Genomic DNA, 144,179 nt, shown 5'->3' with positions numbered 1-144,179 from the left:
TGTACACCAAATGTGGAAAGTTTAGTATCACAGTGAAGATATTCGATAGGATCTCAGAGAAGGATGTGGCTTCATGGAACTCCATGATTGTGGGATATGGGATGCAAGGTGAACTTGAGACTGCATTCAATTTGTTTGAAAAGATGAAGGATGAAGGTGTGGATTATGACCATGTCTCTTACATTGCAGTCCTATCGGCTTGCAGCCATGGTGGATTGGTAGAGAGAGGAAAGAAATACTTTGACCAAATGCTAACTGAAAATATTAAGCCAAGACAAATGCATTATGCTTGCATGGTTGATCTTCTAGGACGAGCTGGCTTATTGACAGAAGCAGAAGAGATCATTAGAGGCATGCCTTTTGATGCAGAATCTGATGTTTGGGGTGCACTACTCGGGGCATGCCGTATCTATGGAAATATAGAATTGGCTAGGTGGGCGGCAGAACATTTGTTTGAGCTGAAGCCGGGGCACTCTGGCTACTACACTTTGCTCTCAAATATGTACGCGGAGGCTGGGAGATGGGATGAAGCAAATGAGATCAGGGGGCTAATGAAATCAAGAAAGGTCAAAAAGAACCCAGGGTGCACCTGGTTAGAGAGTGGCAACAGGGTGTGTGCATTTATAATGGGAGAATGTGTAGATGGTCTCGAGACAGAGTTGTGGTGTGCTGAAACATGTTGAAAATGAAATGTATCTGCATTGCTAAAGTTGCAGTCCACCATAGAGAACGTAATAAAGAGGCTGATCACTGCCTAGCTTGTAAAGTGAGAGTACACTTCAAAGGTTTTGCCAGGAGAAAGATCTAACCAGTGTGGTCCTTTGGAGGGCAAGAAATCTGTAATATTTTTGCTATTTATTTGGAGATTGTTTTCAAGAATATAACCACACCACCCAGGCTGATTCACTTCTGAATTGAGAGTACATTTCAAATGTTCTATCATAGATACTATTTTCTTAGGAAGCTCCCACCTATGCGGTCTGTGGGAAGGCCAAGATTTATTATATTCTATTGACAGAAATTTAGTAGCAAATATATATAGCTTTGATTCAAAAGTATTTTGTCTTCTATCTTGCTGCATTTTTTTTCGTCATTATTTTTTAAGAAAAACAAGTCATTTGATTTAATTATATAAATCTTTTGGTCAATACTTCCTCTTTCCAGCAATTTCTTCCTTGCCCAGCCTGCTGCAGTTCCTTCCCTTCATTATTTTAAGAAGTAATATCTCACTGCAGCTTTCCAACATCTTTTTCCCTTCCCAAACTGATCACCGTAATCTTCTTTAATATTCGCTTTTTCAGGATAGAACAGGAAGTATATGGATAGCAGGCGCGTTCTCATCTAAGCTGATGATCAAGCAATCCTGGAAGGTGGTTTCAATATTTTTGGGTTTTGGCTTGATAGATAACATATGTTTCTTGCATCTTACTTGTGTCTTGTGAAATTTAGAAAGGTTGGCATTCTTGCAATGAGATCACATGAACTTGGTGATAGTGAGATGCAGTCTTGGGATCTAAGAATGTTGTACTTCTCCTAATTACTTAACCTGATTGGGAATAAGTTCATTTTGCAATTTTCCCTGGTGGGAATAATCTCGAGGCCGGTGCAGCGTAGTGTGCTACATGTACGGGTAAAAACGGATCGGACTAACTCCGATCCGACTCGCTATCCGAACTGACTCGGATCGGATTCGGATAAAAAATTTCTATCCGATTCGGATTCGGATTCGGATACGGATAGAATTTTTGAAAAAAATTCGGATACGGATTCGGATACAGGTCGGATATATTTTTCGGATTCGGATATGGATATCGGATATCCGTACCCGCATATTTTTTAAAATGATTTACAGTTTTTAGTTTGCTTATTTAAATAGTAAATATTAATATTATTATTAATAATACATTATATATTATTTATAGAGATTAATTTCTATAATTTTATATATTTGACATACAAAAAAAATTATTTGTTGTAAAACTTTTAATAATTTTGTATTAATTATATTTAAATAAAATATTATAATTATTTTAAATTCAATCAATATCCGTTTAAGATCCGATCCTTCATCCGAAAATTATCCGTATCCGTTTACTTAGGATATGGTTTTAAATTTTGTTATTCGTCCAATATCCGTATCCGAATCCGTATCCAAACTAAAAATACGGATCCAGATATTGGTTGAGCACTATCCGATCCGTATCCGATCCGTTTTCACCCCTAGCTACATGACAAGCTATGGGCTTGATATTTTTAAGTGTTAGCAGCTTGTTGTTGCTCATGGGTTCATCCAGCCCTGATTAAGCCCCTCGTTTGAGATTGTCCCTTTCGGCCAAAACCCTCCTCTAATTGGCCATCCTTAATAGTGTTCACATCTAGGATCTCTTGGCCCAGAAAGGGACTCAGGGGCCCTTCTTGTGCCCTCCTTGTGGGGATGCGCTAGAGTCTTCAATCATCTCATATTGAATTATAATTTCACCTTATGTTACGGTTCTCGATTATGATACGGAGTGAACATCACTAATCCGCCTCGATTTAGATCGTTTCTTATTTTATTTTTGATCCAAATAAGAAATTTTAACTAGTACAGTCGAATGTCTACATAGCATTCGCACATACAAAACACTGTTTTTAGCCATTCAAAACAATCGAGAAGCATTTGAATGCCCGTCGGTTAAGTTGTTTCGTATTAGGTTTTATTTGGGATTTTTGAAAGATTGGTTAGCCTCTAAATATGTGAAAAAGCAAACACTTTGGGATTATTAATTATTAGAGCTTTTGTTTTGTATCTAGGCTAAAGTCAACCTTCTCCCTCCTTCCTCACCGTTAGTATCCACCTTGAGCTTTCTTCTACCGCCGAGGTTAATCTTCCATCACTTCTCCCTCCTCACTTCAACAACCAGCCATACCTGAAAGATTTCTTCTTCCCCCTCATCTTGTTCAAGATATTATTCCATCCACCATAGTCATCATCTTCTATAATCCTAACCATAACCACATCACCAACTTCCACCATTCATGTTCATCTTGCTATCTCCTAACATTTGATCATTAATTCTTCAATATCTTTTTATCTACCTACCCGATTGATGGGATTCTGGTTGTGTTGGATTCCTAACTCTTGAAAGAACAACATATCCAACTCTCATATCATTTCATCGGTTAGATCGATCCTTATTGTCTTCGAAAGTTTTATGTTTAGTTCTATTCAGAATAGCAACTCGGATTGACAATCATCTTCCTTGAGGCGATTGTAACAAAGTGGTATTAGAGTCAGCTTTACTTGGCATGCATTCGCAATGATACCAACCACTAGATTCATGGAGGCACGAAGGAGAGAAGAAGAAGGGGAAACATCTACACGCGCAGGAGAGAGGAACTCTACACCTCCACCTGCAGACACCCGAGGGCAAGAGGATCATGCGCACACAGCACTACCTCCTCCACCCTCCTTCATAGATCCAAACATGGAGATGCTAGCAAGGTCCATTGAGGCTTTGGAATAGACTTTCTCCACCATTCTTACACAAATCATCGAAATCTTGAGTCAAATGATCACGTAATAAAACATTGATTTATTGCAGGTGATCCAAGAAGGGCTAATTCGAGGATATGAGGTGCCCAAATCTTCCACACCAAAATTCTCCATAATGGTTCCACCAGTCAACCAAGGACGAGAGAGAGAAAGAGACCATGCCCAAGCCAAGGCTAAGTAGGTCTTGCTTGTGAGCGCGATTTGAAGACAATGATAATGACGATCCTTGGATTGAGAGGGATGATGAGAAAGATAGAGAAGCTAATAGAGGACATCTGAGGAATCATGTATGGCCAAAGGAGCACCCGCCTCTAATTAGAGTTGGAGCAAGATTCAAACCCAACGGCGATACCGGCATCATTTGTGGGCGCACTTTTCGGTTGGAGTTTCTAATTTTTCAAGGTGGAGATCCGGTTGATTGGCTCTACCGTGCCAAATAATTCTTCATCTTCCAAGGCATGGTGGAAGACCAAAAGATTCTTCTCCCATCCTTCCACATTGTGGATGCGGCATTAGGGTGATTTTGGTCTGCTACCACTCATAAGTCGATCGAAACATGGTAGAGTTTTACTGCTTGGTCTACAAATGGTTCGAATCATCGGGCTACAAAGACTTTCATGCTATCTTGACGAAGACGGTCTAAAAGACAATGGTGAGAGCCTACCGAGAGGAATTTGAATGAGTGTCCAGTCGATGTACACCCCATGATCGGACATTCAGCTTAAATCCACATTTATCGTCAGCTTTTAGGAGGACATTCAAGCTGACATACGAGCTCTATGACCTACAGATCTAGGGCAAGTCATAGAAGATGTTTTGCTCATGGAGAACAACCATAGAGTAGCAAGCCACAACCAAAGCTGACACATGCACTCGATGACTCAAATTATTTGTATGTAGTTAGACAGCGACCACCTTTTTGGATTTTTAATGATATGAAAACAACCCATAGTACCCCTATGCAAACTCTAACACCTATACATATGGAGGAGCGAAGGGCCAAATGATTGTGCTTCTGGTATGACGAGAAGTTCACCCTGTGACATTGTTGTGCACGGTTGACCAACACAATGATGCTGATTGATGGAGAGGCTGAGGAGGTTGTGCTCGAGGATAAGGTAGTTGTTGGCAAGCAACACAAGAATGAGCAGTTGCTGATGACCAAGAAGGAGTTAGACTCGGAGGAGATACGAGCAAGCATCTCGTTACATGCCTACTTTGGAGCCACGACACTGTCGACGACTCTACAAGTGGACAACATCATTAGGAAGCATACTGTGCATATCCTCATTGACATAGGGAGAATACACAACTTCCTAGATGGGTAGTTGGTTCAAAAGATCGAGTTCATCTCTGAACCGACAATAGAACTGGATGTCACCATTAGCGAGGACGACGCTCCAAGTTGATAGTATTTATAGTGATGTTCAGGTGCGAGTCCAAGGGCATTGCTTTGTTATGGACGTGTATTCGATTGCACTCTAGGGAGCATACATCGTCTTGGTGACGCAGTGGCTGCAGAGCTTGCGGCCAATCACTTTTGATTTTGGTGACATGTGCCTTACCTTTTAGCACAACAGCAGAAGAGTGCGACTTGATGGCATTTGACCATATTAGGGAGTAATCTTGCAGCTACTTCAATGCTTATCAAGCATCACTAACTAAGTCTATATGATGTAGTTGGCTCCTACTGAGTCTGAAGAGACACACCGGGCAAGTATAGTTGATGATTTGGCTCATCCTCCATAGGAGTTTTCAATCCTTTTTTAGGAGCCAAAAAGATTACCACCGGTGCATGAAAAAGGAGGTTCTAATGGAGTGGCTTAGACGGATCACCGACGAGGCGACATTACAGATGGAGGATGACATGATGAATTGTTTCCTCATTTTGCACCTTGAGGACAAGGTGAGAAAAACATGATGATTTGTTATGGTTCTTGATTATGATACAGATTGTACATGATCAACCCGCCTTAATCGATCATTTTTGCTTTTATTTTTTATCAAAATAAAAAATACTATTTCATCCATCACAGCCATCATCATCTTCCATAATTCTAACCCTAATTACATCACCAACTTCCCCATCCACATCCATCTCGTCATCTCATGACCTTTGGTCATTAATTCTTCCATATCTTATGATCTATGTACTCGATTGATGAGATTCTAGTTACGTTGGATTTCTAAATTCTATAGGAGCAACATACCTAAATCTTAGATTATTTCAACGATTATATAGATTCCTATTGCGTCTTTAGTTGTGTCTAGAATAGCAACTCGGATCGATAATCACCTTCCTCAAGAAATTACTACTATGCGTTTTTTTCACACCCTCTATTCATTTCTACCTATTAGGTTCATTGGAGACAAATGTTCATTACAGCCCATTTTGGCAAAACAACTAACCACCTCCTTAACCTGCTTTGGTAGGCCTTACCAAATGAACACAATTGATGAATCATTAGAAAGGAAGTCTGAAAAAACCCATAGACACACGTACGTATCTAACCTTTAGGCAATGATATTGTTCGTTCGTTTAAGTAAAAGTCGGAAGAAATATTAAAAACGAAAGTAGAGATGAACGCCAAGATTTTAACGTGGAAAAACTCAAACGGGAAAAAAACCACGGATCCAAACTCGGATCAAAACCAATCACTAGAATATTAGCAGTTACAAGACTTACTCACAAAATAACCCGTCGATCCAAACGACTTTGTTCCTCTCAGTCTTGATCGCTAGAACCCACGATTCACTGCTTCTTGTGATTGAAGTCCAATCTCAGTAGCCCTCGAGATTGATCTTTCGTCTAGATAGCCCTTAAGACGAAAGATTAAATTCTTGTAGATGAGTAGAACCTTGTTCGTTGAAGAACCGATGTAGCCTCAAGAAGTCTCCTTCAATAATGCTTCTTCAACCACCCTAGAGATAGAGCATCACAATCCTTATATATGATCTCTAAGATAGAGCCAAATCCAAGTCTTATCCGTACTCATGAAAATCCAATAAATTGCAAACTTCATAGGTGCGTTCGAACGCGGCCCGGGTGCGTTCGAATAGCCTGACTTAATCTCAGGTGCGTTCGAACGGGCCCAAGTGCGTTCGAACGCGACAACTTGAATTCTTCAGATTGCGTTCGAACGCGTTTGTGAACGCTGCTCTCGGTCTGTGTGAACGCAGTACCAGCGTTCGAACGCGTTTGTGAACGCAGCTCTCTGTCTGTGTGAACGTAGTACCCGCGTTCGAACGCATTTGTGAACGCGACTCTCTGTCTGTGTGAACGCAGTACCCGCGTTCGAACGCGTTTGTGAACGTGGCTCTCTATCTGTGTGAACGCAGTACCCGCGTTCGAACGCATTTGTGAACGCACCGTATTCGAACGCATTTGTGAACGCGGTGTGAACTCAATAGCTTTTCTCCACTAATCTTGCAATTCTTCAAACCAGAGATATTCTAGACTTGTGTAAAGCTCATATACATGAAAAAATACACTTAGAATATTTTGTACACAATTGCCAACAAATAAAAATCTTACAATCTCCCCCTTTGGCAATTTATGATAAAACACCTAGGTTACTAAATATTACAAAGACTTCAAACTGAGCAATCAACAAGTCTAGAATATTTTGCATATCAATCCCTGCAAATAAACATATACCAATCCAAGATCAAGTGAAAATAACTTGAAATGAATAAACAATCCAAACACAAGTTATGAATGGAGCATAAGTTCAAAAGTACTTAAGCAGACAAAGTTCACAATTACTCCAAGCAAAGTTATAAGCAAGGTTATAAAGACTCTAATAAACTCCCCATATTCTCATACTCCCCCTACACACCTAGACACCTAGACACTCTCCCCCTTTTTGACACAAATGCCAAAGACTAAGAACTCGGAGGAAACTGACGATGAAGAATCGTCAACACAGAGTCAAGTATAGTCCCCTGACGAGCTTGCTCAGTTCGTAAATCATTCACTGCCGAATGGAGATCCTACACTTGAGTACTAAGCTGATCGAAATGGTCAGAGTACTGTGGTAACTCCCCCTCAGTGTGAGATGAGTCATCGTCAGAGCTATTATCAGAACTGTCGAGGTGCAATGAACGACCAGCGGCGGAAGATGACGGCTTGACTCCGCTTAAGAGTAATCCGATCCAACGATTTTTGCAAAGTAAGGGAAGGTTCCGAAACATCCACACGCACCCCACTCTAAGTGCACAAATTTGTAATAAAGATGTCAAACGGTAACCCCTCACGAGGTGCTTCTTTCTGTGCAGCTGTAAGAATCGAATCATAAATCACGGCAGCCAAATTAATAGAGACTCCAGATAACATCGCATGAAGAAGGAATGCACGATCCAGACTAATACTGAAATGTCGAGTCTTGGGGGTGACATTGTACAGACAAAAAAGGTGAAACATGCGAGCCACCGATGTCAGCTTCGCATGCGGCATCATGTTTCCCTTCCAACGTTCCCCTTTGATCAGTACAGTACTAGCATATTCATTGACATCAAGAAGTGGAGCAGACGTTGGATACTAGAACTCACCATCAGGAAGACGAAGTTCAGCGCGAATAACATCTGAGTCCAAGTATACAGACACACCACGAATAGTAGAACGTATACAGCGATCTAAAACAGTGGCATTACTAAAAAATTCCCGAACAACTTCCACATAAGCAGTACCGCTCATTCGACATACAGATAACCATCCACGCTCAGTAAAGATCTGTTCAATCCCTAATTCAGAAAAATCAGAAATAACCACGGGTCTTTCACAGATAACAGGATGAGTGCCAAAATTATGTTTGTAGCGCCCGGCAGCCGTTGATGAAGAAAATTTTGGAGCCGAAGACGGTGACGAAGGTGGCCTTGGTTTCTTGGTCACTGTCGCTTTTTTAGGTATTCTTGAGAAAGAAACAAGTTGCAAGATTCAATACATGCCCAAAGCAAACAAAAAAATAGCAAGAATTCCAAAAAATTTTAGAAATCATGAAGGCCCTAAATGAAACCCATCTTTCTCTTGAAAACTCAAAAATATCACGTTCAATCTCACAAGAAACATCAAGGTGTTAACATTAACGTGATCAAAACGTGAAAACATACAAAATCAATCAAGATCAAGCAACTTTATTGAATAAAAAAATAGGAAAACGATTGATGATCATACCTTGCAAGAGTGAAGAAAAACTCAAAGATTCGGCCGAAAGATGCTAGATCCGGAGGAGAACTACCCTCTAAAAGGATTTGAAGTGAAAAATTCGATGAAAAACACCAAGATCTCGAAGATTTGAGAAGGGGAAAATGAAAGGTTTTTAGGGTTAGGAAAATGGAAGATGAAACCCTTGGGTTCGGACGCAATATTTAAAGAACCCTCGAGTGCGTTCGAACGCACCAGTCTGTGCATTTGAACGCGCCAGTTATCGCGTTCAACTCAAAAATCTACGTTCGAACGCCCTTTTTTTATTTCAAACTAAAACAAATCAAAAATATTTTTGGAGATGTACTTCTAGAATTTCAAAATATATTCAAGACATAGAATATGATAATCAAATGAAATAAGTCATACACAGATCAATCAAATCATCAAAAGCATATTATAATCAATTCGAATGCATCACTCAAAATTAAGTTAATCTTGATTGATCATAACGATATGCATATGCAAGATGAGCATAGATAACATGAACCAATCTTCTTAAACAAACTTACCTATATAAACAATGATGCAACACAATAGTCAAACCGACTTAGTATTAAAATTTTGCACTTTTCGACTTATTCTCCATAACATAACAGGAATTTTTCCTGTATTTTTTTTACTAAAACATATATGTGCAATGATGACTTTCACACATGAGTAGGTAGCCCTTTTCTTGTAGTACAAATCAAACAATATGCAAGAAGAAATTCACTTGTGTCATTTTTTTTAAAAAAAATTTGTAAATAATATACTGAGTCAAACTGGACTCTAAACAAGACGGCTTTCACACTAACTCATTGTTGCCCTTTTCATTGATCTTTTATGAACAAATTTTTGATGACTAAGCATGATGGTGATAATGTATGGATGAGATGGCCCACCAAGAGCCCATCTGATACTGATAGGGTGCAACCTGGGCCCTTGTGCTCTTTCTTCTACTAGTGCTAGGCCCGATAAGATTATTCCTTGCAAAGAGGATCCCAATCCGATAAGAATACTTTATTCCTTCGGATAAGTATTAGCAGATGAGAGCTATCCGGGGGGGACCTCACCATCACTGTCACCATCACCATCACATCACATGGTGTGTATAAATCACTATATCGTTTGTATTATTCGTGTATTTAGTGATACACTGTAAGGTCTTCCCACCATCGGAAACTCGACACGTTTGCTTTAAAATTCGAGCAACTTACCACCACTCTATATTATATATATATATATATATATATATATATATATTAGTTTATGTGGTAATGTCTGTTTATTTCCAATGGATGACAAATTTTGCCAGTAGGAAAGCTCTTTTTATTCTATTTTATTTTTAAAAACTGTACATTTTACAACTAAATTTGGAGATTTTGATCAAACTGACTCTATTCTAAACTTTATCTATAACATAGACTGTCTATTAAACTTATTACCAAATGTGTCTATTCTATTGTTGCCTTATAAAAGAGGTTAAATTATCTTACTTTTAGAGTAAAAATGCTACTAAGATAAAAAATTTATATAAAAATAACATTTTAACTTAAATGGTTGAAATACTAACTTAAATAGCTTCTTATAAATAAAATATTAAAATATTTACCATTTTAGTATTACATAAAACCGTCGAACTGATCAACAGTTGTGTAAGAACATAAAATGTTTATGAATACAGCGTTTTAGTTAGAACTACAGTAAAATTAATCTATTTTAATAATAAATTTGAGAAAATATTTATTTTAATAAAAATATTTAGAACATGACTAGTTGGGTCAATGACTCCTAAATTTGTCGTCTATAACATATTTTCACTATCTTACTTATTTTTTAACACTTTGACCGCTCAAATTATGTAACATCTCTCACTCATGACATTGCTACAAAGGATAAACTCTATATTAATTAAAAATTCTGTTCTTCCCTGCTAGCCGCCAATTACTAAATAGATTAGCACCTGCACCTCACATTTTATGATAGTAAGATCAACATCATAACAGTACATGGGCTGTTGGGATGTTGATATATATATATACATATATACAGCTCGCTGCCATACCTTAATACCTATGACAGTATTCCAGTCGTACTTTTTTTTAAAGTATTAGAATTGCCACTGAATTCTGTTGACCCTTTTAAAATTGTTATTATAGTTGACCGAATATATTCCTAACATATAGTTATTAAAGTTAACGAATGAAAAAACTAACTATCTAAAGCCTAGGCAATAATATCAACTCTTTGCTTAAATAAATACGGAATAAATATCAAAGAGTCAAGCAAAGATGAACACTAAGATTTTTATACGAAAAAACCTAAACGGAAAAAAATATATGGATTCAAACACGGATCAAAACCAATCATTAAACTTGTAGCAGTTATAAGATTAACTTATAAAATAACCCGTCAATCCCTACGATTTTGTTTTCCTCAATCTTGATCGCTAGAGCCTGCGATTCACTTCTTCCCATGATTGATCTCTAATCTTAATAACTCTCAAGATTGATCATTCGTCTAAATGACCCTTAAGACGAAAGTTTGGTGCACTGTAGAAAAGATGGATTTTGTTGGTAGAAGAACGTTGTAGATATAAGAAATCCTTTTCAAAAGCAATTACCCACATCTCTAGGGTTAGAGCATCCCAACCCTTATATAGGTTAACAAGATAAGACCAAATTCAAGTTAAATCAAAACTCTTGAAAGTCCAAAAACTTGCATATTACATGGGTGCATTTGAATGCGACCCGAGTGCGTTTGAACGGCTAAATGCGTTCTCTATATGTGCGAAAGTCTGATTTTGCATTCGAACACAGTGTGAACGGCTGTAGGGTGCATTCAAATGCAGCATTAGTGTGTTTGAACGCTCTATTCAAATACTATACTAAATAGTTGAATACAGAGTGCTTGTTCCTATGTCTTTAGGTAAAATTTCATACTTCTTCAACTATCAAGATATTATTTAATCACTTCAATAACAATTCTAAAATCGTTTCAAATAGCTTGACTTCAAAATTAATCTTTCATTTTAATATTCTTCATTAAATATTTCATAACTTGTTATAACTTGTGCATATGCTCATACATAAAATTTAAACACATTATAAAAATAAAATTATATTTTAAAACACAATTTGCCAATTATATTAGTACAAATAACGATTACAGTTCTCTTTTTTTTTAGGTTTAGAGTGTAAAAATATTTATCATTGATTTTTTCCTTGAAATTAAGATATTTTTTCTTGTAATGTATAATATCAGGTAACATTACATAGGTTGTCAATGATTTCAAAGTTATTTATACTAGGGAAATTTATGTGTTAATTTGAAATGGGAATTATGTAGCAGTTAATACAATTTTGAGATTTTTTTTTTCATTTCACACCTTATATTCTCAATAAACTACTAAAAGATGACTCCGGCCATTCTTATATTTGCCATTGAATTTTTAAAAAGATTTCAAGTAGGACGTATTTAATGAAAAGGACAATGATTGAATTAAAAATAGCATGAAGACATAGCATATATCGTATTAAAAACTTAATGTAGGGTGTGGAATGAAAAGATCACTTTAATTTATTCCAAAAGTCACATATATAACAGTTCGTTTTTAATGGAAAGCCCGTGAGCACCACATCTATTAACTTCAATCACACAATTTAAATTGATAAGTGGCCAGACTGACATGTAACCAAAAAATGTGTAACTCTTGTAATAAATAAGTTAAATAAATTTAAGAAATAATTCTATTTTCACCTTGAACTAAATATTCTACTTTATCCTTTCTATTAGGATTTTATTATCTATTTTTGTCTATAAATTATCATGCAGTTGATCATGACAACTAAATAACCATAATAGATGTATGTAACAACTTAAAACTCTCTCCTTTTCCAATGCTACGTCGATCCATACTTTTTTTTCTCTCAAAATTTTATTACATCCCAAACCCTTTCTCTAATCTTTCTGCTCTCTTCCCCTTCCACCACATTCTGCGATGGAGTCGGAGGTAGTAGCTCTAGTTTTGCTATTTGGAATTAGCCTGTAGGCATCGAAGGAAAACCATGACGGATGAAAAACACCTAGACACACGTATGTATTTAAACCCTAGGCAATGATATCACTCATTTGTTTAAGTAAAAAATGGAAGAAATATTAAAAAATAAAAGCAAAGATGAACACCAAAATTTTAACGTGAAAAAAATCAAACGAAAAAAAACCATGGACCCAAACTCGGATCAAAACCAATCACTAGAATAATGGCAGTTATAAGACTGACTCACAAAACAACCTATCGATCCCCACGACTTTGTTCTTCTCAGTCTTGCTTGCTAGAACTTGCGATTCACCGCTTCTCGTGATTGATATCCAACCTCAATAGCCCTCGAGATTGATCTTTCGTCTAGATAGCCCTTAAGACAAAAGTTTAATGCCTTGTAGAAGAGTCAGACCTTATTGGTTGAAGAAACGATGTAGCCTTAAGAATTCTCCTTCAATTGCCTTCACTAACCACACTAGAGTTAGGGCTTCACAATGCTTTTATATGTATCCAAGATAGAGCCAAATCCAAGTCATATCCGTAATCACGAAAGTCCAAAAATTGCATATTACGCAGGTGCGTTCGAATGCTGCCCGAGTGCGTTCGAATGGCTTGACTTGTTCTTAGGTGCGTTCGGACAGGCCCAAGTGCATTCAAACGCGCAAAAACACTCCTCTATATGTGTGAACGTGTTGTGAACGTATGTAGGGTGCGTTCGAACGACCCTTGATTGCGTTCGAATGGCAGAAACAACACTCTTTGTATATGCGAATACCTGTGCTCGTGTTTGAATGGTCCGAACGCGTTCTCTGTATGTATGAACGCCTGTGTTCGCGTTCGAACGGCCTAAATGCATTCTCTTTGTATATGTGAACTCCTAAGAGCACATTCGAACGCGGCATGAAAGCAGCGTGAACACGAAAACCTTTCTTCTTTGATCTTGCAATTCTTCAATCCAAATACTTTTTCTAGACTTGTATAAATACTCATGTACATGTATAAAAATATTTAGAATATTTTGTACACAATTGCCAACACTAAAAACCTAATAGCGGGCATCGAAAATCATCGCGACTGATCTTTTTGTACATGGCAACGTGGTTTTCGTCTTGGAATGGGACAACCTATTAAGCATAGTTAATTTGGTCTTTAGATGGCTTCTAAACTGTGATGGTATCACCTTGTGAAAATATTGGACATATACATATGGAATGGAATGAATAAAAATAGAGAACTATTTACAAGAGGTTAAGAGGCTTCTTGGTCCATTTGTGCCCGAAAAAAGAAGACATTCATAAATAAATCAGAAACACTTCCATTATTTCTTCAAACAAGTACATAGAATTTGATGGCAAAAAGAGAAAGATGAAAAAGAAAAGTATACCCTATCCAAGTGGTATTCCCGTTCAACATGATCGGCTTCCTTAGGCCAACACCTGCAAAAAGAAGAAGAAGAAGAAGAAGAACAGATAAGCTAAGCAAAAGATCGACATGCTTGAAATGATACTCCAGTGGGCTTCACTAGAAGTCGAAAAAAGGGTAAGAAAAATTGGTCAGCTGAGCAATCCTAACTTCGTAATCAACCATGAAAATGGCAAGGAGGGTAATGGCCAACAGAATAAACAACTTAGCCATAACCATTGTTAGGGAGGAGGATGAAGAGGATGATGCCGTAGGACCAGAGGTCGGCCTTGGCCCCATCGTAGCCCTTTTTGCTGATGACCTCGGACGCCATGTAGGCCGGAGTGCCACACGTGGTGTGGAGGAGGCCGTGTGTTTGCATGTAACTTGCAAGGGCAGAAAGCCCAAAAGTTGACCATCTTCCCAACATCGTCGAGGATGAGGTTCTCCATCAATCTTTGGAAGAATGGGATGCAGCAAATTTTACATGGTGAGATTGAGGTTAAATTTGGAAGAAAATGGTGGAGGGCAACGAAGGAATATTTTTAAAAGTAAAATATTTAATTATTAGGTAAGCATGTCATTATAAGTGAAGCAGCATTTTGGTTAATTTACTAATTCCGTCAACGACATCGGGCGATGAGATATTTCTAATAGTTCAGAACATCATAGTGTACCAAAAAATATTGATGGAGAGGTGAAAAAATTTATCCCTAAATTTAAATTTAAATAAAGAGTGATTTGTACGAAAAGTCTATTAGATTACTGTTTCTATAAGTTAGACTAATTATCATCTTCGCTTGCACAATACATATTGTTTACCATACTTTATATTCGCTCGGTTTGAAAATGTGCAAAAAGAGTTATATTAAATCATTTGTTAGCCGCATAAAATACATCTTATATTCAATTAGACGTACTCATATTCTATAATAACCTAAATTTTTTTCTCATTTATTTATTAGCAATATTTAAATAAATTTTTATAAGTACTACAGTTTTCTCACACGTAATTCGTAGTTATTTAATATTTCTATTTTCTATTTCGCACTTTTAATATGGATTTCACAGTTACTAAATACTTGTACTTTTGTGAATTGTGTATTTAGTTTACTTAGTCCTAATTTATATTGATTTCAGTCATAGCTAAAAAGTAATTTATTGTTGTACCATATTAATTAAAAAAAATATATGTTATTATCTACGTCTACTGAAGACAAATGGTTCATAATAGTATATTTTTTAGACTATAGTTATTTTATATAAATTATAATTATTTTGCGTACTATGTAAATATATGTGGTGAGAGAAAGAGTAAATATTTAATATTATTTGCATGCTCCAAAGATAAAAAGTGGCTAAATAGTTCAATTTAATCAAAAAGTCAGACCCTATTAAAATTAGTAGGTGAATTGAAACATGATGTGTTTTTGTACAAATCACCCTATAAATATATTAGGTGATTTGTATATAAGAAATCATCCGATTTTTTATTATCATTCATACCCAATTATTATTTTCTTTGCATGTCAAGCTTTTTTCTATTTTTTTTTTTTGTTTTTGTTTTAATTTTGGCCTCTATTTTATATAGAATAACTTTTTAATAAATTATACTATTCTATTATTTTTTATTTCATAAAGATGAGAAAAATAATAACTAATACAAATAAATCTCCCAACTATAAAAATTAACTGCATAATTCAGAAAAAATATAATTATTCAATAACTCTGAATTACATAATAAAATTGTGAATCATAAGATACGATTGTTCAATATCTATAAATTACATAATAAAACTACTTAATAGAAAATATAAGTATTGAATAACTATAAATTGGGTAACAAAACTACGAAATAGAAAATGGCGTATCAAATAATTATAAATTATATAATAAAACTAAGAAATTGCTCGTAAAAATATAAATTTTTAATAAATAAAAATTACGTACTAGAAATACAAAACTCGCGAAAAAAAAGTGTGGGAGTAACACAAGTTTAACTTAGTAACTATGAATTATATTCAATAATCACAAACAAACTAGTAATTGGTTAGAGGAAGATGAAGAGAATTTTTAATTAATAGAGAGTACTTGCATGTTCAATTGGTTGTTTCTTCTGGAATAAAAAGAAGAAAATTCTATCTTCTTATATGGAATATCAGTTTGTCTAGTCTAGTGTAATATGTATTTATTACAACGATACGAATCAATCCATATTGGCTCCGTGCGTGACATTGGGTTCATGGGAATAAGCCTATTTATCTAGTTAGTAAATAGAATCAATAAAATCTATTTTTGTCAAGTTGTGTTCGAACGTAAGGACCGCATTCGAACGCGGTTGTTCGAACGCCTAGATCATGTTCGTATTGACAGAGGACGGAATTAGCGTGTTTGAACAGAAATGGGTGCACGTTCGCATTGACAGAGAACGAAAATTCCGCATTCGAACACACCGGGACGAAAGTGTAGGTTAAGTTAGGGATTGTTAGGGTTGTTTGGAGTATTTTTATGTTAATTATGGAATCCTTAGAGTGAGCATCTATATATATATGAAAGAAACCCTAATTGAGATCTTATCTTGTTATTGAAATTGACTTTAGTCTTATCTCCTTCTTTTTTGGCTCTAGCCATTGGTACTCTCTTCCATCTCTCTTCTTCCACCGCCCAAATCTTTGGTCGGCTTCTTCTAGCTTCTAACCACCTTCTTCCACAACAACTTCTTCCCCTTCACACCATGAACTAACCTTAGCATCCATCTAGCCATTGGAGGGCTATCAAGCTAGGATACAAGTTTTAGAACCGTTGCAAATCGGATTATGCCGATTCAAAAAATACGGTTAATAAATAACTTATATAATTATCTTTTTTTTTAATAGCATGGGCTGACAGCAAAGTTAGAAGAAAATTAGTAAAATATGTGAATAACTAAAACATATCTGACTTCTAAAAATAAAAATTAACTGTGTTTTCCACACAAATCATCTAAATTTTATTTATTATTATCCACGTCCTAGTGTATATATATTGATCATTCAAACTCTACGTTTCTGCTCTCAGGTAATAACAACCACAGAAGTACAGAATGTTTCATTATTTCTTTAAAAAAAAACTAAAAGATATAAAATACCCCTTAATAAATTCATATTAAGGCTAACCTTTAAAAAAGAGAAGGCTATTAAAGTTATTAGTCTTCATATTTCTAGTTTGTTTAATCAGTGATATGGTAATTGTGTGTTATGAAGACTAATATTAGAGAGTTTAAGGCATTAAAACAAAATATAAGGTCAAATAACAAATATCCATAGAATAAGGTATGAATAATAAATAAATAAGGGCAATTTGTACTAGAAAATAATATAACTTAGTTTTTCTTTGCACCCTTATCTATTCTAATTTTACTTTACAGCTTTATCTATTTTTTTTTCTAAAAAACCATAATTACCCTTTCACCATATTTGAAAATATTTTATTGCATTAAATAATCTTTATGAAGTATAAAATATTTTGTTTCTACTTCTCTCTCTCTCTTCTCTAGCATTAAATATTAATAGACCTTGATTTGATTTTCCTCAACTCATATTCTCCACCAAAGTTCAATTTTGTGACGAGAAACTCCCACCTTTTCAAAGCGCCTCAATATTTTCTCCACGATCTTAATCTCTTTCTCTCCGTTGATAAGAAGTTCAAACATGACCCACCAAGCCTCCAAGGCTTAATCTCCTCTATTATCAGCCTCCTTCATTGTTGGTCTCTTGCTAAACAAAGTTCTATTTTTATCTTATCATATTGAAGCGACTTCTAAATAAAATATTTGAACAAAAAGATCAAAATTATGAGATTTAGCACTTATTATTATTCAAATATATTAGTTTATAATTTTATTATCATTATGTAGAGTTTAAGATACACCTACAAAAAGCAAAACGACGTCTTTCTTAGATTTTAAGATACACTTCATGGGGATGACTTGTCGCTCTTTAAATATTTTTTATTTAAGAACTATTTTTTACTAATCTAGAATGATAGTGACCAAAATGATTTTTTAATATTTTCTTATATTAATTCTCTATTATTCTTTTATGGTGATAAATTACATGAATGTTATAAACCAGATCTAGATCGATATGTTCATAAATTTTTTTTGAGATTTTATAGGTGGTAGTCTCACAAGTTATGTATCTTTTGGCTTTTGAATAAGGTAATTCCAATATCGGGGTGAAAAAGATAAAAATGGAAGAGTATTGGAAGGTTAGATTCAGGCTGAAATGGATTATCCGACATTGCGGTCATCGTTGGAGAGTGCTGTGGATAGTCGTAAGATGGGATTTTTCTCTCACAACTATCTAATGATTATGATAAAAGATAAAGATAAGATAATAAAATAACTTAACTCAATAATCATTTCACATACAATAATTATCCTATGATCACTCTTATTTTTAGGAGTAGAATCATAGCAGAATAGGTATAATTCATCCAATTAGCTTACATCCACTTTATTTAAAATTAAAACAATAAACAAATTATTACGATTCAGTTAGATAAGGCTTGGATCTGACTAACCCATATCGAAGGAAATAACTTTTGTTTTGGAAGAATAAAGATTTATGGCGGTCACGTTCAAACACCAGGATGTCGCATTTGAACGCCTACATATGTTCGCAAATACAACGAACATATTTAGCATTTAAACGCCTATACACATTCGCAAAGATAGAGGACGAATATAGCGTGTTCGAACGCATTTGACCCACATTCGAATGCGATTAGCGAACTGCATTATCCTAGAGCTATCTTTTGATTATTTTGCTTGTTATGTTAGCCTTTAAATATGTAGAAGACAACCTAATTAAATATTATTAATAAATTATTGAAGTTTTTCCCTCCTATACCTCTATCTTCTTCCTCCAACAGTATCCATTATTGGACGTCATCTCCTTCTTCAATTTGATCGTGCCCTCTTGCCTCTCAAGGATTGATCAATCCTCTACCACTTCGTCTAGCTCGATACTCTACCCTACCATTGCCACCCCCAATACCTAACCATTATTTCCTCTTCCATTAATCACGTCCATTTTGCCACCATCTGACCAACAGTCAATATTTCCCTTATAACTTCTAATATGCACCTTCCATCGACGTGATTTTAGTTGCGTTGGATCCCTTACTTCAGGAGGAATAATATGTCAAAGTCTCAGATCTATTGGACGACTAGACCATCTATAGTTCTTCTCAAAAGTTCCGCCCTAGATCAGAACCAGGACTGATCTCAAGTTTTATTTGCAACTTCATTAAGCTGAATCACAACACAAATCTAACTTTCTAACTTAATTTAACCCGACTTGATTCAACTAACTTGATTAACTTAACCTACGTGATCAAATTGTATCAATTCATCATGCTTTTGAAACCTTGTTCTTAAGGTGACTAGTAATAATCCACCCACTGGCCTAACTTGCATCGTGCTCAAGCTTCATGTAGGACTGACTCACTCAACTGATGCAGGCTCCCCAAGTAGTTCTACCACTGATCCACGAGCTCGTACTCGGCCTTAACTCGCGCTCATAAGTTTCCAACTAGTTCAAGCGAGGTGGTCGAGTCAATTCATGAAAATTCAGCATGCCTTGAGATACGTGCACTTCATCTCTCCTATACTGTTGCCCTAATTCTAACCCTAGGTCTGGAAAAAAAAATTTGGCCTAGAGGCGCCACTATGGGTTGCATGGGTGTCGACGGTGACTGGGCAAGGGTGTTAGCTGGTGGCAGTCAACGTACAACGAGTCCTTGCAACAACTCAGTCTCAGGTTGTTACAGCGGCAGCCATGGTGCATTATCAATGGGTCCACAAGCAACCGGTGGCTATGCTTGGTGGCCATGACCCCATTATAATAAAGCCACGGCAGTAGAGAGGCCGACAAAGGCTACCCCGACTGCCTTGGCTTAAGCAATATTATCGTGAGAGTGGTCGTCATGTTTGGCCACACAACGATTGACAGTGGCTATGTCGGCCACCACTGGATGGCAATCAAGCTAGGGTGGCTAGTCGTGGCCACTAGTGGTTGCTGGAAGACTAAACCCTCGGTCACTAGCCGTGGTATTGCTGCAGCGAGAATGGTCGTCAATGGCGGTCTTCTAATTGATTATAACACAACTAACAACCATGGATCGGGTGTGGAAGGTCCAAGGAAGTGGCCAGTCATGATAGTTTGGCTAGCGGGGCCTGGATCACCATTGGTGAAAGCTAGGGTTTTTAGCCCTAGCTTCCAATGCGAGTAGGGAAGACAACTCTAGAACCCTTGCTAGCTGTTGCGACGGTGGTCTAGGTTTGCAGGGGTATAGTGGTCTCCACCATAGTTGGCGGAGTGGTGGTTGCCATGATTTAGGGCTCCTTTCCACTTCTCTCATGGGTGGAGTTTTCTTGCTGTGGCTAGGTTGGTTCCGCAATGGTCGGTGGCGCTAGCAACACTATATGGGTCTATAGAGGTGATAGGAACTCCTCCGCGGCCAAAGGTGGTGCTTTGGTCGTGGTTTGGGTCAACTCTTCTCCTCCATTACAAGTTGAAGATAATAGTCATGGGTGGGCCAGTTCTATCGTGACCGATACCTATGGTGGCACAAGGTGGTGGTGGGTGGCTCTTAGAGCCTCTACCAAGGCCTAGAGGGAAGCTTGCATCTGCTTCAATTTCTTTTGCAAATCAGTTGAAAGTTCTTTTAATAACACCTTTGCCCATAATGATGGCTTGTAGACGGCGGTAGCTACTAGTGGTGGTGGTGGCGCTAGAGAAGCCCTAGTCAGTATGGAGATGAGTTATTGGTCCTCTATAGCAACTATCTCCATTGAATTTGTCTTGGATCGCATGTTCACCAACAATCGAGGAACGGTGGCTCTAATACTACTATTACGAACTATATCTAAATTAATTTATTCGTATTGAAATTCTAAGAGTTTTATGAGCGATAGCCTCATGAAAAATGAATCTTTTTTTATTTTAAATGAGGTGATTTTGATGTCGAGGTAAAAAGATATAAAAAAAAACAACGGAGGAAGGTCAGATTCAGGCTGTAACATATTATCCTATGTTGTGGCCATCATCGCAGGGTGGCGGATGACCAAGGAGTTGCGGTGGACAGCGTAAGATAAGGTTGCTCGCGGAGGAAAATAGTGGCTAGGGTTTGGATGCTTTGAATGGATCTAGGGTTACAATCTACTCCTACAAAAATAAGGATAGTCTAATGACTATGATAAAAGATAAATATAAGATAATAAAATAACTTAACTCAATTATCATTACACACACCATAATTATCCCATGAACACTCCTATTATAGGAGTAGAATCATATTGGGCTTACATCCACTTTATGTAAAATTTAAAAGTAATAAGCAAATCTAATTGACTAACTCAATTGGGCTCAACTTGACTCAATTGACTCCACTAACTCCATTGACTTAACCCATGTGGTTGGATCATATTAATGAAAGTAGTACTTTTTGAATATAAGCTAATTCAAAATCTTCTAAGTTACGATTATTTGTATTCTTTCTAGTTTGTAACAAGATTTGTACCCTATGTCGAATACCACAACCCAAAGAGACAAAGGGGTCTCCGTGTAAAACTACATTTTAAAGTAATACTTAATGATAATATCACTATGAATTTTTACTACAATTCAATGAATAGTGCCAAATATGAAAAATATAAAAAAAAATTATGGTACATACTTTCAGCATACATTTAACTAAAAAGTTCTTAGATACTACTTTTATAGTCCATAGATATATTGATAGAATTCATGGATACAATTTTATGATGGGATGCAGATTATGGCACATATGGAAATTAAGGCAAAAATTATAAATGATGGAATCAAATGAAAAAAGGATCATTATAAGAGGTCAAGAAAGGTAGAGAATATAACACCCAGACCCTAAACATGTGCATGGCACGAACTCACACGGCACGTGCAAGACACCTGACAACTCGGTTAAATGCCACCAATCAAATAAATCTATATCAATATCATAATTTTATCTATAACGTCTAAACTAAAAATAACTCAAGACTACCAACAACATACAGATAATCCCTAATAGGACCCCACACAAGCCACAACACATCATCAAGAGTATTTCACTATTACATATACATAACAGTGGTATATATATAATTTAACAAGTGCAAAGTCACTTACTAAAATATAAGACAAAGATAAAAACACTCTGAAATATCAACTAAAACACTATATAGCATAACGCATCTAGCGTATAACACTAACCACACTCTTCTTTTTACCTGCTAGCAAGACCTCTAAGAGAGTATCTAGCTCCACTCGCTCTCTTGGTTTTTGGAAAGGAGAAAAACAAAGGGAGTCATGAGCTAAAAGCTCAGTGAATAGACCTTACCCTAAATCAATGAAACCAAATAGAGGATAAATTATGTACTAAATAATATGAATCAGAAAGGAGCATGATGCCATGCATGAGCATATATATATGTATTCTCGACAACATATATATAAATGAAATCAAGATTATCTCATGAATGGGCATATTATATCCTCAACCAAAATATATCTCATGATGAAATTATAATATAACATTACCCAATATGACAATATATGGAGTATAATAATCATGATCCAGTGATAATAGTCATATCAGCATTGATGTATGATGCATGCCAACTACTTGATATCATATATGTCAAAGCCAGAAATAATTAACATATTTCTCACTATCACAATCATCCATTTTAACTCTGAGTATCATCCACCATGCTGGAGTACGGTATCCGGCTTTAAACTCGATACACATCATGCCAAAGCTTAGAGTATATCCTATCATACACTAAAAGTATTTCTAGAGATAAATCATACACTAAAGGTATCTCAGAAGAAAATCATATCCTATCATACGCTAAGGGTATATCAATGATAGTTGTACTCTATCATATGCCAAGAGTACAACCATCAGCTATCACCATACTCTACCATACGCTAAGAGTATGTCCAATACCAATCTGGATCAGATACTGTTCCAGCGATCATATAATATACACAAGTATTTTCATAATTTTTTAATAGATAATAGATTATATGTATATATCCAATACTACAACAAATCATGCAACTCAGAAATTTAGGTGGTACAGAAGCCAAGAGAAAGATGATGCAATGCAGACTCCAACCATATATCTAACATATGCATACTCCTACTATAAATCATCTGGATATAAAATTATAACAATATAGTCATCTCTAATCATCTCTATATATTATCATCATACTCATATTCAAAATCAGCCTAATTACTTGCATGATAAAATATGCTCGACTATAATCATCTCTAGATAAAGTCATATAATCATGCTGGAAGCCAAAACATGCATGTATATAATATATAATATAACTTAATTTAAAAAGACATCTACGTGATAAGACTATTCACCATCACTGTAATTACCAAACAACCACTCGTTTACTCTGCTACAACAACGATCAGGCCTTGATAGCTAGGTCCATAGGGTCTTGAACACGGGTTTCGAAATATGAAATTATTTATAATATATAATGTCACTCGTTCCACTAATTAGAACTAACTTGACTAAAAGAAAATTTCTCGTTGAAATCATATACTCCTATATTTATTTTGTTATTTATTAACCATAATTATATTATCTAATAATGTATATAAAACATAATTATTACTTATTATTCTCTTTGATAATTAAGAAAATAAGAATTAAATTAATACAAATAATTACATATGAATATATGTACCTAACTCTAATAATTACTATACCTAGTTAGGATTGATATAGTTAATTATTTTGCTAAACCTAATATAATTAGATTTATTTACTAACCATGATATAATTAGATTTAATTCATATAAATTAAATACATTAGATTAACTACAATAACTAATAACATAATCAATTATAATTTAAATAGTCCTCAATAATACTTTTTAAAAAACTATACATAGTACTGAGCTCCGCCCAGCACCTCAACATAGTAGGTGCTGGGCCGAGCCCAACATCTGTAGGTGCAACCTGCCTAAGGGGAGAAAAGAAGAAGAAGAAGAAGGAGGAGGAGGAAAGGGGAAAAGGGAGGGTATGGCCGCTCGTGGCCACTTAGCTGCCAGCCTCTCGCCGACAACTCAAACCTCTCGCGGCCCCGAGAGGAGATGGTAAAAACTAGAGAGAGAGAGAGAGAAAATGAGAGAAGGAAGGAGAGAGAGAGACTCATTGACAGATAGAAGGCCGACGGTGGCTCTTCTTGGTGGTCAGTGGCTGCTGGGGACTAGAGGAAGAGAGACAGGGGGAGAGTTAGAGAGAGAGAGAATGAGAGGAAGCGAAAGAGAAAAATTAGATAAAGAGAGAGAGTTCTAGGTGGTCACGTGGCAGCGGCGGAGTGACTGATGGGCTCAGTTCCACCTCCATGCGTCGCCACGACGCCTAGAAAAGTGGCTCAACGGAGGTGCATGCTGGGCACGAGGCTGGCCAAGTGGCCAGTCGCGTCGTGCCCAGCTAATGTTTTTTTTTTTCTACTACTTGGGTTATTACAAAGAATCTAAACAAAGTCACAACTGTTCTAATTGCAACTATCATGCTAAGATAATCGATGCCTAATTAGAGAGCTCTTCTATAAAGAAAGAGTATTAAAGGAATTAAGTCAACATACTAATTTATTGTAACTACGTTATATTTAGAAAATTTTGGATTTTGGAGTACATGAAACAATGAAATTTTAGTTTGATATACAATATTAGAATATTTGAAATATAGATCAATATATATTTCTTTGTGTACAAAAGTTAATTAGTTTGACATCAACATATATAATTCATAGATGTTATTTTTTGAAAGGTTTGTGCACAATAGCAAAGTGTTTTGACATATATATGATTCTATAGTAATATCTTTAGATTTTATATATACTTACTCTAGGTTCTATAGATACTAACTCAAAAATTTCATTGTTATTAATTACAAATTTTGTAGTTATTAATTATTAATTATAGATAGACTATAAGAATTTAACATACAAACTCATATGCTTAGTAGGTCAAGTCCGCACTCAAGCAAAATAATAATAAAAAAAATAGAAAATATTTTTAGACTTGGAATTTTCTTTGGTGAATTCTTCTATACAAAATAAAGATAATCTTTACTTTTGTTCAATTATTATCAGAGTAAAGTTCATATTTTTTGAGTTAGTGTCTTCGAATTCCATATATGTTGATTATAGATTTTGTAGATACCAACTCCAAATTCCATATTTACTCACTTCAGATTTCATTACTACAACTATGGATTCTATAGTTAATTACTATAGATTTTTAAAATACTAACTATGAATTTCAGATATGATAATTATACAGTTTGTTATAGATCAAATGATTTTTTTCCATTGAACTCAATTCTATATATAGTGATCGCAACATATTTCAGAGATGCTAACTCTAATTCCATAGTTTGTATCTTTAAATTTGTATATACTAACTTTGGATTTCGTATTTACTAATTATAAATTTTGAAGAATTAATTATAAATTTTGTAATTACTGATTATGGAGATATATGTATGGATCTACAAATATATTTATAAAATTCATAAGTATATTTATGCAATCCAAAGATGAATTTTTACATAACCTAAAGATAAATATTTACAAAATCTGTAATTATATCTATGGAGTTCCAAATATATATTTTACTACCAACTAAATATATAATTTTTATACATTGGGCATATTTCAAATATTAACAAGAGATCCTCAACCTCAATAAAGTCTATAAAGAATTAAGTTACTTCCCCTGAAAAGGATACTTAATAGTAGTATCATATTTATCTGAATGCTCTTTTATTAATTCATAAGTTTATGCTTCACCTTTAGCACCGTGGAATTATTTTTAATATGTAAAGGATGAGTATTTTTACCTTCGTAATAAAATAATATTTTATACTCATCTACTCATAACAAAATAATATTTTATACTATTCTTTTTTTCGTTGAAAATAACTAAAATATGGTGGTATAAGGTAAAACTTTTAGCTAAAGTTTTTATCAGAGAGGTGAAAGAAAGAGAGTTTGGTGAAAAACTATTTATTATAATTGAAAAAGAAATAAAGTATGATTATGTTGTTATTGGAGAAGAATAGATAAGTAATATATATATATATATATATACTCTCTCTTTGGGGTTGATGATGACTTTCTTAACCAAAATAGGTTCAAAAGTATTATAGTTATTTTATAGAAAAATAAGTGAAATTGTAAAGTTAAAAATAACTTTACAATTATAAATTATATTATCTGATAATTTTCCCTAAGAAAAAGAACTAACAGCATTTTGGACCTTTCATGTGTAAGGATATTGTTAAGGGTATCATCGTCATTTCATATGTTAACAGTTCATATAAATGTTCTGTAACTTTATTAGGCATCCAATAAAAATAAATCGATGAACTTTTATGCAAGAAAAGCAAGAATTTTAATGTGGGACTTTACGAAAATCCCAAATCCTGAAAAAGAGAATATATTCTATCTTGAGGGTATTTCAGGAATTAGAAGAAAATATTTCTGCCAAATAATTTCATCAATTTATCCGGTCCTTCCGGTTTAGGACAGATTGCAAAATAACCGGGATATATTCTGTCGTCGAATACTTTTTTATTAATTTAGCAACGTAATGTCATCAGAAAATCCGCGACTGCACGCTTGGCTTTCAATTAAAAGCAGTAGCATCTCGAGACTGGTCGCGCGAATGCCACGTGGCGAGAATGTAGCGGCTTATGGAGGGAAACGTCAGGCAATTCTGCGTGCAAGTCGGGCAGAGTTGAGTTTCCCGCGGCGATCCAGCGGCAAGCGCTCCCTTTGGATTTTTGGTCCAGCCGCCAATTCATGACCCCCCCGAGATCCATATTTCGCCTCGTAGTTTTCATTAAATAACAAACCTACCACCGCCGTTCTTTGCTACAGCTGTTGGGCCTGATCCTAGCCGTCCAATTCTCATCCAGGTGATTACACTATACCACCTGATTTGTTACCCATTTCCATCTAGACCTTTTCTTTTCAGGCACATTGGCCCCTTAATCGTGAATAACTTCCAAATGTGAATGGCACTTGATCAAGTTTAGATTTTATATATGAAATATTTTACCCTTATTTTAGATAAGGGTGGCAAAAATTAACCCGATCCGATAACCCGACATGATAACCTAGCTCATAATCGAATTTGGGTTTAGTTTAATCGAATTTGAGTTTAGTTTAATCAAGTTCATATTGTAAATGAGGCAAGCTGTCTAACTCGATTAATAATCGGGTTGTGTTGGGGTTTATACTCTTGACCCGTGTTGACTCATTTGACTCGTTTAAGTATACTGGTTGGGTCAACCCGCCAACCATATACATATAACGTAAGCCTAACCCTAACTCACTCACACTCACTCTTTCCAAACGTCACATCTCACAACCTCCCACCTCAAATTTTATCTTATACCTCTCCAACTCTCCCTCCCAACCATTGCTCATGACACCGACCTCGAACAGTTTATGCCGACCTCAACTTCTCATCTAATCTCCCACTCCCTCCCTTAGTCTCTTGTGTCACTGCCACTATTGACCCATTCCTAGGGTTTCGAGAGCTCCTCTCCTCGTTGAACTCCATCCATCTTCCCCTCTTCGAGTTGGAGGCATGGATCCCTCTAGTCCTCTCGACTGCCCCTGTTGGAGAATTTCAGGAGTCGACCTCATGAGGCGGAGCCATGACTCGCAAGGTCTTGGTAAACCGTCCCAAGGCACCATTGTCCTTAAGGAGCCAATCCAGAATGCTAACAACATCGGTGGCAATAAAGGTCTACATCTGCCTCAATTGTCGCACACATGTTGTTGATTCCTTGATCTCACCTAATCTTGCCCAATGGGCTCTGCTCCTCTTGCTTACAATGACTAATTCACCACTGAGGCACTAGTGATGGATTCAACACTGGATCCGATGGTGGGTGGTAGGTGGTGAATAAGAGAGATAATCTTAACACTAAGGCCTTAGGGTCTATGAGGTGTTGGTAGTGAACGTTACAATGCTGGTACTGGTGGTGGTGAATAACGACGATCTTGTTTTTTAAAATTATTTGTTGTGAGTTCATCTTGTTACTTTGTATTTTGAAAAAGAAATAATATTTTTTTTTGTAAATCGTTAATCGGGTTAATCGTGTCTGGTTGACGTGTTATGACACGACCCATTTATTAAACAGGTTATACGGATCATGTCGTATTACCTATTAAATAAACGAGTCATGTTCGGGTCTACTAAATACAATCTATTTAATAAATGGGTCGTGTTTGTATTAGGGCATAGTTGACTCAACCCGAATCTAACGCAACCTGAACTCGCTTAACTGACCGGTGCCACCCTAGTTTTGAAAGAAATAAAAAAAAGAAAAGTTGAGATAAAATGGTTACTTCTTTTTCGTTACTTTGCTAGGGATATAAAACTCTTAGTTTAATTATTTAAAATATTACCAACTTGAAATAGCTTAATACAGTGATAAGATGGAAGCTTGTGATTGTCTTAGAAAAAACGTGTGATCGTTGGAATGTGGGCATTATTCGAATAGCCTATTAGGCATTCAAATGCTCAAGCTTGAAGCCATAAAGTCATCCTATTATTGAAATCTAGTAATTAACTAAATTTAAATAAAAGGTTTGACCCCAACACAATATCTCCTGTGAGGTGATATGATAGAGTTTAAATGACATCACTTTCTATTATTGAAATCTAGTAATTAACTAAATTTAAATAAAAGGTTTGACCCGAAGACAATATCTCCTGTGAGGTGATATGATAGAGTTTAAATGACATCACTTTTTGTGCAATAATTAGATTTGATAATTAATAACCTAATATGGCCCTTCAGGATATAATACTGAGGTTTAAACTGAGGACTTCTTAAAAAACTTCTAATAAAAAAAATAAGAGTCAATTTAGACGGGTGAATAAAAGAGATCCAAAATGAAAAGAATAGCAGGATATTGGTGGTAATATGAAATTTTCCTTTAAATTAAATTTCAATTGGCCTAGTATCTCCCTTTTTAATAAATAATTAATTTCGCTTATACCCCTTAAACTATCACTGTTATTCACATACACTCACTTCCAATAAACAATATTAATCTTATTCTAGAATAAACCTTCTTATTTTGGTATAATAATTAAACAACTTATCTTATTCTAGTATAATAGTTATCACTCTGTCTCATCTTATTCCATACAATTTTTAAAAATTAGTTTAATAATAACTTACAATTACTATTTTGTCTATAGATTATACAATGTCTAATTACACATTACCTTACTGATAGTTGATACTTCCTCTCTCTCCTCTATCTCTCTTAATTATCGATCATTTGATTGAAATTTTCTCTCTCGGCTTTCTCTTATCTTAAATATTGATCATGTCACGTGTAGAAGAGATTTTATCTTTTTTTTTAGAATAGTAAATTTTGTAAAAATAAAAAATATTAAGCTCGCATTCTTCAAAATAATTTTGTAGTGCATAATTATTTTCTCATAATATTCAAAAATATTATCATAGTATGAGGTTATTTTTTCACAATTTAGGCTTATAATTTTGTATTAATCTAAAATTACCTCATAGTGCTTGTTTATGTTTAAAAAAATTATTAAAATGTGAGGTTATTTTTTTGTTGTGTATGCTTATAACCACGTAATGTGGGGTTATAAACCGGCACTAATCTAAAATTACCTCGCAATGCATTATTATTTTCTCTCGACATAGTTATCTTACATAGAGTGCATGTTTTTCTTTACAATGCGAGTTTATAACCCACATTATCTCATCGTGCATTGTTATTTTACATAAAGTGCCAAGTCATTTTTTTTCGTTGTATGAGCTTATAACCTCACATTACCCTCATAATACATAATTATTTTCTTGTAGTCCGTATATATAGATTATTTTAAGTCCACGAGTGTATAAAAACTATTATAATTTTAGATAAATACATATTACTACTAATACTACTTTTGATCCAATCAAGTATATTTTTATTATTTGATATTAAAACATCAGTAATTCTCAATACGAATACTAATACTAATACTAATACGAATACTAATAAATTAGTATTAAAATAAGCTATCGTTGGATTATTATATTACTGTAGACATCACTATACTAAAACAAGCTTACGCTTATTCGGCAAAATCGCCCGGTCCCGTAGACAGAATTCAGAAACCGCTGCAGATTTTAGAAAGACCGCGTGGCATTCTCGTAATTTTGCCCAGCAGCAGCCGAGATATGACGCGCGAGACTGAGGCCACGATCTAGTCCACCATTCCGTAGTTTCGAAAAACTCGAAGCCTGACCGCGTTCCGCTTACCGCTTCCGGTCAAAGCTCCCAGGACCTTCACTGCTTCACAAATCCCATCGCTCCAGCTTCCACTCCGAGTCGTTCGACTAAGTTTCTTAATCCTCACTGGCGGTGACGCCACCCCGAACCGACCATTCAACGCGGCGAGCTGGTAAAAATTCACAGCCCGGTTTGAAAATAGAAATCTAAAACGAGATTCAAATTTTCTTTTTTTAAAAAAGACCCTCATATTTAGCATTAAAAGATCATGAGCCGTCCGATTCAGGACGATCCCTAACTGAAGCATCTCCACCCTCCATTTCTAAGACGCTCAGATTAAGAGAGAGAGAGAGAGAGAGGGAGATGAGGAGATGAGGAGATGAGACGCCGGACGCGGTGCAGTGAAAGACGAGACAAACAACGCATCCCACGTGCTTTAACGCGAGCCCTTTGAAAAATTAGGAAATTTATTAAACTACCATACCCTCTTTTTTTAAGGAAATTTTTAAATAACACCCTACATTTTAGTTATTCTTAAATTTACACCCTATAAAATTTTGAGTTAAATTATCTCTTTTATCATGTTCAATTTATCAAATTTTTTATAGTAAAATTATAGAATATGATTAATATGTATTTATCATTTGACTTTTAATATCTCAAAAACATGTTACAAAACACCTTACAGTTAAGTTAATTCACCCTGCTGAAGTTAACTTGTCACTAAAATAGTGTTAGGTTAAATTTAACTCAAAGGTGTTCTTATGACAACGCCATAATAATTATTTATATGGTAACATATTAATGATGATAGAATCCAAAGGTAGATCCTTCGACTGCATGGCAAAGTCGTAGATACTAGCGACGTAAGAATTAGTATGTTAGGCGAAAAGCGTTTCCTTGTGAGAAAAGAATCTACCTCCCCTTGAGGCCTTAATTTTTATAAAAATAATATCAGTATTCGTTTGACTGAAATGCCCTTATTATTTATAAGGATTTTCTTGGGACGATCTACGTGGGAAAAGGAAAATTAAAAAAAAAATAATCCTAGGTGTATTTGGACAAGGTTGGAACAAAATGCGTATACGTGCAAAAGTTAAAATTTAGCCTTTTATCCTGGAATTATGATCGTTATCTTGTAACAGTAAGTAAGAATCCTAATGGTATTTGGATTCGAGTGTGCAAAGGAAGGGGGAAGGAGACGGTTTCCTGTATTAGTATAAAAATGGGGAGGGGATTTAATAAGGGGTTAAATAAAAAGGGTGGGAATTTGGGAACTTTGTGTTTGGGGTTGGTTGTTGGATTCGCTATCCGAGCTAATTAGCCAGTAGCCACCCGTCCCTATCCGTCTCTGGTATTCGTCCCCCCTTTTCTTGTGTTTGGGGGAGGAGAGGAGGAAGGAGGAAGGTGAGAGAGAAAAGAGAGACAGATTGAAAGAAAGGAAGGATAAATTTTAATTATTGAGAGAGAGAGAGAAAGAAAGAAAGAGAGAGAAGTAGATATAGAGTTTGCCTTTTTTTTTTTTTTCTTCCCTCTTCTTCTCTCACCTTCTCCTGGATTCAAGCTTCTTGTTTCCACGCCTTTCGAGAGAAAAACACGGAGAAAAATCTCATCTTGGTCGGTTGGAGTTCTTCAGGTCTTTAATCAGGAACTGTGAAACATCGAATAACTTGTTTTGGATTTGGAGGTGGGACAAGAAAAGAGAGAAAAGAAATCCGATTTGTTGTTGTTTGGGTTTCCTTTCTTGGTCGTGTCTTGAGCGAGAAAGGTGAACCCGGTTTCTCGGTTCCTCGTCTCGATCCGATCGGAACCTCGATCGGCCGCCGGGATCGGTCGTGACCCACTTGGATTCCTCGCCCGGCGGAGCCGTAATACGCCGTCAGGATTCGATTTTGGTGACCGCCGGGAGCCCGATCTCCGCCGCCATGGCGGGCTCGTCCGGGTCGCTGGATTACTACAGGAAGTTCTTCCGCGGCGCCAGCTCCGACATCTTCGAGGTGATCGACCACGCGATCCTCGTTGCGGCGTCGGATTATCCTCAGGAATTCCGAAGCCGGAGGGATCAGATTGCGGAGAAGCTCTACACTGCGGCCCTGCCGCGGTGCTTCGGGTGCGATCGGGTCGCGGAGGAAGGAGATGGGAGTGTGAAGAGAGAGGTGGAGAAGGAGAGCAAGATGGATAGCTGCAACGAGGTGTTCGAGGACTTGCGCCACGTCGTTAGCATCTACAGCTACGACGAGGCCGAGGCGCTCACCGAGGAGATCGAAGAGGAGAGCCAGATGGTTGGGGAGGTTCTGAGAATAAAAGAGATCTTTACGAACAAACAAGATCAGGTTTGTGGCACTTTCTCTCATGAATTTTGGTTAAATTGATCAATTACTTGCAATTGTTCTTCTTTCTGGAGTTGGTGGTGTTGATTAACTCACTGCATTCCTAATATTGCAGTCGGATGAAATCTTGTTTGAGTCACTGAGGAGGCTGCAGTTGATGCAACTCTCTGTGGAAACATTGAAGGTGTGGATTGAGTGGCCTCTTGACCTGTTCGTTTCCCATTATCGGTAGATTGTTTCTCTTTGCTGGTCATTAACTTCATACTTTCTTGGGGATGTTAGGCAACTGAAATTGGAAAGGCTGTCAATGGTCTGCGGAAACATAACTCAAAGCAAATTCGCCACCTTGTTCGCACTCTGATAGAGTAAGTTTGATATTGCCTTGTATCGATAGTTTATGGTCATAGTGCAAAAATTTGATTAGTTTCCTCGATGCGTGCAAACTAGATCATGTTTATCCATATCAAGAAATTTCTGCTTTTCTTGCGGACGTGTTGGCATTGAATCAATTAATCTGGATTACAATCAGCTCCTTGCTTTCTGGGAATTAGACAATCAGTTATTTCATTACCGTATTGTTGTCGATGCCTTATATGATCTTTGTTAAATTATCGGCTCTGCTGCACTCTTGTTCATTGTTCGCAGGACCGTTACATTCGTTATAGCCTCTATGTTTGCAAGATTTAGTTGTAAAAGGCTATAGTTTACATCTTAAGTAGGTAGCGACAACTATATTAAACATGAACTTTTAGTTATTAATGCACTTGTGCCTGTCTTTTCTAGAGCCACCATATATTAATGGAAAGAAAGTTTAGTAATTATTAGCTGTATCTACACTGGATGTTTTTGATGACTAATGTTACTCAAATTGCTCTGTGCTGCAGAGGTTGGAAGGTTTTAGTTGATGAGTGGGTTAATGCTACAGCTGCCATTGCAGGTAAGAAGAAAATAACTTGGCACTGCATTATCTTCCTGGATGTTTTACACTTATATAACTAATCATGATCTTCCAATTTACAGACAATTCTCCTGCATCTGTTAATCCTTCTGTCCTCGATGAGGAAGAAGGCCTCCCTTCTCCTCCTCTAGATGAGGGAGCCTTATTAGCCACCCAGACGACTACCATCGAGCTTGCCGAGGTATAAGTCTATATGATATACTTGTGTCTCAGTCCACTCACTCTTCCAAGCAGGGGAATGTCTTATTAACATAACTGACTGGCTTTCTTTTTCTTGTTGCCTTGTCGCTCGTGGTTGAAGTTCTTCGATGGAATGGATGATGATGGAAGTGAGTGTTTGATAATCTCCTCGTTGGTTTTTGTTTGTTTTCTTGCTTAGTTCCCCATGTATTAATGGCAAATTTCTGTTGCTGATTTCTCTGCAGACTTTAGAAGTATTGGGGAGTTTGACAAACAGAGGAATAATGGAAGAAGGCCGCCAATAAACCATGAATCAGTGCGGAAGCCGCAGCCCTCATGCCAGATGGTTAATCCAGAAGTGAAAGTTCAAATAAGAAGGCAAGAGCCAGCACCAAGGCAAACAAATCCACAAGAAGTCTCAGCTAGTCTAGCAAAGCCTGAAAGCATCATGAACAAACTAAGAAAGCCTGGTAATGCTGAATCTGGCCCTGGGAGACCATTAAAGCCAGCTTCTGAGCGTGAGATGAAACCTAAGCAACCACAAGATTTCCCTGCTGTCCGAAGAAAGCCTCTGATGTCTCCTCCTGACGTAAGTATCTGTGTTCTATTGATGCATGAAATGACTGTAGTACGTGAATAGACTGTGATTCTAATTGAGTGATTTCTTCACTTTCTCTAGAATTCAAAGAATTCTGTAGAAGCTTCAGATCGAGCTAGGCTAGAGATTGCAAAGAGGAAACTTCATGAAGGTTACCAGCAAGCAGAAAATGGTATGTATTCCTTTTCAACTTACAAATCCACATCTGCAGTCTTTTAGTTAGTTCGTGTTGAAACGCAGTAGTTTTTCTTATGGATCCTTCACATTTCATCTGATGCAGCAAAGAAACAGCGAACGATACAAGTGATGGAACTGCATGACATACCGAAGTTGGGGCACCAAAATAGAAATGCTATTGTAAAACACAAGAACAGTGTTAGGAGTTGGGCTAACGGGCGCCGGTAGTTCTGTTGATTTTTTCTGACTGGAGAACCAAAGTGTTTCCTTGGACTGTGTTACTTTAACTCAAATGGAAGAAGACCTCTTGCTGCTAAAATTCCATGACCAGCTTATCTCAGTTAGCAGTACAGGAAGTGGAGGAATTGTTATTAATATTTACCATGATTATAGAGTGGCATTGGGGGTGGGTGGGCTGGGGAAGTAGCAGAGAAGACTGTAAAGTGGGAAGTTATTGTGCAGTGCTTCAATCTACTTGGACATTTTGAGAGGTGGAATTTTTATCTAACCCAATCAAAATGGTTGGTTCATTTGTCACATTTGTAGAAATACCACATACCATTTTTAATCTTGAATTTTGTTCTTGTTCTAAACTGCTCTTCTATTCCACAAATTATGGAAGTTTTGCTACAAATAGTGCTCTTTTTGGCACTAGTTGATTTTTTTATGTGATTAACCCCTTGGAGTGTTTACTTGGATCAATTACTCAGTCAAAGTGTGACCATGAATCAGTCAATAAATGACAAGAAGTCTTTAGACCCAAATGAAAAGTGGGGAAGGTAAATAAAAATAAATTAAAAACTAAAGTCAAGAAATGAAACAAATTGTGAACAAAATATATCAAAATTGATCTGATTCAGTACCCCCTGAGGGCCAATTATGTGGTCCAGTCTTGAAGAAGAAAATTATCCCAAAAGATTGTTTGCTTCCATGGATTGGCTTCTGAGAATAATATAATCAGGGGGGCCATGGGAGTGGTTTGAGCATGTGGAAAATGGGACCCCTTTCATCTCCATTTCCTAAACAGCTGTGCCCCTTTGTTTGTAGCCACATTTCTCTGACTATTCTCATCTATAGTAATTGTTGCCCTACCCTCTTCTCTCTATTTTATTATCACTATTCCTCTTTCTTCCCAAATCCCATCTTTTCCTCCAAAGACTTGTCTCAAAGCAAGCAAGCCTTTGAGTTAGAAAAAAACAATAGAAAATTTCTTGAACCATCATGGTTTTCACGTGCATTTTTTAAACTTTTTTATTTACCACATATATCTCATGAAATAGTTATTATTCACGAATCTAAGTGAAATTATCCCTAATTTATCATCCCAATCCTAATTTTCACACCGTATAGATAAATAAAATTAACTCAAGTTGAAAATATGCATTAATAGTTTTGAATAAATTTTTTTTTTTAAGTCATATGTGATGTATTTTTAGTTTATTTTTAAATATTATATTCAATTCAAGATGATTTTTTAAGATATTAAAGATAAAATAGAGTCGAATAATAAATAGCTATATATAAATAAAAATAAAACATAGAGTGGTTTCAATAAGGTATGGAAGAAAATTTTCTTTATGGTCTTTTGTATCTAAGCCACAGTTTTTGACCAAAATTTACCCACCTATGTGGTTGAGATTGAAAGATGCCATGTTTTATGGATACTTAGCAATCTATATCTATTTCTACTTTCCATAATAAATATATTTAGAAGTCTTAATCACCAATTTATATTAATTGAAACCGCTGTCTCTCTGATAACAACTCTATCCTACCTGCTGCATTGATGCAATGTTTTGCTTCTTAAAAAAGATATACTCTACTTTGAGGTTTGGTGAAGCCTGTGAGGTTGAAAAATAAGCACACTTTGAGTATTTTTAATTACCAATTGAGTTCATAGAATAGCGATGGATTAGACCGAAGATGAAAAGGGGAAAGAGAGAAGAAAAGGATTGACACATACTTACCTGTTCTAATCTTATGACTTAAATCTATGGATCAAACTAATTTATTCTAATCGGTGTCAACATCTACATTTATTAGGATCATACTCCTTCGTAATGGTCATATAGTCAATAATTAGACTCAATGTTTGGAAATTCTCTTAAACCCGTGAACACGAATGAGTATCCGTGCAAGTATTTGAGCTATATGTATATAAATATTATTTTTTTGATACGTTTGAAATAAGAGATTTTAAAAGGGAATACATTTAAAATAAATAAATAAAATGTTACGAACCGGTCTAATCCGATCCGCAACTGTTTTGAAACTTAGATCCTAGATAGCTCTCATGGTGTGAAAGGGGAGAAGTTGTTGTGGAAGAGGGTAGTTAGAGGTTTGAAGAAGCCGACCAAAGACTTAAGCGGAGGAAGAAGGGAGAAGGGAGATGGTGCCAATGGCTAGAGATAAGAGAGAAAGAGATAGGACTAAAGCCAATTCCAATAACAAAATAATCTCAATTAGGTTTCCTCCACATATATATAGAGACTCACTCTAATAACTCCTTAATTAATATAAAAACACTCCAAACAACCCTAACAATCCCTAACTTAACCCACACTTACGCTGCGATGCGTTCGGATGCGCACGATTGCATTTGAACACGAAATTTTCGTTTTTTGTCAATGCGAACGCAATGCGGGCGTTTGAACGACCCCGTTCGAACGCGGTCCTTGCATTCAAATGCACCCTGGCAAAAATTAATTTTATTGCTTACTCAACTAGATAAATAGACTCGTTCTCATAAACCCAATATCATGCATGGAGCCAATATGGATCGAATCCTATCATAAAACCTTACTTTGGATTTGTGCAAGGTTTTGATATAAAATTGACATGCAAACATAATTAGACTGGATAGAATAAAGTTTAGGTTAAGACAAGGATGCTTAATTTGGTTGCATGGACTCGGTCGAGTGGATTTAATACAACACCCTTGAGAAAATGTCCTTGAGAAAAAGTCTCTAATCATATAAATATATTATTTATTATTATAATCTAATGAAATTTCCTATTATATAGTTTAGTTTCAAATATTAGAATGTACTCATTTGGAAATAAAAAAGAAATATATTTGTTTTTTGGGGAGGGCAATTAGTGCTATCAATAAAAATTTAACTACTGGGAGACAGGATGTCAATCACAAAACCACTATAATGCAGGGTGTTTTTTGAAAAATTGCAGATAATAAACCAGGCAAAATAAGTCAAGGAAAACTAATTTATCCGGAGTTAATTCGGTCAAACAGTTATGCTTGAATTAGGTTATAATTCATCCTGGTCAAACATAGTCCCTCTCTCTCTCTCTTTATTCTTGGATAAATTGTTCCAACTATTAGATGGAATTTTGTTTTTCCTGCTTATTTTATTCCTGCTTTTATACTAGTTTCTTATGATATAAATTTCCATCAACTTTCTCCATCGAATTTTTATTTATTTATTTTTATTATCGTAACTTTTGATTCTAATAAAGTTTGAATTAAGTAAGTAATCTACCTGATGAGTTGTACATACACATATTGACTGTTTATTAACTTAATTATGCTATTAGATAAATAATTATATGAAATATCAAGTAATGCTATTACTCATTCATTTAGTATATTATACGAGATAACTATAATAATACTAGTTTTAGTAAGAGGAAGTTTTTAAATCTCCCTCGTATATATTTTTATAATTAAGTACATAATTTATATAAGAGATGTGCTTTTATAATTTAATTATATTTAATTTTCTAATAATATAACAAAATATACATTGACTATATTAAATATATACATTTAATTTTATATACTAAATTAATAAATTAAATATAATTAAATGGTTATATTTCTCTAAAATAAATGGATGGTGGTGTAAAATTATAATCATTTTAGATTTTAGTAGAAATGTCCCTCAAGTTAATGAACTTTGAAAATAAAGTTAGAGGTTTTGACCAGACTATATCTATTTTAGAACTTAATCACCATAAAATAAATAGTTTATTTTATTATAGTGCTAATAAACATACTTAACTTCTAAGCGTTTTAGTAAAACGTTTAACTGTTAAGTATTTTTTTAAGTAAAGAGTTTCTTAGGCTGGGGGATATGAAATATTATCTAAAGCATTTCAATAAAATATTAATCTTATTAATATTTTTAATAAAACATTTAATATTTAACTGTTTTAATAAATAAATTAAAAATATAGTTTGGTCAACAACTGATAGAGTTGGAATAAGTGCAAAATCTTATCTGACTTTTAGCAAGATTGCTTCTGATACACCACGTAGAAAGATGAGAGAGACAATACCCGTGTAAAATATATCTCTTATCTTATCTCAGGGATGACGCATAAACCCACTACAGTAAAGCGGGACTAAATTGCAATGGCAAAAGGGACCCCTTCGTATGCGGAATCGGCCCACTTCTGCTCACCACCATTCCTGTGGTAAGATCAACCGATCATCTCCATTCACTTCCAATCTTTCCTTCTTCCTAACATTGTTATCTATGACTTGTTTTTATTCTGGTTCGTTTGACATCTCAATTTGCTATCCACCCCTTCTAATTCAACTCTCTCTGGCCTGTAACCTTTGTTGCCAAATTGACATGCAATTTGATCACCTATATTTACTCTCCTTTAATATATAAATTGGTAAAAAGTAATGGACCCACTATTACAAATTGTTTTGAAAATTTCTCATATAATACCTTCTATTTTAGTGATCTTGTTAATGTAGAAGATAAAGTCAACGGGAAAAAGCTGCAAAGAGAAGAGAACTCTTTTTTTAACAAGAGTACCCTCACAAAATTCAAAACTTCTTCAAAGACATTTTCCTTGGATATATTTTAGTTAAACTTTTTTAATTGATCAGAGCTAACTAAAATTATAGTCTAGAGTCGAGAGTAGTCAGTCAAAGTAACATACATATGTATGTTTGTTATCAACTAACAAAAGGTGATCTTTTGCAAAACATACCTAACAAATTAGATGTGGGAATATGTCAACAGGAGATTAGTACATTTCTTCCAGGGTTGGTGTGACATATTAAACCAAGAGCCCTTAAATCATCCATCAGTCTTGTATGACTTGTGTGGTTGGTCTAAAGTTTGTTCTGTTTGGTATGAACATGTTGAACAGAATAGTACATCAGCTATTTAATATTTGGATTTGTTCTAGAAATTGGATCCCAATAGAAATGTCATCTAATCCATCCCTACTGTCCACATTACTTACAATATATATGTTTGACATGTGAAGCTCATTTACACATCAATAATGATCTCATGGGTAACCCCTTAAATTAAATCACATGTGAACCTCATTTTTACACAGTTATTTGTGCTCAGACTCAATAAAAGCTCAATGAAAGCCCTTGACTTTTAGGGTTTTCTTTCTGCTTGTGTACCCTTCACAAATTGCTTATTTGCTTGTATACTCCTTGTTATAATATATGTTATTTGCATAGATACAAGACTAGTTATTTTTCAAATTAAGTTTGGATAATTTAATATAAAAAATAAAAATATTTTTAACTAAGAAAAATTTATGAAAATTAGAATGACGATAGTTTCATCTAGTTAGTTAACTCCAAGGGATATCCATAGAAAAATAAGGGTTTTAAAGGATATATATATATATATATATATATATATATATATATATATATATATATATTTCAAATTTAGAGGGGCACAGATAAATATGAGATTTTTGAAGGGTATTTATATATGTACAAAAAAACTGTTGATTTTACGATAACCAAGTTTTATTAAGAAAAGCTACCAATAATACTATAAGAGAGTATGATAGAGAACAAGTAATCTAGTTGATAAAGACACCAATTCAATTGTGTTATTATCAAACTATTTTAAAATAGTCTAGAAATGGTAAACATATGGTTTTAATACCAATTGCTAAAAAAGAGTGCTATCACAAATGTTGAAATCAATTCTAAAATTTTAACTAGTGATGAATAGGAACTATAGGTTCATTTTATTGACTTTAAACTCAACTTTTTATGAAGGCTGAATCACTTAGGAAAATGATGTAGGGTATCCATAGAAAAATAAGGCTTTTAAAGGATATATATATTTTAAATTAAGAAGGGCACACAAACAAACATCATATTTTTAAAGGGTATTTATATATGCATAAAAAAACTATTGATTTTATGACAACCAAGTTTTATTAAAAAGAGCTACCAATAATTCTATAAGAAAGTATGATAGAGAACGAGTAACCTAGGTGATAAAGATACCAATTCAATTGTGTTATCATCAAACTATTTTAAATTAGTCTAGAAATGGTGAACATCTAGTTCTGATACCAATAGCTAAAAAAGAGTGTTATCACAAATGGTTGAGATCAATTCTAAAATTTCAACTAGTGATGAGTAGGAATTATAGGTTCATTTTATCGACTTCAAACTTAACTTTTTATGAAAGCTGAATCACTTAGGAAAATAATGTAGGTGTTGTTCTTTATGTACTAATGATGAGATTCTACCTTCTATTTTTTTTATGCTATTAGTAAATTGTAATTATTAGGTAGCCTTTATCTAGGAAAAATAAGGTCCTTAATATCGTCATAATATTGCATATAAATAGGATATCCATATGACAAGTTATATTAGTTCACATTGCTTAACTAACACATATGACCTACCTATGTTAGGGGTGTGAACGAGCCAAGCTTGAGTGAACTGGTTATGACTTAGTTTGACTAGTAATTAATTTTGAGGTATATATTAGACTTAGGCTTGGTTCAGCTCCAGTCAAACTAAGCTCGAGTCAAGCTTGAGCTTTAAATGAGCGCAATTTTTAATGGAGCCTAAGCCTTAAATGAGTTCAAAAGTCTTAAACAAGTGAATTAAGCTACAAGTAAATAAAATTTAATTAAAGCTTGAAATTTAAGATTTAATATGTAAGTTATAAAGCTAATACACCTCTAATACATAAAGTGATCATCAAATTATTAAAATAAAAATAAAAAATTTCAATTTTCAATTTTCAATGCTGGTTTTTATATGGGTTTGCTTTTTTTTTTTTTTTTGGGTGGAGATTTGGGGTGGGATTTTGACAGTATGATGGAGACTTTTTCGAGAGGAGAGGGGAATGGGAAGGGATGATAAGTGATGGTGACTCAATGGGTAGGGGAGAAAATATCAAGCGAGTTTATATATAGGTTGTCAGCTAGGGATGAGATTTATTGAAACTCAATAAGGACTGAGACCATACCTTCACACTCTTATCAAATCATCGACTATGACATCCACTATCGGAGTAGCGTCAGGCATTGCAAAGATGAGAGGAGTTCCTTGGGCGACACCTGACTCTTGAGTGATCAAAGAAAACCAACTTTTTAAATAGTTGCTTGACATGTTCTGCCCTACTAACATGACGTTCTCGGGCCTAGAGAGAGACAAACTGAGGGAGGCAGAGGGCATAGCTATCCTTCCTTGCCGAGTTTGTAGCATCGTGCCAATTTTGCACTGGCACTCTACGGGAGGCCAGCTTGGGATTTAATTTACTACTGATGGAGAGCAAGTCGAGAGTTTTTTATGCTGCATTAAGATCAATAAACTTTGAATGGAGGAGGGCAATGAGTTTGTCTTTGAGGTGTGGAGGGTAATCCTTTAGTTTTTCCTCTAGCGAACTTCGTTGGATGCATGCTGAACTTTCATGACCGATAGTACCGCAGAAAAAACAATGATGAGTGATCTTTCATACCTCACTTTTATCTCAAAACAACCTCCATCTGGGATTGAGATAGAAAGAGAGCTAAATAGTGGTCTCAAAATTTTGATCAGACTTCCATTCGACTGAATTTCATCCATTTTGTTGGATCCATTGTGCTTGATTCAACTGGCTCACTTATCTTTTCTGCCAAGATTGTTACCGTTTTCCTTAACATAAACTAAAAGGGGATGCCATGGAACTGGACCCAGAACTTAGACTTGGTAAAATCCCAATTACTGTTATTAAGTGGCTGGCTCATAAAATGAGACGATAAAGAGGTCCCTATTGAATGATCATGGAGTACCAAACCAAACCTTCCATTTGTCGATCTCAAGCTCAAAGGAGAGAAGAAAGGTGTTTTTTTCCACCTCTACGAACTCCAAAAAACCCTTCGTATACCATGCATTGTGAAGAGTGTTTTTCAGTCCTATAAAACTGAAGGACCCGTCTATTAGCAGTTTACCGACAAGACACAATGAAGGCTTCCTGTTAATGGTGAAATCCTCGAGGAGAGGAATAGTATCCTCCATCCTATTGTCTGAAGGAAGCGAACCGCTTCAAGAGATCTTCGTTTTCGGTGCCCATAAAGTAGGCCAACGGGAGAAGCATAAGGGAACATATAGTTTAGGGAAAAAGAGGACGGGGGAGATCTATAGGGAAATCAAAAGGTGTAGCCCTAGCAGGAGAAGACCAGACTCCAGGAACATAAAAATGATGCCAATTATATCATGGATAACTTAAATATGAGAGAAAGAAACAATATATCAACAATAGACTAAATCATAATTGCAATAGTAAAGGCTTGGCCTAAGGACAAATTAATTAAGATTCCTTCTGCTACCTTTGTGATTGCGTTTGGTGGTGGATATAAATGATACTTCATGAGGTCAAGTGGATGAACAAGAAATGCCATGTTTTTTTTATCTATATGTGGAGGAATTGGATACTGGCAGGAAAAGATATACTTAACCTTTAGCTACTAAACTCGGTCTAATATATTCCATATTATATTGATTTTATATTTAGGACTATGAATGAGATGTAACATTGAGCTCTTCTACATTTGCTTGAATGGTCAGCTATGGCTGGAATATATATATATAGATCGATTAATGTATATGTATGTTTGAATTCGTGTGTTTTTATTATATGAATATGTGAAAAGTTTGAACACATATTTTAGCTTGACTCAATTCAACCTTGATAAGCTCAACATTGAAATAAAATTTCACTCAGGTCAACCCAAGCTTGATGTCAAACTTAGTTGGAATTCTGTCAAAATTACTGTTATTAAGTGGCTGGCTCATTGAGACTTGTTTCATCTTGCTCCAAATAAAAAAATTTAAAAAAAAAAAAGAGCTGAAATTGAGGTCAATTTGGGTGTTCATTGAGCTAATAAGCTTGATCATCGATCCTAGGCTCAAAATTAATTTTCAAGCCAAAACTTGATCAGAGCCCGACTTTAATCAATCTTGGTTCGATCGCACCGCTTCCTATTTTATCAGCAAAATAATTCACAGTAGAGAAACTTACTATGTATGCAAGCCAAAAGTTTCACATGTGTTTTGAGTTTCTCCTCCTTGGACTGTCAGAAGATTGAAAGGGATAGCAGCGTATAATGTCACCTGAAGGAAGGAGAAGAAGAAGAAGACAATGTAATAAGGGTCATGATAAAAGTTCATAAGTTTCCAAAATTGGTGGCTGTCTGTGAAAATCTGCACAATGTACATGTGCTTCACATTTTGAGTGATGGGGAAAATATAGAGATAAATCGGTTAAAGCATTCGGTCTGTGGGAAATTATATCATTACTCTTATGACCTATAAAAGTACCAAAGTTCTGGAGAGTCTAGTAAGTGGTGGAAACTTGGAAGATCTCTGGGAAATATTACTCTTATTATTCCTGAAAAAGAACCAAGGCTTTCAAAAGGAATAGAAGATAAAAAGAAATTCCATACCTCACTCAAATCTCAGCATCAATTATCGCTGTTAATTCATCATTTGTTCTAAAATCTTAAGCTGGTAGAGAATAGTATTTGTAAATTTTAATCATTCTAATTATTCACCACAAATGTACTGATGGCATGCATGTATTAAAAGATTAGTAGACCAATTAACATAGCAAAAGGAATATCTTTTTAAGTGTATGCTGTAGGCAAAACTCTTGGTTTGAAAGCTTTTCTTGGATTAAACTGATAGTCAATTCTGATATGCTTTATGTTTTCTTTTTCTTTTTCTTCTGAAAAATGGTAAAATAAACATCAGCAAATGTTAATATTAGGCCCAGAACCTATGTTTTGAAGTAAAAGATAGTGATCTCAACATTGAGATAATATTGATAGGTACTAGTAGCAAAACCATTATACCAGGTGAGATTATTTAAGTATTTCCTAAAGTTGTAAATTCTCAGACCAGAAAATACAAAGAACAGAACATCTGCTTGATCCACAGTATATACTTCAAGTGCATAATAATCAACACTAGAAGGCAAAACTAGATAGATATTAACAACATTGTGCATAGAGGATGGCTGCATGCTTTACAACAAGGGGCTATAGCAAGTATAAAAGTTTATAACTTCTATACACATGCGTGCACCAATAAGCTCAAAAATAGGCATGCATGTAATCAGCTGCAAAATGAATACATTCTACATGCATGGAAATAAGCTCAAAATATACACATGCATGAACCTATAAGCCTCAATATATACAAATCTATGTACCTATAAGCTTCAAAGTCTATCCATGCATGTACCAGTACACTTCAAAATATACAAATGCATGTACTCGTACTTTGAGCCTTACAGAAAAGGCATGCTCCAAAAAATATTAGGTGGAACTCACAGCCGCATCATAATGCGAAGATCTTCAACACACATCTGCTTCTGTTCCTTGGCTGCCTTCCTTCCAAATGCGCCAGTTGCCAATCTTTTCTTCCTTTCCTGCAGCTCTAGGATTCTCTCCTCGATGCTACCTGATACTATCAGCCGAACCACCCTCACTTCCTTCTGCTGCCCAATTCGGTGAACCCTGTCCATTGCCTGTTCCTCAACACCAGGGTTCCACCATGGCTCCAACAGGTATACCCTCGATGCTGCCGTCAGATTTATGCCAGCCCCTGCAGCCCTAAGGCTTCCCAGTAGGACAGTTGGTGCATCAGGACCAACCCTACTGAATTCATTGATCACTTCAAACCTCTTTTTCATGCTCATTGAGCCATCTAATCGAAGGATACAAAACCCTGCATCCTTCAGTGGTTGCTCAAGCAAGATTAGCATCTTCTTGAACTGAGAAAAAACAACCGACTTTGTTGATGGGTCCTGTTTCTTTGACTCCAGTAGAAGTTTCAACAAGGTAGATACCTTTGAAGAGATGGGTCTATTGGAAAGAAGAGATTTACACTCATCATCATCTGAAGATTGCATTTCTGGCGCTAGAAATAGATCTGATTTCGATAGCAGATGGCGACATATTGGACAACAAGAATTATGGCGCTTGAGGGTTCTCAGTATGCAGTTCTGGCAAAATATGTGAGCACAGCAAGTTATGACAGTTTTGGTTGGTGGAGAGAGGCAAACTGGGCAATCAAAGTCATCTCCATCCTCAACCAATGAAGCTAATTTCTTCAGCAACTCTGGGTTCTTGGAGACATCTGTATCATTTAGTTATTAGAGTAACTACATGACAAACAAGAAAAAATAACAACATGAAGTACGAGCAGTCATAAACTTAGTATTGGAAAGGAACTTGGAAGTCATCAAACTAAATGTGTCTAGAAAGCAGCAATTGCCCTTGGTAAAGAATGAAATGACTGATTTGATAACATTTCCTGGTGTATAGAAAATAAGATCAGATCAGAAATGAGTCTGAATTCTGAAGTCACAGAAATGAATTTACATGAGAGCTATTCCCAGTCTCACTAAAGAAGACAATAACATAGTAGACAGCCAACACGTGTTGAGACTCATGTGAGAAATTTACTGATGAAGGTCGAGTCCTCATTTACCGATGAATGTCGAGTCCTCATTTAATCACTCTTACATTCTAACTAGTACTGCCTGCTTAAAGGCTAGTAGAGATAACAAAGGAAATGAGAAGAAGAAAACATTCCAAGTACAAGACAGTAGAAAAATATTCTAAATTCACTGTGAAAATTAGTAATACAGATAATCAGTTTGAAGAAAAAAAGGTTAAATGACTTGATACCCATTTGAATCTGTATGAGAAATGACTAATAATTGTCACTACATCTTATTTTATATATCAGGCACTTAAATATGATTTCTTAAAAAAGATACTCTACTACATGGTCAAATCCGAATGATCATACTGCTGAATTAGCTGTCAAAACGCTCAAACTCATGAACACAATAATTAAAAAGGCCACTAAGCTTTCTACGACGAGGTTTTTAGAATAGTCACTTCCAACTCAATCTTTTTAATTAAGTTGGCTACCTGCAAAATATCAAATGGATTACCATATTTTCTCTACTTTAATCAATTACATCCTTATATTAATTCATGGTAGTAGCAGCATGTATGTTCTAAGCATCCAAGGATATAAGCAAGGTTCCAAATATAGAAATCGGGATTAGGATTGGCCAGCTAAAAAAACAATACATATCGACCGTTCGTATCGGTCTGTATTTTATAATAATTTCTAAAATATAGAAATTTCTATTTTTTTAGAAGAAATAATAATAATATGTAAATATAAATTATTTATATATAAGGTCTAAAAACTAAAAAATAAATAGTATTTTCTCAATTTTCTATCTCTTCTCCTTTCTACCACTCACATTCTTTCTCCCTCTCCCGCATAAAAAAAAAATTCTTTCTCTTATTAAACTCCCTCTAACTCTTTTTTATCAAATCCCCTCTCCCACTAACTCTCTCTCTCTTAAATCTTATTAAACTCTCTTCCACTACCTCTCTCTCTCCTCTCTCTTATTAACTCTCTCTCTCACCCTCATCCTCTCCCACACCCTCACCCTCACCCTCACTGACTACCATCTCTCTCTCTTTCTTCAACATATTTTTTATATTTTATTTGTTCTCCACTCATCTCTCTCTTCTCTTCTCTACTCTTTTCTTCTCTCTCCCTCTTACTGTTGCAACCCACAAACCCCCTCATTCCCTTTCTCTTCCTCTCTCTCTTGCTCGGTTGCTCCCTCTCTTTTTCTCTCTTTCCCCCTCTCTTCCCCCTCTCTCTTTCTCTCTTACCCATACTCATCTTGGGCGAGATTGGTTGATCCGGCCGATCCCGATCTAAAGCGGATCGAGTATCGGCCGAACAAATTAATAGATTGGTTTCGACCCAAGATCGAGATCGACTACGGCCAATCCCACTTACTAGGAACCATGGACATAAGATTCATGATAAGGGGGGCTTGCCACCATGATATATACTAGGTAGCACAAGGAACTGACTGACTGACACAACCTCTTGAGTTGTTGGCATTAAGCCAAACAGGAAGGAGAGGATGAGGAGCAAGGAGAGAGAGATGCTCAGGAGAGAAAGAGGACATTGTCATTGTAGCTCAATAGGCCACCATTGCTGTAGCATTACTAGAATCATGGCTTCCAACTGCTTAGGGTTAGGATTTGAAGTGAATGACAGCATAGGGGAGATGGTTTTCTACAAGGATCCTTCCCTCCTATGGCAAGTGGTACGCACTTTTGCAGCTAATACTTAAATAGTTATATCCCTACAAGAAACCAATGCTTTCTCATGATATCCATGGAACCATAGATCCCAATTTGGCCGATCACAATCCGAGTGAACCAGCCGATTGCCGCTGCACACACCGAGAGAGAGAGAGAGAGAGAGAGAAGATAGCAGACTAACCGTTAGAGAGATAGGGAAGAAAATAGATTTTTTAGGCTTTATATATAAGTAATTATTATTTTCTTGTAAGTTTTTCCAAATTTTTAAAAAATTCTTAATATTTTTAAATAATATTTAGAATTTTATTTAATTAAAATAGTCTGATCCAATACAGATGGCCGATACGTATTGTTTTTCTAGACGTCCAATTCTTATCACGATACCGATTTTCGAAACCTTGCATGGAACAATAGAATGAATTAAATGATGCCAATATTTAAAGGAAAAATTGTAGCCATTCCATTCTCGAAAACTAAATGATGCCCTACTTCACTTCAGAGAATATCCAACTTCCTCACTAGTTCAAGAACTGAACATATCACATGATTCCTATAACATAACACTAGAGTACGAGCAGGCAAGTTGAACTCCAATTAAAGGCCTAGAGTTCTACTTGTCTGCACCTGCTAAAAAAAGATGGATAACAAATAGTTCACTAATGCAGAACAAACTGAATTACTTTTCTTTGGAAATGTGAAATTAGAAGTCATACTATCATGTGATCCGAATTTCATACTGCAATCAGTGAAATCTAATGTTATTTTATGCTATTACTTGTTACAAGGGTCATGCTAGAATCATTTTTATAAGGATGTGCCCCCGATAAGGCTACTAACCTAAGCCAACATGCTATTGAAGTTACTGTACAATGCTCACTAATTTTTCCAAAAGAAAATTACTCATTAAATATTCCACTGTGGGACTAGTTATTTGCATTTTCTGGCTAGTGTTGCAGAGGAACCCACATTGGTTCAAAAAGATTGTGTCCTGAGTCCTCAGTACTGGGCTTCCATGTGACAACCACTTCGCAAATACCTTAAACTGACTAGTTTTTGACCTCCTGTACTTTTTTCTCATCTCCTGTTTGAAAGATATACTGTGATTTCTATCATACACTTTCCTTACTTGTTTGTTTCTTTCTCAGAAGGTGATCTAAAGATTCTAAACAACAATTTTTGCTCAAGCATTTCCAAGATCCCATATTATCCAATACCTGCACTTAAGCCCAAGCATCGCATCAACCTCATGGTTATCTTTTTGACATTTTTTTGACTATTTCTTTGTACATTTAGAATTTCCAAACTACAAATGTTCAGAATAGTTTCTAATTTTCTACATTCAAAATTTCTAACTCAATCAGAGTTTGTGATCATGCAACACAGTAACAACAAAGATAAATCAGCAGGTTGATGCATAGCTTCCTGGAATTTTTTATTAGGCCATTAGACCAGCTTATGATCAACAAGGCACATCCTTGTTCTCCGTAACATTAAACTCCTCACAGTATATTACTTGACTGTCCGAACTCAGAAACTTAAACCAACATGCACCAAAAGAATTCATTATCTGGCTTCCTGTTATAAAAGAACTAGTGAATGCTACAATGTGGCAGTATAAATAACATCAAAGATGACAATTTGCAAACAGAATACTAAAGTGAGAAATTATAGAAAGAAAAATTAATAAATCCAGTAACGTGTCTTGCGGATGAATCTAAAGGATGTATCAAGTGGCCATACATTTGCTAAAATTAACTGCAAGGAATGAAGCAAGGAAATCAACAATTGAGATAATTATTTCAAGTAGAGATGACTAACATGACAACACAAAACAACTAATTTTATCTGGTAAAGGTTGCTAACATGCCATCATAAAGCAAGTTAGATATTGGTATCTAGAATTGTACATGCTTAGTGACAACTTTGATAAAATCTAGTAAAACACTACTTCATAAGCTTCAATGGAACTATTGTATACTTAAATATGAAATATATAGATATGATAGTTCATACACTCTAGAAGCTCAGCAGTCCATGGAAGCTGCACAACTTGTTATCTTTATGCACAAAAAACATCTATGCAGAACTATTTCATGAAGGATAATGTAGATGAAACGTTTCCTATGGCAAAATTAGAGAAATCAGCTGCTTGGTATTTGGCATTTCATACCTCAATGTCCGGTCTGCTGCACGTCAAAGATGTCCACAGGAAATTATGTAAAAAAAGGAATCAAGACAGCAGACAAGCCCTTTTAGACGGACAAACCAAGGTGCATGTCTAGGTGAGGTTTGGTTAAGGTTTTGTGCAGAAAATTGCTAACAGAAGCAGACAAGGAAGAAAGAAGCAGAAAGAAAGACGGTGAATAATAGAGTTCGGATAACTTGACCACTTTGGAGGGTCTCATGCTCATAGCTAATCATGTGAAGGAAGAAGAGCATCAGTAATTCTAGCTAGATGGCCAGTAATTCCAAATAATATGAAAAATGACTAAAGTAAATTGAATAATTAAAACAACAACTAAAATAAACTAAATTATGAATATAATCAATTATGACATCAATAGGTATAATCAAGAACTCTAATCTAGAATATGTTGTTGGTCTCTTTGCTCTTTCATTTATAGCAATTCTAGCTACATGGCCAATAGAAGAACCAACATAAGAATATCTTCTAAAGTACAGAAACACCTGTTTTTTAGGATATGGTTATGTTAATTGTTATCGCTCTAATAATTAAGTAAGCACATCAATTCAGTTTGCCATAGGCAGTAAAATATGTTAGACAGCACAAACACCAGTAATGTCTTAACAATCTAATTCTTTTCAACTTTTAGATGGTCATCAAATTTTCCAACCAATTCTGCATTAACTAATGAAAAGAAAAAAAAATTACATTTCAGTGAAAAAAAACATCAATATGCCCACCTTTTGAGGGAATTACCCAAGAAGAAAATTATAATTTCACATCAGATTAAGATATAATATCTTTAAGAGGTGAAAATTGAAATGAATAACATATTACCTTCAAGATGATTGGATGGTAGTAAGGATGTTATATCTGAAGGGCACAATGCTACATCATTACAGATTTGACGAAGCCGCAATATAATATGAAGGACAGTAGAATAATTGTGTAACACAGTGTCTGCATTCATATACTCCCTCACTGTATTTTGTGCTTCTGATTCCATCACATCATAGCGTTCACGTTCCTCAGCTGAAAGATCAACAAAATATGTTTCAACTATTTTAGGTGGCAGCGCAACCAAGTTACCTTTCCCATTTTGTGCAGTTTTTGTCCTTCGCAGTGAGATTGCTCCAAGCAAGGCCTAGACAAGTAAAAGAAGAGCAATTTAAAATGGCAAGCACACAGCAAGTTTTAACCAAATTTCACCTATAAGGCCTTTCCTAATGTTTAAACATAATACTATACCTTTGAAAAGATAAGTTTTGCAACAAAATAAAAGGTTGGCAGTAGTTGCTGGCTTTCTGCAGCTATCTGCAGTGTGCCGCAGCAGTGCTGCAATAGCACTGGCTCCCACATTGGTATTGATTTATCAGGTGTTGAAAAGGATAAATATTGAGCACAAAAGGTCCAGCTCTTAGCTTTCGCTTGTCCCATCTTTGTGTGCACTAATCATGAATCCAACAATGTATAGGGACACTTCAACAGTTGGAATAATTAGAAGCTAAGGTGAAGGGAAGCAAGCAGTGATTACAATCATAGTGAACTTATATAACGCAACAATCAAATGACAAATAGACCATTAGTTGACAGTTATGCCTCCTAGGTATATGTTTTATTAGACAAATCACAAAAAGGTTGTAAACACTTTTGGGTTGCATTTGTCTATGGTCCCTTATGCTTTACTTTTCTAAAAATATATAGTAGAATTATCTCAGCACCCTTTGTTCATCAGAATTTTATATCTTAGGGACAGCTCTCTTCTATGTCAAACCCTACCCCATCCACCCCGGGGAAATAAAAATAAAATAGTCAACTAGGAATATGAGAAGATCAAAGCAGACTTACTTGCAATCGTGACAACCCACTCTTACTTCCTTGATCTAAAGGGCGTTGCACCAAGCTCAGCCAGTAGTTCTTAATTGAGAATGGCTCGAATCTCAGAAAAGCCATATGTGGAAACAGATCAAAGGAGCTGTTCTGAATTGGCGTCCCAGTGACCACCCATCTCCTCTCAGCCTTCAAAGCAATTACAGCTTTCGTCTGCTGTGCTGCAAAATTCTTAATCACATGAGCCTCATCCAGGATTACTCTGTACCACTTTATCTTCTGTATTGGTGGGTAGGAATACCCAAAATCTGCAGACAATGTACTGTATGTCGTAAATACGATATCATACTTCATAAGCTCCTCCTCATCCCTCGTTCGTACTCCATGATACAAGTACACCTTCAAGCTACCAGGTCTAGTATGCTCTTCCAATTGGGTTATCCATGATGAGATCACTGAAGGCGGGCATACAATTAAGGTCGTCTTTGAGCCAGAAACGTCCTCATTTTCTCCACCGTCATCATCAAGTTTCTGTCTTTTTCGCGAATTTCCAACTTTCTTACTGCTTCTCGACGTTGTAGCACTGCAAGATCTCATCTTTCCTTCAACACTACCACCAGAAATCTCTGTGGCATAACGTCGAACAGGGTATCTGCTACTGGTGGCGATCAAAGAAAGCAAAGTCAATGTCTTTCCCAATCCCATATCATCTGCAAAAATTCCACCCCTCAATGGGTTGGGCCGCTCGTGGGTCTTGTAATTAGTCAGCACATTAACAAAACCCCCATCTTTCTCCTCCCAAAATGGCGGCAACTCGCAAGAATTCTCCCTCCCGACCAACCATCCCAAACCTTCCCTCTGGTGGTCGAACAACTCGGAAAGGATCACCTCCTTCGGCGGTTCAGCCGGAGTAATCTTCCCCTCGTCCCGGCCCACAAAAGCGAAGATCTCGTCGACCTTCCTCGCACTCTTGCCCCCCCTCTCCTTGACCACGGCGGCCTCGGATAGTCCGAACTCCGGATCGGACACGTCGAACAACTGCATCCCACCCTCCGCGACAGCGGCGCGCACGACCTCGAAGGCGTCAAGGCGCGCAAAGAGGTGGATTTGGCAGGCGAGGCGGAAAGAATTGGAGGATTTGGGGGGTTTGGGGACAATGCCTTCCGCGGAGACGACGCGGGAGTCGAGAAGGGGCGCGAGGGCGGCAGCGACGGTGCGCTCGATGTGACCGACTTGTATCGAACGGGTGTTGAGGACTTTGATGGCGTTGGGGTCGAAGGGGTTAAGGGGCTCACGGACGAGACCGACGAGCTCGCGGCCGCTCACGGCGCCGGAGTAGTACCGGAGGCCGACGATGTTGGCGAGAACGAAACCGACGAGGTACGAATCAGCGGCCTCGGCAGCGGAGGAGGATTCGGGGAAGCCGACATCGTCGTCGTCGTTCATGGGAGGGAAGGAGAGGATTTGAAAAGGGTCGGCGTGGGGTCTGGAAGGAAGAGGAGGGTTCGAGGATCGTGAGTCGTGACTATGGTCTAACTACAAACTTACTATATGCTATATAGTGAAATGAAGTGACGGTTTTCTTTTTTAGGTAAATTAAAGGATTTAGTAAAAATTAGCCAATAAGCCCACAAAGCTATACAATGCTTTCCCACCTATACTACATGGTGCTATAGGCATTCTTTCACAAAATTGAAGTGATCTCGGTATGATCTGAGCCACTCCACAAAAATTTACAGAAGATTTTCTTAGAATAATTTGCAAGCTAATTCGTCGTGTCATTTGCTTCCCTATATATATATATATGAGTAATAGTAAATTAGCTAAAAAGGTTGAAGTAATTCATGATGTCATTTATCATATTCTATAGTGACTTTCATTGTTTTGGAGCGTGTGAAGTAGAGATTGAGAATCCATTTCTATATTCAATTTTTGTATGCCTAATTGCCTAACCTTTAGCAAAGCTTCTTTTACCGCCCACACTTCTGCATACATGGCATTATTGCAGTTGATTAGTTTTCCTCCTGCAAGCAAAATATTTGAATCAGAGTCCTTAAAATTCCAACCTCCTCCTCCCTTATTGGTTGATGGATCGAATGATCCATCACAATTTAGTTTTATCTAATTACCAGACGGTGATTTCTAGCCAATAAACTGAGGAAAAGTTGGATTTTGAGGGGCGCTTGTTGCTGAAGTATTCTTTTAAGTATTCCATGGTCATTATGACTATGTTTCTCTAAGTAACATAAGCAGAATTTATACATTTGTTAAACTTACAACTATTTCTATGTTTCTAAATTTGTCATAAGGAATTTGCAATAATAGTTAAAACTGTCTTTTTCTTATCAATAGTATAATTGTTACCTTCCCTAAGCCATCCTCCTTGAATCCACTCATTGTCAAAAGAAAAATGAAATCCTAAAAATGACATGTTTAAGTCTCATATTTGTTTAGCAAAAACACATTCTAGAAAAATATGTTGTGCCAATTCTATGTCCCGATTGTATATGTCACCCATAGGGGTTATTTGCATCCCATGGCTTAGAAATCTATCTTTGGTTGGCAGCCGATTCCAAGATAATTTCTAGAGAAATGAATAAATTCTCGGGGCTATTGGTAATTGCCATAATTTGTCCCAGTTCATCATAGTGCAGCGATTACCCTCAATAGGCTTGGTCTAAAAATCGTAAGCCGATTTCACAGAGGCTTGACCTTTAGGGTCCTCCAGCCAGCACCAAGAATCCTTTTGTGGGACGATGGGGAGCATAATTTTCATAATGACATACCTCATAGTCAGGCCAAACCAAATATCAAGTCTTTCCAAATTCCAAATATCCTTATCTATTAATCTAGTCACTCTCTTGTTGCTAAAACCTATATTCATATTAAGATAACTTGGCTTGAGAGAGAACGGCATAGGAAATTCCTAAGGGTCATGCAAAATAGTTGTAGTGCAGTCATCACTTATACTTTTAATGTTTCCACTCTGAAGCTCTTTGCTAGTATGTTTTTTGTATTTATGTCATTCATAGATTCTGACTGCAACTGGGATGAAAATATACAAAAATTGGAGTGATGGTCGTGGTGATGATAATATTAGAGGTGATAATGGAGTCGAGGGCGGATGGTTTGTAGAATTTAGGGGATAAGGATGAAGGGGGCGAAGGGGTCGAGATCCCAAGAAGGGGGGCGGACTCGATGGACGAGGGAGATTAGAAGATCACCGACGTCAAAATGGCGCACGATTTGGGCTTGAACGAAGGAGAAGGGAGATTAGGGTAGAGAGATGAGAGGATAGAACTCAATATTAATTCATCATAATATTTTTCGTTGTTATTTACACCTTAAGAGGCTAACTAAATAAGCCGGAAATGACAAATAATAACCTTAGAAATAATGAATTCTCGCCAATCGCGTTCAAATGGGGTCGAGCGCATTCAACGTGGATTTCATGTTCTCTACCGATTCGAACGTATGCAGGCATTCGAACGGGGCATTAAAACGCAACCCCCCCACCCGCATTCAAACGCAACATACAAAATTTTTATTTTTCTGAAGGAAACAACTAGAACAATAGATCCCCATAGGTTGTATCCATACTCGAGACGACTTAGTGTGGTCCGAATCACATCGTTTCACCATGCTTCTGTTCACTTTGTCCTCAAAGTGTACATTCAGGATATCGATCCATCATAGCAAGCTCCTTTAAACTTTGATTTATCGTGAGGATCTGGACTCAAAAGAGGGTCTAAGTTGGCCAACCCGATTTGACACGAATTCGACTTGACCCGCCGTAATGTCGTGCTCACCATGGTCTTGGGTAGAGCTGCCGGTGATTAGGGTAAGTCCAGAGTGTCTTCCTCAACCTAAAGAGGTTTTGATAACCCAAACATCTGTAATAAGTCTTCATGACACCCGATTTGAGGTAGCCCAACTATCAATTGTTAATTGGCGCTCATACCTTGTCGAATCTTATTCCACCGCACATGTTGCCCTTTAAACTTAAATTTGTGTTACATATCTTTGAAATCAAACATAACGGGACCCAAGCCATAGAGCCATTGGGTATCTAATACGACATCCGCTCCATGAAGAACCAATGGGTGAAGATCCAATTCCAAGGCATGTTCTTGGACCTTCAAAGTTACCCGTCGACGCGCGCTATTTGCTTGAAGGGCCATGTCGTCTCCAATCATCATGTCGAAGCCTAAGATTAGCTTCGGTTCAAGCCTATCATCTGGACCAGCCTCTCATCCACAAAGTTATGGGTGCTTCTACTGTCGATAAGTATCCGCATGACGTAGCCCTTAATGGTGCCATCAACTCGAAAAATAGTCATTGCAGTGGATCCGGCATAAGCATGGAATGATATTTTGGCTTAGACTTCCTCGCTGCTTTTCAGAGATCTTTGATAGCAATCTCTTCATCTGAAACCTCGTTCTCTAGTTCAACAACATCATCTGCATCCATGTCATCTAACACCATCACCGTTGTTGTCAGTTGAGCACATTGGTGTCCCGACGTGTATCTTTCATCACAATAGAAGCAAAGCCCCTTTGCTCTTCTATCTTCCACTTGAGCTTGTGTGAGTCACTGAATAGGGGCTCTTGGAGGTCCCCTCACCTCTAGAATCGTTCATGGTACCCATTGTGAGTGATGAGCCAATCAGCACAACAGGCGTTGCTGCGGGCTGCTAGTGTGCTCCTTCGCCTCTGGTTTTATCTAGTTGCTCTTTGATATGTTTCGAATCTCTTTTAACTTCTCCTCCATCACCTGGGCAGTGGAGAAAGCTTCAAGAAGGGTAGCTGGCCTAACCGCCTTCACCTTAGCTTGGATGTCCCATTGAAGGTCGCTAATGGATGTGATCCTGAGTCGGGAATCTGTCCATCCCTCTATACTCTATAGCTTACACATTCGAACTCCTATTCGTACGCTCTCACTATAATCTTTTGGGTCAACTTGGTGAGAGCGGCTTGAAAGTGTTTGTATTTGTAAGGTCCAAAATAAATGCAAATGACGTTGGTGAATTCTTCCTAGGTCTGATAGGGCTGAGCTCGGTTCGTCACTTGGTACCAATGGATTGCGATCTTTTCGAGGTGGAATGATGCCAATAATGTGCATTAGGTTTCATTGGTACTTCAAAAATTATTCCGCTTGATAGACCCAATCAAGCGGATTATCTCCATTGAAGGGTTGGAAGTTGAGGCCAACTGTCCCTACATGGATGCCTTATTCTTCTTCTTCTTCATAACGGTTGGGCCTCCTTTCTCTTAGATTAAATCCAGCATCCTTAGGATGGTATCATGGGGTCACTGGTGCTTCATAATCTGCCCACTCATCGTCGTCACCGTGGAGTCGATCACAGTGATGAATCAACGGTGTTACGTCGTGGTGATGAACCAGCAGTAGTATGTCGTGATGAAAGACCGGCAGTAGTATGTTGCACCTTTCGGCTGGCGTAGGCAGCAAGGGCCTTTGGGCGTGTCCACCCATAGGATCTTCATGGTATTCCTCCTTTCTAATATGGAAGGGTGGAGGCGATGTCCCTTGGCGAAAATGCGGTTCCCTTGGTGGTGTAGCCTGGGCTCGAGTAGGAAACTCGGTCGCCACCATTCCTCTTGGTGCACTTAAGAGGGCCTGAGTCATGACTTCCATTGATGCTTGCATGGCTCGTTGTATCTCCATCATATCCGCAAACATCTTGATCAGATCTGAGTTGATCGTAGAGGTCGTCGGAGACATTTCAATCGGTGAGTTAGGGTTGGCATTCGATTTGATAATCTCCATGGCTTCTCCCTTTCCGGAGGTGCCTTCATTGAGTCTCGATGCCATGGATCTGGTGGTTGGCATGGTGGCTGAGGAATGGTGGCTCTGATACCACTTGTTATGGTCCAACGTCCGCTTCTCATTCTGGATCGATTGCAGAAAAGCAGTTCACACAAAAAAGAAAAATATTCACCAAATATTTTACAATAGTCAAAATATTAAAAAACTAGGGGTGGTTGATTTGTAACTTCCTGATCCACGTTTTTTATATTTATACCCTTTGTAGATTCTGACTGCAACTGAGATAAAAATACGCAAAAATGGGAGATGATGGTGGTGGTGACGGATGGTGGTGATGATAGGGTTAGGGATGATAATAGAGATGATGGTAGATAGTTTGTGGAGTTTAAGGAATAAGGATGAAGGGGGAGAAGGGGTCGAGATCCCAATGAGGGGGGATGACTCAATAGATGAGGAAGGTTAGAAGATCACCGACGTCAAGATGGCGAATAGTTAGGGTTTGAACAAATGGGAAGATGGATTAGGGTAGAGAGACAAGAGAGAGGATAGAACTCAATATTAATTCATTATAATATTTTTAGTTGCCATCCATACCTTAAGAGGCTAACCAAACAAGCAAAAAATGATTAATAATAACTCTAGAAATAGTGAATTCTCGTCAATCACGTTTGAACGGGGTCGAGCATATTCGAAGCGGATTTCACGTTCTCTATTGATACGAATGTATGCAGGCGTTCGAACGACGCGTTCGAATGAACGTGACCTTCCCGTGTTCGAACGCGACATATAAAATCTTATTTTTCTGAAGAAAATAACTATAATAAAATAAGAATATATCTCTATAGGTTGTATCCATGCTCATCTTAGTGTGATCCAAATCACATTATAACTATGAACTCCATAATAAAAAATTATAAATTCCTTGAGGGTGCTTTTACTAATACTGAGATATACAGGTATCAAACCGCAAAGTTGCTTGGGGTGACCCCAAATGACCAAATGTCAAACTGATCGGCATCCAAAATTCCACTTTTCCGGAAGCTCCCTTTTATTCCGTCCTCTCTTTTGGAACGCAATACCTCCTCTCGGAAGCTAAGGTGCGTCTCTCTCATATTGTGCTGTTGGGGAACTACCTTCTTCTTTGTGATCGATTCTCTTGTGACTTCTCTGATTGCGATTCAGTTGGAATTGTTCGATTCTTGTTTCAATTTGGATTTGGTGGTACTGTCTCTGGATTATTTGTGAATCAATGTCCTGAATGTCCTGATTTTAATTAGGACGAAGAGTGAAGTAATTTGGTTGATGTTTGATTCTTTAGCTAATTGGCGGTAGCTGATCTTGCAATCCTACTATTTTATTACTGCAACATATTCTAGGTTTATGTGAATTTTTGGTGTATTTGTTACCTAGCTCAGTGCCTTGTAAATATTTCTGATAGGATAGATTGGTTATTCATGCCACCAATCTAAAGTGAAATCAACATTGTAAAGGATTGGAGAACGTGATCAGTTCTTGTGGATGGGTACATTCTCTTTTAGTGCTTCTCTTGCACGTTTGGAGCATTCGGTCTACTAGATATTAGGCAGTAGAAGACAACCTATAGGTGGTAACTCAATGTATCATTTGCCCTTTAACGAGCTTTTGTAAGTATGATACTTGTTCTGAAAATTTTGACCCAAGTAACTGTGCATTTCGAAACAATATACCCCAATAGGCAACTTACGGATTTACCTTTATAGGTGACTTCTAGTTCACGTGAACGCTTATGGGTGGACGTGCTGAATAGGGCATCAACATTGTGAATCTGTGATATTCATATATATGACTTAAACCTCAGGTAAGTTTCAATTCTTGCAATTCATGGGGCTTAGGTCTGTAATGTGCTAATATGGCCCATTTAGGTAGTGGCGACCTGCTTGCACTGGGTTGTAAGCCTTGTGTAGCCGTGTAGGTCATTGTTATTTATGGGGCTAAGCTGCCTAATGCGTGTCATATAGTCGATGCAGTTGCTAATGATCTGCATAAGAAAGTAAGCAGGTGATGACATGCCTACACAGATCTCAAAGCACAGTGTAGGTCCGCTGAGGCTTAAGATTGTAATGCAGGGTTCAAGTTGAATGTAGATAATAAGTGAATACATACCATGTCCATAAATGATTACGCATACTATACCTGGATATAGGCAAGGTGCTAAAAAAAGATAGGTACTATCACTTATTACCTTGGTTAATACAATATTTTTATTTATTTTCTCTCTTGCATCTTTATCTTTATCCATTTCACTGTAATCCAGTTTCCCTATTAGGAATAAATATAAAAGTATCATTACAAATATATTAATTAAAAAAATTAGTAAAGTGTTATGGACAATTCTGGTATTTTAGACGTTATACTTTAATAACAAAATTATATTTATTAAAAAATGTCATTCCATCTAGTCCATTGGGTTAAAGATAACTTAAGGGATTTTTTAAAGATTTGCAATGAATAGTAGGAGTCGATTTAAACCGTTTAAAAAAAGGAGGGTATGAAACGGAAATAATGCAAAAAGGAAGGGTGAAATAAGATCTTCCCTGGAATATAAGATATATATTTAATTTAATTTATTTACTAACATATCCCTGCCATATCCATATATATTCTTTTTTAGGATTTGTTATATCCTCAATTCCTCATATCAATATCATATCCATATCCGAGCTTCATAACCACGCTTTTTGGAAAGTTTATATATTATATGACATTTGGCAGATAAACCTTTTCATTCCATTTTGATTGGTTGAAATTTAGAAATCCTTAATGCAGTTACTCTGTGTGCAGTTCGTTATGAACTTATGATATACTGGAACTTTATGTTATTCTTTCAATTCCTTATATTTTGTTGTAAATGTGATGCAGGGACACCTTAGTTACTTGTATTGGTGAAAGCTCAACCAGGAAACCTGGTTGACTCTTGGACTGTTGTTTCAGAAGTGGAAAGCTATACATCTTGTCTTCTTTATCACCATAAACATGGTACTGACAAAGTTTCTTATTCTCCTAAACTGGATTTATCTTTTTCACACTTGATCATCCATAATGATCCATTGGAAGAAATCTAAGTCATGGTCCGTTTCTGTCTGGAAAACAAGGAGAGTCCAGTCTGATTCTTGAACGCTGGGTTTCTCACTAGATCATCATTTATGCGATAAAAATGTGGTGCAAGTTTAATCAGTACAGTGAACTCTGTCTATATAATACTGACTTAAAATTTATACAACCCACAGAACTGGACTTCATATAAAGTAATATCCAGTAGGATTTTACATGTCAAAGAGAATTCCTACTTCATTAGGCATTGCAACAGAGAAAATAGGTACAATGACTCAATATTACCCATATTATCTAAAACTGATGAATTAATTGGACCATAAAATATGTATCACACTTGTATAACTGAAAGCATTATGAAAAAATCAGTCCAAATAAATCCTTGTCTAATATTTTGATTAAGTGTGATCCAAGTACCAATGCTTACTTTTGTGTTTAAAACTTGAAGTTGAGAGCTAATGCAAGGACTAGAACTTTAAGGCAATTGCGGGTTTTGTATTCAAAGTTTTATATTTGAGGGTTTTGTGGTAGATAGGATGTTGTTGCTATTTCGTTGATACTATTTGGTTGCAGATGGCCTTCTTAAATTGAGGGATGCTAGAGGCTTCTAGTGGTAAGTGGTAAGTTCAACAAGATGAATTTAAATTTTGGCAAGAAACATAAAACAAAAGGCAAGTGTATGACCTTTAGATGATAGATCTGAATGATGGATTCTTCTGCATGGCATTGGTTTTCTTGGCCTATGGCTAGGCGATGGATTGTTGTCAAGTGATTTTGATAACATCCATTGAGACATCTCTCGCAACAACATCTACAGTTTGGAGCTCTGACAAATGCTAGACCTCTTGGATTTTGACTACTGTATTGAAGTTATCTGCCTGCCTTGCAAGGTCATCACCCAACAATGTCTTGTTTGAGAGTTGTTAGATGGAGTAGTATTAGCAGGTTATTTCAGTCAAGCTTGGGATTGGAGAAATGTCCACTAGCTTCGTCAAACTAGTAACCAACCTATTCCTCCCCAATCGACATCTGTCTTACACCCAGTGCAAGACTGACTTGAGAAAACCTTAATTTCTTGGAAGCACAGATGCTTCCATAATCTTGACATGCCCATATCAAATACTATATTGGACATGCTCTTCTTTAATACTATGAACATGTATCAGATGCTTCCTTAGTTCTTCGAAGTATCCAAATTAAAAAATTAAAATAAAGTAGAATGAATATTGTGAAACTTCTTGAGCGCTTTTGAGAGTCCTACATTAAGATACATCAACTTGCAAGAGACTAATACTTTCTATTTCAGTTTAAATCCAGAAGGTCCTATTTGTGAAAAGTGTTAACCTTATTTGTGCGGCATGATTTATGGATTTGTTGGTTGCAAAGATTAGGATTTCACGTCACAAGTTGACTTCCAATGATTTATTAGATCAAATTTTCTTTTTCATCTTATATTTATATATGTAATACACTAATACGATACAAAATACATTGGACCTTTGTTAATGATGCGTAGTTCTTTTAATGGATAAAGTGGAGGTATGCTTTTATTTAAACAACCAAATGCCACAACATCTTCTCGTTTAAATGAAATGAAAGTATACACTAGTATATAAGGCTATTGTTGATTGGAATGGGGCACTATATAGCTATCTTTCTATTCAGCTTTCACTGAGCAGCATGAATGGCAGACCTCCCACCAGTCTGCCTGTGTTCTTTTATGCTATAATTTTTGCTTTTTGTGGGAAATTGCCTAGGATCTGGGAACTGGAGTACTCATTTTAGGGTTGTTTTCATCTAGATACATGAAGCCTATTTGTCTTATTTTCGGTCAATCTCCCTTTAGGATTTTCCACAGAAGTTTCCTCTTTATCTTGGAGAAGAACAACGATCTGAGCTCTCCAGGTTTTTATTGCTGATGTTCTTCTCTTCTTCTCTCTCTTTTGCATTTGACTTCTATGTTTCAAGTGAAGCATAGACACGTATAAATTGCAACTTTGTGATTGTGTGCATGCCTTGTAGTCACAGGTGGATTCATATAAAATTATAATTAAGTATTCCACCTCTTTTTCCTTCAAGAGATTCTTTATGATTGTCATTTTCCTCGTTGGATTCTTCCAGGTAGACCTGGTTACAACTTAGAAGTTGATGTTGCCAAGGAAAGCTGTCAAATGCAGCAAATTAGCAATATATTTACAGTATTTCTTGCCATAAATAGAGAGGTTGATTGGTTAACCCAGCACATGACAGACCAACAGATCACAGTTATTTGTTACTGTAAATTCAGAATTTGATTTTTTTAATTCTTTACATATTTAAAAGATATGAAAACTATAGATAAATATACCAAAAATAATCAGTCTAGTTTGATGTAATCATTGTTGTTAATCAGTCAAAATTTATTTAAAGGAAAGCCTCTCATAAGAGGAAGACTCATTTTCCAGCCATATCTTGGTCTTTGTTTTTGTTGGTTGTCAGATGTCACATATCAAGAGATATTGACTTAGTAGTTGCGAATTCTTAGAGCATTTCTACTTTGGAAATAAATTATTTGATATCAAAACCATGTGTATGCCCAACTTTACAATGGAACTCAGATCTAGGATTCAAATCATAATAAAAGAACCAGGAATCAAACCCTTTATTAAATCATCAATTGAAGGTACCTTTATTTCTTCCCCCGATATCTCTGTCTTCTGATCTTAGATGTTGAGCTATGCTCCACATAAGAGTTCAATTTGGTGTTTGAGGCTCTGTTAGATTATGTTTACGACATGCCCAATGCCCATAGAAGGTCATGCCTTTTATGTTTTTAGGTCGTGTCTCAATTAACATACTTAAAGAAGAGTGTTTCTATATTGCGATTCTCAAGCTCTCTATTTGTTTCCTGGACTTGGAACCTTTATGTATTTGAAGTTCATGTAGGTAAGCCATCTTAAAATTTATATTACGCCAACTTTAATACTTTTATTGGAAGAGCATTGATACAGTTGTAGTCTTGTAGTTGCTCGTACTTTGTAATCTTGCTTAAGCTAATTTCAGTAGCTAGATTAGAAAGAAAAGAGAAGAGAATCCAGTATCTGTTCAGTAAGCACTAATTCATCTTTTGCATCAAGTTCATCTGCAAATTTTGAAACAAGTTAACTGATAGCTTATTTTGGAGCCTAAACCCATCATCTAGTATTGATAGGTGCTGCTAGTTTTTGTCTATACCAAACAAGTTCAATTCTGTAGCTACCTAGACTTGGGAGGTGGTTGCTGTGTTTTATGTCTGTAGTGGGATGAAAATAGAACAAATATGTATCAGATAGCAGAAATAACATATTCTTATCCACTTATTTTCTCTGGATAAGAATATAGATATGGGTAGAATCATAGAAAACAGATAGCAAATTTGGTTACCATATTCACTAAGATGGATATGAACCAAATGTTAGATATATCATAAGCATGACTTCATTCTGATCTTTTTCACTATTTTTATAATATTTTAAACCTTATGGATATACTGATACATATTAGGACAGTATCATTCAATCCATATTGTATCTGAATAAGGCTATCTGGATTTGGCTATGAAGATAGATAAACAAATTAAATCCATATGCGACAAAACTTAAATTAAGATCTGGGATCTGATCATACATTTTCTGTCCATTCTCATCCCTATCTGTGGTTTAAAAAATATAGGGTTGGTTTTCACTCATCAAATTGCAGCAGATGACTTTATCCTAATATTAACTGGCTTTAGAGGATGAAATACAAGAGTGTTGATCTTGGTTTCCTAGGTGCCAAATAGTAATCTTAAGTAAGATTATTATTTTATCCTAGTACTTATTATTACTATATGATATTTCTGTTTCATGGTCCTGTACATTGGGAATGTCGATATCTCAAATACAGAAGATTGTTTCCATGGATATAGTAAAATTTACTACATCAATGCCCTGTTAGATTATAACTTATAAGTTGTAGCACTAATATGAAGGACATTATGGTAGTCAAAAGTCAAAACACATTTTTTTTGTCATCCTATTTTATTTAGTACGTTCTTCTTATGCTGCTAATGTGGTGCAGTTTTTCTTTTATTTTTCACTTGTGCTAATCATAAATTTAATGATGTAAATTGTGGCTAAGATCTTTAAAATTCTGTTCCAAAATAGTTATTTAAAGCTCATATATGTTTTCTATTTCTCCCCTTGTTATAACTCAATACTGATAAGAGCTTGGAGCAAGCTAAGACAGCAATAATAGTTAAATTGATTAGCTAGGTAGTTTTACAAGTGAAATTATATCTCAATGCTAGCTTACTGTGTAACATCACATCATAATGGAAGCATCTTATATGCACCAGGCCATGTATATTCGAGTAAAGCGCAACAAGACTACCTACTTTGTGCAGTGTGATCCATCTGAGACAACTCTGAATATTAAGCAGAAACTGCACTCATTGATTGATCAATCACCCAATAATCAACGGTTGACCCTGGTAGCAACTAATGATATATTGGATGACTCAAAGACGCTGGCAGATCTGAAGGTAATATTATATTGGCTTCCTGTACATGAATGAGGGAAAAAACATAGAAATCAAAGAACCATTAGGAATAGTAATTTCGTTATCTTGTAGAAGTGAAAACTCATGAATGCATGCACATTGACATACATACACCTCTCTCAATATACATATATAATTTAATATTACCTATTTGCAGGTTGAAAATGATGCTATTGTCGCACTGACCCTGAGAAAAGGTACTATCTATTCTGATTTATTTTCTAGGTTGTATACCTTATATCCTTTTCTATTTTGAAGTATTTCTGTGTTTGTTCATATATTATGTTTGACTGCATTCTATTGTGGAAGTCCTGTACTGCTTAATTGTAATCAGGGCCAGTTTATTATTCATTACTTTGGACTTACATCTACTGTTGCCAGCCATTTGATGCAACACTAAGTTGAATACTTGTACAAATTTATTTTCATTATATCCTCCATATGCAAAATTTCTTGGATCATGCAGGAACTTGGATAAGCTTAAAAGAAAAGGCTATTTGACAAACTACTTAATTAGTCAGTGATGGCAGTCCAGGGATTTCCCTTTGTAAACTTTGGCTGATGTTGCAAAGATAAGAACTTGAATCTCTTGCAAATAATTCAAGTATGATGCAAATCTAATATAAATACAATGTTTTGGAGAACAATCGATCCAAACAAGTAACTAAAATAAAATATAGTAAGTAATAACTGATAATAAGTTAATTGATTAAAAGGATCACTATTAGATGGAAAGAGAGATCAGATAAGATAGTAGCTTCTTCAACTCTTAAATAGGTATGTCGATAGTAGAAAGGCCTAAAATATGGTTTAAGGAAAAACTTTAGAGTTTAGGTTTACCAATAAATTAAATAGTAGTGATTTTACTTTGAAACCAAGTTCTCCTCTTCACGTCCAGACACCCAAAGATTCTCTTTCACTATTGGAATCTTCTGAACAGCAGCAGTAACCAATGAAAAGTAGAGATTGAAGAAGAAGAGAGGTTTAGAGAGGAAATAGAAGAGATTCGAGAAGAATCTTAAAATGGAGTAGGAGAAAGGGAGAGAAAGTGAGAGAAGGAAAAGACCACAGGGGAGAAAATGAGAGATCTCAAATAAATCTTAATTCCAATCGTTCCTTGTTTCTCTTGCAAATAACCCTTAAATAGGTTAACAACTTTGATTCTAGTTGATTCTAATAGGAACTTATTTCCTAATAGGATTAATTGATCAACTTACCTAAATTGACTAATCCAATTTAGGTAATAAATCAATGTGGACATCCCCCACATATAAGCTTACTATAATTATCAATTGAGATTATAATAGGAATTCATTTCCTAATAGGATTCTAATTGATAAGGTCTTACCTAAATTGACTAACCCAATTTAGGTAATAACTCAATGCAGACATCCCTTACATATAGGCTTACCATATCTGTCAATTGACTAATTCAATTGATCATTTGAATTAAAAATCAACTCAACAAATTAAATGTGAAAATAAGTTGAGCCTAATTAGATCAATTATCCAAAATTGAACTCAAACAACTTTATTTTAGTCAAATTGAAGATGATGCCCACATCAAAGTAGCAAACAAATCTCTAGTTCTTACAATATGGAACATCCGTCACCGTAATACACATGCTCCTTTTGTGGGTGGTGTCTACGTAGTTCTCTCTGGTGACCTATTGGTCAACATTCCCACATAGTATTAATATAATAAACTATTTATATCTAAGATTATCCATAAGCAAGAATAAAATCTAAGATAATCCATAGGCTACATCAAAGGTGGCGATGCACTCAATGCCAATGTTCCAAGTCCAAAGGCGGAGCCAGTGACCAATAAGCCTCTACAGAATACATATCCATAAATACTCAAAAGTGCAATGCCGACGTAGGGGCAACATACTCATTTAATCCATAAATAGAATAGAAAACAATTAATTAACTATTTGTAATAGCTCCTCCATGATGTTGACATTGTCATCCATTAATTTGTGAAGTATGCCACCAAAAGGTGGTGAGCATAAGACATCAACTAGTGTAATCCATGATAGTCTATGAGTAATATAATTCATAACAAATAAGATCTCACATGCTAAAAAAAATATAACAATGCGTACTCATATAGATAGCAATTTATTCTTAGCTGGCTCTCATAAATCTTTGTGGTTTTCGTCATCATAATCACTATTAGTTTGTAAATAATGATGTCTAGGGCTTAATACTCCAAAGAGTGATTAGATCATATTATTCATATTATGTAGATCTTGTTGTCTCTAAGGAAGATAATAATCAATATATGGATCTTATGTCTGAGGATACTGAGTAATAACTAGCATATGGATCTTATGATAACTCCAAATAATGAATACTTAATGAATCATAGTCATACGAAGTAACATCTTGATAGCGACGTCGCTAATATTTTTTTACATTAGTTTCTCTGTTTTCAATCGTTATGCCTTCTTGACTTTCCTAAAAAAATGTGGAGGAGACGATCTTATCACCAAGTGTATCATTATGATCATCAGAATTATCGCTAGCATTAGTAGCTATATTTATCTCTCGCTGTCGAACAACTTGTATCAACTTCTTCTTTAGTCGTGGTCTCTCCTAATGCCTCATCTAACCATGGGTTATCTATCATCTTATAATCTATTCTCCACTTCTCTGATTCATGGAGTTAGGAGTCTTCGTCATCATAAACATGATTTAAATCAATTAATTGATTATTTTCTGTCTTCCTTTTTGAATTTTTTCCCTCAATTTTAGATTATAATGGTAGAAAACTAATTTATCTAATCTCTCTGTTGTCAATCAATTACGTGTTTTGCTGCGGACCAATGAAAAACTTGTCTAATTTCTTTCACATTGTGATGAAAATATAGTTTGACTTAAGATCTTCTTTGCTATTGGTATTAAATTTGGTGCCTCTATCTATTCATAAATAGACCACCATTCAATTGGATTGTAATGAGATATAACTGCAGCAATTTTAGTAGTAGTCAATTGGCTGGTTCTTAATTTATATTTCTCCATTTGAAATATATTATTGAATACATTTTATCGAAAAATTGATTATATTGAAACTTGAAACAAATAATAATAAAATTATTTAATTAAATAATAACTTACTTTTCTATCGCAAAGGATTTATTTATAAATACCAAACTCTAGTCTACAAATTACTTTCCTAACTCTTAACAAGACTTAGTTTATTATTGACATTTGTAGATAATTAAAATCTTGGATTAACAAAAATATCCTATAGAAATTTTTAATTTTTAATTTATGAGCATTCAAATTTTAAAATATTTAAATAAAATAAATTAATAAACGAATGCTTACCCGGGTGTGTATATCTCTATGTAGTTTGTTCCATTTGGAGTCAATCAACTTTCATCACTTCCTATAATTTTTGTTCTTATTTGTTTGTCTTGATTCTTTTGCTAAGTCTATAGACTCGTATAAGAAACCCATTTCAGATTTATTGTTATTATCTACAAGTCGTAATACCTTGGCAAGATACTCAAATATTACAGTGACAAATGTAATATTATGCCAAAATATATTTTCAAGAGTCATGTTTTTCAAAGCTTCACTTAAACTTTAGTCTTTAGGTTTCATATTCTTAATTTTTGTAGATCACTCTGATATAAATACTCGTATAATTTTATCTTCATATTATATTATGCTTTCCAATGCTTGAAAATGAATAGCAAATCTAGTGAGACTGGGTCTGATAATTTCTCTATCACGAGTCATCTGTCTAAACAAATTAAGAACTCAACCATAATTAAATATAATGTTTGTTAGCTTTTGACCTTCATGTATGACTATGTTAATTTCAAGATCTTTAACATTATCTTCCAACATGAGATCAAGACAAATATAAAGCATATGACATTTATTATAGATGTTATCCTTTTATTATAAGTAATTGTCTAACAACCTTATAATTTGTTCCATTATTAATAACCATTTGGACTAACCTATTTTCACCAATTTCTTCTACTATCTCATTTATCAACTAAAAAAAAAATATAATTTGCACTTTTAAAATGATTAGTAGCATACACATACTTTAAAAATATTGTTCCCATGCTTAAGTATACTAAGAAATTAATTATATTACTTTTGTTTTGTATAGTCCACTTATTACATATCAGTGTACAACTAAATTCATCCCAATAGTTTCAATATAAGTGTAAAACTCATCTACCTCTGAGTCAAGATATTTAGTAATAATATTTTTTGAACTATAAAGCGGAACATCAAACTGTACTCATTGTATAGCATCCATAATGGTGTGATAATAAGGACTATTAGCTACATTAAAAGAAATATGATTGTATCCATATCAATATATTTCTTTGCACTTTATATCTCTTTGAGAGCTGTCTTGATAGTAGTTTATGTACGACATCTTTTTCTCTAAAGATATGTATCCATTAGTCTAATTTTTTTAGACACTGTTGTGAAGCCTATAATAATAGGAGTTTCAGAACTACTACTCCCTGTATATGAATTGATCTAAATATTTGAAAGCTAGTATCGAGTCCACCACTGTTTCTTCTCATCCCCTTCTTGTTTTGTGTATTTCTGTTTTCTTTCGTTGGCCTCCTCATCTGTATCTCCTTAACATCCTCCCCACTCTACTCACTGCTATCATCATCAATATTTTCATGGTTATGTAATAATTCTTGATAAATTATTAACTCTTATTTTTTAACAGTTTGTTTATCCTTTTTTTTCCTATTAGATGAGTCAACATTTCTCTTTTGACTTTCAAAAGCTGCTATATTTCTTTGTTTTCTAGCCAAATATTCTTTCAGACGACTCACACCGCCATTCATTTCCTTATCACACCAGTTATATTTAACACGTTTTTTGTTTTGGCTAAGAGCGATGCAATATTGTTAGCCAAAGTCGATATCTTGTGACTTTTCTTTTGGAGCTATTTTAATTTTAATATAAACAATTAAATAGAAATCAAGTTAAAAATATAAATTATAATTCAGTAAATTGAAAATATAATTTCATCAAATTAAATAATTCAACAAATATTTAATCTCAATTTTAGCAAATTAAATAATTTAGAAAAAAAAATTAAAAATACAATTTTGGCAAATATTTAATCTCAATTTCAGCAAATTAAATAATTCAGGAAAAAAATTAAAAATATAATTTCAGCAAATTAAATTATTTAACAAATATTTAATCTCAATTTCAGCAAATTAATAATTCCGCAAATATTTAATCTCAATTTCAGGAAATTACATAATTCAACAAATATTTAATTACAATTTCAGCAAATATTTAATCTCAATAGACAATAGACAATAATCGATGTCCCCGGGTGGGATCCAGGTCGGATCCATAATAGATCTGGCTTAGTTTAATCAAAACCGACCGATCCCAATTCGGATCAGCTTGGATCAGGATTGGGTATGGCCGATCCGATGAACCTTAATTACAAGTAATGTAACATTAAGGTATAATAATCCCTTTAATGAACTATGTGAATAGTTTAAAGAACTACAAATAGGCGCCATAATAAATGGTATCGATATTAATGTTTGAATCTAAAATATATCTAACCTATAATTAATGTCCTCAACTGTCTTCTTTTTGACTTTTCAGTTTTTATCCTGTATCTCTCGCACACTCCTCTCTCACCCCTCACACTTTGCTAAGCTCATCCGGCGACTAATCTGGTGAACTCCTCTGGTTACTCCATACTTTGGTGAACTCGGGTGCATTTTTTTCCTCATTTATCTTCTCTTTTTCATCCACCTTTTAACTTTTTTTTTTTTACTACTAGGTAACAAAGGTGAAGAGAGAGTAGTAATTAGGGGGTATAAAAAATTGCCAAATTAAGTGAGAATTCATCATAGGTTTTGAGTGAATTTTTTTTAATCTTTTAGGTTCATATATGACTAATTTTACTTTCTTATTTTTTTTCTTTATTTTTCTAAATTTTTAGAAATTTTTTTGCTTTTTAAAATAATATTTAGAATTTTATGTAATTAAATATAGTCTGATCCAGTAGAGGCGGCGGACATGCATCATTTTTTCTAACGGCCAATTCCAATCCCAACTGAATTTTGCAACCTTTGGTTCAATCAATACAAATAATAGTTAGTATAGATGTGCTAATAATTTTAAGATAATGTAACTATAGGATTTTGTAAGATGTAATAAATAACTGGAATGTAATTTAATATTATTAACCCAAATTAACATTTGATCTGGAATTGAAATAAAATAATTTAGGAAATGCATAAACCAAGTAATATTTGAAAGAGAACTAGAAATTGGGCCAGGTTGTAGGCTTGGCCCACAGGATCCACAATTCGGTTTACTTATATTGCAACTTGCCGGCCAACTTTTGGGTTAGGCCAATTAAAACCTAATACCAAACCCAAACAAAAAAGGAAAGCAAAGAAAAATAAGGGGAAGAAGAAGATGAGAAAGGTACATAGCGAGAGGATGTGCGAGATTGCTATTTGTAACTGGAGACGACTTAGGACTAGGTTCTGAAGCAAGCGGGGAAGTAGTGAGCACGAAGACAGCCTTCATGGTAGATGGCCATGGAGATCATCATTCGGTCATAACAAGACACAAGGGACCCAAGCGAAGATTTAAACATTTTCACCATAGGGAGAGAAATGAAACCAGCTATAGAGATGGCAGTGCCAATGACTGCAGTCCATTGTGAGGTTTGAAGCCGTCTATAGGAGGCTACATGGTAGCCTCTCTGGAGAGTCTTCAACATCGGTGATGGGTGCCAATAGGCAAAAAAACTGGGGAAACCACATCAGCCCAACGTGCGGTCAGCCGAGGGTCGCCAATACTTCAAATACTTCAGCGATGCACAAATCTTGACAAGCACCTATTGTCGAAGAGTGATAGAGAGATATAGCTCCGATGGTCATATAGTGGAGGCGAAACCTACAATTTGACTTAGGTGGATAAGGAGTTGAAGTTGGTGAAGTGACGAGCTTCTTGCAATGGCAAGGCAATAGGGGAAGAGGAGGACCAGCTCAACATGCTGGATATGTGTGGTGCGAATCAGGTCAGATTGGATCACATCAAGGGAAAATTAGACTCAATTACAATCCGACCACGTAGGTTAAGTTGAGTCAAGTCGAGTCGAGTTGAGTCTATTTTTTCATTATTTCATGATGTAAGCCTTTTAGGCAAGTCTAATTTAATTATGTGAGCCATTAAGGTAAGTTGAAATAAGTCATGACAGCCCTTAAGGCAAGTCTAATTAAGTCAAGTAAGCCTTTAAGGCAAATCTAATTAAGTCATATAAGCCTTTACGGTAAATCCTAATTTGAGTCGGGTTAGCATTTAAGGCTAAGTCCGAGTATGACTCATTGTACTCCACATCTATATATAGAGGGCAAGGTTTTTTTGTTATTCATCGAAGAATCCAAGAATCAAATAATCCAAGTATCCAATCATAGAGAGAAATTTAAGTTTAGCCAATTATTATTTTCGTCCTTATCTTTTTATCGTAGCCGTTATATTGTCTATATCTTCATGGGAGTAGATTATAACCGTAGATTCCTTACAAATAATTCAAACCTTAGCCACCTCCTATCTCCAACAGCCACTCTACTACACAGTCGTCCACCACCACTCTTGGTCGTTCACCACCCTCTGACGACCACCACAACATTGGAAATCACCGTTCTACCCTCCCTGACATATCTTCACTATTTTATTTTTATCTTTTCATCTCGATCTCCAATTTAGGTGAAACTAGAACCATTAGAATCCTAGCTCATGAGGCTACCTCTACCCAAATTTTCATAATCATCCCACGGACGGATCGTTTTAGATCTGGTCCGTTTTGGTATCAGAGCTGATGTTTTTAAGACAATGGTGAACACGTGATCCAAAGCTAACCCAGGAGAGATCGCAGCCATGGAGGATTAAGAACTCGTCTCCATCCCTGTGGAGGTTTCCTTGGCACAACCAGCAACTATCGACGACGAGCTGCCAGTGTGGGCAAAAGCATTTTTTAAAGAATTTTCAGTTGTGTCAAAGGAGAACTCAAAAAAGAACCAAACTGCCCTTAAGGACTCATTTCAGGCCTTGATAGAAGTCCTACTAGCCTCCCTCCACCACCTGGCACCACTTGTGCTGTTGGCCACCGTGGAACATGCGCCACCTCCACCCCTAAGCACTAATAATGGTGAAACCGTGGAGACCATCCAAACCGCGGCAACCATCTCTTCTCCGGTTGCAGTGGAGCACCCTCCATCCTTGCAAATTGAGTCCTCTATTGTAGCAACGCCGGAGCAGCCCTTAGCGACAGCCCCATTGTCATCTTCCCCGGTCAAGGTGGAAAATAAAGGTCGAAACCCTAGTTTTCCACCGATACTGATCTAGGCACTTTTAGTCCAAGCCACCACTGTCAGCACCTTCCTTGGACTAGCTGCACTTGAGCTATGGCCTAAACCTCATGTACTAAGACCTTGGCTCAAGCCTCCTATGACTAGGACGGACTATGGCTCAAAACGATGGGCCCTAGAGCAGCACCCACCATGGGCCCCTCTTCCTTGTGGTAGGCGAGACCAACATGAAGATAGAGAACATAAAGTTTGAGAGCGAACGAAGGTTTAAAAACCACCATGGACACCTTGAGGACAAGGTGATCGGAAAGGTGGTGAATTGATGCGAATCGGGTTAGATCGGATCACATCAAGGGGATATTAGACTTAATTACGATCCGACCACATGGGTTAAATTGAGTTAAGTCGAGTTGAGTTGAGTCTATTTATTTTTTAATTATTTCATGATGTAAGCTTTTTAGGCAAGTCTAATTTAGTTATGTGTTATTAAAGCAAGTTGAAATAAGTCATGACAGCCTTTTAGGCAAGTCTAATTAAATCAAGTAAGCTTTTAAGGCAAATCTAATTAAGTCATATAAGCTTTTAAGGCAAATCCTAATTTGAGTCGGGTTAGCCTTTAAGGCTAAGTTCGAGTAGGACTTATTGTACCCCACCTCTATATATAGAGGGCAAGGCTTTTTCGTTATTCATCGAAGAATCCAAGAATCAAATAATCTAAGTATCCAATCATAGAGAGAAATCTAAGTTTAGCCAGTTATTATTTTCATCCTTATCTTTTTATCGTAGCCATTATATTGTTTTTATCTTGATAGGAGTAGATCATAACCGTAGATTCCTTACAAATAATCCAAACCTTAGCCTCCTCCTATCTCCAGCAGCCACCCTACTACATAGCCGTCCACCATCACCCTCCGATGACCGCCACAATGTTTGAAATTACCGTTCTGCCCTCCCTGACATATTTTCACTATTTTATTTTTATCTTTTCATCCCGACCTTCAATTTAGGTGAAACCAGAGCCATTAGAACCCTAACTCACGAGGCTACCTCCACCTAAATTTTCATAATCATCCTACGTACGGTCCAGATCTAGTCCGTAACAATGTGCGCCTGTGGCTAGCCAAAACTAACTATGGCTGGTCACCCAAGATTGAGCTACAGCCATTTGGTTTGGCTACTTACGATCTTTTGTTATATTATTTAGCAATTAGGTACTTCTAGTAAAATTTTACGAGGTGATACTAATTTTTATCTTAATGATTAGCTAAAATCAAACTGGTCCCCACCTACTAAAGTTCTTGGGGTGTGTGCCTCCTGATGAACCAGTTGCTTTAAGTTTCCTCAATGATGTGTCCAGATTCTCATGGCAACGTTTGGAGGTTTGTGTGTTCATTGTTTACTATTTAGAGTGGTTTATTTAATGGGCATCTTGGTTATGTTTTGGTCTTTACTTTGTAGGCGAAGAGGCACAGTTAGACTAAGAGAAAATATCTGAGTTGCCCCTTTCGCAGATCTAACTGTATGCCCTTGGGACTCTTCTACTAGGAAATCCATGTACAATTTGTTCTTCTTAAGAAGAATATAATATTATAATTTCTTTTAATAGGTATTGTTCTTGAAAACAAGTTAACAACATTTTTGCTGCCTTCTGTTAGCCAAGATAATTATTTGTATCGTTATGGTAGACTCTTCTCTTAGCTAATAGGTATGAGATAAGTATAAGTTACGGTTAAAGAGTTCTGGACCCTTGGTCAAATAGGTTTCAACGATGTCAGTGAATTTTGGCTGGTTGAAGTTTGTTGAAGTGACTGGTTGGCAAGGATTCTTTAAGGGTTAAACATAATTGAAGGGATAAATTAGGCTAAAAGTTAATGTGAATGGTTTAGCCAGAAGAAAGAAAAAATATGTAGCATTTTTGGCACTCGGGTTGAAATTATGCATTTGGTTCTGCAACATGACTGTCAGTTTTCCACTTTATATCAAACTGCTGAATTCTGCAACTCCATAAAGTTCATACTTCATACTGGAGAGTTTGCTCAAGCTATATGTTACTGATCTTCAAAATTTGTTTCACTTGGGAGTTCACCACTATTTCTTAACCATGTCATGCGTGTTATTAACCTTGAGGTTGACAAGGGACGATCATAGATGGCAAGTCCATCTTTCTTCAACATGGATTACATCAACCAAATTAAAGACAAACTTGGAGAAGGTTCTTTTATATTCCTATTGAAGCAGCAGACAACATTATATGATTCGCTTTGGCGAAATCATTAAACGTTGTTGGTCTGGGATAAATATTTGGATTCGATAACAATATTTAGAATTTCATGTGTATTTCATGACATGGAAGGCATTCTTCATATTAAAGTTGCTTGACGTTGATTACGTGATCAAGGACAAAGACAAGCAAAACATTTAACCTAAACCCGAAATTATTTCTCCTGCTCCTGAGAGGTAATTCTGATCCAAATATCCAACACTCTAAGCTTCTTTTTTTCCTCCTTTTGGAAAGGATGAGTAAACCAGCATAATTTGATTGATGAAGTATAGTGGGAATTCTCAGCTTTTTTGTGATTTCATTGAGGATTTCTTAAAGCAGCTTGGCATAGCTGATCTCGAGCAATGAAGATCATTTAGATAGAGGCAACTAAGAATTTAGACCCCTTTCTAAAGGTTAGTTAATAAAGCCATAAAAGTTGATATGGCAAACATGTATATACATTATGCTTCTTCTACTGAACTTAAAAAGCAGCGGCTGTCATGTCCCATTCACTATGATGGGAGTAGATGGTTTTGGTATGGAAAAGGAGGGCAAAGAGGAGCTATTGTCTCAAACTTCTAAGACAGATTATTTGTTATGGTTCTGTCACTTCACTGTTTGAGTAACATATTCTAAAGATGGAAGCTAGCTCATGCATTAGTTGCTTATCTGCTTACTTCATAAGTCTCTGGATTTGTTGTAGTTCTTCGGAAGAGTTGGCTAGATCCTATCTCTCTCTCTAATCTCAGTTTGTGTATATGTGAGTGGGCATGTATATGTGTGGCCTCCATGGAAATTGCCCTACAAGGGTTTTAATACCTAGGCTTGTTGACTTTCAGTAGTGGATTGGCGGCCAGGTTGAATGAGATGTATAATATCCTTTGAGTCACTACCTTGGATCCCTTAAATATTAGAGAAGACTAGCAATGACAAGAACTGGAGCCAGAGAAGTTATAACAGTAAAGCTTTTTAGATTCTTGGCTCTAACTTTTAGATCTTTCTTAAGTTGTCTCCAGCTTAAATCTTTTCAGTCATCATTTGGATGTTCTTAAGTTGTCTCCAGCTTAAATCTTTTCAGTCATCATTTGGATGTATTATCAATCCTAAATGCATGATGAACGTCCAACAGATTATTTTCTGCACCATGAAATAAATGTACAATATCCTAAAAGGTAGTCTATGCAGAGGCATATGCATTCACAATCTTTTGGCTGCACGGCATTAAAGTAACCCATGTAGAGCCCCATCCTTCTGTCTGGTTTACAGCATGCACCTTTCTAGAGGAATTAGTATGACTAAACAAGGGTCACCACAGATTAAATTGGTTGTAGATGTTAATCCAAGTTAAATGCCCCGGATTAAATAGTTGTAGCTTTTATGAAAAACAAAAGAAGGTGGCTTCTCTATTCTTTCGGTTCCTCCATTCATGAACACGCAAAATGATTTATTACATCATTCCTGTGTCTTCTATTCTTTGTTATATCCATCTATCTTTGTTAGTTTTATGTGGCTTTCCTAATGTATATTTTTGTTTCTCAGATGAAAACGAATTTGAGGAGGTTTATATTGCACGTCCAGAAGATTTCACATCATTTTCATAATACAGAATGCCAAATTCTCTGGCTACCATTTGCATGAAGCAACATTTTAGTATGTAACATGCATTTTATCTTTGGAAATTTGTAATCTGATCTCACCAACAATCACTCTGGGAGCTATATGGTTATAAACACCGTGTGGAGTGACAGTTCACTTGAGATACCATTGCCCATCCTTTTCTTTTGCTTTTTATGCATTAATTGTCATGTGGAATGTAGTCTCACCCTCTCTGGATTTATTGCATCATATGAATTTTAAAGGCGGTCTACCTACTATTACGACTTGACAAGAATTTAGTTTCTATCTACGTAAGATCAGTGGAGTTCTTGGTTTCTTAACTAGCATCAGTTATCTATTTGATCCATTTGGGGTATATATTTGTTGTACGGAAGCAAGGTAAATAGTCAAAATTTTGCACTGTAGTAGTGGCTAGTGAAGAATGGAGTCGCCAGTGCATTAATTGGCGCAGTAAGAATAATAGGATTCATATAGACAAGCTTTGTAGATTGCCGAATCAACCTATGCCCGGTTAAGAGTAAAGTTCTGAACTCAGAAACTGTACCAAGAATCTGTTTGATCTGCATGATTTGATCTGCATGTTGCTAAATCCACAAGTGCAATATTTTTTTTGTTTCTTTTGTTTTTTTAAAGATACAGGGACAGACCCTTATTAATTAAAAAATATATAGATAAATACATAATGATTTAGACAGCAATACTGCTCTGACTAAATTGAAGAGAAGAAAGAGCCGATTTTGCTGGAAAAAAACATTCCCAACTTTTCCAAAGAATAATAAAATCTAAAAAAAAGAGTACAGTAATGGTCAAAACGGGTTATGTACAGAATTTTCTTTTTAGGATTTAGTAATAGCAAGATTGATATTCTTGAAACTAAATAAGTTTATTTCTTTTATACTAGATGCATATCTCTTTATAATAAAATATATATATAATTTACATAAAACAATACGCACAACAGCCTATTTTATTATTTGGAAAACTAAAAGCCTTCTTTCTACATATCCCTTTCTTCTTTCTGTGAAAACAAAGTATATATTGGATCTCCCAACAAACCTGTTCTCCTAAGATATTCTTTGTGTTGAGCTTGTGGCTGAGCAAAAGCTTTTGGGAATTGAGATGCTAAACAAATGCCTCCAAATCTGTTATGTGTTTCGGTTTGGAGCCAACCTTCTCTCTCCTCTCTCCCGTCGGTATCCACTTCGAAAGTCAACCCATAGACGAGATTATAACTCTATTGCTTCTCCCGACTTTCCTTTTGATAAGTTACCCCATTCTCCCTTCTCTTTGACAACCATAACCAATTCCTGAGCCATTCACCCTTATCCTCTAACGACCAAAGTTAATCTCTATTAACCTAACAGTTTGCATAACTACCCCACAATCTTCCCAAGTTATCTTCCTCCATTTTGCCCTATCTAAAACTCCACTCCAGCATTATCACCTCCTCAACGATCTCCACTTTCCTTTAAATTACCCTAACCTTCAACCTACATATCAAAATTAGATCAATCACGACCAAAAGCCCTACCCAAGGCTATCTATCCTTTCCCCTTTTGAGTACGGTATTGATTTGGGATCAAGTTGCAACATTATGTCTCTAAGTAAGGTGGGTAGCTAGTGGATGGATGGTGGACATAGGTGGAGGGATGGTTGTGGTGAAGATGATAATTGTGGATTGGAGAAATAAACGAGGAGAAGAAAGGAGGAGAGGCTAGTCCTATGGCTATAGGGAGATACGACATACAAGAAGGGAGGGAGGACAACGACCTTGGAGAGGACGATGGCCTAGATTGAGAAATTGAGAGAGATGAAGGTCGAAAGAATAGAGAGGGAGGTTAACTAAAGGAGGAAGAAGATAGAAAAATGACAATAACTTTTAATAATTTCGAATTTCTTCAGCCAAAACTCACACTCGGAGGATTTAGCAAATAATTTTTCTCTCCTTAGTACTTGTAGTACCAACCAAAGATGTTCTTCATGCTCCTATTCTGAGGCCGAATAAATCAAGATATCATCAATGAAGACCACTACGAACCGATCCAAGAAAGGGCGAAATACTCAATTCATCAAGTTCATGAAGATAGCCGGTGCATTAGTCAAGCCAAAAGGCATAACTAGGAACTCATACAATCTGTACCGATATCTAGATTTTAGATCAATCTTAGAAGAGACTTGTGCCCCACGTAATTGATCAAAAAGGTCCTCAATGTGAGGCAAAGGATATTTGTTCTTCACAGTCAGCTAATTCAATTGCCGATAATCAATGCAAAGACCAAAAGTTCCATCCTTCTTTTTCACAAATAGGACTAGAGCACCCCAAGGGGATGAGCTACGCCAAATGAGTCCTCTACTTAGCAAGTCATCAATCTGCTATCTAAGTTTTTCTATTTTCTTTGGAGCCATACGGTAAGGTGCCTTGGAGACCGGTCCTATCCCCGGAACTAGGTCGATGGTGAACTCAACTCTCTTGTTTGAAGGAAGACCCTGCACATCCTCTAGAAAAACATCCGAAAACTCCCGTACTACTAGTAAGTCAGTTAGGTTTGGGTCTCAGAAGACTCGATAGACATGATTGTCACCGACTGCGAATGGTCTACCTATCAATCCTTACACAATCGACATTTCATGCCATCATTAAGTTGTAAGATAACCTCTTTGCTGTAGCAGTTAATACTGGCATGGTAAACAGCTAACCAGTCCATTCCTAGGATTAGATCAAAGTCATACATCTCAAGAGGTAGGAGGTCTGCCTTAAAATCTCACTCGCAAAATGTTAAGGTGCAAGATCGATAAACATGGCAAATTTTTAAAAAGTCACCAAGTGGGGTAGCTATGACCACTCAACAAGAGGTCCCAGCGCCACATCCTCATATTCTAGGAAGGACGTAAAAATAAAAGAGTGGGTGGCCTTAGGGTCAAACACAATCCTAGCCGTGTGTGCAAATAAGATCATAGTACCTGCCATTACGTATATAAGTTTTAACTAAAATAAAAAATATATATATTTCACATCATGCAAATTTGCACAGAGTTAGGGAGGAGGGCATAATATCATGTATAAGTAGAATATACATAAAACTTAAATAACATGATTAATTTACTCTATTACCTGTAGCCACCTCATTAGACTCTTTAGCATCCTGTAGGGTTATGGCGAAAACTCAGTCGGTACGTCCACCCCCCTCCCCTCTAATAAAAGACCCCAATCGCACGCCACCGTGACCCCTACTCACAGCAGTATTGGCTCCCGATGTTCCAAACATAGATGGTGTGATAGGAGTGACTGGCGCTTTGACCAACAAGGGACATTATGTGTAGATATGCCCATACTCTCCACACTAGAAATAGTTAATGCGAGCACTGAAGCAATCACGAGATATATGATCCTTCTTGCCGCAAACATAACAGGTTAGGCCTCAGGGGTAGATGGTCATGTAAAACCACCACTGCCAGTATTGCTCAAAACTACTGCCAACCTCCCACCACTAATAGAAGGTCCAGCCTTACTAGGCCCACCTGAACCCTGAGGGCTAGGTCTACTCAAGGTAGCAGTAGAGCCTGCACCACCAGCATATGGATGACACCTTGGTCGTAGGAACGTCCCACCAGAATTACCTCCACGCGGACGCCCATCAAAATGGCTAGTACGTCTAGCTACTCGCTCTTGACGCTGCAAGTGCTCCTCCAATAAATCCCTTTTAGCTATCCCCACATTCTCCACTAACTCTACGTAGGTCAAATTCTTCACCATATTCACCTGCTTGTGGATCTCGATTTGAAGGCCTATCTTGAACTAGTCAGCCCTAGCAGCATCATCAAGTATGACTCTGGGGCAAAAATGAGATAGGGCGTTAAACCTATCCTCATACTGTGCCATTGTCATATTTCTCTGTCTTAGCTGGGTAAATTCCCTTGTCAACTCGACATTCCACAAGGCACATAGAAATATAGGTTCATACCATAAATGATCTCAAGTAAAATATGAGTCTGGATACAAGTTCCACAGGCCACAACAAGCCGTCAAAGATACACGTTCAAAATACAACTCCAATGTCCAAAATACAACTCCACTCATAATACCCTCACGGGAGCTCAATACAACTAATAGAAATAACTCTAAATAAAGTAAAGATAACTACTCCTCGCTATCCGCACCTATTTCCCCTAACTCTGAAATGATACCACCAAGAGATGGTGAGCACACAGCCCAGCGAGTAGAATTCATACAATCTATAACAATGAAATTATAGGTGCATATTCCAATGCATGCCTATAATTGCTAATAATACAATAAGCTTAGTTAAATGACTTATAATGAGTTACTAAATCAATGCAACCAATATAAACTACATAGTACTGTCCTTGAATATGCCAACTCCTAATCATATTAGGATAAGTCTACACAAGTATAAAGTTTGATACAATCTCTTATTCATACAAATTTCAATCATAACATTTACATGTTATGCTAGACTAGTTTTCCTCATATTCATGCAAGTCAAGGAGGGTTAGTCATCACATGCTCGCTAAGGCATTAATCATGATTTATCATAGTTCACCGAGCTATTTACCACATAATTTAGATATTCTCTAGAAGTCATCCATCACATAACCACCCATCGTCTCATACATCAAGGAGGGATATATACACATCTAGTGGTAATATCACCCAAATATGCATGGCCACGCTGCATATGTCCGACTGTCTGTGGCCATCAAACTAAGGACTCTAGTCGTAGACTCATATCTCACTATCTCTAAATCATCACCGCCCTCAGCAGAATAGTCAAGAGCCCTCTTATCATTGGACGTCATGACCCTGCATCATCGGGTACCGCTAGAGATATACCCCTATCTCATAATTATGTTCTTACTATCATCATAATCTAGTTTTGACCATGCAATGTAATTACCCGAATGCCACTTAGGCTAACGACCTCAGGTGCAGACTGCTAATAGTATAGGTCATATACGATACATTCTATCCTTAACCCCGGGCTAAATGAGTAGAGGACACTACCTAGTCAGAACACGACTAACTAATAATAGGTGGAAGTGGTGCAGTGTTTGTTGATGTATAGTCATATCATAATCATCATAGTCATTAAATTCTACATTTGCTATAGATGTTTTTGCAAGAGTGTCTCATACTAGGATATATATAGATTATAGTTACACTAATGCATGTGCTAATATTAACATTCTCATAATGTTATGAAGAGTATACTATTAATAACTACACATACTAGGATACATAATAGTTACACTAAATGCATGTGCTAACATATACATTTCTACAACATCATGAAAAATATACTATCAACAACTGAACATACTGGGATACTTAATAGTTATACTAAATGCATATGCTAGCATTATCATTCTTATAACGTCATGAAGAGTATAATATTAGCAACTACATTGTTCTAGACTCATATAAACTCTACTCGCCTGGGGATCTCCACAGTACTCTAATACCTCTCAACTAGTCGGTTCCTCTGGGATCCCAAAATCCTCTTTATACGGTGTCGATCCTAACAATTCATGCAAGTAAAGTTATACGTAAGGTTAGTGAATTAATTACCTTATTAGATAATTTATGTTTAGACATATCACATGAGTCAAGGATTTCCTAGGTTGAGTTCCATATCATCCTAAAATTCACACTATTTAGATGATAATAAGATGAGTGGCTAGGCTAATTAATAAGGTGAGGATAGAGAAATAAGGCTTATAGGGTCCAAATAATCCCATTGGGCCTAGGCTGGTGCATAGGTGGGGTGTTGGGTTGGCTTGAGCTCAACCCAGTAGGGTAAGGGGTGTAATTCATAGGTTGCAGTCCAAACTGCAGCCCATGGGCTTCATAGGCTGCAATTCAGATCGCAGCCCACTAGCTCTATGGGCTGTGGTTTAGACCGCAACCCACTAGCTTCATGGGTTGCGGTCTAAATTGCAACCCACTGAGAGATGGGTGGGGGTTTGTTTAATCCCCACCCTCCCTCACCATCTCCTTCCAAGGGAAGGAGACAGAGGGGGAGAGACCTCGTTGTTGTCGGTGACCTTCATCGTTGGTAGCCCACCCTTGAGACCGTCGACTCGCGCACGTCACCTGAGGTGGGTGGTTAGTCAGAGGGAAGGGGAAAGAGGAGGAGGACTCAGGCTCGACGGCGACGAGGAGTAGCCCGAGCCTGCAATGGAGCCGTTGTTTGTCCTCCCCACCTACATGAGAGCGGGAGCAGCTCGCCCCATGGTCGGGTGGCGAGGCGCACTCCATGGCCGACGGCCATGGAGGTCCCCCCCTCCCTACCGGAGCTCTCAGATCGGGCGGTTAGACACGAAGTCATCGACCGTCGAGGACTCCGATGATGGTGAGGTGAAGGGGTTGATTATCAAAATTTAACGAGGGGTTTAGGGGCTTACCGAGAGGGTTCTAAGACTTGGCTTCGTCTGCTCCGGCGTCAACAACACGAGAGAAGGAGAGGGAGAGAGATGGTAGAGTGGAGGGGAAATAGGGGAGGGTGGTAGTGATGGCGTGCACGAAAGGAGAAGAAGAAGAAGAGAAGACGGTGTGGGTGAGAGGGCAGGCTGGGATGCATGCGCTCGGCGCATGCGTGGAATTTTTTTTTTAAATTCTGGGTGTTATAGGTATTCTTGCACCCGTTGTTCTCGGTGGAAGTGCCGACACATGATGTGTGGCTACGGTTTGCCGAGGCACTCCTCTAGACTTCGTGGTGCTTAAGCCCCATTTTGCCATTATCCATAGCTCTCGAAACTTCTCTTCCATCAATTGAGCTGTTGCAAAAGCCTCCAACAATGTGGTTGGTCAGACGGCCTTCACTTCGGCTTGAATGTCCTACTGAAGGCCACTAATGAAGGTGCTCTTGAGTTGGGAATTTATCCAGCCCCGCACTTGAGTGCTAACACGTTCGAACTCCTCTTGATATGCTCTCACCGTAGTCCTTTGAGTTAGCTTGGTAAGAGCAGGCTAGAAATCCTCATAATTGGATGGTCCAAATCGAACGCAAATAGCATCAATGAACTCCTCCCACGTTCGATAAGGTTGAGCTCGATTTGTGGCCTGGTACCATCAAATGGCAATGTCTTCGAGATGGAAAGATGCCAACAATACCTTTTGTGCATTAGGTGTTCTTTGGTATTTGAAGAATTGCTCCGCTCGATAAACCCAATCAAGTGGGTCTCCTCCGTTGAAGGGCGAGAAGTTGAGGCGAACGATCCCTGCATGGATGCCTCGTTCTTCTTCTTTATATCGGTTGGGCATTCTTTCTCTTGGGTTGAATCCAGCATCCTTAGGATGGTGTCATAGGGTCACTAATTCTTCTAATCCGCCCACTTGTCATCGTTATCGTGGAGTGGTAGATTTGGTGCTCGGTCGCGGTGATTAACCGACGGTGGTATGTCCCGGTGAAAGATCGGTAGTGGTACGTTATGCCTTTCGGCCGGCGTGGGTAGCAAGGGCATCCTGGCATGATGACCCACGGGATCTTCACGATTTTCCTCTTGCCTAGTATGGAGCGATGGAAGCGGTGTCCCTTAGAGAAAATGTGGTTCTATTAGTGGTGCAGCCCGAGCTCGATTAGGGAACTCGGTCGTCATCGTATCCCTTAGTGTGCCTAAGAGGACTTGAGTCATTGCTTCCATTGATGCTTGTATGGCTTGTTGTGTCTCCATCATATCCGCAAACATCTTGATCAGATCTGAGTTAACCGTAAAGGTCGTTGGAGATGTTCCGATCGGTGAGTTAGGGTTGGCATCCGATCTGATAATGTTCATGGCCTCTCCCTTCGCGGAGGTGCCTTCATTGGGTCTTGATGCCATGGATTTGGTGGTTGGCATGTTGGCCAAGGAACGGTGGCTCTAATACCACTTGTTATGGTCTGAACATCCATTTCCTGATTTGGAGGCTAACCAAACAAGCCAAAAATAACAAATAATAACCCTAGAAACAATGAATTTTCATCGATTGCGTTCAAACGGGGTCAAGCATGTTCGAACATGCATTTTGCATTTTCTGCTGATGCGGACGTATGTAAACATTCGCACGCGGGCGTTCAAATGGGGTCTATGCATTTAAACACACAATTTATATTCTCTGTCAATGTGAACGCTTGCAGGTGTTCGCAAGGGGAGTTCAAATGCACCCACCCACGTTTAAACGTGACATATAGAATCCTTATTTTTCTAAAATAACAACTAAAACACAATAAGAGAAGACTCCCATAGAGTGTATCCATGTTTGAGATGACTCGGTGTGGTCTGAATCACATCACCATATAGACAATATCTTTAACCTTCAGCCTATTACTTTGCAAAATCCATAGCAATTCACAAAGGTGTAGAAGATGTTTCAACCATGACTAACTGTATACAAGAATATCATTAAAGAAAACCAGCACATACTGTCTCAATACCATCCTAAAGATGTCATTCATTAAGCTTTGGAAGATGGCTAGGACATTTGTGAGTACAAATGGAATAACCTCACAATGCCCATCGTGTGTGCGAAAGGCGGTCTTGTGCATATCTTCTAGTCTAACTCAAATTTGGTGGTAAGGAGCTCGCGGGAATAGCTTGCTAAAATAGGTGGCCCTTGAGAGTTCATCCAACAGATCCTCAATGATAGGACAGGATAGCGATCCTTCACGGTTATGATATTTAGCGCTTAATAGTCAATGCAAAATCATACAATCTTTCTTCATTATGAGCAATATTAACAATCAACAAGAGCTCCGAGTTGGTTGGATTATCCTGCCGTCCAATATCTCCTTCACCAACCTTGTTATATCATCTTTTTGAATACGGGGATATATATATATAGGGTCGCATGTTCGCTAGTTCAGCCCCTTGAGTGATCCTTATATGTTGGTCTTGTGGATGAACTGGCTACATGCATTTTGGCTCTCCAAAGACCTAGCTGAATTCCTAAGAGAGATTGGTCAAGTCAACAGGCATTTCTTCCTCCTTTTTGTGGTCCTTGGGCACCCATATTATTGGCTGTAATTAAGCTCTAATTTGATGTTGAATCCCGTTAAGCCGCACCCATTTGTCATTTTGCTTAAAGTCCATCCATATTTCTAAAAAGTAAAAAGTTATCATACCCAACCTCTACAACCTTTGTAATGTCTCCGCTTGGGGGCACGTGCTTGCCCACCAGCCCACATGGCACATCAATATAAACTTATAGTGGCAAAACATTCTCTAGCATATAATCGTTGGTAAAATCCTCCATTGGTATAGACCTATAGCGCCAGTTATGAACAATTTCCCACAACAAAAAGGTCACAAGCAACATTTTATTTAAATGCAAGAATAGTTTACCCACATACCTTTCTACTGTTAGATGCCTTGCAATGACAATTTTAGACCTATCCAGTAAAATCAATTTGGTTTTAATAATAAGAAGAATCACCGCTATAGCTATTGTAGCGGTCGATGTTTACCTATCACGATATATGATAAATTTCGGTATAGGTAGACAATAGCAAAACCACCGCTATAGATGTTTTTAATCTGTAGTGGCAAAATATAATTGCCAATATTGGTTTGTAGTGGCAATAAAATCCGCCACTGAAGAATTTTAAATGCTAATTTTTTACCTATAGCATGGATGATAACTATCAATATATGTTTTACAATTGAATAAAAAAGCTGCCTACAATGATGGTTTTTTGTAGAAAAAATAATTATCAAAATAACTCAATGACATTTTATAATCAAAACATATTGAATTAATTAATTTTTGTCTATTACATATTAAAAGGAAAAACAAAGTTATTGTGTTACTATTATATAAAAAAGTGGTTTAATTACATTTATACTTTTAAACTATAGGGTGGTACCGCAGTAACTCTCTACCATTTAAAATACTACAATTAGACCCCCACAAACTACTACGAGGTATAATGGAGCTAACGACATTGGCAGAAAATAACGTAGTATTCTTCCCTGTCATATGGCATTATTCTGCATTCATATTGGTTGATATTAGAAGCAATATAAATACCCATTTTACCATAAGTTGTTAATAAATGGGATGTGATTTGATTAGGAGTACGGCATCAACTTCCCCTTCTCTCTCCTATCTCCTCATCTTTCTACTCTAAAGTCTCCCATTGCATAGCATCAACCCTAAATGAGCCGACAATGCCAATTATAATTATTAGATTTATATACTAATATTCTTATGATATAAATTTTAAGTAATTCTAATAATTTATTATATATTATTGTTATTTTGTGACGAATGAAATACTAGACTTATTTATTTATTTATTAGTCCCTAATAAATCAATATAGAATGAGAACTACAACTTAATTATAATTAGTTTTTTTTATCTATATTTATATTTTTATTTATAATTATAAATCTAACTAGTTATAAAGATAAGTAGAAATTTTAAAATCTAATAAATCATCATATTTTACACGAACAGATTCTAATTAGATAAACGACTAATTTAATGTTACCTAAATATTTTTAGATCCCAAACCCCTTATGTGAAACCCCGTGGATTTGGTTAGCGATATGTTGACCTTCGAATAGCGGATATGAGGGATACATGTTTTGTATCTTCTGATTAGACGTGAGTTGTCTTATCCTTTTAGACATTTTTCTTAAATTATGATATATTATATAATTATGTATATGTATGCTTTTGCCTCCAGCATGATTATATGATCTTATTTAGTGATGATTTCAGTCGAGCATATTTTATCATTCATGTGAGTGGACTGATTTTGGATATGAGTATATCGATGATATATAGAGATGATTAGAAATAATTATACTGTTATAACTTTATGTCGAGATGATATATAGCATCAGTATGCATGTGATATATGTACTATTGGATATTTCATCGCATTATACATTTCTTTTGACTCTTCTTCTACCTAAATTCCTAATACGTATGACTTATTATAGTACTAGATTAAATGTATGCAATTTATTATTTAGAAGGAAATGCATGAGTTCTCATGGATAGGATAGTTGGTAGAAAGCATGAGGATAGCCGAGTGGGCACGAGAGTTAGGGTGTGCAAGGAGTTGATTGATCGCTTGACGTAGTTATGATCATGTGGCCTTACGTGATATGATTCAGGCTTCACCGATGTCGTCTCGAGCATGGATACACTTTAGGGATATCTTTATTTTTATTTTAGTATTTAATTCTTAAAAAAATATAAGTTTTTTATATTTCGCGTTCGAATGTGCTTTTGAAAGCCTGTATCAGGTTCGCACATCTAGAGAGTGCGAGATCTGCATTCGAACGCGCCTGCGAACGTCTGCATCATGTTCGCACATACAAAGAATACAAAATGTGTGTTCGAACGCGATCGGGCGTGTTCAAACGAGTCGACGAAAATCTACTGTTTTAGGGTTAATAATTGCCATTTTTGAATTATTTGGTTTAGCCTTTAAAGGTGTGGATGACAACCATGGAATGATTATTAAATGAATTGAGTTTTGGCTTGTCTCTTTCGTCTTCTTCTCTCTCGTTTTCTCATTCCCCGATGTTGCTACTTCTAGCCTCCCTCGATCGACCAATCACCCTAGTCCCTTAGGTGCGGCCCACTCTTTCCCCTTCTTCCAATCTATCCATCACTTTGCCCTAACCCCTTCCATCACCTATAACCCATCCACTACCACTTATTCACCGGTGCCACTCGACTAACGCCGGTCCATCAACCTCCACCATCACCAAGGATTTCGTGCCTCTATCCACGGATCCTAAGACAGACTCCTCGACCTTCATCCACTAATAGGACGATATCTCGATATCCCAACATCCGATTCGCCTGAAACTTGATTTGTTGGAATGCTCTTTTCTGATGCTACAACATATCAAAATCTCATGTCGATCCGAAGGCGGCATCTTTTGGGATTTATTTTCAAAGTTCCGTATCAAATCTTATCCAGATCTAAAAAACGGAATAGATCGAGCCTCGGCCAGAAGGGGAGATCGTATCATTACGTCTGAGGTCAATAGTTTGTGTGCGCAGTAGACCTTCGAACACATGTTGTTTGCCAAGGCATATGTGGTGAGTTATTCTCATATAGTTTCTATCAGCTTAGTTAGGTACTTGATTTAGATGATGATGATACTCCTAACGATTAGTAGAGTATAATTATTTGATTAAGATACCTTTAACGGTTGGAAGGGTATGCTCTAAGCCTTTGGGCTAGATTTGAGACCAGGTACTAGATATTGACTATGTACAGTTGTCTAGTATGATGATGACATTCAAAGATATCATAATGATTGAGATGTTAAGAAATGTATATAATTTTATTATCATTTGATATGCCTAATTATTGAGTGGTCAATGTACACCATATGTGGTTACATTTAATATCATAGTATGGTCATGGTCGGCATGCATCATATGTATTATATTTGAGAGAGTTATAATGATAGTATGACATAGAGATTTATTTATATATTGTCGAGAATAATATACTTTGATTAGTTATGACATGATATCTACATTTCATTCATATATTATTGAATACATTTATATACTCATTCATACCATGATGCTTCTATGTGATTTATATTATCTAGTATATAATTTGCTCTTTGTGCACGCTCACGCACCCATACGGCACGCGCAGTGCACGCGATAGATCGAACGGGGCCCGTCACGCACAGATACACTATTGTGCACATGTAATCATGATATAATCAAATAATACCTGCTGACATATCCATACTCACATAATCCAACACCAAATAAATTATATTATCAACTAAATAAATCTGTTAACATCTGAATATCCACGTCCACAATAATATATACCAGGCCACTATCTAATCTGGTAGGGACCCACACAGGCCATAACAAACCATCAAGATACAACTAAACAATTGATACACGAGTACACTATGATTCGACCTGTATTATACAAATCATCGTCTAATACAAAAGAGTATAAATATCAAATACTGGTACAACTCAATTTCTATATAAACTATCATCTATACCGTCTCACATCTATAGCTCACCTCATCATCGCTCTAAAATATCTTCTCAAAATATCTCAAGTCGTTATCACCATACCACATATCTAAGGGGTTAGAAAAAAAATAAAGAGAGTCATGAGCAAAAGGTTTAGTGAATAGACCTTACCTCGAATCAGTGATGCCAAACAAAGAGTAAATTATGTACTAGATAATATGAATCAGAAAGAGTATCATGTCATGAATGAGTATATGAATACATTCTCAATAATATATAAATAAAAAATAGTAACATGTCATAATTAATAAAAATATATAATCCTCGACAATGAATAAATAAATCTCCATGTCATACTATCATCATAACTCTCTCCCAAATATGACACATGATGCATGCCGACCATGACCATATTATGATATCAAATGCAATCATATATGATGTATATTAACCACTCGATAATCAGGTAATTAGATGATAATGAAATCATATGCATTTCTCAACATCTCAATCATCAATATCAGCTCTATATGTCATCATCATACTAGACCACTGTGCACAGTCAACACCGGTATCCGGTCTCAACATCATGCCCAAGGCTTAGAGCATACTCTGCCACCCGTAAGAGTATTTCAAATATAACCATACCCCGCCACCCGCTAGGGTATCAACATTCATCCAGACCGAGCACCCTTCTAGCTGATAGAAGTCTCATGAGGATAACTCGCCACATATGCCCTAGCGAACGGTATGTGTCTGAATGTCTACTGCGCACACAGACTAACGACCTCGGACGTAAGACCAACATGATCGTGACTATGTCGAGCGATCAATCATCCACCAAACGCGTTCTAACCCTCACTCCCACTCGGGTATCCTCACGCTTTCTATCAACTATCCTATCAATCACATTTCATGCTTTCCTTCTAAATGACAGATCATATACATATATCTAGTACGATAACAAGTCAATGTATAATAGGAGTTTAGGTGAAATAGAAATCAAGAGAAAAAAATGATGCAATACAGTCTCCAACCATGTATTTGACATATGCATACTCCTGCTAGTCTATCACATGTACATTCATGCTAGATATCATCTCGGTATAAAATCATAACAGTATAATCATCTCCAATCATCTCTATATATCACCAATATATTCATATCCCAAATCAGCCTAATCAAATGCATGATAAAATATGCTTGACTGAAATCATCTCTATATAAAGTCATATAATCATACTGGAGGCCAAAACATATATGTACATAATATATAATATATCGTAATTTGAGAAAGGCGTCTAGGGGATAAGACTACTCACTTCTGATCAGAAGATACGAACCACGCGTCTCTCACGTCCGTCAGTCAAATATCAACTCATCGTGAGGGTCCACGGGATCTCACATAAGGGGGTTCAGGGTCTGAAAATATTTAAGTAGTATGAAGTTAGTCGTTTATCTAATTAGAATTAATTCAAGTAAAATATAAAGGTTTATTAGGTTTAGAATCACTTCTTTTTATTTTTGATTACATAATTAGATCTATATTATAGATACGATTCAAATGCTATAATTATATTATTATCATAAAATGCTAGTTATAACATAAGGAGAAAGGTTTGTTTCTTTTATTTAAAATATTCTAGATATGTAATTATAAAATAAAAGCTGAAGAATTATAAATAAGATATACGTATAGACAAGATCTATTTTATAATAAATTTTATAATTCTTACTCTATCATGATTAATCAGAAGTTATATAGTATTTACTTAATTATGCAAAATAAATAAATAATTAATTAATTAATAAGACTAGTATCTTATTCTATACACACCATAATATATAATAAATTGTTAAGATTACTTAAAATGCATATATTATGAATATCAGTACATAAATCTAATAATTATAATTTACAACACTATCTATTAGTCTAATAGAAATATAAGTATTACCTATATTTATGCATAATAGTTTATAACCTAGTTAATCATTAATTACACTAATTATAATTAATAATCATCATGTTGAAGAATATACATTATTATTAAAATAATTAATGTCTAAATAAGTTATCTACATAAATTAAGAAAGCTATACCTAACTAAATAAATAAACAAAATTAAAATAAAACAAATAAATTTATAATGCCACCAATGCTCTGCAATAGTGCCGAGCGAGCCTAGCACTGTGCTGAAAGAGGAGGAGGAGAGCTAAGGGAGAAGAAAGGAGAAAGGAAGAAGAAAGAAGAAATAAGAAGCAAGAAGAAAGAAGAAGAAGAAGAAGAGAAGAGGAAGAGAAGAAATAGAGAAGGTGAGGGAGGACACCGGCCGCTGGTGGCCATCCAGCGGCCAGCCTCTCGCCAGCAGCTCGGCTCCGACGAGCTTGAGCCCAAGGGCAAGAGAGAGAGAGAGAGAGAGAGAGAGAGAGAGAGAGAGAGGGAAAGTGAGAAACTTACCCTAGTGGCGACAGGTTGGCGGCGGCAAGAGGAAAAAGAGAGAGAGTGGGGAGAAGAAAAATATATATAGAGAGAGAGAGGAGGTGGGTAGGGAGGCTTTGGCGGTGGCGGCAGGGCCCACCGCACCAGTTGGCCGCAGCTGGTTGGCTGCGACAGCGGCAGTGGGCGCGTGGCGCCTCACCACGCAAGCTGCATGAGCAGCTTGCTTGGGCACGAGGCCGGCCATAGTGTGGTCGGCCACGTCGTGCCCAAAAACTTTTAAATTTTTATTTTTTTATCTTTTATTATTTATTTATTTATTTATTATTTTTTCTTTCTTTCTTTTTGTCTCTTATTTATTTATTTATTTTATACATTATTATTATTTATTTTTCTATGTTATTACATTATTTATTATTAGTATTATTATTATTATTTTTATTTATTTATTTATTTATTTGGGTTGTTACATAAAATCTATTTACTAAGCCTTTTGTTCATGATTCTCTTTACTTCTTTTCTAACTCCTTTAGATATATGGTATATGATAGCGATTTGAGATATCCTAAGAAGATATTTTAGGATGATAATGTGAGCTATAGGTGCAAGATAATATAGATGATAATTTATATAGAAATTGAATTTTATCATGATTTATTATATTTGTACTTTATTATATCAGACGATAATCTGTATAATATATGTCAGATTATAGTGTACTTATGTATCAGTTGTTTTAGTTGTATTTTGATGGTTTGTCATAATCTATGTGGGCCTTGTTAGATTATAAAATAGTCTAGTGTATATTATTATGAACTTGAATATTTATATGTTAACAGATTTATTTGATTAATAGTATGATTTCCAAATCTGATGAACTCCTGAGACCACAAAGCATGAGGAATAAATTAGTTGCAATCAATAAAGATGACATCCAAATAGGAGGACGGGGTTTAAATTGCTAAGTTTGGCATGGGTAAAGCCATCCACTATGACAAAGACTGCGACCAAGGAGTGGACTACAAATGCCTACTCAATTGCAGTAAGAAGTCCTCTTTGTGCTAATTATGGCAATGATGAAAGTAATTATGGCAATTACTATAACAATTGGGTCTAAGAAATTGAAGTCCTTCACAAGGTTGGTGTGGATTCTTACTGAGTTTAAAGTTTAGAAGTGTGGATAAGTATGAAGTCCTAGCTCTTGCAGCTACTGCACTATGCTCCCAAGTACCTAGTTTGTTGTTGTCATGTATGCAATAATGTCTCCAAACTTCACTCTTAGTTTGTGGGTTAACAAGGAAGAAGGGTTTGGTTTTAGGTTGGGATTGAGTTGAAGACAAAGAAAGCTTTCAGTTAGGATGGAGTAGGAAGAAGAAAAAAAAATGAAGGAATGATGAAAAACAACAAGTAATGAAGAAGAATAAATGAAGGAACAAAGGAAAGGTATTTTGATCATAATTTAAAATACCTTTTTCTTTTTATTCTAAGGGCATAAATGTAACAAATCTCTTACATGCACCTCACGAGATTATTGAGTCAAAAAGTGGGACATTGACAATAACATAAGAGCAAAACTGTAATGCGTTTGATTGTAGTACTATTATATTGGGCCATAGAGAGTGTAAGTGTAATTAAAGTAAAATTTAAACCCTATTATTTTAATCTAGTTTTAAATAACAATGAATAGATGGATTACCTGATGCCTATACCCTAGTTATTTGGCAAATTAAATGAATAGAGTAGGATAATTCTTGGGAGACTTTCAACCCGAGAATGTGAAAAGTTGACTTTCTTTCTCTCTCTTCTATCTGTTGTCTGTAATCTGTACTCTTAAATAAAAGTTTAGTTGGGATTTAGTCCTCTTCTATTTTAAAGAAAAGAAAAGGAAAAAGAAAGAGAGAAAGAGGGCAGGATAACATTAAATTCAGAGAGTCGGAACAGTAGACTGACTAGCCGACACAGAGCCGAACACGCATGTTCTCTCATCCACAAGTAAAACTATCACGCTTCTAATCCTCTCTATCTATTATTATGTTCCACGTACCTATTCATAAACACCCACAACAAGTGTCCCCAACCAACTCACGGGGTAGTTGATTTTCCTAAATAATGATTTAATAATCTCTCTCTTCCCCGAAAAGACCACTCCTAATTCCCGCACCGCCACTAATGCGATCGGATCTCATGGCTGCCATGGCCATGGAAGCTTGTGAAGCCGCAGTTCCCTATACGCTTCTAGGGTTTCTTCTCCGCCGCGGTGAGGCTGCGGTTTTGTGCTCTGATTTCGATCCGAGCTGGTCTCGATTCATGAGATATTACTACGAGAGGGGGACGAATGCTTTGCTTTGGATCGCCCTCATCTGTGTCACCTTTCTCCTTTTCGGGAAGCTAGCGAGGATTGTTATGTTTTGGGTCAAGGGGAACCGGATCCCTGGGCCGCCTTGTTCGTCCTTCTTTGGATGCTCGAATCTCGCGGTTGCTCTCGGATCTGGAGCTAATCTCACAAGTATGCGCGTTTGCTTGATTTACAGTTTCGATTCTAAATGAAATTAGATAACAACTTTTAACATTTTCCTATAATTCTCAACTTTGAGTTGATGTTTTGGTTCTCGGAATAGTTACTGTAATGGTACTTACTGAAATTTGGATTGCGTTTTCTTGAGAAAAGGTGGTTTTTTTTACTGGTTTTAGATTGAGTCCGGCGAGGAGGAGTAGTGCTCATGGGTTATGCTTCACCTTAAAGACCTTACTCCCGTTGGTTAACAAATCTCCCATAATAGTTATTTAAGGGGCACATTTTAGACAGTTGCTAGAATAAGGTTCACCTTTGGATATCTAACAGAGGAATTTAGAAACAGCAAAATATATATTAAAAACGATGATAACTAAATCTGTAAGGAAAGATGATGGCATCATCTTATACAGGGGATGCCTTCAGATCTCTCTGAAGGTTCAAAACTAGCCTCAGAGCCTCTGGATAAGAAGCCACAAAATTGAGATGTTCTGTAGGATTTGGCTCCTTGATTGATGAAACCAAATTTGAGAGTAAAAAGTCAAGAGAAAAAATAAAGGAAAAAAAGTGATGAAAGGGTTCTTCCATCTTGTCCTTTTCTCCCTCTTTGTTATCCATCTTTCCCACTCATGTGCTGTTGTGTCGTACATGTTTGGGTTGAGTCAGGTTTGAGTTTGGGTCATCCTTACACTAACAAAAATATGACCCTTATATTAAATGATTCACTTATTACTGACATCAATGTTGTAACCCGTTTAATAATGTGTACCACATTTATATGGTCTGATTAAGTAGGTCAATCTAGGTTCTGTTATGGCATTAATTTAGAAGGTTAAATGAGTTAGAATTATACAGGTTATGTGGATTAAACGGGTTAACACTACTCGACCCATCTAACGTAGACAAATTGGTCCATGTACAACCCAAACTCAATTTTGTCGAACCAAATCTGTTTAAAGCCTTCGGGTTGGTGGATTACAGTATCAGCTCAATATTGCCATCCCAGTTGTTATTGCTGTTTAGCAGTCAATGATAGCAAAGAGGGAGAGTGGAGAGGAGGGATTGTCGCCCCTTTTTCTCCTGTTGTTGGACTGCCACACTTTTAGGTATATGCATGGCTCAATATAAGTGAATAAGCAATGTCCAGTCTCGTTCACTGGAGTGACAGAATAGTGGATTGTGTGAATGGAAATTCACAAACTATTTTTGGTAGCTATATCTACATGTACAGAAGTTGAATGATGTTAATGACTTACTAGATTTCATACATATTTGCTACCTTGTTCATTTTCACACACAATCACATCACTCCATTTTCTTCAAGTATGGTATGCTATTATGGACTTATAATATATGTGACTATTTTCAATTTAGTAGAGTACTTTCAAAATGGTGTAACTAAAATAAACTGATTAGCAGGTGGAGATTTGGAAGGATAAATGGTTGATTGTTAGAACACTTCATTAGTTGAGATGGATGAGAATAATGAGGAGGGAAGCCTACAGTTGAAGGATCAAAGTAAATTCACAATTTATTGTTTGACATTGTAATTAGATCTTGGAACGTTGGAAATTAAAGTGTATTTGTGAAAGATATTTTTGACTATATAATTGTTTGTGCTGACTTGGTCGAAGGTTTGAAGGACACACCTTTGTTGTCCGAAGATAGGATGAAGAATGAGATCTCGAGAGAAAGGAGCAGAGAGGACATTAGTTGTAGATATTGCAACATATGATGCACGTGATGAGTTGAGGAATCAAGATAATAAAAGATGAGAGCAACTACATCAACCAAGCCTTTAGTCCCATCTCTCAACTATTTTGGGTTGTGTAGAAGATGAGAGAATCAATGATTTTCATGGTAGTAAAAGCCCCCACATAGCGCATGATCTCGCATATGCCACCTAGTAGTAACACTATAAGTACCAATAGGCAACCCCATATTGCTCGATATATGACCTTCCTATGGACTAGCATCAACAAATCATCCCACCCATTAGGAGAAATGCATTTCATACGAAATCATTTTTTTGTTTGAAGGTATAAGGGAGTATAAGAACTAGGGTAGTGGATATGTGGAATGTGATGCTGAAAACTTCTATTTTCTCAATGAAGTGTCGAGATCATGGATCCCAAAATCAATCAATCTCGAGTCGGATCAGCCATAACCAATCTTGATTTGAACTTGAAACCAATCACCAGATTGATTTTGGCCATATCGGCCAAAATTAAATTTTTTTAAGATTCAGGTCAAATCTAAAATGTATCTAACCTAGAAGATATAGTAATTAATGTCCTCAACTACTTTCTTTTCAAATTTTTAGTTTTTACCCTCTATCTCTCACACAACTCTCCTCCCATCCTCACGCTTTACTTAACTCATTCGGTGGCTATCCGATGAGCCCCTTCGGCAACTCTGCACTTTGGTAAATTCGGATGGGTTTTTTTTTCTCTCGTATCTTTTTTGTTTCTTTCTCACTCACTTTTTAACTTGTTTTTTAATTTCTATGGAACAGGTGCAGAGCGCACAAGTAATTTATAAGTATAAAAGTTTGTCAAATTCAATTTGGAATTCATTATAGTTTTGAGTGAGTTTTTTATTTAGTTTTTAGGCTTCATCTGTAACAAATTTTTTTTTCTTCTTATTTTTCTATTATTTTTTATAAACTTTTAAAAATTTTTCTATACTTTAAATAGTATTTAAAATTTTACATAATAAGAAATAGTTTGATATGATGCGAACGGACGATACAACTGATACAGCCTATAGGTATCATTTTTTTTAAAGCCCGATCCGGATCCCGATACTGAGTTTCGGAACCTTGGTAGGGACAATGATATGGTTATAAACTTAACTACCTAATGGACCTTGGCATTGAAAGGTTGTCCTACTTATGTGGAAATTGCTATTTGATCAATTTTCTAAGAATATTAAAACCTAATGTTTATGTACATAATGAAATATAACAGTGAAAGCTAAACCTGCTTTTAGACAAATTTTCCATGATGTGCATCTATTTTTCTTTCTCAAGCTAGACCGGAAACTAACATGAGATTCTGTAATTTCTACTTTCCTAGTCAAATGATATCTTCTGTTTCACTGCTTGATACTCTTTGAAACTTTTAGCAAATTAAGTGATGAGGCTTTCTGCATAAACCTCTGGATGTCCATTTATGTTTGAAAGTCAAGACTCGAGATTTCTGTTTCACTGCTTGAAATTCTTTAAATGTTTTAGCAAATTAAGAGATGAGGTTTATTGCATAACCTCTGGATGCCCATTTATGTTTGGTAGTCAAGACTCGAGATTCTAAGTTATTATGCATATGTCAAAATCCTCTTTCTGAGTAGCTGATCATTATTACTACTTGAACTTCTTAAATTTGACAGGCTACTTGTCAAAGTTGCATGAGAAGTATGGACCTGTAGTCAGATTATGGCTTGGACCTTCACAGCTTCTTGTATCAGTGAAAGATGTTGCTTTAATCAAAGAGATGCTTATAAAGGCTCAAGATAAATTGCCATTAACCGGAAGGATATATAGCTTGGCTTTTGGGAGGTTGAGCCTTTTTGTTTCCTCTTTTGAGAAGGTATCCAGTTCTATATGGCAACAAAGTCATGTAGATCTTTTATTCTGTAGTGTGCTTTTCTAGTATTACGCCCTCTTTCATCATGACACAGTAATCATTATTATTTCAATATAGTAATCCATCTTGCATTTTGCATCGGGAAGTATTTTATCAAGATTTCCCATTTGTGTGTCATTTTATAACTTCTAATATATAGCATCTTGCAAGTCTCTTTTTTTATAGTGGCCTTTTATTTTCACACATTCATAGCTAAAGTATTATCTTACATTGTTATCTTGTAAACCATGATATTGAAATTTTGAAATAACTAAATATTTATGGTAAAGTAGCATAAGTTGTAGGAGATGGAGTATATTATAACCTCTTCGCTCGATAACATGTGCAAAGTGCACTTAAGTTGCTTGTATTTGGACTATTTTCAGGTTAAAAAGAGGAGAGAATCTTTAGCAGAATACATGAATGGAAAATTTGCGGAGAGAGCAAACAGAAGTCCCCAGAAGATTATAGATATTGTCATGGAAAGGATTGATTCTCTCATGGAAAAAGGTTTCCTTGATTCCAGATCTTTTTCACAACATATGGCATTTTACATACTTGGAGTGACACTTTTTGGTGAAGCATTTCTCAATTGGTCTAATGCGGCTACTTATGAAGAGCTTCTTATGATAGTCGCAAAGGATGGCTGCTTCTGGGCCTCTTATAAAGTACCGCCCTTTTGGAAACGAGGATATTGGAGGTACCAGTCCTTGTGCGGTAGGTTGAAACATTTAAGCAAGGACATTGTGCAACGGTCCAGGTGCAACCATAACTCAATTGGCCAAAATGGTCAATGTTCATGTGAGAAAACTGAAGGAATTAAAAAGACTGTTGGGAGAGAAGCTGCTGTTTTGTTTGATAATACGCTGTTGGACAACTTTTTTGACAGGGAGATTGAAGGATCTCTTTGTTTAAAAGAGGAATCACTTGGAAACATCCTGGCCTTGATGTTTCATGGATGTCTAACAACTGCTAGTTTGATTGATAGCATTTTGACTAGGCTCGTATTGCGTCCTAAATTACAAAACCAGGTAAAGAGTTTGTTCTTTGAAATTTTTGTTTTAAATTGATTCTTATATTCTTCTTGTACTTGATTTCTGAAAATGAAAAACTTTTATGGCTCTTCCTGGTTGCTATGGATTACGGAATGACACATTATCAAAATAACTATATATTCTCTCCTATCTTTGGTATACTTGTTCTGTTATATGTTTAAATGGATTATGTTTCTTTTTAAGTGATAACTTTTCTGTCAACTTAAGCTATTCAGAATCTAACGATCACCACTATTTCTATGATAAGTAGTGTTCAAAATTATCTGCTGTAAGCTGGGAAAGTTTATTGGTTATCATCTATTATGGAACATGAAAGATGTTCTTCATAATTCAACGCACTTGATAAATAACAAACCATCATTTTAAGTCTTTATAGGTAAATATATTCTGAAATACCAATCTGAATTGTGAACCTTGTTATTGTTCATGTTGGTGTGTTTTGATGATCCTAAATGAGGAAAAAATCAAAGTTATGGATGGTTCTGTTTCATTATTTTCAAATTGTGATGCTATCTCTAATTCTGTCATAGAGCATTTGGTCATGCATTACATGTCATAATATTCTTTTGACAACTGACTTGAGTGTTTCATTTGAGGATAGATTGATAAGGTTCTTAAGTCCTCATCTTATTTTTCATTTCTTTGGTTCGTAATTATTTTTTCTATTTCTCTATATTTTTTCATAGCGGTTGATATTTTGTTTGCTTGTCAATACTGGTACCATTGATAGAAGATAATATCTGGTTTGATCTTTTAAATGTGATAACTTTTCCTTTGCTTCTTTTAAATGTCAATACTGGTACCATTGATGAATGTTTCATTAAATTCAAAGTCTTGTTTGATGTTAACCTTAGCCTGTGAAGCATGGATATGGATACGGGGATACGAAAAATTTTAAAAGTAGGATACGGATACAACATGGGTACGCTAATAAATAAATAATATATTTTTGATTTGTTGTCAACCAATATAATATATGGTAAAAAATGATTATCCCATAAATGATAACATAAAAGGAAAGAAAGCTACATATTTAATATCTACATGTCTAAAACTATAGAATAATATTATAATAGAAATTGGTATGAAACTTAAAATGTTAGTGAAACATTAAAACCTAATTTAACTATTATTGTCACGACCCAAAAATTGGAATATGACCGGCCATGTACCTCAATGTACTTAAGATATACGAAGTCTTAACTAATATTTTTCTAAGACTCAAAATAACAAGAATTTAATTATGAATAGCTAACTCCAATAAATATAATCCAATAATAAAGAAACACTAATGTCATCGATAATGTATCACCAATCAAACTAAAATAATATATGGTTTAGAATAAAATGTCTAATATGACCGATGGGCAAAATAGTAAAATCCTAAGTAGAGGTTGGGTCTCGTTGCATTTCGCTCAATCGCCACGTGGATCAGCACCTGAAATATTAGAAAAGGGAACCCATAAGCCAACAACTATAGCTTAGTAAGTAGAATCCACTCAAAAGTCAAATAAATCCGAATCTTTAACATAATGTTAATAAATACAAGTCCAATAATATAAAATGGGAATCTTATTAAGCTTGCTTATGATAACAATAATAATAACAGTACAAGTAATAACAGAGTAAATCATATCTCATAACATGGTTCGCGTCAATATGTTGAATTTTTTTCAATATTCATAATAATGTCATATGTCTCAACTTGGGACTGTTCCTGAGGATCCATATCAATTATAAGTAGCCTTGATATGCACTTGAGTCTTTTCCTTATAGTTAATTCAGTTAGGGTCACTAGGGGGTGTCACTATGTGATAAATTTATCCTATCTTTTCCACTAACCATAGAGAAATATTAGTCACCTCAAGGAGATTTCTAATCTAGCCTGAGACTGTTTTCTAAGTGTGCCAGAGTCACCTAAACGGATCATCTACTGATTAGGTATAAGACTGTCCCCTGGACTTCAAGGTAGTCTTGAGTCATCATAGGGAGATGCACGAAAAATATCTAGCCTGTGTCTGTTCGCAAAGCCCTACCACGTATCAATTGTGTTTTTTCACTAATATTATTGATCATATAAATGACTATATGCACTAAATATAGCAATGCATTGGGTCTTATATTTTGCACCCAAAACATAATAATGCATAGAAAAAAATATAATAATATATTTGCACAATGAATTATACGTGATTTGATAAAAATATACAAAATACATGAGTAAATAAAATAAATACGTAAGTGAATCCACTCACTAGTGTCTAAATGAAACGACTAAAATTTTTAGTCCATGGGTTAAGAAAAATCACCACATTTAATAAATAAATAAAGAAATAAATAACATATTTTAATTTAACTAATATCATGATTTCTAAAATTTAAAACTAATTAAATTATTTAAATGGGCTTGTTTAAGCCCAAATGATTGGGCTGGGTTGTGGTTGGTGGCCCACCAAAACCCACTAAATAGTTTGGGCTTATGGCCCAAGCTCAATATTATTCATGGGTTGGGCTGCAGTTGGCCTGTAGCCTACCCAATAATCCATTTAAATGGATTGGGCTAAAGGCTCAATCTCACTAATTTAAAAGGGTCGGGTTGGGTTGGGCCTTTTAGATCCGAAATTCAAACCCGAACCCAAATAACATAAATAAGTTGTCTCCGATCGAGACCGAGCCCATCCTCGCTTCCTTCCTTGAGGGGATCAACAACTAGAGAGAGAGAGAGAGAGAGAGAGAGAGAGAGAGAGAGAGACGATGGATGTCAACTTCATGGCCAGTGGTGGTCTGCAATTGCTCCGGCGGTTTGATCCCACATCATAACCTCGACGGCAAAGAAGGAAGAAGGTTCTCCCCTAGAGAGGATTTTCGGGTTGATTTATAGAAAAGAATCCAAATCCAAAACTCACAGCTGCTCCGTCGCGTGCCGATGAGGGAGAGAGAGAAAGGTGCGCACGTGTAACGCACATGTGCTCCAAGAGATTTTTTTATTATTTTTTATTCTTACAATTAATCTATAACTAATTTAGATATTTAAATAGGTTTCAAGTTATATGTTTAATTCATTATCAAATAAACAAAGCCTTAAAAGTACCATGAAGGAGTAAACAATCATATATATACATATAAAGTATATGTTTTATATTATCTTTTAACATAAAGGGAAAAAAAGAAAAAGGATTGGATGATCAAAAAATGTATAGGAGTCGTATCCTGCCATATCGGAGCCATATCCTGTCATATCGGAGCTGTATCAGAAAATTAAAATTAATTTTTTTTAATTTGGATACTCCTCCGATACGTATTGAGCCATATCGGTGCTGTATTAGTATCCGATACATATCGGATATCGGTACGGAGGGGCAAACGAAGTATTCGTGCTTTATAGACCTTAGCTAATCAACCGATATGTTTCATTTACTATTCTTCAACATATTCCTGACACATACTTGGCTAAATGTTTAATATCTATCTAGATCTTGTGTGATAAGATTTCTATTTCTCAGATTTCTCTTGACTTTTAGGATATCTTTATATTTGAATAATAATGACTTTTATTTGATATACCATTAGCTATAATTCAATTGAATTGGTGTCAGCAGCTTGGATTCAATTGTTTTCAACATGACATAACATCTGAAACATACACATAGTAATTGATTTCTAACATATGCTTCCTTTGCCTTTACTTGTTCCAGCTATACTCGGAGATTATTGCTGTGCGGGAAGAAACATGCGAGCTGGACAAAGACAGTGTGCAAAATATGCAATTTCTGTTGGCTACCGTTTATGAATCTGCTCGCCTTTTGCCAGCTGGACCATTGCTTCAGAGATGCTCTTTGACACATGGTGTGTAATATATCCATCCTATCATCTTTTCTTCCAATGTATTGAAAGGTAGCTGTGAGTAGCAGGCAATTACCCCACCGCCTAGCGCCTAGAAGGCGAGCGCTAATGCGGTCTAGCATTTTAATATATAAAAAAGAAAATATAATTATATATGATATATATTATATATTAATATAGCATTATGAATTTTTTAATAGTAATTTACAACCATAACAATTAAAAATCACATATTAACTATATATATATACCATCATTTCTCCTCTCTATATTAGAAGTTTATAACTTACAACGCCTTGAAAAGAGAAACGGTGGGTTCCCAAAGCAAATAGAGAGAAAATGAAAAGGAGAAATGAGTTCCTAAGGCGGAAAGAAACTCCTCTCTACATTGAGAACCCATAACGCTTTGGAAAGAGAAGTAGTGTATTCCCAAAGTAGAGAGAGAAAAAGAAGAACAAGAATAAGAAGAGGAGGAATGGTGGCTCGCCTGCCATTAGTTGGCCGCCTAGCTAGCTCGGCGCCACGCCATGGCAGCCGACATGGCCACCTTAAAAAACCATGTTTTCTTCGCTTCAGTTTCATAGACTGGCTGACTAATGAATTCTTAGTTTAGCTACTGATAGTGTGATGCATCTTTAATGCCTATCTGACTTTTCTTAAAGCAAGTCTCTTATATTATGTTTTGTTGAAGTTTAACTAATAAAGATATTATTAAGGAAAGATTGTGAGTACTTTCTACATGTGCAGATAATCCTGTACAAGCCCGTGAGAAGATGCTATTGAATTAATCAAACTTCCATAAGGCTTACATGTTTAGCTGCACTTCGTAGATAGTAGAAACATTGCATTTTCAGATACAAATATTTATCAACAACAAGGGTCTCTCTTGTTTGAGAGTTAAGTGCTTGGGCTGCTTCTAGATTTTTTGCCATCAGTGATGATCTGAGAATCCATTAAAAAATATTAAAGGCTAATTTCTCATCTTCACATGCCCATTGGCAAGAACTAACTTTAGCCCCCATTTAGTCCCTTGATAGACCTCCTATATGTGAATAGAGGGAGCTGAGATTTATGAATAGCAAGAAACCAGTCATAAATAGAGACGAGAAATTACTAAGTGTCATTTCTTAAGCCCCATTTTTGGGTACATGGCCAACATGGTGCCCTTTGAGATTTATTATAAATATCATTACTCTCATATGCTAATTGGCAATTATGAATCTTTAGTAATTTGTATGAAACTTTGAATAATATATATGTCTACATTCATTTACTTATTTGTATATATAGAGGTCCCCGTAGGACTGTTAAACCACTAACATCATAAATAATTTTTTTCAAACCCATACATAATTGCGAAAACTTATTTAGCCCAAAAAATAGTCAAGAAAAATTAATAGGGACACTAATAGTCAATGTTTTGAAAATCAAAGCATTCTCCTCATAGGCAAGGGTGGATCTAGGGCGCGCCCAACATAGTGGATATCCAGTCTATTATGTGGTTTCTCATAAGGTGGAGTAAACAGGTAGCTAGCACAGGAGGATTAACAGGTAGTACAAGTACCGTTAATAAGGTGCACATGTAGTGAGGAAAAAATTGTGTCGCTAACCCTAAAATCTCAATTCTAAGCTGTCGCCTTGCGAGAAATTTATGCACATATCTCTGCCACCTCTTCTAGGTACTTTCCTATAATTTATTTCGATGTTGGGGTCTTAATCCCTAACTTGTGCTTTTGCAATATGCTAATGCTTTGGAAATAAGTATTTCTTGCAGCAGACAATGTTATATGATTAAAATGAAACCTTGTATACTAGATCCACCAATGATTGGAGATTCGGATTCGAAAGATCGTGGGGAGATAGAATTCCTAGAATGACTAGGTTTAGAGATATGAAAATAAAAAATCCTAAGTCAAAGTCAAAAACCAAACCTGAGTTGGTTTAGGAAAACCGAATCTTACTAGGTTTACAAAACCGAATAAGAATTGAACTTTAAAAACCGGAATCGAGTAGGAGATGGAAAACCGAAAACTATAACTACGAAAACTAAAGTCAAGTCGGCCAGCGAAAAACTAAGAGTAGAAGGTGGAAAGCTGAATACGAATACGAATAGGAAAAGTAAAGCATGACAAACATACCACGACATGTTTTTTGTAACATGGAAAATTTCTCATATAGAGTGGAAAAAGTCACAGACCCACTCAAACCTAATTGGTCTTATTTCATTAAGCAATAGATAAAAAACTTACTTACAATCTTTGTCGACACTTCAATGCTTGAGTGTTTAAGTAATCAATTGAATTACAAAATGCGTGATTTACTATCCTTGTGAAAAAGATCGCTTCCTTTTGATAAGCACACCCAAGCGATGGATCAATCCACTAATACAATTGTGTCGATGGTGATTGGTGTCGATGAATGTTTTAGCTCCTTCCAATGCTACTAGATAATCCTTAACTGTAGGTTTGTAGCTCAACAATCAGACTTTGTGAGAGAATTAGAGAACTCCTCTAAGATGAGAGTAGAATTCCTAGAATTCTCCTTATAATTGGTGATTAAACCTCTAACTATGGATTCCCTAAATAGAGGATAAGATCATTCTTGATTCGTGCTGGAACAAGCCACTAAAGGAATTTCAAAACTATTTCTGATTATGAACTTTCTGTTGCTATGTTGCACATGCCAGCTAAATGTCGCTTAAGTTTCTTTAAGTGATGCGTTTTAGCGGTTTCGGATGCCTTTACTCCCATCCAAACAAGACCTTGAAACTCTCTGTTTTTTTTTTTAAATTCAATTCTGCATCAATTGACTGGAAATCTTCTCTCATTCTGACTTGATCATATACTTGAATCTAATTTGTACAACCCAATCAAATATGTAATTTTGTCCACGAATTTACTATTACAAAAAATATTGCCCTTACAGGGTCCATGTCATGTCCCTTCTTTATGATACTCATCAAATTCGGGGAAACAGCCTCCCATCTATCATGATCAATCTTTCTTTTGCTTTGTAATTTTTTTGACCACCTAGACACTGTTTTAATGGACTTTTGTTGCATCTATGTCTCTTGTGGCACTTTTTTAGCACTTTTGGGAATCCACCAAATAAATTCTTCTTCAAATGACTGACCTGTCTACCCTTTCCAATTATCTGATGATATCGTGAGCTATACAGTGGGATGACTGCCGGCATACTGCAGGTGCCTTTCAAAAGTTAAAACATTGTTGATAATTAGGGTAAATAACTTGATAAATTCTGAAAATGGGTAGGAATTTACCAAAGTTTGATTGTGGTCAGAATCAACTTATTGGAACTGGAAAAGACTAGAAACATATGTTCAAACCATTATTAAATGGACCAGAATTGTTGGGCAACTTCTATGTTGGAATCCATGTTTTATCAGCTTAATCGGTGGTAGTTTGCTTGGTGAACTTAATTAACTAAGGTTATTTGTGGACCCCAGGGAGCAAGGGACCTACAATAGCTTGATAAATTCTAAAATTATGAAAATGCCCCTTTACAGTCAAGGGAGCGTTTTGAATGATCTGAACAGCCTCCCTAGCTCCTCAGTCTTTTTCATCCTTCCTTCTTCCCAGCTTGTCAGTTTTGTCTCAAAAATAGAGGCTTGTATGGAGATGCAGGTTTGGAGGCTTGTGCTGGTGGTTTGCGCTATGGAGGCTTGTGGTAAGCATGGAGACTTGCAAGCATAACATATCTTATGTGGTCGCAGAGCTCACAGGGTAGAGGTTCACACCTGCTCTCATGGATGAAGTTTGCACACTAGAGTTGGTCCATCCATTGGAAAAAAGTTTCTAGTATGAGAGATTCTTGTTTAGAGATTTTGGTTTTGTGAGAGATTTGTGTGAGTGTGTGAATGCATGTGGAGACTTGTACGCTTGGTTTTGATTTGGGCTGGATCTAGTGATTGATTTGGTTGTTCTTAGTGGTTTTTTCCTAAGAGGTTTTCCACATAAACCTTGTGTCTTTTTTTCTCTTCATTTCTTTTATGGTTTGATTCCATCTCACTATATCTAGCTAAGAACAACAAAAATAGAGGGGAAGGAAATTGAGAAACAATCTCAATGTTTCTGAAAGGAAAAGAATCCCATTTTTGCTGGAGCTAAACGTGCAGTTCAATCTGTAATCGGGATTACCGATAATATTTTCTCTCAAGCTTAGTTCTGTTACCATCCTTTGACCAGGGACAAATGTTAGCTGAGTTAATTTTTAGTTTTTAGGGGAAGTTTGGAACTATTATTCCCGAAAAAAATGGAGCAATAAGCACTTTTTATCCTCTTTAAATCCCTACTTTACCCATCATCTAGTCCCATTGATAAGGATCTGTTTGGTACAAACTGCAGGAATAAGTAGCAATGAACTCTCAATATTCTGCTTTCAAACCTGGCCTATACATTTATTAACTGTCAGGTAGATAAACAGATAGTTTTTTTTAGTTTGTCAGTCATGTGGGTCACTGTTAATAAATTTGTTGATACTATTTGTTGGAATCTGATTTTTTGGGGAATGTTTTACACCTTTGTCACATTTGCCTAATCTAGACAAGAAAAAAGACCTCTTTGTTTTGTTGGATGTTCTAAGCTTCTGACTAGAAATTTCATCATTTTGGGCAATTTCTTTGGAGCTGTTTCCTTTTACCTGATTCTTTATCTCTGTTCATGCTGTAAAGTCCTTAGTTCTCTTTCTTGTCTTTCTTGTTATACGTACAACTTCTTATAGCAATGGATTTTATGCAGTCATTCATTATTATTATTTCCTTATTTCCAGATCTTATCCTTGAATTATATTTTTCCTCTTCTTGCAGATTTGAGTTTGAAATCTAGTGTAACTATACCATCAGGAGCAGTTATTGTTGTTCCATTGCAGCTGGTTCAATTGGACAATTCTATTTGGGGTGAGGATGCTTGCGAGTTTAATCCTCATCGTTTTCTGTCAAACTCAACCAAAGGTATTTTTTTCATTTGCGCCCAATTTTCTTTGTTATGATGTAACAATAGTGTTAATCTGGAACACTAATTCCGTTTCAGTTTAGCTTCCTTATATTTGTTAGTGTTAGTCAAAAAATTCTTTCACTCTCATTCCATGTCAAAGGAAAAATATGTTTCACATATTCATTGGATGCTTGGCTCCTCATACGCAAGCATACTTTACAACATCCAACAAAAGGTTTATTGTGGAATATTTTGCTGCCTTTAGTGAACATATTTGCATTTACTTTTTGACTGATGTGTTTAAATGTTATTTTTGGTTGGCCATCACAAAGGCATGGATTGCTACATTATTTGTTTTGCGTTGGTGTTGCTATGGCACTAAATTAGAGGTTTTCAACTAGAACAAAAGGACCATTTAAACATCTTTAGCCATTTAGTTGTTATTACTAATGCTTGCCCATCAAAGGATCATGGATTGGACTGAAATCAAGGTTTTCAACTAGCAGAACAGAAAGGACCTCATATGAATATCTTCTTGGCCAATTACCACTAGTTTCTAAAGAGAACTAAAGATCATTTAGCTCAATGGAAGTTAGTGTCTTTTCCACCATGCGTATAGTTTGATTGCTTCGATCTGTCGTTAGTAGTCTGTTATCTCTAATAGGTAAAGTAGCTTAGCTCAATTTCTTCATTTCTTGCATGTAGTCAATAATATATAGTTATATACTATAAAGTTGGGTTAAACACTTAAAATAGAATTACTTACTATCCATCTTGTTTTTAAAATAGAACTCGTGATGTGTTTATTTGGACAATTCTATTTGGGGTTAAACACTTAGAATTTAATTACTTACTCTTCAGGTTTCTTGCCAACATCAGTCTGATGTTGATGTGTCTTCTTCATCAATCCAACCCATGATGTTAGCGCTTAATTATTTTGTTGTCTGTGAAGTGAAGTTTATTTTCATTAGAAACATATTATGATGAGATGTTCTCCTTTAGAATCTATTACATTTGTTCATATAAAATGACTCAAATATTTAAATGCTTTTCTGTTTTTCTTCTTGTCTTTAGGAACATCAGAGGTATACAATGACTCTAGTGGAGGTCCGTTCATAATTCAGCCAAATAAAACCGCAACATTTCTTCCTTTTGGGTCTGGCAGTCGAGCTTGCATTGGACAGAAGTTTGCAATTCTTGAAATTTCAGCATTATTTGCATCTTTACTCCAGAACTATGAGGTTAGTTATTGAATTCAAGATTGAACTTATAACCATTACTCATTTTACAGATCTCTATCCCAATAATGCTTTGTATTTATCTCTGTATTTGTGCTACCTTGACATGGATTGATAAGCATTCGGCACTGGTTGATAATTTTGTTATAGAAAGATATGCATGAATTTCAGCAAACGGTACCGAGGCCTTGAGATTTATGTTATCAGACAGTTCAGTACATGTTATGTATCTATTTAGACACTAGACACTAATTCAATATAGGAAGTGTCATGCTTTAGAGTTGTTGCACATTGAATCAACACTGTTTGTTTAGCACAACCTTAAAGGTGAAGATAGAGCAACAATATTTTCTTTTACACTCATTTTTTGCAATGTAGAATATGATTTCAACTGTTGTATCAACCCTGCTTCCTTCCTTTTTGCCTTGCACTTTCCAAAAGGACACAAGTAGCAAGCTGAGGGCTATCTAATTCATGTGTCCTCTAGTTTTCAATGAACTTTAATAAGATGAACCAAACTTCATATATGCCTGTAAAATTTAACTACATGACTCCAATTCTGTCAATAGGCTTTAATAAAATGAACCAAACTTCGTATGTTTAAGCCTATAAAATTTGGCTACTTGGCTCCAAATCGAACCAAGCAAGAATGGCCATTGTCTTCGATTTTAGCTTTTGTACCTGAAACTAGTGTTGGACAATGCTATCTGTTGTGCTCATGTCAACCTTGACCTTGGGCCGCCCCTCCCCTCCTCTCTCTCTTGCACACACATAGATACTACTTCCAACTTCCAGATCAGTAAGACCCCAAGGATCCTTGTGATAACCTCCTGAAAGATGCGACATTTGTCCTTGTCCTTGCAGCATTAAATTTTCTCCAAAATTGTCTACTTGCACGTCATCATTTGCCTTCTAAAGAAAAAATAAAATTTCCTCTTCCCCTTGACCTACTTTAGTCTACTAAAGTTGGACCTGATTCTATCACAAATAATCATAAGCATATTTACCAAACAAATGGACACAAGCACATGAAATTAAACAATTGATCTAGTTAGATTACTTGAGCAATTATTCAATCAACTAGCAGTATGCGTAGAGTCCACCTTTTGCCTATTTGCAAATTAAGGGGAAAATGTAAAGCCTACCATTAAGGCAGCCCAAGCAAGACTTGCTATATCCATGCTAATTTTGTCTCCTTTTTTAGTGAACAAAGGAATGATTTCATTATTGATCAATAATCCTAATGGATTTAATGGCTAGTCATAAAGAAATTAGTACATTATTGATTAATAATAATAGTGGTTTCAGATTTTTAATGGCATTGAGTCAAAATAGTATTCTGACTTAAAATCTATTGATTATCCAATTTAGTGAATTTACTCCTAACAAACTTGTAATAGGATCTCTCTCGTGCACAAGCACATACAATTGCTCACACAAGGAGATAGACATGTATGCAGAATTGTAGATAGAAACATAGCTGTCCTCATATTTACCAAATAAATGGACACAAGCATGCTTAACACATTTGAATCAAGGATTGCCATCCAGATCAACAATATAGTGGTACTCATGTTTAGCCCACAAATAGACACAAGCATGTGTAATACACTATGAATCATATAATTTATCATGCCAACCAACACTTGCGTCATGCTGATCGGTATTTGTCATGCCGATAGCAAGGTTCCCAGTATCAGGATCGAAATCGATATCAGTCGTTTGGAAAAACGATATAGTCGGTCGCTTCTATTGGATTAGACTATTTATTAATTATGTAAAATTCTAATTATTATTTAAAAATGCAGAATATTTTTTAAAAATTTAGAAATAATGAGAGGGAAATAAGAAAATAAAAACTACTCAAATATAAAGCTTAAAAACTTAAAATATGTGTTATCTTACTTAAAATTTAAAATTTTGATGAACATTGAGCTAACCAAATGTCGAGCTCTCTTTTCAGTTTTCATTTTTTCTGTACTTCTTCCCTCCTCCCTCCTCTCTCCTCTCTCCTCTCTCTCACAGGCTCTCAGCAACTGGTGCTGATAATTCACTATAACAGCAATAGTAGAAATTTGATTTCCTCCAAATTTTAAAAAATATTAAGTTAATATGTCAAATTTATTTTTGGTGTAGGAACATGTTAGAATAATTCTGTCTATTCCTCCCTGTAATTCTGCATTTGACTAGGCATTTACTAATATTTTAGTTTTTCATTACTAAACTATTGTAAAGCATCTTTGATCCTCCCTGTAATTCTACATTTGACTAGGTATTTATTCATATTTTAGTTTTTAATTATTGAACTATTGTTAATTTATGAGTATGTTCAATACTTCAATCAAGTCATATGTTGAATTATATTTCTACTTGATTATTGCAATATTTTTAACAAAATATATCATTTACAACATTATTTGGGGATGAAAGACTCAAATGTACACTTTAATACATATGTTAGAACCTAAAATATGTAGTAAAAAAAAATCTAAAAACAAATTAGATGTGTGAGTGTCTTAATGGCACACTGGGGCATACCGAGGCAGCACAAGATGCATCAATTGTCACGTGTCATGCCAACATGGTATTGACATAGCATGTGCTATTGGCACGACAATTCTTGCCTTGAATGTTTTTCTTTCTTTAATGAGAACGTCCTTGTTAGCTAGTAGAGACTACAAAGTATAGTACCTTTGCATGGCTAATGGATCACTTAGTACTTTTACCAAGTTATAAGCAAACCCTTAACTATGGTTTGTAAGATTGGCTGATCCCAATCCTAGCCCAATCCGAACTCTCTCTCCTCTTTCGGTTTCACTCTTCTTCTCACTCTCTCTCTCTCTCTATCTCTTTCTTTCTCTCTTTTTTTGTCTCCTTACCATATAGCCATTATTTTTTCTATGGAGAAATCTAGTTTTAGCAAACTCCAGTGACACAGATCGAACTCCGATGAATTCTGGTATGTAATTTTTTAATTGTATTTCTTTATTTCTCTCAGTTTTTTTCATTCCTTCCACTCTCTATCTCCTTTTCTTTTCTTTCCTTCTTCACTACACCATAGTTTTCTCTCTTTTATTTAGTTTTCTTCCACTCGCTCTCTCTCTAATCTCTTGTTTTCAATTTTCATTGCACCATTGTTTTTCTTTCTTTATTTTCTTATTTTTTTGTTATTATTTCTAAATTTTTAAAATTGTCTACATTTTAAAATAATATTTAGAAATCTCATAATTAAAAAAAGTTTGATTCAATCCAGTTGATTGATACGGCCAATATGGCCGATCCAGTCGATATGTATCATTTTTTTAAAAGACGATCTTGATCCCGATCCCAATTCCAATTTTTCGAACATTGCCCTTAACTTTATGTCAATTGCACCACAAATTTTTTTTTTTGAATTAGTAAGGTGATTTGCAACAAAAGCACACTTTAATTTTTATGTTGTATGAGAGGCTCAATTTTTCCTTTTCTATTCATGATAGGATATTTTTTACTATTTTCTTCCTAAACTGTCCTCAACCTGTATGGAAAGAGAGAGAGTTGTACAAGTCATTTATGAGCTGTATTAATTGCATCTTACACTCAATTGGACATGCTAGAATTCTATAAGAATATGGAATTCTCTTCTCCTTCATCCAACCAAAGGGAACAATTGATTATGCATGCAAGTACTCTATATTAGTTAAAAAATTCTAAACTTACTTTCTTCGGCCAAAGTGGAAAATACAAGAACTATGTAAAAGTTATTACTCGTCGTAATTATTATTTGTAGTTCATAGATATTACTATTTGTAGTTTGCAAATATTACTCTTTGTAGTTCACAATTATTATTCTTATAGTTCACAATTATTACTCTTATAGCTCATAGTTATTACTCTTAATAGTTCGTAGTTACTACTCTTATAGTTTGCAATTATTATTTTTCTTGGTATGAACGTAATTTATATTTTTTTTACATAATTCACAGTTATTTATGTAAGTCATAGTTATTTTACATATTAAGTAAATACATATGAGGGAGAACAAACATTTATTATTATCCACATCTTCCTAAGGCAAAAGTGATAACAAAAAAAAAGATTGATTACTTTGCAAAACATAATTAGTAATTATTTTATGTAATGTATAATTCTACTTAGACCCCCCTAAATTATCATTGTTTTTCACATACACTCTCTTAACTTTTATATTACCTATATACACCTTTTAAACTAAAAAAAATACACATATAAATCTCCTTGAACTAAGAAAAAGAAAATTATACAGACCTCTAAATTAAAAACAAATTTAGATTAGAAGGTGTATGTGGTAAAAAAAATTTAGGGAGTGTATATAGAAAATGGCGATGGTTTAGGGGGTTTAAGTGAAATTTTTTTTTTTTATGTAATTCGTAATTTTTTATATATTACATAATATATGTAAGGGAGAGCAAGCATTTATTACGGCCTATGTTTTTTAAGGTAAATTTGATAAAATAGTACAATTTATAAAAAATATCAGACCATATTAAATGCATAATAGAACTTCTTTCCTCATCTCAATGCACACTTGGTTGTTCATTTACCACTCAATAAGGACAAAGTTGGAAGATAAATGAAAAATAGCCCGACATGCAAAGAAAGCGTAAAGTGGCTTGTCAGCCAAAATTGAAAAATGAAGTGTTTTTATTGCAACTCATCGTATTGGTAATGAACATCCCTTATTTCCCCACATAAAGTGCAAAAGGACAATGCATATTAATTATCAGTCTATTGGTACCATCTTTGCACTGCAAAGCAGTTTGCTATTGTGACAGCAAGACTAGTTATTTCCACAAAAATCAATATGTGCTATCTTATACTTAGTGAGGTTGCAACTATTTCATGGATTCAATGTTTGGATAGTCTTCATATTTAGCAGAATGTACTTAAAGACTAGAAATTAAAATATAGTTACTTGATGGATGGGCACTCATGGAACATTTGACATACTTGTTTCTTGTTAATTGTCTCCTAAAGTTTTTTTAATTTATTTATCCATGTCGGAGTTCTATTTAATTTTATTAAGGCCTTACCTGATTGCTTTTATGGTAAGTTGGTAACTAAAGGCCTGAATAGACCTTGCTTTAATCTCCTTATACTATCTGATTACATTTGTGATCATATTGTATAGTTGTTTCAAGAAGCCCCCCATGCCCAATGTTTTTTATAAACAAACAGAAGGTGGTGTGACCTAGAGATCATCACCCCCCACCCCTGATGAAAAGTCAGACCAGATCATATTCACAGTGAAACCTCCTTTACAAACAAAACTGAAACTGCCAGAAGATTTATTGTTATTGGAGCTATAAAAGAAACTTTGACAGGAAAAGAAAATCAAAATCAGGTGCTTATTAAAACTTAGTTGCCCAGATTGCAGTTTTCCATGATAGTCAAATAGTTGGGCATAGTCCAATTTACCATGCTGCCTATCTAACTATGCTTACTGCTATCAACTGTACTGAATCATCATAATAAGTCTAAAAAGATTTCTATAAAAAAATTCTATAGAAGATCTTTTACTCCTCCTCAGTGATATTGAAATATTCCACAAAGGAGTTTCTATCTTTAACTGGATCTAGTTATTCATCCTGACTCCTTATTGGTTGTTTTTATTGTTTCTTTTTTTTTTCTTATTGAGGAAGGGAAGGGTAATTACTTTTCCCCTATTTCAATTACATTGCTTAAAAGGGAGAGAAATTCTTGACCTTTTAACTGTGAAAGGTGTAAGATATTTTTGGGATCAATTGGTATATAAGATCTAGAAAACCACAAAGGTTAGAGTCATATCTATGCTTACTCATATTGGATCTCCAATTGATCCCAGAAGGCTGAAACGAAGTAGGTCTTCTTCTCATTCTATCTTTACAACCGGTCTCTCTCAATTATAGTATTGCGGTCGAGAAAGACCTAGCTCAAATGACCTATACTTAGCTGCTTAACCAATCAGCTTGTAAGATGCTTGTAAGCCCAATAAGAGATACTTAACAATATGGCTTAGCCTGTGTGTCTCAAAAACAATTTATTTTAATCGATTTTACAGATTCACATTTAAATCAATTATTGGGAACTTAATTTTGTAAAAATTTTAACAAATGGGTCTCTGCCACTAGATTGACCTGTGTTTTGAGTTATTTTCTCGTCCTATTAGAATGTAACATGAAATTTAAATCTGCAGATAAGACTTCAGCCAGGTCTTACCACGAAACGAGAGCCAACAATGGTTGATTGTGTTCATCAGCTTCTTCCGAACCCAAAGATTGTCTTCATGAAAAGAAGCGTAGCATAAATGTGGACTAATAAGAACTTGCATTATTTTTACTTGTCTCATCAACAAGGATATGAAGTATAACCTATTGTCTGTAAGCTTGCTGGAAAGTGGAAGAAAAGCATTGTACCAGGTGATCCTTTTTTCCTCCTAGTTTTTAACAGCCCCAGTGATCTTCTGTCAGATCTATTTTTAGAAGTCGGAAGCACTTGTGAGCTGTTAATTCAATGGAGATGTTTACATAGCTGCTGGTCTTCCTGCGTTCGAGAGGCGCTGTTTGTAAGTAAATGTAACCTAGTGTCTTAACTTTGATTAAGCATGTTATATTATAAAAAAGTCCCTTTGTTGTGTTGTTGCTACCTTGTTTTATTGGAATTGGTTGGGGCATCTCTCTCTCTCTCTACAAATTTACTAGATTATCTTATCTTTACTAGATTTAACCATCATCGACCAATATAGGCTCAGCTAATTTGAGCTCTTATGATCCAAACCAAATGATTGTCTAATGGGTCTGCTTGAGTTATGAAATTTTGATAAATGCAGGAATGTTCCTCCTTTTTCTTTCAAGGGAACGGCTTTGTAGAGTAAAATCTTTGATAAATATTGACCAACTTTCTGAACACACGACTTGTCTTCTGTATATCAGAGGTATTAGTTCATGCCATCCAAACAACCTTCTCAGCAGTAAATTTGCTTATATCTGCTATCCCAGAATTTGCTGAATAGGAGGAGTTATTGGCCTAGAAAAAGATGGGCTCTCGTACTGGAGACGCCGAAGTTAATATGGTGGGCGAATCTGGTTGCTCTATTTATTAGGCTTCGCACGGTGTTCAGATTGACTTAGACCTACTGCTACTTTCTTTAGTTCTCTCTCCTGATGGTTAGAGAACCCTCTCTCTCTCTCTCTCTCTCTCTTTTCAATGATCACTTTCACCCCCTTCTTCTACCCTTTCTTTGACCTCGCTCGGAGGAATGTCTACTCAAAAAGGGAGTCGAGACCTCTCTGATCTGGCTCTCCCTTTCTCTGAAGAGAAGATACATAGGGTTGTGTTTGACCTGGGCACTACTAAAACTCTCAGACCGGATGAGTTCCTTGTCCTCTTCTATGAACATTTTTGGGGACATTAAGATTGGCATGTCGAAGTTGTGATGTTCTTACTTGTCATAGATGCATAGAAGGTCACACTAGATCGAGACATTTAATTCCATCTAACATTTGTTTCCTAGATACAATTCTTGTCATGATGTGTATGCTACTTGTCATATTTATCAAAATATGAGTGCTAGAAGAAGAAAACTTGTTTTGAAAAATCTCATGGGAAATGATATTGATGTGAGAATTATAGCAGGTGAGAAAAAAATGATCTCACCAAATTACTTTGGGTTGATGTTAAAAAAATATTTGTCTAGTATAAGATTAGTTTTTTATTTAACTAAGATTAATTTGAATAGAAGACAAAATTCATTAGCTTTATAACTTTCCATTTTACTCTTGGTAACGTATTAGATTTATATTTTATATTTTATTCTAATATTAATATTGCTAACTTATCTTATTTATTTGTGGTTCTTGGTTTGCTAATTATTAATTAGATATATAATAACTATTCTCTTTATATAACAAAACCTACGATAGATAATGTATATTATTATAAATAAGAATATAAGTACATGCAAAATCTCGTTATAATTTAATTACTTTGTGATTATTACCCTTACTAGACAAATCATGAATTACACATAAAACAGTCATAACCCAATTATATAAAATTATAAATGTGTATGTCTTCTATTTCATTTTATTACATAATAGTATATTATTAGTTGATGCAAGTACATCTATATAAATAAATATATATATAAGCATATGGAATCTAATTATAATTAATAATGTAAGATTGATATATGACTCCAATCTCTCCCCCACGAAGAGCTATAATTAATCTTGCATTTATTACTTAAGATTTCTATTTCCATATTTCTGAACATAATCGTTATCTCTTCCCCACAAATTTTTAATTAGTGTTAGAGAAAAATCCTCATGTCTTAAGAGTGATCTTGTCGATGTTCGAACCATCCATGTTGGAAACCTAGAATACGAGTCTTCTTAAAAGTCAATTGATGAACGTGTTTAGATGTTTGTAATGCATTCTCATTCTAGTGAAAAATCAAGAGAAAGTATAGTACCAAAACCCATTAAAAAATGAGATAAGATTGATTGTGATGATAGTAGAATAGCAAAGCAATAAACGCCATCTTCAGCTGTGTTTCTGTGTCTTGCAGGACAAGTTCAAAAACATCAATTTCTACAAGATAGCAAAGGAGGCTTGAGACAGACTTGAGATTACTCATGATGGTAGCATGAATTAGAATTTTTTAAATTTCATAGACTTACTATTTTCTTAAGACTATTAGGATAGACGAGTCAGAGACCTTCAATATATATTTTATGTCAAGCTAAACGATATTGTCAACTCGAGCTTCAACCATAGCAAAGATTCCTAAAAGTAAGGTCGTGAAAAAAAAAAAAAATTCCTAAACAATTTCGAAGCGAAAGGTATCTACCATAAAAGAAAGCAAAGTATTGATTCTCTCAGACTGAAAGATTTAGTTGGTAACTTGTAGACATATGAGTCTTCTCTCCATTTTTTGAAAAAATAAAGGGTATTGCAATTTCATCACTTAAAATGAAATTGCCCTTTATTTTTGAAAAAAATAAAGGGTCATTCTGATGACAATCTGAAAGTATTACTTTATTTGTGAAAGAAACTTTTTAGTAATTCTAACACAACGATAAGGAACACAAAAGAAATGCACTCTAAATAAAGAATCTTCCACTCCTACTACTCCAATTTCCAAAGTTGAAAAATAATTCTAACGAAAAATCTCAATATAGTGAAGTGCTACGAGTGTCAATGTTAATAGACACTTCTCCTATATGAGTGTCGAGTGTCCAAATTAGAAAAATAAGGCAGAAGCATGACAGTGACATGGGACGACTCAGATGACAAAATAGAACCCGACTTGAATCAAGATGAACATATTGTCTTTTACTTTGTTGTGATATATCTTGTGAGATTGTTCCAGATAGAGAGAGACATGGATGATGATGATGAGGATGTTAGGACGGATATTAGACTGCACAAGAGATACAAAAGTATGCCATACACTCTTCCGTGAATCATTTATAACCTTGCTGTGATACCAATAATTTGAAATACCATAAGATACTTGGCGAATAAAACATGAAAATAAATAAATACAAAAGCAACCGCACAAGAGATGAGAATTTTGCATTGTTCAACCAATGTGGGCTACATACATAGAAAGTCAGCCAATTTCACTAAATAGATCATAAGAAGAGAATATAAGAAAGAAATCACTCCCAAGTCCCAACCCAACCAAAGAACTCATATTCTTTCTCTTCTTCTCTATCTCCAATTCATCCTTGTAAACATCCAATTGATTTGGCCAATGTAAGAGATGATTGCGTTTATGATCTCAATGGTTACATGCTGATGGCAAGGATAGGGTTATAGTTGTGGCCATAATTGGATTCTAATAATTAGCAGTGAAACATATGACCTTGATTCTTTTTAGGAATATGACTAGTAACTATATTAACTAAATACAAGTCTCAACAAGTAGATTGGGCAGTCCATTTGGCAGAACAAATGGTCCGCGGCCCTAAGCTAGAGGTGCTTGGTGCTCCAGCTAGACTGTATATGGAGGGTTATACATGTATTTAAAAAAAAATTCCTTTCTAATAGTTGTAATTTAGATACTTAGCAAAATAAGATAAATATTGTTGCTTATAATATCAGATAGCCAATCGACTAATTTTGGTCCGAAATCAACCCCAGTACCTCCCTCATGGCAAATAATGTTGTTCAAAATTTAATTCCTTTAAGAATATTGAATAGCACTGGGCTTATATGGAATGCGTGGCCTCACACAACAAAAGAGACGGATCAAAACAAAAGAACAATATCACATAATTCTAGAGCAATGAACAAGATCTATATTGCAAGAATTGCACCGACACTATAGCCGCCGCGAGGAAGGAAGCAAGCAATCGTACATCCTCTCCATTCGTGAAATAACAGCAAATTTATATACTGTTTCGAGATTAGGCTTCCCTAAATCAGTAATATCCTGTCTCAAGCTGCAAAACAATCATATATTTGTCATCACTTATTGTTAAGAACTAGAAAATTTTGACCAAAGAAATGAAATATTGCTCACCTTAGCCACTCGCCTGTTTCCTTGGCATGCCTCTCTACAGCCCTATAGAGGCGATCAAGGCTATACAACATTAATCCAAAACCGCATTGGGCATCCTCCTCCTGTGAAGAAGAAAAGTAGGATGATGTTTTTCAAGCACCTTTTATCAGATAGAAGAATCCATACCTAAAAGAGTAAAATGTAAAACTAATCTATGTCAAAGGAAAAAAAAAAGAATGAAGTGTTTAAGCCTGCCAGGTGGACTAGATTTTACATGCATTATTTCAACAACATAAATCATCTCGAGGAATGAGGAGTCTATTCTATCAGAAATACACCAATAGTTTCATCAATTGAAGTCATAACTCATAAGGTTAAAGAAGATCTATTGAATGGGAGCCAGACAGATCATGAGTAAACAAAGCGTGAGTCCTGATGCACTATGCCATGGCAAAGTAAATCCAGCTCAAGTTGACTATTAGATACATATTCAGTTGTCTATTTCTCTAATGATATTGGAAAAATTGTGATTTCCTAAGGACTCAATAACATGTATGATCATGTACTAGTGCACAGTATCAAATTAGCTACTCAGGGAAAAATAAAACAAAACAAGAAACAAAATTGACCATTAAACTTAATAGTTAGAAAATAAAATAATATTTCTTCAATCTAAACAATATGCTTAAGGAATTGAATTTACCACTCCTCGCTCCATGCAAATCTGGAATTGCATAAGCCTTTTCTCAACTTCAACAACAAGAAGCCTTCTTTGACGGCGAGCAATCATTCCTCTTCCTTCTGCACCTTTGTCCTGATTTATCCCAATTTTAGTGATCCAATGGATTGAAACAATAGAGAACTAAAATAACTGGTATATGCTTCTAAAAATTTAAAAATTCAAAAGTTCAGAATAATGTACTGTGTCCTAAAAGCAAAATGTCAAAAAGGCCTTATTACATCATATTGTCAGAATAAGCATTTAATTTAAAAATAATAATTTTCAGAGCTCAAAATATTTCAACATATATTACAAAGTTGGTCAACATACATACTCTATTAGAAATATGAACAGAAAAAGGAAATTTATGGAATATAGTAATTTACGTACTTGCAGGATCCATGATCTCACTACCATGAGCAGAAGAATGGAAAGAAAACAAGCTGGTAAAGCAGCAAGAATAGCGAAGTTTATTTCATTTGCCTTGAGTATCTGATCTAGCTCAAGCATTGCCCTGGTTAATAGCTCTGGTGTTAGATAAGATTGCAAAACTTCAGATTTCAGAATAAGTAGTTAAACTTACGTCTCAAGATCCAGTTTCAGCTTTTGAATCTACATGTTCAGAAAGATGGTGAACATTAGTATTTTTCAGTAGAATAGACAAGGAGAAGTAGAGAAAAAGAATCGAAGCAAAGAGAACCTGGATAAGCATAGCACGAGCAAGTTCTCCGCTAAGAAGATTCTGAAGTGGATGCATCAGCTCCTTCTCATATCTGCACCAAAGGTATCTATGAGATGAATGTGCATAAAGTAATAATTTATATTCAGCATAATCTATAAGAAGTTACATGAAAAATGAATTTATAAAGTAACAGTTTTATTTGATTAACAGGGATATCTAGTTTGTGGAAAAGTGTAGGGAAAAGAAGAAAGACTTACATAAGGTATACACCAATTTAAAGAAAGGTTATAATGATAGTCTCTAGGGAATTAATATGCTGAATTTTAGAATGTCCAGTAAATATCTTGATGATATTCAGGACATGCATAATGGATATATGACTAATATAAGGATAATCTGGGGAGATATAAGTTTCCTAGAATATTAGGGTCCCATAAAAGTTCAACATAAGTTATTATTAGTTTTCCGTTTGTGTTATGGAGTAATCGGAATCAAATAAAGGTTATCAAGATGAGATTCCATAGAGTCAACTATTGGTTGAATCATTATTATATGTTTAGAGATCCATTAATTAATTATGAAAAGCTGCATTGCTTACAAGTTACAACCAATCAGGTTAAAACTAGATCAAAACAGATGAAACAATATCTCGGAGTTTCTTGCAATAATTCCAAAAGAAATATTTACCGTGACATGACTATTTCCAGCATTTCCTGATCTGCCAAACCATCTGGCAGTTTCTGACCTTTTGTTTGCTCACAGAAGGCCAACAACATTCTGCACATCAAGATATAGATATTAATGAGAGAAAGCAGAAAAGTAAAGAGTAAAATACAATTACTTCATAACTGATTTAGAACTTAAAAGAAAGAAAAACAATTTTTAGTATAAAAAATAAGCTTGAGCTATGATGAGCATTCCAGGGAACCAAAAATTGTAAATTAAGCAATGCATAACAATATTATTGTGGTAACCATCAAGTCCACTCAAAATTGCATATCTGTTCACGATCCAGCAAAGATTTCTTTTTAATATCAAATCAATTGATCTAAGCTATTAAAAGGATGTCAAGAACCAGTTTTATGGACAGACTTCAAGCAATTACAGATATATCTCTTCTTTCATGTATACAAGCTAATATGAGACATCCTAAACGAGCCAAACTCAGATCGAGCTAAGCTAATGCATGAAACAAGCTAAAATTATAGCTCAAGCTCCATTCATGTATTTAATGAATGAGCTCAGGCCAAGTATTATTAAAGTCAAGGTCGAGTCGCTAGTGAGCCATTGAGCTTATTTGACACCATTACTTAAATACAAATGCAAGCCTCACTGGCACGCTTACTGGCGGCTCTCTACATTCAATCGATGTCAATTTCTCATCGTCTAGTTAACTTGTATATCCTCTGTCTCTTGTCTGACATTGCTTAGATTTAATTCTTTCAAGAAACTCACCATTTCTTAAATCTTTTAGTTATTTGTCGCTTTCTTAAGCCAATACACTGTAAATGATTTCTATTTTCATCTTTTACAAATCCATTAATCCCTATTGTTTTCTGCATTAGGTACCTTAGTCTTTAATACAAGGATTGATGTCTTTGTGGCACCCTAAAGATAAAAGCTGCTACCCCTGCCTGCAGGAGGTGGACAGGGGTTCTCGTGCTGGTTGCCAGTTCTGACTGGCATGACATGTATAGGTCTGTGCCCATGTGATTGAGACGACCATCCATGCTCCTAAAGCTGAGGGCTAAACAGAAAACTAGTTCTTCCTAGTATACCTAGACCGAACATAAGAGCAAATTATATATATTCACATGTTCCTAGCACTAGCAAGTTGATGAAATAAGAGCAAAATAAAAAACTAATTGAGAAATAAAAACCATAGTTCTTACATGACAATCTTTAAGAAGATTTTGTAGTATCGTCTTAGAAACAGGGTTTTGGATTGCTGCAACTTTATGTAGTCTTAATATCATATGCCAGGAATTAGTGGCGGATGAAAGTGGAAGTAAACTATTGGATAAACCTTAAAGTAGTACTTCAATTCAGCAATAGCTAGAAAGTGTCTTAACAATCATCAAGCAACTGTAGCACAAACTTTCCAAATTATAAGAGGGGAAAGATGTTCATAAGCATCCCAAAATGATCTAAAAATCTAACATGACGAGCATGGTGCTAGTATAGCAAAATAGTAAGCCAATGGAAAAATTAGTGTTATAACAAAACTAGCGAAATGAGCAAGCAAGAACAAATTGAGTTTTAGAAGTGTCCGAACATGTTCCTTGCACATATCATGTTATGCAGAGTGAAATAAAATAAAATAAAATTACCTAAAAGATATAGACTAACATGTCCACATTAGCAAATTCACTAGAAAATTAATAGCATTCCTTCTCACGTGAAGTGCACTACTTACTTATCCACTATATCATTATATTTTCCTCTTACAAAGAGGTCTCAGATGAAATAACTGATTTATTACATCAAGATATTTATTTCTAGGACTGAAAGTACGAGTGAATTGAACTAGAATTTATATAAGAAAACAGCAAATATTTTATCGTTTTATGACAATTTCAGCATAAATATAGCTGTGCATCAGGACAATATATTTTCAGAAGATAAATGGGCAAAGTTTTAATATCACCAATTTATTAGATCAAGAGGATAGAAAGCTAAGGATAACCTGCGGAGGGAATTTGCAGTTAATTGCACCTCTTCAACTTCCATAACACCTTTGTGTCTCCTCCTGAATGTCTCAAACAGCTCGTCTCTGATGGAAAGAAGCTGAGGATTGGCAAATAGAAGATATAGAATTACCACTAGCGATTACACATTGTTATACCAGCATAGTAATTAAGCAATTAATTGCTCATATTAAGTATGTTAGTGTATGGTGGCAATTACATTGAAAGACATCATAACATAAATCCAGCTTTTAAGAATGATTGAGAAACATTACACTTCAACTTGCTTGATGCATATAAATAAGAACTTGTGGAGCAAGACATAACCACTTAAAAAGAACCACAACAGTCTTCCTTCATGGACAATCAAACAGTTTCTTGTATAAAGAGGTAGGGAACAGAAGTTACAGAATGATTCCTGATAGAATGCTATTCCTTACTTAAATGGCAAAGTAATTTTTATGTAATTTTGATAGAATATCTTATGCCACACTATCTTTAAGTAGCAAATCATGGAAAAATGGAAAAATGACATTGTAGCTTTCGGCAGATCAAATGGAACTTAATCATAGATAAAATACAAATCATCTGCAATTACCGCATACGACTGTGCTAATTCATGGACGTATAAGTTAACTCACCAATTACTCTAAAAAATTAAGCTGTTAGAGAGCGATGATTTTTTTATTTTATAATTTAATAATCCCCATCACTTCTGGGCTGAAATATTTTGATGACCTAAAAAATGGATTTAATTTAACCTCAACTAGAAAAAAAAAGCTGACCTATATATAGATCTACAAATTACAATAAGCAAATAATAGTATAATACCCTAAACAATTTCAAAAAAGTAACTATAACCCTAAAAACCATAAATAGTATGTATAATAAAAATAATTTACTTCAGACTAATTTCCTAAATGAGGAACTGCACTGATACATGCGCTCGTGTAGTATGTTACTAATGTTCATAGACAATGTGTGTACTACAGCCTCCAAAGCATGGACACGGCAAAATGGATGTCTATGGTCGTGGCCGTGTCCCACACGCCGGGGACACGGACACCTCGCCGACATGTCGTCGACACATGTCGGGTATGCTGCTGAGTATCCAATAATTAAAAAAAGAAAACGGACACGCAGTGGACAAGCTCTCAAAACTCAAACCCACAAAACTCAAACCCTAAAAACCAAAAAAAACCCAAATCACTACCTACTTCAGCGTCAAGTTCTTTCTCCCTCGACAACACTCCCGACGATCTCCTCCTCCCTAGACGACGCTCCCGAAGAGCTCCCCCTCCCACTAAGGTATCTCTCTCTCTGTGGCTGAGTTGAGAAGAAGTGGGTAGATGGAGTGGGTAAGTTAGGGGTAGGTGGGTTTTTATTTTTATCAGTGGGTGAGTGCAGTTTTTCTTTTTTTATATACAACACTACGACACAGCAGTGAGTAAAATTTAAATTATAAATAATTTTATTTAGTGATTCAAGCACTGTGAGTTTGTAATTCACATGTATATATATAGGTTGATAATTTATAATTTTACACACACACATATATATATATATATATATTATTTATTAATTTATTTCTTGTCGTATCCTAGCCATGTCCGTATCTTATTATTTTAAGATTTGTCATATTGCCATGTCCATATCGTGTCGTGTCTGTGTCTGTGTCCTATGTCCGTGTCTATGTTTCATTGACTACAACATTCATACTGCTCTAGTCCTATAGTTGTCTGTCACTTCAAGTCACTTCGATCAAGCCAAATATTATTAGATTCAGGGATAGGTTTCACACCACCCTCAAAGGGTTTCACACTCAAATCTTCCTGACGACAAAACTTATTCTTAGTAATTTCGAGCAATGGACTGAGACTTTCCTCATACTACTCTAGTCTATTTGATTCTTACCATTTCAAGTCACTTCAGTCAAGCTAAGTATCATCATGCTTAAGGATAGGTTTCACACATTTACCCTCAAACTAGAGTTTCACACCCAAATCTTCCTAATGCCAAGAATTGTCCTCAATTTCAAAAAGGGCACCAATCATGAGGACAAGAGAAGAAGTCGATGAGGACTCGACCACGGTGGATGAGGGGTTTGTGGCTACAGGCAGGTGGTGGAGTTCAGAGAATATGTCATTGGAGGTGATGGAGAGTGATGCTGGCAATGTCAACGTCGATGGGGAGCGACGCACGCGGTGATGTTGTTGATAGAGAGCGACGCACGCAGTGGCCTTGTCGATAGGGAGCGATGCACGCGGTGGCCTTGTTGATGGGGAGTGAAGCTCGTGGTGACGTTGTCGATGGGGCACTACTAGCGACGACGGCGTCAATGGAGAAGTTGCTGCCTATAAGAAGTCCGATGAAGGAAAGAATCGAGTTGGGATTAGGATAAGTTTAGATATGTTGAGGTTGAAGTTGACTTAAGCTAATGGGTGGGAATGAGGTTGGGGTGAGTTGAGTTGGTTTGGGTTTAGATTAGCTTGGGCTCAAATGGGTAGGTTGGAGAAGGTGAGAGTTTTGGCATTTTGTAGGGAAAGTTAAAATTCGAACTTTTTGTAGGTATGATAAGGAAGAAAAGAATGGGAATTTTGATATTTTGGGGGAAATTTAAAATTCAAACTTTGGGATAGGCTTGGGTAGTTTTTGAGTAGTTAGAATTTGTTGGGTGGATTAGGAAAAAAAATTCATTGAAATCTCAATGAAAGGATACTCAAAAGAGTTTGAAATTCAAAATTTTAAAATTCAAAAATTTTGAAATTTTGAAATTCAATTATTCTTTTTTTCACCTATGGTAGAGAAGAAGGTTGATTTAGGTGATGATGGCCTATTAGATAATGCATGCAAGATTCGAAAAATTGAGATTGGGATTGGGATCGACCTCTTAAAAAAATGATACGTATCGGTTGTATCGGCCAGATCGGTCGTATCAGCGAGATAGGCCGTATTGACTGCTCGGATCAAATCAAGCTATTAGAAAAAAGAAAAATTAGAAAATAATACTAACTCACATATGAAGCCAAATAATTTAAAAAGTACTAACTTAAAACTGCTGCAAACGAAGGAGTGAAAAAAATTAAAAAAAAACTCTGCCATAGTGAAGGAAAAAGAGAAGAAAAAAAGAATTACAATGAAAAAATAAGAGAAGAGAGAGAAAGAAATAATTAAAAAAATCTCTTAGCCAAGGTCGTCGAAGTTGGATCTACATCTGTGGAGTTTGTCAGAGCTAGATTTGTGCGTTAGAAAAGCAAATAATATCCGTGGAGTTTGTTAGAGCTAGATTTGTGCGTTAGAAAAGCAAATAGTAGAGAGAGAAAGAGAGAAATAGTGAAGGAGAGAGAGAGAGAGAGAAATAGTGAAAGAGGATCAATGCGGATCGATCGGATCGATCAGATCGACCGATCTCACCTAACCCCAACCAATTGATTCGGATCAGATATAGCCGATCCTTCAAACCATAGATGAACAAACACTCCATATTTGGTGATCGTCTGATCTTGCTTCGTGGTTTCACAGTGATGTCGAGTTTCTTATCGTTCCTCCACAACAGTGCTCTCCTCATGCAATTCAAAACTCATCGTACTCGGCATGCAGTGAAGTTGGCAACAAGCCGACGTTATTGATGCAAGTTGTTGAACGAAGGACAAGTGCAAAGCAGCATAGAAGTCGAGAGGCGGCCGTGATGAGTAACACGGATAGATTAATGGGCAACAAAGATAGAAAAGGTGATCTTGAGAAGATTTGAATCCTAAAAATACAATGGTCTAATACTAAAATGATGTGAAGCGACGTGATGGACATGATGGAGAATGAGGTGGATGAAGGAAGCAATAAGAAAGAAAGAGGAATATAGTTTCACACCTCCACCCTTCAACAATGGTTTCACACCAAGTTAAAGTAGAGGAAAGCTCAAAATTCTTTTTTTTCTTTTTGATCTACAAGGAAAAGAAAGGGTGATCTCAACTTTGGCACTGGATTGTTGAATAACACATGAGCAACTCACTTTTGATGATCGTTGAGTCTCACATGGAGGTTCCGCGATGGCGATGGAATCTTCTTGTTCCTCACTGATGATAATCTCCTCATGCGACTCGAAATTTATTATGCTTGTTGTGTGTTGAGCTTCATAGCATTCCGGTGTTCGTGGAGCGATCAATCGAGCGAAGAGCAAATGAGGTGCAGCATAGAACCTAGGAGGTGAGACGTCCATAACTATGACATTTTGCTCTGATGTTAAAATAATGTGAAACAATGTGATGGACATGGTGGAAAAGGTAAATAAAAGATGCAATAAGAAAGAAAGAGGAATAAGAGTTCACACCTCCATTCTCAACTAGGGTTTCACACCCAAAATTCACATTTGAGATAGATCTAAAAAAAAATATTTTTCTTCATTAACCCTAACTAAGTAGAAAAGCTGACTATATATAGATCTTACAAATGACAATAAGAAAATAACACCCTAAAGAATTGCAAAAAAGTAAAATTACCTTAAACACTATAATTAGCAAATGTATAATAAATATTGCACTGATATATGCTTGTGTAATGTCACTGATGTCCACATTAACCACACCTACATATGCATGTGTTTATACGTCTCCAAGGGCCATAATATGAGCATACATGCCCTGCCCAGTGTCAAAAGGTGAACAAAGTTGGTGAGCTAATAATAGGGGAGATAGTGAGTGAAGCCCTAGTGTATGGTGGGCAATAACTATAATAGTCCTGAGGTAAAACTTGTGAACAAAGACACTACAACTACACCTACAATCACCCACCTACTGACACAAGTGCACCGACATGCAAGCATATAGACCCACAAGAGCGCAAGCACATGCATATGCATACTCTTTCTACTTCAAGTAGATCTCTACATAATCATATCAAGTAAAATGATTTCTCTTATTACAGCTCAAATATCATCTTATTGTCAAGGTCCACAATAAATGAATATATTTTGTTTATCATTTCAATAAGAAAAGCATGATTACAATAACAATGATAAATATCGAGTGAAAGCTCTGCCTCCCTTTATATCTGGACGATCCTGCAAAACTAGTGATGGAATCGGCATTCTATGTTTAAAGCTACTCTAGAATTATTCTGGAAAATAATTTCAGGATCTTGCACCATGTTCGAGAGTAAAACTATAACTAGTTAGGAGCAAAAGAGAAATAGTGTAACATAAACAAAAAGACTTAAGAAGTCATACTGGTTCCTCGACATGTTCTCTCCAAAATCCAGAAATTGATTCTTTTGCTTCACGCATCCACTTGTCAATATCAGAACTCCCCATCAAACTACTATGCCGCAAAATCCATACAGAACATGCAACCAGGCCAACAGCTCCACCAGTATAGTGTAACCAGTATAAAGCCATTCTCCTTGGTTTCCGACAGTTGGAAAGCTAATGACAATAACCATAATTGCTTTAGTTGATGTAACAACTAATTACACATTAAAAGAGAAATAAATTGCCCACAAAAACAAAACAAATATGCCCAATAGATAAGTCCTCAGTAGCCAATAGTATATTTCCTAATATGCAAGTCCAATACATTAAATGTATTTAAGCATCAATATCAATTAACTAATTTGATAGGTGACATATTTTGCTAAATATGTTTGGCAGAAGTTAATTATGAAAATTATGTGTTTCCTCCGACCAATTGTTTTTAGCAACCTGGGAAGAAAATATTTTTACTTTGCCTTATATAAAGTATATTATTTCCTATGAAGCATGGATACATGATAGGGATATAACACAATATGGACAAGCTGATTTGGTTAAGCTTCAAACTTCAAGGACATGGATAATATACGTAAAACATATATATATATAATATATATAGATAATTTTGTATGTTACTATGTTTGCTTAAATGAATCAAATAATTGCTCTAAATTATGGCATATGTTAATTAGATTCTAAATTCAAATAATGTCCTTGTATAGGACAAAACCGTTAATCCCCAGTCATATCTTCCCCCACTAAAGAAAAGGAAGAGGGTGTAACAATATGTAAATCAATATTAATTGGCGTGCTAAAACCACTGTGAGACCTTTCATTTGCAAAAGAGCAAGTCCAGTAAAAACAGAATAATGGCTCTCCTCATAACAAAAGGAACGCAGATCAGTAAGAACATAATATATATATATATATATATATATATATATTCACTTACAATGGCAGATAGATATGAATCCAATCTTTCAAGATTTTCATAAATCAAATTGGTGGCATCCCTTATTTCAGTATCTGTCCACTGTGACCTTTCTGGGTCTATCTCAGGTAATTTTTCAAAAACAATTGCAGATGATTCGCCATCATTGGAAGAAAGCAGATTATCACTCTGAATTGCCAAACCAGGCCAAAACGAATTAGAGAAATATAAGAAAGTTAACAAATATAAACATTCTATGAATGGATGAAATGCATAACCTTATAAATTTCACGTGGATGGCTAATGGAAGACTCCAACTTTGAGAAAAGCCTATTCATTATCACCAGTAGTGTAGCTAAGGACTTCTCAGAATCCTCAGTCAACACTTCACCGTATCTATTAACTTCCAAATAAACCTACAAGAACAACCAATGGAATAGTTTCAAATTATAAAAGTGTATGTCTTTGATCAATTAAAGGAAGGCTCTGGCACCAAAATTTAAAACAATCCTGTGCAAGACAAATAGGATTTTGAAACTTCAGTTGAGACCAAGGAACAGATGGCTGCAAACAATAAAATAATGAGATACTGGAATAGAACAAGAAAATCAATGATATGTTTAGGTTCCAAGTATTGACTAAAACGTGACTGTAGATTATAGAAATCATTTGCTCAAAGTGCATCATCATTCAGACACTATTCTATTTCAAGAAACAACTGACGTTGCAAACCTCTGCAAGAAAAGTAGCCAAACAATGTTGCAGACTTGTCAAAATAGCTAGGTTTGTTGATATCATATCCGTTGCAGTGTGAGAAAGATATTTTACTGGAGACCCATTACTGCCAAGTCTACTAATCAGCTCATATGTGCCTTTCATGAAGGCTCGTGGTCCTCTTTCAAAAATCATGAAGTATATTTTTTGTGAACCTGTTCCCTGGAATATAGAACAATCGGAGTATCACCAACAAAAATGATAGGAGTGGGAGCAACTTGGATATATGGTTAAGATAGAAGATAGCTCTCTAAAACATAGTTAAATGACCAATGAAATGAGAAAAAAAAACACAATTACCTCAGAGCGGAACTGCCAAAATAGCAAACTTTTCTGAATATCATGCAAACTAGATAGGGTGTGGTCTACAATATCTTCTAAGATGACAACTGCTCTGGACGTTTCTCCAGTTGTTCTGCAAATACCATGTTTTAAATTGATTAGCAAAGTATGCATATGATGTTATTGCATCACATGATTAGGCAGATCCAGAGATTTCATGAGGTTCACAGTTTTGTACGGCTATTGTACCAAACTAAAAGAAAGCAATAAGAGAGATGAGAGGAAAGAAATGTGATGCACATGGTTTCTGCATTGTATTGTATTGGTTTTTTAAAATTAAGGGAAGCAACATAGTTCAACGAAAAAGCTACTGTGCATGAAAAAAAAAAAATCTGTGCAACTGTCTTTAGGTTGAAGGAGCTCAATCAACAGTCCAGCCACATCAAGAGCACATTGAATTATCAGAGTAAGCATATTAAAATGCAGATATGACGGCAAAAGAATACAACTGTTTCTTGCTTGTTCAGTTGACCTCTTATCACCACAGACAACTTCCTAACTACTAGCAACCCCACCATACACATTGCCACAATATCCAGATGTAGATAATCTGTAATAGATGGAACTTCTTCAATCAGCCTTGTATGCTTAAGACATTATGGCATCTCTTGTATTACATAGATAACTTGGTAAAATGTCCCTTTGGAATGTCTCAAAAATCTGACATACTACTTCAACTGAAGAGATTAAGCACCACACAAGTTGACTAATAACCAATAATATGATAAATAGGAGACGGTTAACTATATTGAATACCTTAAAGACTCATACTTCTCTAATTCAACATAGAAACATCAGTAGATGACTGTATGATCAGGTTAAGCAAGAAAAAAAAAATTGTAGATTTTTTTTTTTTTTTTGACAAAAGCTAGAACATTGGCTCAGTTTCATTAAACCCCAAAATTAAATCTATCAGAGATAGATTCACAGCATGTTCTACAAGATAACCACAAACTGAATATACAAATATCAACCACCAAAAACAGAAATATAAAACCAGTGAGGGAAACATCTGATCAACCAATACACATCAGACACCACCAAAAGACAGCAAGTTAGGAACTATCACCACTGCTAACAAAAGAAAAGAGACAACTCCCAATCGTTAACATCTATAGTTTCCTTCTATCGGCTATAGACCTGAAGCTTTAACTTTTCTTGAGCCTCCTCCCCTTTTAGGGCTGTCCAACATACAAATAATTCAATAATGTGGTAGATAATGAGCAAGGATTTGAGTTTCGGCCGATCCCGATCCAGGCCGAAACCTGCCTGCTGCAGGTGCTGCAGGTGGCTGCAAGCAGCCAGCAGACAACTGCTGCTGTCAGCAGCAGTAGAGAGAGAGGGAGAGAGAGAGTGAGGGAGAGAGAGGAAGGGAGAGAAAAGGAGAGAGAGTGAGAGAGAGAGGAAAGATTAAAAAAAATGGGGCATGAGAGAGAGAAAATGGAAGAGAGAGTGTGGGAGAGGGAAAGATTAAAAAAAAAAGGTGAGAAAGAAAGAGAGAAAAAGATAAAAAAAAGAATGTGGGAGAGAATGAATAGAAAAGAAGAGAAGGAGAAAAAGATATTTTTACTTTTTAGGCTTTATATGTGAGTAATTATTATTTCTTATTTTCTTATAATTTTTTCTAAATTTTTAGAAATTTCTCTAACATTTTTAATAATATTTAGAATTTTATTTAATTAAAATAATCTGATCCGATACAGGCAGCCGATACGGCTGATACAGCCGATACGTATCGTTTTTTCGGACAACCGATCCCGATCCCGATACCGATTTTTGGAACCTTGATAATGAGGTTGCTTAGGATTAGTGGTGAAAGTTTTGTTATTCCTTTCCAGCCAAATTGACCAGAAATATGCAGTCATCCACATCTTCCACAAGCCTTTGCAATTCTTCTTCACCCCTTTACACAAGCCAATGGTCCACTTATTAGAAATATTTTTTGGTAAAATAAACTTTCCCCAGATCTGTCTCGCTTGCATCAGAATCTGTTTAGCAAAACAAAACTTCAAAAACAAATGTTTTCCAATTTCAGTATGATTGCAGAAACTACAAACAACACTGCTGTGCCAATTCCTCTTAGCCATTATCTCTTGTAAGCACCCTATTGTTGTAAATTAACCACAAAAAAAGCTTTGATCTTCATGGGAATTCCCAGCTTCACAAATTAGGAATTAATCTGGATATTCTCCCCCCATTATTCAAAAATATATACAAAGAATTAACAGTAAAAATATTTTTTTGTCAAATCTCCGGCTGTAAGTATCATCAACCCCTGCCTTTAATTGATATCCATTATTGATAAGTTGCTGTAGCTGGCACTCTCCCTAATTTAGAATGTCATCAGGGCAACTTCTGTAATGAAATCCCAGGAAAAAAAAATGTAGCTATTTCACGGAAAGGACCAATATATATCTCAGCCTCTACTTTAGTCCCAAATCAAATAGCCGCTACAAGTTGATCTTCTTATGCACGCATCTCAATAGTTACTACAATGTTCTTAACTCTGATATAGGCTAGTGAAATTCTAACTTCTGCCAACCTAAGAATCAACACTCTCTCGTTTAGTCCATCTTCTACAACAATTGGCTACATTTGCTCATATCTGTGTGCATTGCAAATTTTCCATTCTTCCGAAAAGTACTGTACAAGAATCTTTGGAACTTAACAGTAGGCATATCAATTTCAAACAAGGAATTGCACTCGTTTTAGGTATTGCTTTCTCAACACAGACAAGCCCATCATTTCTAATAATTCTGAGATAAATTCGCAATAGCAAAACAAAATAAGAAATGACTGAACTTACGGAGCGGATGGGATGGCATTGGAACGAAGCGGGAGTGGAAGCCGTGGCTTCCGCCGCCGAGATCGGAACCGCGAACCCCGGTGGTAGAGATTGAAGATCTTGGCGAGAGACGGGAGATAGCCTAGTAAGGCGTTCCAGATACGATTGGGGTAAGAGACAGCGAGGGTTTTGGCGTCCGCGCGGTCGCCGCTAGGGATTTCCGAGGAAGAGGACGCCATGGAGTTGATGTTCCTTCCAACAGGCGCCTATGGTGGCCTTTAAAAGTTGGGGGACGAGCTCGGATTCTTCGAGCTCTTTTTAGTAGGTTTTTATAGCTCGTCTGTAGTAATTGCTGCTTGACCTCGATTTTTTTTTTTTTACCAAAGTAGGTAATTTATTGGCAAATTTGCACCTACGACGGAAATAGGTTTTCGATTTTGTCCTTTTATCTATTTTTTCCCTTTCAAAATTGTCTTTCTATTATTTAGTACCTTATTAAATTTTAATAGTACATATGCATCTCTAATCGGACTCTAAAACACTAAATTTGAAGCCCGATGGAGCTTCAACCGACTTCAAATGGAGCTTTAAATTTGGAGCCAACTACTATATAGCTCCAAATTTGGAGCCCCATCTAAAAATTTGGAGGCCCATCTCCTTCATTACTATTTAACTTTTAAAAATACGCCCTACAAAAGTTTAATCTAAAAATTTTAATTCGATTTGTATGTTTTATTAAATAATCTAGTTAAACTTAATATATAATTAGTTTTACTAATCAATTTTTAATAAAAATAGTATCATTAGAAAGGTCTCCTCGAGATCTTTAAAATAAGTCTAATATTAAATTATTTAAGTTATTTTAAATTTTTTTTTATTTTGTGTAATATAATTTCGATATGTTTAATTAAAAAATAGTAATTTAAAATTATTCCCGAAACTATTAATATTAGTCTTATTATAAAGATACCGATGAGAGTTTTCTAACCATATTTTTTTTATTAAAAAATAATAACATTAAGAGGACTTATTATATAATTTAAAATATAATATATAAATATATATATTTATTAATTAAATAATAAATATAGAGCCCGGTTAATTGGACTACACAGAGTCTATTGCTTTACTTTTATTCCACTTACTCTTCTATATTTCACTCATTTTTTTTTAAATTAAAAGATAAACTTCATTAGAAGAAAGCGAGAGGCTCCAAAATATATCTAACCGCACTTACAATAAGATGCCAGCCAGTGAGCCACTTGATTGGCCTCATGGTATACATAACATAATCCAAAATTTATAAATTGTCTCATCAGATTTTAGGGTCTTCAATTAATCCTCTTAATCTTCGCATGCTTGTCTTTTGGTTGATTAATTAATTCGACCAGAAGTTGAGAATTAGTGGCTTCTCAGATTCAATGCCCGTTACAATCCAACCACGTAGGTTAAGTCGGGTCCAGTCTATTTATCGTTTAATTGATTCATGCTTATGTAAGCTCTTAAAGTAAATCTAATTAAGTCATGTAAGCCTCTAAAGCAAGTCTTAATTCAAATCGTATTTAGGGTTAGTCTAAGACAAGTTCAAGTTTAAGTCGTATAAGCCTTTAGGACTAATCCGAATAGGACTCATTGTACCCTACCTCTATATATAGAGGGCTGGGCTTTAATAATCCAAGCTTTGAGAATCAATTGAATTTAGTTATTTTCTTATTACCGCATTTACTGTTTTATCGTAGCCATTAGATCGTCTTTACCTTTCTAGGAATAAATCGTAACCCTAGAACCATTCCGCCTCAAACCCTAGCCACCATCTTCCTCCAATAGCCACCTTACTATATGGCCGTCCACCACCACCCTTAGCCGTCGGCCACTCTCCGACAACCACCGCAACATCAAATATTTACTATTATACCCTGTTCTAACATTGCTCCACTATTTTAATTATATCTTTCCATCCAGACATCCAAATCCATTAGAACCCTATCTCATGAGGCTACCACCACCTAAATTTTCATAATCATCCTACAGACGGATCATTTCAAATCTGGTTTGTAACAATTAGTATCAGAGCTGACGTTCCGTAGAAGATGGTTAACACACATTCCAAGGCCAACGAGGAGGGATCGACCATGGAGAATTACGATCTCATCTCTATTCCTATGGGAGTTGATCTGGCGCTCCCGCCACCACCACCAACAATTGACGAGCCGCCGGCGTGGGCAAAGGCAATTTTTAAAGATTTTTCTAATGAGATCACTAGATCCATCACGAAGGCTATTCAAGCCTTGACTACAGCCCTCCTGACTTAGCATGGCCACCCCGTGTCGCCAGCATCACCAGCACAGCCCACCATGATGGATTTTGGCCACCCACGGTAAGAAAACCGAAGCCATGAGGAAGGGAACGAGCCGACCAAAATCGTGACCTCGACCCTTCCTCCGGCCATGGTGGAGGTCCCTCCACCACCGTAGATCCTCACAACCGCCACTACCACAACGAAACAGCCACCAGAGACGGCCCTCGAGTCGTCTTTCCCACTTGCGGTGGGAGCTAGGGCTAAAAATCCTAGCCTCCCACCGACGGCCATCCGGTCGCTCCTGGCCCTGCCGCCACATATAGTCCCCCCCATGGGACCCCCGCACCTGAGCCTAGGCCACCGTTCGCGTCGACTCCGACTAGAAGACAGCCAACGATGGCGGTTCACACTACAACAGACTTGCGGTAAGTGGCCGCGGGTCCGACGCTCCCACGACCACCAACGGCCACAACTACAGTGGTGGCCACCGTAGCCGTTGGCGACGGGTGGCCGAACTCGACAGCCATAACTACAGGAAGCTATCCCTACATAGGGGTGCCCCTGTTGCTGCTCCCCTATAATGGGGCGACTAGTCCCTTTCATGCCGCCGAGGGGCGGTGGACCTGTCGGCGGTGCACTATGGCCGCCCCCGCACCAGCTTGAGCCCAAGCTCGAGTTCGACCTCCCTCCGCCTCTTGCCACCATTCCACTACCGCGAGGACCAGCCAGGGGATGAATGCCAGCGACCTATGACCGAACCCAACTGCCACCGCCACCGCCTCCTATGCACCCTATGGCAGCGCCCCTAGGCCAAATTCCAAATTCAGCCTTAGGGTTAGGGTTAGGTTATTGGAATGAAGGAGATGAAGCGCACGCTTTTCAAGGCAAGCCAATTTTTTGTGAACCGATTCGACCACCTCGTGCAAACCAGTTTGGAACCCATGAACACGATCCTGAGCATGAGTACGAGCCCGAAGAAGAATGGTGGAATGAACTGGTGGGTCCGCGTCATCAGACTAAGCCGAACCGGCGTGCAGCTCGAGGGCGACATGAGCTGAACCCGTGGGCTTATGAGCCATGAGACCAGCCTCGACCCTGAGATCACTTCAGCCGCGATGACAGACCATATTTTGGGATCCAAGCTCGGACCGTCAAGCTTGATTTCCCAAAATTCTCTAAAGGAGACCCGTTAAACTAGACCTATCTAGCGGAGCAGTTTTTCAAGTACCATGACACGCCCGACCACCAGAAGGTCCAACTAGCCTCATTACACAAACTAATAAGTAGTTTATTTACAAAATTTATATTTAATTTACAAAATATTATACTCAACTCTTCTTCTACTTATTCTATAAATTTCACTCATCTGCCACATTATTTCCCTTATATGAGAGGCTTGTATTAAATTATTTCCGCTGAAAAAAGAATGAGAAGAGAAAAAAAAAAGTTAGTAAATATAACTGTGAAATTCATAAATTAACTACAAAATTTATAAATTAATTATGAAATTCGTAAATTAACTATGTATTTAACACAATCATATATTAGCATAAATATTTGCTACATTTTTTTAGGTACCGATAGTATCAATATTTTCTATTTTTGAAAGATTGATTATAGGTATTTGATTTCTTTAGCTCTTTCAATACGTAAAAATCTCTTGTACACTTAAGATATTGTGTTAGATTAAAAATAGTGCTCAATAATAATATGAAAGGTATTAGTGATTATGAAATGTCTCTAAAAGTTTGAATAGGTTACGAGCACTGTATTTAATTACTAATACCTAATAGTGCTCGTAAATTTACTAATTTTATAGTTTATTTTTGAATTTCACAGTTAATCTATAAATTTCGCAATCACATTTACTAACTTCCTTTCTCTTATTCTTCTTTTTTCACTAAAAACAACTCTATACAAGTCTCTTATACAAAGGAAATAAGGCGGTGAATGAGTGAATATATAAAAATAAGTAGAAAATTAGTAGAATAAATTTTTTTTGTAAATTAACTATAAATTTTATAAATAAAACCGCGAACTACTCGCACAGAAAATATGGTAGGTTTTCAATTTTGTCACTTATGCGCATTTTCAGTTTCCTTTACTAATGAGGTTTTTTTTTTCTTTCCAAATTTGCCCTCATATTATTTAGTACCTTACTTAATATTGATGGGATACCGTAAGAGAGAGAAGTAACCCTGTAATCTTCTTCTTCTTCTTCTTCTATCTCTTAATCATTCTCTTTATTTTATTTTTTTATACAAATCTCTTTGATAGTTACTAATCGGAAAAACTTTGAAATCCATAAATTAACTATGTATCTAATACGAAATCATGAAGTAAAATAAATGTTTGGCCATTTCTTTTAGCTACTCATATCATCAATATTCTCTCCTTTTGAAACGTTGATTATAATATTTGATTTTATTAGCTATTTTAATTGGAAAAAAATTGTTTATATTAAACATAGTGTTCATAACCATTAGAAAAATATTAATGATTATAAAATATCTCCAAAAGTTTGAATAAGATAGTACCTCACTTCTCTTCATCTTCATTCTTTTTATAACCGTAAGTCATAGTTTATTTACAACATTTGTAGTTAATTTACAAAAAATTTAACTCGACTTTTCTTCTACTTATTCTTCTATATTTCACTCATTCACCCCCTTTATTTCCCTTGTACAAGAGATTCTTATAATTATTTCTAATGGAAAAAAATTCTATACATTTACAATTTCGTAATCAATCTATGAATTTCACAATTATATTTACTTTTCTTTCTCTCCTTTTTTTTCACTAGAAACAATTTTATATAAGCCTTTCATATAAGAAAAATAATAAAGTGGATGTGTGAAATATATAAGAATAAATAGAAGAAGAGTCGAGCAAAACATAAATTAACTACAAATTTTGTAAATAAACTATAAATTACGGTCATAAAAAGAAAAGGATGAGGAGAAATAATTAAGATATTATAGTATTTAAACTTTTGGAGACATTTCGCAATCACCGATACTAATCTAATAGTTATGGCTGCTATTTTTAATTTAACACAAATTCTTAAATATACATAAGATCTTTTTTCAAATTGAAAAAGCTAAAAGAATTAAATATTATAATCAACCTTTTATAATGAGAGAACAGTGGCATTATGAGTAACTAAAAGAAAATGATAAGAATTTATTTTACTACATGATTTCATATTAGGTACATAGTTAATTTATGAAATTCGTACTTATTTTCCAAATTTCATAGTTAATCTATGAATTTCACGATAAGTTTACAAATTTGATAGTTAATCTATAAATTTCATAGTTATATTTACTAATTTTATTTGTCTTCTTTTATTTTTACTAGAAAAAATTCTATATAATCCTTTCATACAAGAAAAAATAATGTGGTGAATGAGTAAGATATAGAAGAGTAAGTATAAGAAGAGTAGGGTAAATATTTTATAAATAAACTATAAATTACAGTCATAAAGAAGAAGAAGAGTATGGGGCCACTTCTCTATCTTATAGTGTCCCATCGGAATATCTTATTATCAAGCTACATTTTTGCATAATCTTCTCTTTAGTAAAAACACCACCCCATGTGTCATGACCCAAAATTGGAATTATACCGACCATGAACCTCAATATACTTGAGATACATGAAGCTTTAACAACATTTTTTCTAAGTCCAGAATGATAAAAAATTTAATATGAGTATCTAACTCCAATAAATATATTTTAACAATATTAAAAAACCATCAAATATCATTACTAATGTGTCTCCAACCAAATTAAAACAACAAACAATTAAAAACATAATATGTAATACAACTAAAATATAAAAGGGTATATCCTAAGTAGAGGTAAGGTCCCCATGTATGGCTCATAGGATCGCTCTTCTAATATTTCAGGTTCTGGTCAACGTGGCGACTGAGCTTAGGGAATGAATTCCGCTCAAAAGGGAGATAAATCCAAAATTCATAGACATAACTTTAAAATAAATTTTCAAGTCCAGTGATATAAAGTAAAATTTTACTAAGCATGTTTATAACATAAGTAATAATAACGATACAAGTAATAATAATGTAAGATGTATTTCATAACATGCATAGTATTATTATACTAAATTTTTGTCAATATTAATAATGCTATATATTTCAATTAGGTTAATGCCATGTGGGTCAACATAAAATAAAAGTCATATTGAGATATCGTTTGTCTCTTTTTCTCATAATTGATCTGATTAGGATCTCGAAAAAGTGTCACTATGTAATAAACACACTATATCTTTTTTCCTTAGGGTCATCAAAAAGTGTCACTATGTGACAAACTCATCATGTCTCTTCCCTAACCATTGAGAAAGATTAGAGTCACTATAAAAAAGTCTTTCGACCTAACTTGGAAATACTCCTTAACCTCGTCAAAGTTACCTAAGAAAGTCCCCGAAGTGATAAAAAATAAGACTCTCCCTTAAACTTTTAGGTAGACTTGATTTACTATAGAAAGCCACAAGCAATCTATGCTGAAAATGCTCTAAGTCATACTAAATATCAATTATATTTTTTCACTAATATTAATGATCAATTAAATTCTTATTTGCACAAGATATAGCAATGCACTAAGTTATATATTTTACACACAGAATATGATATTTAATTTGCACACATAAATGTGATATTTAATTTACACAGAAAAAACGTGATCATGTAGAAAGTATGAATTACAAGACAGATAAAAATATGAGTAAACCCACTCACCTAAGTTTAGATGAATCGACTAAAATCTCTAGTCCCTATGCTAAGGAATTTCACCATCTTTAATAATAAATAAATAGCATTTTTTAATTTAAACAATTAACATGATTCATAATATAAATATATAATTTAATTATTAAATTGGCTAAATTTAGCCCAAGAACTTAGAAGCTGTAGCTTGCCTACAACCTTAAGTGGCTGGGCTTATGGCCCAAAACCCACTAACACTTGGGCTCGGCTGCGGCTAGCTTGCAGCCCACCAAAATCCAAAATAAATGGATTGGGCTTAAGGTCCAATCCCACTAAACTAGGGGTGAAAACGGATCGGATACGGATCGGATAGTGCTCAACCCATATCCGGATTCGTATTTTTAGTTCGGATACGAATTCGGATACGGATATTGGACGGATAGCAAAATTTAAAACCATATCCTAACTAAACGGATACGGATAATTTTCGGATAAAGAATCGGATCTTAAACGGATATTAATTAAAATTAAAATAATTATAATATTTTATTTAAATATAATTAAAACAAAATTATTAAGAGTTTTACAACAAATAATTTTTTTGTATGTCAAATATATAAAATTAGAGAAATTAATCTCTATAAATAATATATAATGTATTATTAGTAATAATATTAATACTTACTATTTAAACAAGCAAACTAAAAATTGTAAATCATTTAAAAAAATATGCGGGTAAACGGATATCCGATATCCGTATCCGAATCCGAAAAATTTATCCGACCCGTATCCGAATCCGTATCCGAATTTTTTTCAAAAATTCTATCCGTATCCGAATCCGAATCCGAGTCGAATAGAAATTTTTTATCCGAATCCGATCCGAGTTAATCCGACCCGTTTTCACCCCTACATAAACTCATTGATTTTGGTCGCATCTAAAATCTAAACCCAACCTGAATCCAAATTAAAAGGATGAGTGAGCTTAGTTGTACCCGAGGTCATATTCCTCGATGAAAAACCCATGTGAAGAAGGGAAGGATAGGAGACTATCAGTGATCAACGTCATCAATGGTCCACTAACAGCATCGAACACTTGCTGCCACTCTTGCGACCACATTGACCACACAAAGTGAAGGAGAAGTCATTGAACAACAATACCTTATTACATGGCCGACGGCTATGGAGCTGAACAATAAGCACCTAAAACATGAGGATAAAGACGTGAAGCTTTCATACTGATGTAGCTGCAATCCATAGCCGCCACTCGGCATATTTCATCAATGAAGCCAAAATGCCCAAAAATAAATGTACACTAACTACTCAACTAAATCCAAATTAAATATGATTGATGGGAGGGGACTGACCGGTGAGTCGTGTGATAGTCTCGATTGTTCCTTTGATGCTTTGGCGATCTGATCCCACGACATAAGCTCCAACAAGGTAAGGAAGAAGAGAAAGAAAACGAAACAGAAGATAGAGAGCTGGGGGTGAGTCAAGGAGAAAGGGATCTAGGTTTTTCTCTATAATATGGAAAGATTTGATTTTAATTCAAAAACCAATTGAGATGATCGGGAAATCTGAGGCCACTTCTCTCGTCGCGTAATGGTGATGGAGGGGGAAGGGGGAAGGGGGTGCACATGCACTCCTTCTTTTATATTATTACACCACAACCCCTTTAAATCCCTGAAAGTCCCTCCTAATGTCTCATCTACAATAGACCACTAGATCAGCCTCACCATACTCCTTAGTTTGCATCAATGAGCACCCTCAATACTCAATGGCACCTATTTCAAACAATCATCATAAATTTGAGCACCAACCTAATCTTGGTGTGCAGCCACCAGGCATTGGTGCACGTCTGCTCCAAACAATAGCAAAGGCTCCCTTATTGTCTAGAGCTGATTTGATTGTGATCTTAGAGGGGTCGTAACATCCCTAAAAGTAGTTTGTCAAAAAAGTGACACAATCACGTCTTT

At 35.8% G+C, this 144,179-nt stretch overlaps 6 protein-coding genes across 10 annotated transcripts in view; 4 read left to right on the top strand and 2 right to left on the bottom strand.

Moving 5' to 3' along the window:
* The window catches only part of LOC140775939 (pentatricopeptide repeat-containing protein At3g03580-like), a 2,857-nt gene extending 1,826 nt beyond the window's left edge, over positions 1-1,031 (top strand). Inside the window, exon 1 of the mRNA XM_073119439.1 lies at positions 1-1,031. This exon is cut by the window's left edge and continues 1,826 nt beyond it. Within this exon, the coding sequence (XP_072975540.1) occupies positions 1-683 (683 nt within the window). The 3' untranslated portion in view covers positions 684-1,031.
* A 30,797-nt stretch (positions 1,032-31,828) lies between these two features.
* LOC140776481 (probable mediator of RNA polymerase II transcription subunit 26b) lies at positions 31,829-35,407 on the top strand. The gene is made up of 9 exons (XM_073120207.1): positions 31,829-32,876; positions 32,989-33,057; positions 33,156-33,238; positions 33,758-33,810; positions 33,894-34,012; positions 34,133-34,160; positions 34,257-34,600; positions 34,691-34,781; positions 34,890-35,407. Exons 1-9 carry the CDS (start codon positions 32,469-32,471, stop codon positions 35,012-35,014), a joined length of 1,320 nt encoding a protein of 439 aa, XP_072976308.1. The 5' UTR covers positions 31,829-32,468; the 3' UTR covers positions 35,015-35,407.
* A 9,596-nt stretch (positions 35,408-45,003) lies between these two features.
* On the bottom strand, positions 45,004-53,708 carry LOC140776002 (putative SWI/SNF-related matrix-associated actin-dependent regulator of chromatin subfamily A member 3-like 1). The gene is made up of 3 exons (XM_073119530.1): positions 52,215-53,708; positions 51,204-51,510; positions 45,004-46,166 (listed from the first exon to the last, which is right to left on the bottom strand). The coding sequence occupies exons 1-3, from the start codon at positions 53,640-53,642 to the stop codon at positions 45,355-45,357; spliced, it is 2,547 nt and encodes an 848-aa protein (XP_072975631.1). The 5' UTR covers positions 53,643-53,708; the 3' UTR covers positions 45,004-45,354.
* A 5,255-nt stretch (positions 53,709-58,963) lies between these two features.
* On the top strand, positions 58,964-78,008 carry LOC140776241 (uncharacterized). 5 transcript variants are annotated; one of them, XM_073119876.1, is made up of 7 exons: positions 58,985-59,080; positions 59,723-59,820; positions 60,882-60,998; positions 61,647-61,693; positions 65,428-65,613; positions 65,789-65,828; positions 77,791-78,008. In XM_073119876.1, the coding sequence occupies exons 5-7, from the start codon at positions 65,431-65,433 to the stop codon at positions 77,850-77,852; spliced, it is 285 nt and encodes a 94-aa protein (XP_072975977.1). In that variant the 5' UTR covers positions 58,985-59,080; positions 59,723-59,820; positions 60,882-60,998; positions 61,647-61,693; positions 65,428-65,430; the 3' UTR covers positions 77,853-78,008. The 5 variants fall into 5 exon arrangements, with proteins under 5 accessions (XP_072975978.1, XP_072975974.1, XP_072975977.1 ...); XM_073119877.1 differs by lacking the exon at positions 59,723-59,820 and having other exon boundaries at positions 58,964-59,080; XM_073119874.1 differs by lacking the exon at positions 61,647-61,693 and having other exon boundaries at positions 58,994-59,080.
* A 17,325-nt stretch (positions 78,009-95,333) lies between these two features.
* On the top strand, positions 95,334-117,149 carry LOC140775839 (cytochrome P450 71A16-like). The gene is made up of 7 exons (XM_073119297.1): positions 95,334-95,795; positions 99,189-99,388; positions 99,811-100,455; positions 104,175-104,325; positions 109,148-109,291; positions 110,349-110,515; positions 116,706-117,149. The coding sequence occupies exons 1-7, from the start codon at positions 95,459-95,461 to the stop codon at positions 116,814-116,816; spliced, it is 1,755 nt and encodes a 584-aa protein (XP_072975398.1). The 5' UTR covers positions 95,334-95,458; the 3' UTR covers positions 116,817-117,149.
* A 3,464-nt stretch (positions 117,150-120,613) lies between these two features.
* LOC140776837 (protein DGS1, mitochondrial) lies at positions 120,614-135,504 on the bottom strand. The gene is made up of 14 exons (XM_073120721.1): positions 135,206-135,504; positions 132,358-132,472; positions 132,016-132,219; positions 131,562-131,699; positions 131,305-131,472; positions 130,332-130,526; positions 125,109-125,209; positions 123,110-123,199; positions 122,441-122,513; positions 122,324-122,352; positions 122,131-122,254; positions 121,723-121,833; positions 121,041-121,141; positions 120,614-120,960 (listed from the first exon to the last, which is right to left on the bottom strand). The coding sequence occupies exons 1-14, from the start codon at positions 135,421-135,423 to the stop codon at positions 120,840-120,842; spliced, it is 1,788 nt and encodes a 595-aa protein (XP_072976822.1). The 5' UTR covers positions 135,424-135,504; the 3' UTR covers positions 120,614-120,839.
* Between the last annotated feature and the right edge of the window lie 8,675 nt (positions 135,505-144,179).

This window comes from Typha angustifolia, chromosome 14, assembly GCF_048772165.1.
Source record: "Typha angustifolia cultivar Huaian chromosome 14, ASM4877216v1, whole genome shotgun sequence".
Taxonomy (NCBI): domain Eukaryota; kingdom Viridiplantae; phylum Streptophyta; class Magnoliopsida; order Poales; family Typhaceae; genus Typha; species Typha angustifolia.
Note: the sequence above shows the minus strand (reverse complement) of the source record. Positions and strands in the feature narration are given on the sequence as shown.

What these genes read in the sequence shown, in the direction of transcription:
- LOC140776837 (XM_073120721.1), bottom strand. Translation starts at nt 135,423, where the DNA reads ATGGCGTCCTCTTCCTCGGAAATCCCTAGCGGCGACCGCGCGGACGCC. An exon ending in CTGAAACTGGATCTTGAGAC is followed by an intron (nt 122,255 to 122,323) that starts GTAAGTTTAACT and finishes GCTATTAACCAG; the next exon opens with GGCAATGCTTGAGCTAGATC. An exon ending in TGAGATCATGGATCCTGCAA is followed by an intron (nt 121,834 to 122,130) that starts GTACGTAAATTA and finishes GGGATAAATCAG; the next exon opens with GACAAAGGTGCAGAAGGAAG.
- LOC140776241 (XM_073119873.1), top strand. An exon ending in AGACGCTGGCAGATCTGAAG is followed by an intron (nt 65,614 to 65,788) that starts GTAATATTATAT and finishes ACCTATTTGCAG; the next exon opens with GTTGAAAATGATGCTATTGT. An exon ending in CGCACTGACCCTGAGAAAAG is followed by an intron (nt 65,829 to 77,790) that starts GTACTATCTATT and finishes TTTGTTTCTCAG; the next exon opens with ATGAAAACGAATTTGAGGAG.
- LOC140776002 (XM_073119530.1), bottom strand. Translation starts at nt 53,642, where the DNA reads ATGAACGACGACGACGATGTCGGCTTCCCCGAATCCTCCTCCGCTGCC. An exon ending in GTGGGTTGTCACGATTGCAA is followed by an intron (nt 51,511 to 52,214) that starts GTAAGTCTGCTT and finishes TTACTTGTCTAG; the next exon opens with GCCTTGCTTGGAGCAATCTC. An exon ending in ACCATCCAATCATCTTGAAG is followed by an intron (nt 46,167 to 51,203) that starts GTAATATGTTAT and finishes TAAATGATACAG; the next exon opens with ATGTCTCCAAGAACCCAGAG.
- LOC140775839 (XM_073119297.1), top strand. Translation starts at nt 95,459, where the DNA reads ATGCGATCGGATCTCATGGCTGCCATGGCCATGGAAGCTTGTGAAGCC. An exon ending in TTGTTTCCTCTTTTGAGAAG is followed by an intron (nt 99,389 to 99,810) that starts GTATCCAGTTCT and finishes GACTATTTTCAG; the next exon opens with GTTAAAAAGAGGAGAGAATC. An exon ending in GTCCTAAATTACAAAACCAG is followed by an intron (nt 100,456 to 104,174) that starts GTAAAGAGTTTG and finishes TACTTGTTCCAG; the next exon opens with CTATACTCGGAGATTATTGC.
- LOC140776481 (XM_073120207.1), top strand. Translation starts at nt 32,469, where the DNA reads ATGGCGGGCTCGTCCGGGTCGCTGGATTACTACAGGAAGTTCTTCCGC. An exon ending in TTACGAACAAACAAGATCAG is followed by an intron (nt 32,877 to 32,988) that starts GTTTGTGGCACT and finishes CTAATATTGCAG; the next exon opens with TCGGATGAAATCTTGTTTGA. An exon ending in CTCTGATGTCTCCTCCTGAC is followed by an intron (nt 34,601 to 34,690) that starts GTAAGTATCTGT and finishes CACTTTCTCTAG; the next exon opens with AATTCAAAGAATTCTGTAGA.